Below are 144179 nucleotides of genomic sequence, written 5' to 3'. Positions count from 1 at the left end.
TCATCAGCATCCTTTGTAGAATATTGTTGTTGTGTTAAAATTCCTAACCACCCAAAAAGCCTATTTTTAGACACACGAAATCATGTTATATAATCTTATATGCCATTAATTTCCCAACCTTCAAAACGGTAGTTGTGGGACAACTTTTTAAATTTTCATGTGTGTTAGATTGATTGGTCCAACAGTGATGGCTAAATAGATCCTAAACCCACCCATCTGCAACCAGTAACTGCATGCTGGCAATCTGCTTGTGTGATGGTTGGGCTACCATAACTTTAGTAACTTTGATTTTTACCACCGTAATACAAAAAATGAAAACTTCCTTTTATTCATCAGCGTATTGTTTTTAAATTGACACGTTCATTTTATGTTGCATTAAATACAACGCAATATTTGATGAAAGATGTTAAGGTTCAAATTTATATTTGCTTGGTTGATAAGGAAAAGAAAATTTCTAGATAATACTTGCATTTCTTATTGAGGATGAGCTCATTCCCCATTTATTAATGTATCTATACAGTACAAAAATTATATCAAAACCTTTTAATTTCTTAATTTTCATTGGAAGATAATCATTACAAAAAATCATTTCAATCAAAGATTATTTAGTAATTTAAATGCATAGAACAAATTGACGGTGTAGGTATAAAGGAAGATATTCATAATGAGCCGTCCATTTATTTGAACGTTCGAATGATTAAACGATTTTCAATTCAAATGATTTTTTGTAGGATTGATCTTCAAATGAAGATTAATAAATCAAACGATTTCGATCGTTGATTTTATTTGGTCAAGATACATTATTCGTCAATGAAAGAAAGTATTATCCAAAATCTTTTATTTCACCACATATAAACCTCATAGATTTGATATACTTTTTTATTTTCTCTGAGTAAACTTTTAAAATTAGGGAAGTTATAGTGCAATGGAATAAGACCATATAGACGGGTCCAATTGTCATATTTCTTCTTCGTTACGTGAGGGACATGGGTCAAATATATGTGACCAAATGTCACAACCGATGGAGACTTACAATTCCAAGTTCGAATTTCCCATATAAAAGTCGATACTTGCAGTGTGGCAGGTGATTCAATAAATAAATATATGTATGTAACATATTTTAAACATATATTATTATTCTAATGCAAGTAGTAATTTAAACAAATTAAAATTAAATTACATTCGGTTGTCTGTCTGCATAACATACTTTAAATATTAACATTTTTTAGACATGCATCTACGTTAATAATTCTGAATTTACAAAGAAAGAGTCACTAAATGTTACAAGTAAATATACCAACTTTCATAGTGAATTAATTAGTTTTCTTTTGTACACTACAGAATAAGGACTTTCTTGCTCGAAGGTTTCTTCTGTCACACCCATAACGCAGCATGGCACACATTGCACAACATTATATGTGGCACCGCCGGTAAGATGGAGAAATACCTAGACGCTGTCCGAGACAATCTAAAATGCGACGTAAATTTGTTTCATGGCAAAGATGATGAGCTTATCCCGGTCGAGTGCAGCTATAACGTGCAATCCAAAATTCCTCGGGCACGTGTGAAGGTGATTGACAAGAAAGATCACATTACCATCGTGGTCGGAAGACAGAGAGCTTTTGCTAGAGAGCTTGAGAATATTTGGAGAAATTCATCAAGGGGTTAAGATAAATAACTAAGACCTTTAATCTGATGAGGGCATGTTGAGTCTATATGATTGCACGTCTTAATTTCCAAATAGCAGAGAGGACGTGGATATATAAAAGTAGCCTGAGTTAATATGAGATAATGGGAGGCTCAAATTTATTCCTCTTCAACTGCGGAAGTCTCAGGTAGGCATTCTAGCTAGCTAGCTAGACGATGTGAAAATCGCTACGCTATGTATTGTCGGGTTGTCATGGCCGAAACCCTAAGTCATAAAATTATCAGCAAGTTGATAAGATAAAAGTGAACGTGAAATTCTGTAAAATTAAGCCTTGTTTTTATTTTTCTCCAGTTGTTGGTTTCAAGTGTAAGATTACATGCATGGTAAATAATGGTTTCAAGTTTTATCATATGAATAGAATCTTGACAGGTATATAATAAGAACGGAAGAAGTTGAGCAATAAACCACCTCCATTTTCTCTCTCCCTCTCTCATGGGTTCTTAGCGCGCGCGCGCGCTCTCTCTCTCTCTCTCTCTCTTCCATTTGTATGACTGTTCAAAGTGGATGAATTGAACACTAGAATCGAAATTATGACAATGAGGAAAAGTTGGAAGTGGCAAATTACAATAACGAATAATCTTCTTTTTAATTTACTATGTTTAGGGTTTAAACTCTCATTTTTCCAATAGTTTAAATGAATTTAGTATAGTCATTTAGTACTACGGTTTAGTAGTATTCCTCTTCACTTGTAAGTGACAGGTCTTAGGTTCGATTCTCGCCAGAGAAGAATTTGAACCACATTATTGTTAGCCAATTGTGAGTCTAAACCATTCCCCTCCCCTTAGTGTAGATAATATCATTTGTTAAAAAAATGAATTTAGTGTAGAAACATAGAAATTCACAAATCCTTTTGAGATTATTGCAAGCAGCAAAACTCTCCCACGGCTTATATTTATTGTGATGGACGATATCATAAGGGGTTTGATGAAGCCATGAGCTTGCTTCTCTAGGGAATAAAAAATATAACGCTTGTATTGTTAAATTTTCGCATTTTCCTCTCCTAGTATAGCTCATAAAAGAAATATAAATAATAGGAAATAGGTTTCGTCTTTATAATTTTTTAATGGGGACCGTGACACCACATTTTTATACAATTTTTAACATAAGTTTTGGTGGGGTCTACTACGTAATGTATTTTAAAGATTCGAACTGTCTATCTTTTAGAACATAATTAATAGGTCATCCTTGCAAAAAAATTAGACAAAACGAAACCATAATACATTCATTTGTAGTGAAGAAAATGGACGAATATGGTTTTACACAGAAACTCAAAACCCTTAATCCAAAGGTTATATGGTTTTCGATTTGAGTGATTTTTGATAGACATAATCGATCTTTGAGAGAAGATAGACAATTTGGATCATTGAAATACTTTAAGGAGTGGGTGGGCCTCACAAAAACTTGTGTAAAAAATGTGTAAAAAAAGTGGCGCCCTGGATCTGCCCTCATTTTATTATTATAAAAACGTATATGGCGATTTACTACAGTGACAAAAAGCAATCATGTGTGTCTATACACTCTAGTGTGGGTTCAATCCTCAACAATCCTCTTTTCCCCTACTAACTGCCAATTTAACCTACTAACAATATAGTTTGTCAAAAAATTACTAAAAATATGACTTTATCTCCTGAAATTCAATTCCTCTAATTAAAACTCGACATATAAGTAAATTGATTTATAAAGTAAATTGATTTATATATTTTTAATTTTTTTAGAATGTATTATAATATTTATACTTGGAATTTCTACATGGGTTACTTGTTAAAGAAAAATTGTTCATCATAATTATAGTGAGAATTTATATTAATTGACATGACTAGCTAGAGTGTTGTGGCATAAATGGTAAATATTTTGTGATAAAAGGACACTATTTGTCTGCATGGTAACTTATTTGATATTTGAGTTTTATTCAGATGTTTAATATTAGGTGGATTTACCACTTAGTACTATGATTTAGTGGTATTTCTCTTCACTTGTAAGTGAGAAGTCTTATGTTCGATTCTCGCCAAAGGGGAATTTGAATCACATAATTGCTAATCCATTGTAAGGCTTAGTTTATCTTTCTTCTTAATATAAATAATATCGTTTGTTAAAAAATAAAAATATTAGGTGGATTTTGTTTAAGGAACATGAGTCGCAAGACTATTTCTAAAGAAGTCAAAAAATTATTATACAAAAGCAGTTCTTTAAAATAACTGTAAGCATAAAATGTCTCCAAAGTAATGACTCAAGTGGGGAAATATTGTTTCTAGAAGATAGTTGCTCAATCATGTGCTTCCAAGTGATGACAACTAATACATACATGTATTAACATTAAACTCTTAAAATATTAAAAAGATTAAAACGTAGCAATTTAATCATTAAAACTTTTGGCACCTGGTGTAACTTCAAAACATTTCAATGATTAGAAAAATAATGACCCCTTTCTTTTTGTTTTGTTGTGATAGTCATCAAATATAAATGTGGAGATGTCACACTACTAAATTACTAAGTGGGTGTGGAAGACTCAATGCACTTCTTTAGTGAATGAAATATGTCAGTGGTAGATTATCTTGATGGTTAGGGTCTTTCGTTTCAAACCATTATGTTCCAGGTTTAAACTCTCTTTCTTCTCTTAATGTAGATTAGTGTAAAATGCCGCTCATACTAAAAAAGGTTGTTTCCTTTAAAAAAAAACAAAGAAATTTGATTTTAGTGGTTACATGACGACCCATACAGGTACGAGGCACATGATGCTGTGGAGAGACAAAATTCCAGTGACCAAATTCAGAAATTTCTTGGCCAAAACGGAAAGGAAGTATGGTTGTAGTAGTAAATGCATGGTACTCTGTTAGGTATAATATACCAGGTCATATTAATTGTTGGCATACTAATTTCTAAATTCTGATTGCTACACGTCTTCTACAGCTCAAACAAACTACGAACATGTTCATAATAATTCAAGTACACGATTTTGACTTGTTGCACCTAAATCTTGTCATGAACGCGACTCCCGTGGCCCAGGATTTATATTTGAGAGAAAATCGGCTCCCAACTTTGACGGCGTGATGTGCGCATTTGAGTAATGTTTTACTTTTTCAGATGTCCGACTGTGAATTTTGTTCATGCATGTTAAAAAGTTGACGCGATCAAATCTTCATATTCACACCGTTCAATGAAAACATTCACATTAGGAAGACATAATTTACATATCTCACCCATTGCGAATAAGATATATTCACCATATAAATTATATACTTAAAACAAATTTCATTTCTTAATTTCATTTGAAGATTATGGATCATTTACATCTAAATGTATCTATTAAATAGATGTTTTAGATGACTAAAGATATCCAATTTGAACAATTTTTTAGAGAGAATCTTTAAATGAAGATTAAGATATTAAACGGTTCTGATTATGAAATTCATGTGATAAAGATACCTTATCTACCAAATGTCAAATGAAGATTATCCAAAGTATTATATATATATATATATATATAGTAGGGTTGAATTGTTTCTGATATGTAGTGAGTAACTGAAGTGTGGGTAGTTGGCGTAGGAATTTATATAAATAATAGTAAGGCAAATAGTTGATTTTTAATTTGTGCAGACGGCTAGTATTCTCGCAGGTTGTTGAAGGATATTACCTAAATTTCTTGCTGATGAAGGATATTACCATATCGCGAGTCAGATCTTACGGTTTCTTTTGATACAAAGTACCACCAGTAGTTGCTAAAATCAGCATATGGGCCAAGCCAACTACATTGGCGGCACTGTAGGTTTGTACGTAATAGGTATTGATGGAAGCACACAATATAGGTTGACAGGAATTAAGAAGGGTATTGTACATCAACTAAAAGGAAGGAGAAATTTTTAATTGTGACGGTAACACGGATGGTGTATCATTTGTTTTTATGCAAATGATGGAAAAGTTTTAATTTTTAAGTTATTAACCTTTTAACACACATAACCCACTATTTATATAGGAACACGTGATGTACCATTTCATGTGATGGCCACATTGAAATATCTCTAAGAAAGGAGGAAGGTGATGGTCGTACTACGAATTAATGTCATTATTCTAATTACATTGTACATGATAAATTTTGGCCCAAATGCCCGTATGTCACATCACAACAACGAGTTTGATGCGCTTTGCGTTTTCTTCGAAATGATGGGTTATGGTCCCAAATCAGACACTGGAGCACAAATATGCAAAGGTTTGTTCTTGCTATCCAATATGTACCTTTTGACTTGATTTACAATCCATTTCACCATCTGATTTACATCAGTTTTAAGATGCACAGTTTTACAACTTTTTCTTTTGTCAAATAATTCGGCAACATACAGAAGCATCCGTCTCTCAACATTAGCATGACAAGAAACAAATTACTACCCTGCGTTCATTAAGCATCATAATTAAAGATATCAGGATAACAATCAATCGATAATGAGATGCAAGTTTCATAGCATAAAAGGATATGATAGAAATAGTCCAACTATAAAACAAACATCCGTTGTTTTTTTTTTAAGAAAAGAATGTTGATTTGTCATCACTAATTGTAAATATCATTATCACTAACAAGTTTATTAACATGAGTAGCAAAAAAGTATTTTGGTGCCTATCTACAAGAGTAAGGGCACGCATACAAAATTACATAAATTATAGGGGTATTAAATTGATGAGTCATACAATGAATCCTTGGGAGAGAATAAATGAGCATAGACTGAGACAAGACACACGGGTGTAAGACAACCAATTTATGTTCATGCTAGGGCGCTCGACTATGGAAGCAATCTATCTCCTACGAAGATTGATGGAACGATATAGAGATATGCAAAAGGATTTGCACATAGTCTTTATAGAATTGGAAAAAGCGTATAATAGGGTCATAAGAGAAATTCTGTGGAGGATTCTAAAGAAGAAATGAGTACAAATAGCATATATCCAAGTAATAAATGATATATATGATGGGACTGTAGTGAAAACTCATGAAGGACAAACTGAAAGTTTTCTCATAACCATAGGGTTACACCAAGACTCAGCTTTAAGTCCTTACCTTTTTGCATTGGTAATGCACAAGTTAACGGGACATATTCAAGAAGATATCTCTTGGTGTATGCTTTTCATAGATGATATAATGTTGATAGATTAAACATAAGAGGAAGTAAATGTGAAGCTTAACCTTTACTGGGAAGTGTTGGAATTTAAAGATCTTCATCTAAGTAGGTCAAAAATAAAATATATGGAGTGCAAGTTTAATGGGGTGAGTGAGGATTGGAGATCATGAAGTACCGAAGAGATCTTGCAGAAAGTATTTCTTGAAATAGAGGATCAAGTCCATCGATTAACCAATAATGCAAAAATGTGAATTAAAAAGCTGGTACCACTTTCTGCAAAATTTACCCGTGCATAAATTTGAGGAATGGATGGATGGCACAAGAAGGTTTTATTGTCCGTACCTCACCATGGAGGGGGAGGAGAAATGGGCCCTGCTTAGAAGTTCCTGAGCGGCTACTTGAGCTAAGCCCACTATTAATAGTGGCTCATTCTTCAAGCCCATAGCACCTATATGTTCCCAAACTTTCGGCCTAACAAGGAAACAAATACAATGGATACATGATGCATTACAACTAATTAACCAACTAATCTATATAAACCCATCAATAAAGTGAACAGTGTTTTATGGGGTCACAAGTTTCACCAAAAATTTTTAGACAAAAATGCTCCAAAAACAAAAAATTTCAAAAGCAGCCCAAGATAATGTAGGGTTATTTTGTCATTTTAACATTTGCTTTTTAATAATTAATTATTTTTGTATAGTTTTAGTTTTAGTTTTGTTTTTTTTTTTTAATTAGTACCTCACAATAGGCTAGCAATAATGTGATTCTATTAGTTGTTCATTAAATATTATTTTCTCCATTTTTAAACACGTTCAAAACATCTTGATAGGCGTTTAATGTCAGTTATAAAAAAAGTCTTTTGCACGCGCATAATAAGGTGATTAAATTAGTAGTCAAATGATTTTTTTTTAACAAATGATATTATCTGCACTAAGGGGGAGGAGATGAGCTTAGCCTCACAATGAGCTAGCAATACTGTGATTCAATCAATTGTTTATTAAATATTATTTTCTCTATTCATAATGTAAATTCAACAGAATGTAGATGTAAATTGAAAGATTTATTTTATTATGTGAATTCAGCTGCATTGATTAGTTTATGAGGGGTTTCTTCTATCAATTCACGCATATTTGACTTTCCTTTTGTCAATTCACGCATATAAATACATTTAAAACGTGTAAGTCACACGTAACACGTTGTAATTCAAAAAATGTCTTCTGCACTCACGAAGGCTAGTCAAATGTATATGAGGCTAATGGAGGCAAGTTTACACAAACAACTAATTAGCTACTGGCTTGTTCTAGACTCGGCAATTTCTGACACGACACGGTGACATGACATGAAAATAACGGGTTTTGGGTCGACATAATAACTAATCGGGTCATTATCGGGTGACCCGTTAATAACGGGTTCTTAACAGGTATACACGCGGGTAACACGTGGATAACCTGTTTCGATCCATTAAGAAAAAAATTATTTTGATAATTTTAAAGTTTAATTACTAAAAGATTTATTATAAAATACAATAGCCATATTAATATATATACAAATAAAATATATTCTAAATATATAGTTTTGTATTATTATTCTATATAAGTTTAAAAAAAAAAAAAAAAGAAGTTTTAGTCATTATTTATTTTTATTATGAGAGTTCCTTATTATCATTACTAGGATAAATTTTACTTAACATGTTGTTGTCCGAAATTAAAATAAACTAGTATAGTATTTGTATAGGCAAGAACTAAGAAGACATACATACAAGTATAAAAAATGTAAAAGAATATATAAACACTCATGATTCATCATTATTCCTACACGAGTAGATAATGGTTACACTTACATTATCGTTTAGATTTTTAAAATCCTCCAAACCCTCATGAATATTGTTTTTTATTTGAGGGCAAAATTAATAAAATTAATAATAATTATTGTAGAAGTGTAAAAAATGTTAAAAAAAAAAAATACAATCACTCATAGTGACAAGCTTTACAACTTTCATGAAGGGGTTAGCTTCAAAATCCAACACTATAATCCATAAACCTTAAATTTATATTTAACCGTTGATTGTCATTTACGCTTTATTCTTCTTAGTGAATTTCATTTTTAAAATTTTCTTTTTTGAAAACATGATCATCTGGCGGATGTAAGAAGATGAATGGTTTAGATCTTTGATATCACGTTTCAATATTTATGGTTAACTGAAATATGAGTCGATGTCATATAGTTTGTAGAAACTTTATAAACATCAAGCAATATTTTCACTAACCGTAAAACTCTACATATAATATCAACAATCCAAACCGTTCATCTTCCTGCATCCTCTAATAGATCATGTTTTCAAAAAAGAAAATCTGAAGAAAAAAATAAAATAAAATTTGACGAGAACAATGAAGCGTAAATGTAAACAACAATCAACGGTTAAATTTTGATCTATGATTTATGTGATTATAGTGGTGAATTTCAAAGTTAAGCTCTTCATGAAAGTTGTAAAGCTTGTCATTACGAGCATTTATATATTTTTTTCTATATTTTTTACACTTCTACATTAATTAAAAAACTATTAAAGACTTTACTTAAATAACAATCGTAAGATAAATGAGAGTAAATATGTACCATTGGATTCTATTTCACTTATATTATTAGAACTTTTTTGGACGAAAAACCCCCTTCTCGATTCCAATATTTTCCAATTTTACCATTTGATCAATTTAGGTAAGCGAAAATATACTTAAAAGAAAATTGTGTTTTTTATGTTTTGGATGTGACAATATGGTATGTATATACTTATTTAGTATTATGTTTTTCATTTGATTATTTATTTGTTTAAAATATATTTTCCTTAACGAGTAACAGGTTGGGTCATATTACCTATTAATATTATTGGGTCAATTTCGGGTCGGGTCATTTTACCTGTTTATTTTACTAGGTGTTAAATGATACGACCTGTTAAGATATCAGGTATGACACGAAAACGACACGAACACGGAAAACACAACACTAATGCTAGGTCTAGCTTGTTCCAAGGTTGCCAGGTAAAATTACATGAAAAACCCACCCAATTTCAAAGGGGTCAAAACAGGTGGGCCGTTGGATGAAATTTGAAAGGTCCGGATCACTTGATCTGGTGGCCTTGGTGGAAGAGATCTGAAGAGGATGTCTTCTCCACTTTGGGCTTTGTCTTTTTAATATAGTACATAGCTTAATTGGTTGCTTAAAAACAAGCAGGAGTTCCTGCTCTCACCTAATAACAATTTGACAAGTGTCCAAGTTGTTAGTTCAAGTTTTAACTTGTCAAGTTGTAGTTGAAGGCCAAGATGTTCCCCAAAACGGCAGACAAATGTAAGCTAGCCTCGAAAGTACAAAGCCAGTCGGATTCATAAGCAATTCCTTCCTGCTTGTTTTTAAGCAGCGAAGCTTTGTTCTTTAATATAAGTGGCCAAATTAGGCGTGTTGGGCCACGTCTGATAACTGATTCTATATTGAGTTTTGTTCTTGTTATTAAACAAAGTTTTTTGTGTTATTTGTTAAGAAAAAGATTTGTGAAACTTTTTTTAAAATTAGTTTACTATTAAAATAGGGAAGGAAGACTAATCTAAATTTAGGGGATAAATGTAGGGGTGGGCACGGTGCGGTTCGGTGTGGTTCCACCCCTAAACTGAAACCGGAACCGAAATATATTAACGGCTCGATTCGGTGCGGTTCCACTTAAATTTATGACTAGAACATTACGGTTCGGTCTACACCGGTTCCGATTCGGTTCTTACCGGTTTACGGTTCCTAATAATAAATTATTTGAACACCAAATCATTATGCATTCAAATACATCTTCTAAAACTGATTACATAAAGTTGCATACAACACATCTTTTTTAATGCAAATGTCTTTGGTAGTGGCACCAAGTCAACAAAAAGAGACAACTAAAATACATATGCACTGGTCAATCAGTTAACAAACAAAAAAATGATGAAACAAATTGCAGGTTTTCAGACTTCAGAGAGCAAGCAAGAAGCAGCAGCTCCTGTACACAATTTTTCAACCTATTTTTCAACCTATTATACCATGACATGTGTGTGTATATATAATTTATTTATTTATTATTAATAAAACGGTTCGGTTCGGTTCGGCCAGTTCTTGGTCATTCGAAACCGGAACCGGAACCGGTTTGAACGGTTCAGTTCGGTTTTTCACTCAAAGTTGACTTTTCCGGTCAACACGGTTTTTTTAGGTTTTTTTTCTTACGGTTCGATGCGGTCTTGTGGTTTGGCGGTTTTTATGCCCACCCTGAGATAAATGGGGTTTAGGGAGGGTTCTTGCCTTCTAGGGTACTTTAAGGAGAGTTTTAATAACAACTCACTCTTCAAAATACAAAGTTACTACCTTTTCAATTTAACAAATTGGTGTCCACGATATACTAATAAAGAATATTATTTAATTATGCACAGCTTAATCATAGAATACAAGCTGGATGGATGAAGTGGAATAGTACATCGTGTGTTGTGCGACTGTCGTATGCCACTAAAACTCAAGGGAAAACTTTATAGGATGACGATAAGGCCATCAATGTTTTTATGGCATGGAACATTGGTGGTGAAGCATCAATGTGTACACAAAATGAGTGTAGTAGAGATGAGAATGCTTCGTTGGATGTGTGGGCACACAAGAAAGGACAAGATTAAGAAAAAGGATATCCAAGGTAAATTAGGAGGTGCCGAAATTGAAGAAAAGATGAGAGAAAATCAGTTAAGGTGGTTTGGATACGTGAAACGAAGACCTACAGGCGCTCCGCTTAGAAGATGTGATTACGAGACAGAGGCTCAAAGCTAAAGGGGTAGAGGAAGACCTAGGAAGACTTGGAAAGAGACTCTAAGAAAAGACTTGGAATACTTGGATCTAATGGAAAATATGATACAAAACTAAGCGCAGTGGCATTCTAGGATTCATATAATTGACTCCACCTAGTGGGATAAGATTTTTGTTGTTGTTGTTGTATTCACCCACTCACGTTTAGGGAATGCTACTTTTCTAAAAGTATAATATTTAAAAAGAAAAATAAAAATTGAGAGCATGTTAAATCGTTGAAGAGCCGATTAAGGTCATAAGCTTTAAAGGTAATAAAAAAGTGTAACGTAAGTTAACAAATGACACTTTTAAAGTGAATATTGGGAATCCCTTAGAGATGCTCTAACAACGACGCATCAAAATGAAGGACAGAATGTACTATTATATATGGGGCTATGGAGGTAATTAAATCCTCTAGAACAATTTATGTTTATGTCATTGGTAAATGATCAGTGGCAAAAAAAAAATTTAGGGTTTGCGATAACCACTGATGCATGCGCATGAGCAGCCCACGAGGGTGAATTTTCAGCACGTTTTCCATAGATGAACAACATTTCAAGATTCTGGTTTTATTTAGTAAACGCTGGGCTCAACAAATTAGGACATGTCAACAAAAATCACACATGTTTTTCATTTTGTATTTTCAGTATTTTTCTTAGCCCATCTAGAATCTTTGTTTCTCTTTCATCATGGGTTTAATGTGTGTTTTCAAAGTCTCTTCAAGATTCATGAATATTTGTATGAATGAATTTGGTCACCTGGTGTCTTATTCCAAACATCATACATAGACCTAGTGATCGTGTCGTGTCTGTCGTATTCGGATCGTTTTTATAACATCTCGATATCTTAATGGATCGTGTTGTGTTAAACTTGTTAAAATGAATGGATAATATGACTCGCTCGACCCGTTAAAATTAATGGGTAATATAGCACGACCCGTCACCCGTTACAAAAAATATATTTTACTTAAAAAATAATCACATGAAAAATGTCATACTAAATTAGTATCTACATACTACGCTATCACTAAATAATATGTACATACCCTAAACCTAAACTCTAAAAATCCAAATGACAATGTAACCATCGACAAAGTGTAAAAGATGTGATCACGAGCGTTGGCATAAAGTTTTCACATTTTTCGCACTTGTAAATTATTTATTATGAATTATTACACATTTTCAACTCCACCTAAAAACACAGTTCATGAGTGTTTGGAGGGTTTTAAAAATCCAAACGATGATGTATCCATCATCAAAGCGTTTTTCATATTTGTTTCACATTTTTCACACTTGTAAAAATTATTATGAATTTTAAATGTAATTTAATTTGTAGTTAAAAATTACCAAACTATTTTTTTTGTTTTACAAGAATTGAAATGGGTGACCCGATAATGATCCGATTAAATAAAATGTTGATTCGAAATCTGCTGTTTTCGTCTCATTTCTTGTCAAGTTTATAGGTCGTGTAAGAAGTTGGCAGATCTAATCATACAAGCATGGTACATAATCCGTCGGAGAATAGACATTTCAAAATTTTAGTAGAACTTATGAGCTGTTTGAGAAATATCATTTCATTTTCAATTTTCGTTTTTGCGCCAGAAAGAAAGTATATGAAATAAATGAGATTATAAGAAAATAAATACATAAAAATTATAACACTTCAAATCATTTTTACATTTTTTGTTTTAGTTTCGATTTGTTTCTCTATACACATTCCTTTTTAATTTCTTCCCGCATCCTTTCTTCTATTGAGATAGCTGAAATATGTTTTAAGAAGAGAGATAGAGGAGATGAGATAGAGTTGTATCAGTAGAGAATGTTTTTCTTCATTTGAAAACCATATGATTTACATAGTTCATTTATATAGAAGTTTTCCAAACTTGCAGGACAAGTACTTTTCTTTAACTACCTCCTTATACCAACTAATTCACTCTAACAAGATTCTAACTAACCAACTATATGTATAACCACCTATTTAATCTTTTGACAAGTGACTTTGTTTTGACCATCGATAACTTCCTCACATGGATCACTTTTATTCTTCTTACACCTTCATCATTATGCATTCTTCCTAACTTTAACATACTTTTTCGGAATCCATTACACAAAAGACTAAACAAACACTAATTAAAAACGAAATAGAAAGAGGCCTTCATAATTACGATTTTGTCTATTCAATAAAAGTTTTTATTCTTTAGAATGTAAAAGTACTTCGTTTTGACTTTCATAAATTATCCTTCATTTCTCGCTCATTCTTTCCACCACCCTCCCTCTGTCATGCTTCATCCCTCTTTAATTTGTCACATATACGATATGTTTATCTCTTTAGCACAAAAACTAAAAAAAAATAAAAACAAAATGTATACAGTCTTAATTTGGTATTGTATTGCAATGGCAGTAAATTTGCATTTATCTAACAAAAGTAAAAATAAAGTCTAAAATTATCGAATCCCCAGTCTCAAAAAATGGAACTTGGTGAGAAGCTACCATTTTATAATTAAATTACTGACTGGTACTTTTCTTCTTTCTTGTAATGGTTTTAGTGCTTATATTTTTAATTTTTGGGACTGATTTGCTAACTTTGGTCTTTTTGCTTTTTTACATTTGCGTGTTTTGTGCTTGAGATGTGAGACTATATGTAGGAACGAACGGATGGATAAGAGTGGTGGGAGAAAGGAAAATGTATAAAGAAATATGAATGATAACCAAAAAAAAAAAAAAAAAAAAACTTAAAATAATAATTTTTTTTTTGTCAGAAAATAGTTTTTTATTTTTTATTTGTTGTTTTCATTTTATATTCCTTTACCTATATATTTGTTCACACATATTTTTCCACCATTTTTTTTTTTATATATCTCCAGTTTCTTCTATGTATTTTCCTCCATCACTAAACAAAAATAAAACTAAAAACCAAAAAATAGCTATACGTAGACCAACATATTTCATGTAAATATTCGACGAGTGATGTTAAATAGAGAGACCATATATTTATACTAGATTGGTGTACTATCTATATATATATATATATATATATATATATATGATGTAACAAGGTGATACATACAATTAAAGTCATTAGTTAACGTGACATGTACAAGTTACCCATTAGTTTTTTTTCATATTCGATACACCAATATCGCACATGGTGTATATAAAGATATGCAATAGTTTCTCACATATTCTTCAGAGAGAGATATAGGAGATGAATAGGTTAGCTTATTAACTACTGATATCATCGTTGCAAGAAGAACCAACATTTAGGGACTTGGAAAACAATCCAATACATAATTAATTTACGCATATTTCCCTCCTAAAACTTGGCCAAAAGCCTAAAACATAAAACTTGGAGGACACAACTTCAATTTTGAGTTACAACTATAACAAGGAAAAAAAATGAGTTCGTCACCAATACCCAAAATCATTCCTCATTAGCAAGGGAAACTAATTATTGAATTGTAACTTCTAGTTGTACCATCTATTTATAATAGCAATTCTCAGGGCCTCCTCACTTGTGAAACCCTGAGGCACTCTTGCCACAACATCTTGAAGCATCAACCCTTTCACACTTGATATGCTTGCATGATAAACTTGTAACTCCAGGTCTTTGAGTGCATTCATTAATCTAGCATTAGGGTAATCGCAATCCGGACACTGAACTCGTATCATGGCTTCTGAGCCTACGATCTTCACATCTATTTCCATAACCCCAGCTGCTTTATTATCATAACTTGATGATAGCCGCGGCCTTGTTTGATGATGATCAATTATGGAGCTGGTGGTTTGGCCTCCAATGTCAACAACGGGCTTCAGGTGTTGTGCTTGGATTTTGGCCTCCAGTTGCTCAACCCTTGCTTTCAGCTCATTGATGTATACAACTGCATCAGCAAGTAAAGAAGCTTTGTCCATTCTGGACACATTGGGAACAACAGCGCGGAGGGCATAGAATCGACGGTTAAGCTTCTCTCGCCTCTGTCTCTCTGCCTCAACATGGTTTATTGGTGTTTCTGATCTACCAGTTTCACGGTTTGATGAGCGTCCTCTCTTTTTCAGTCGTATGTTCTCCATATTCTCAGAGGTGAAATTTCCAACAGAGTCGGAAGGTCCTGAGTCGGATGATGATCCACCTATAGTCACAGGAGGTACTTCTTTTGTACCACCTTCACGTCAAAATATTAAACATCAAAGCAGTGAAAAATTGGGAGGAGTGTACAAATACACAAATATCAACAAGATATCGTTATTTAGAGAAATTAGCTGAATATTTTAAGTAAAATGCCCTAAATAAAAGATCAGGAAAATATTTTTAAGTGAAGGGAGAAAAGACAGCTTGGTACTAATAGTAAGAATCTACAGTACCATTGTCAATAGACCCTGGATCTGTAAAGTGGTATTTGGTATTGTTACCATCCAAACACTCATGGTATTGAAAATTTTCGGACCAATTTCGTTACCTTGTGTTGTCCAGTCTCTTTGTTCAGCTTCCGAAAACATTCCACTTTCTAGTAGCGGAACAAGTACATGGTCCTCACGGCTGCTGCTCAGCTGCTTTGAGACCATGTTGTTGTTGTTCTTTGATCCGAAAAGTGATTTTGATATCTGCACAAGACCCCAATCTACTTTGATCGCATCCAAAGAAGCGAGTTCAAGTACTCCGCATGAAGTTGCAATACAAACCAAAGTTTGAATTCCATGCATTCTTGCTTTCTTCACTCTCTCACACTCATAGAATTGAAGCTCATGATCACCTGCCAGCCAAACAAAACCACCAGAACAAAACGTACGGCCCAGAATGTTACTATTACCATGGCCGGCAGTAAATGACTGGGTTAAAGAGACAGTGTAAAAGTAAAACCACTCAGCATCGGTAACGTCTCCACCATCCAAATCCATGCCTTCATAGAAAAGAGCGTCAACTTCTCTGCTAATCCCCTTTTTCCTCTCCACAACTTCGAAAACATTGGCTTTGTTGTAACTTTGTTTGGAGGCCAAGTCCCCAGTGCTTTGAAAATGGCCACCAGCCCACGACAAAGAAACTAGGTCATCGCTGTCTTTTGATGAGGCTTGCCAGAAAATTGAATAGACCCACCGTTCGGGCCTATTCTGAATTATGAACTGGAGACGTTGAAGTGTGGGTGAGTTTTCTTGAGCAAAATTGTATGAAGAACAGGAGGAATTAGTTCCCTCCATGGCTCTCCGGCGCTCTCTCTCTCTCTCTCCTCTTTCTCTCTCCTCTCTCCTCTCTCTCTCTTCTATACAACGAATATTAGGTAAGGCGACTAAGTCAGAAATGAACGGTAGAATCCAATACATATAATTTTTTAATGGCTTTTTAGCCAAAATGGTGTTTGAGATTTGTCTGACTCCTCACTTTGATATCTGAGATTTGAAATCAATAGAAATGGTCTCTGAGATTGTCTATCATCAATCATTTTGGTCATTCGGTGAAAAATTATGTTAAATAAGGATCAAAATGATAAAATTACCCTTAATTTAATAAACAATAGCTAAAATGATTTGACAAAATTTGAGGGTATTTTTGTCATTTTATTCTTATTTTGTGAAGGCTTTTCGTGGAAGGACCAAAATGATTAATTGTGGACAAATTCAGGGACCAATTATATCAATTTCAAATCTCAGAGACCAAAGTGAGGAGTTATGCAAATTTTATGGATCATTTTGACTAAAAACTTTTTTTTTTATGTAAGAAATTTCGGTGCGTATGGGTCTCCGATTGATATGGAACATAGAATTGAAGCAAGAGGATGAGAACAAATGGAATAAGAAACTGATCAGTGAGCGAGGTTCCAGGACTAATAAAGGAGCATCTAGTGTTGAATAAAACACAAAGTCTCACATCGATCATCTCACAGAACAAATTACAACCTATATCAAATAGTTTTACTTTTAAGTACATGATGTACTTTTTTTGCATAAAAACCCTACACATATTAATTTCTTGATTGATTAAGTGGAGATAATATCAAAAGAAAACTAAAGAAAAAAACTTCAAATTTTTTCATTTTAATAAAAAATTATCCTCTAACTTTATTTAATAATAAGAAACAAAAGAATAAAATAAAAAAAACATAAAAAAGCCAACTTGCTCTGGACGCGTCCCCACCCGCGCCCTCTTTTTTCTACACTGCACTTTTTTGTCCCATTGTTAGTTAGCTTAATAGAATTTTTTTTTTAATTTTATTTTTTTGGCTTAGAATAAGAAAAGACTTCAATTTTTGTGGTGTTGTTTTTCAATAGTAGTCAAGATGAAGAAAGATTTTTCAATGTGTCCGGAACAGGGAGTGGTACACCACGTGTCTCTATACAAGTTGTGATATTCTTATGTTAAAAAATTAATAACATAAAAAATAAAATTCTACATATATAATAACATGTGCTGTACCATTTGTGTTACGGGTACAAGGAAAAATTTCTCACTTAAGCTCAATAAATTGGATGAAGAGCTACATTTATTATTGTAGGTATGTAAAAAAATGTGAGGAAATTTTAATTTGGTAATTGAAAATAGCTTTTTAAATATAATTATTGAGAACATAATCTTTTCAAGGTTTTGATCTAAATGATCACCTTTAGCTTCATCGTTTTTGGCGTAATGGGTGCTTTTACAAAATCAAAAAGGGATTAAGTTTCAAACCTTATGAAACTGAACCAAGAATTAAACACTATTCATAAAACTTGATCAATAAGTAGATATTATTTATGAAACTAGACCAATAAATAGACACTATTTATGAAACTAGACCAATAAGTAGACACTATTTATGAAATGAAACAAAGAATTAGGCACTATTTCCACAACTAAACCAATAGGTGGAAACTATTTGTGAAACTAGACTATACATTATTTATGAAACTGGACTAAGAAATAGAGTTTTGTCGACAACCGGCCGGGGGCAGCATCTTGCTACCGACATCAGCATTGTTGAGTGTTCTGGCATCGTCTTCGTTGCGTCTACCAGAGCCTTTGCATCTTGGTTGGGTTCTCTTTGAAAGGCCTCGTTGATTCCCACTTTGGTGATTATTTTGGCTTCCCTTTTCGATTTCCATTGTGGTGGTTTTGAATTTGAGTTTTCTCTCGTATTTTCGTGCTTTCTGTGGCACTCTAGTTGCTCTCCGAAGCTTTTACATGGTCCAATGGTTGGGGGTTTCGTGGTCGCTCAGAAAGGAGGCTAGATGGTTCTTTGTATGATATAAGTTGGTTTGATTCATGGACTCACTCTAATTGCATAGTCTTGCCAAAGGTAGTTTCTGATCATAATCCTCTTATTTTTTCTGCTTCAAGAATTTTGAGCAGTGGTCCTCGTCCTTTTCGTTTTCAATCAAAGTGGGTTTAACATCCATCTTTTCGGGAAACTGTTACTCAATGTTGGTTGAATACAGTTGTCTACAGTTGCCCTATGTTTATCATGCTGCAAAAATTGAAAGCTCTAAAAGTTTGTTTGCGCCAATGGAATTCTTCTGTTTTTGGTGATGTTCATAATAGAGTGATTGATGCTTGTCATAATCTCTCTATGATTCAATAGAGAATTTCAAATGAGGGTATCAATGACGTTCTTTTTGAAGAGGAGATTGTTGCCAAGGATACAGTAATGGAGTCTCTCAAAATGCAGGAGGCCTTTTGGAAAGATAGAGCTCGTGTTAAATGGTTGACTGAAGGGGATCGAAATTCTTTTTTTTTTTTTTCATGCCTATGCACGCATCAAATCCTCTAGCTCTCGTATTAGTTATGTCCAAGATGAAAATAATATTCTTACTGATCCGCTGGTTATTGAGAACGTACCATTTTGTTAATTTTTATAAGACTTTGTTTTGGTTCTTCTGTTACTTCTTCAGGTATTGATGAGGTTTGTGAGGTTATTCAGCCTATGGTCACTAATTCGGAAAATGATCTTTTATTTGCATTGCCTACTGATGAGGAAATCAAAGAGGTAGTTTTCTCCTTAAGTGCTTCTAGTGTGCTTGGGCCAGATGGTTTTCCAAGTTTTTTCTATCATCATTGTTGGGATATTGTTGGCTATGATGTTGTTCAATTTGTGAAACAATTCTTTGAGTCAAATTGGTTATACCCTAATGCCAATAATAATTTCTTGGTGCTAACACCGAAGGTAGAATGAGCTATATTGATTACCCAATTTAGACCTATTGCCTTGGCAAATTTTCTTTTCAAGATTATACCTACAATTTTGGCAATTCGTCTTTCTCATGTTGTTGCATTATTTCTCACAACAAGCTGCTTTTATACCTGGGTGACGTATCACAGATTGTATTAGCCTAGCTTCAGAATGCTTCAATGTGCTTGACAAAAAATCTCGTGGTGGTAACATTGGAGTTAAAGTTGATTTAAATTGGTCTTTCCTATTGTGGGTGCTTACTAATTTTGGTTTCTCCAATTGTTTTTTGGACTGGGTTTCTACCATCTTGAGATCTGCTAAATTGTCCATCTTAATTAATGGTTCCCCGCGTGGCTTTTTCTCTTGTTCTCAGGGAGTGCGGCAAGAGGATCCTCTCTTTCCGTTGCTTTTCTACGTAGCTGAGGAAGCTTTATCCAGAGGTTTGAGTCGGCTCCAACTTGATGGGCTTACAAAGCCATTTTTTGCTCCAAGAGGTTGTATTTCTCTTTTTCATGTTCTTTATGCAGATGTTCTCTTCATTTTCTGTAGAAGTAATGTTGTCACTCTGTGTAATCTGCAAGGTTTCTTAGACAGATATAGTAGGGCCTCTAGTCAATATATCAATAAGGATAAAAGTACTTTATACTTGAGCTCAACTTAAAGGCATCGCAAAGTTATGGTCGAGCGATACTTGGGATTCAAAGAAGGTAAAGTACCATTTGTCTATTTAGGAGTTTCAATTTTTCGTGGCAAGCCTAGGAGGTGTCGTCTTCAGGCTTTGGCAGATAAAGCTAAAGCTAAGCTAACAGGTTGGAAAGGGAAACTTTTAACAATGGTACGAAGAGTTCAACTTATTCAATCAGTTTTCCAAAGTAAGCTTTTGCATAGTTTCTTTGTTTATCCATGGCCTTTTTCGTTGTTGAGGTCTCTTTCATGATGTGCTCGCAATTTTATATGGTCCGGTGACGAGACTTCAAAGAAAATTGTCACAGTTTCTTGGTCTCAGATTTGTGCACCAAAAAATGAGGGTGGTTTAGGATTACGTGATCTTTGCTCTCTAAATACTGCGGCTCTTTTAAAGCTTGGATGAGTTGTTATTACTTCTGATTCTTTATGGAGCGTTTATTTTCGAGGGCGATTTCAGGTACATGGTCGTTTATACTCTACTTGTTACAAACGATCATCTATATGGCCTGATATTGAATCTATTATCCCTATCTTGTTTCAAAACTGTCAATGGGTGATTGGGAATGGTTCTAGTACTTCTCTTTGGGTTGATAAGTGGTTGGATACACCTATTGTAGAGGTCGTTGGTGCTATTGAGCTTGCTTCTTATTTGTCTTGCACTATGGTCTCAGACATTATATGTGGAGGAAAATGGGTTAATCCTTCCTTTTTTTCTAATACTTTTCCAGATTTGCCTAATATATTTTAAAGGTGCCACTTCCAATCGATGAGGAAAACGATATATTAGTTTGGGAAGCTTCTACATCTGGAGTATTTTCGTTTTCTGATGGCTATGAAATTGTTCATTGTCGATTTCCTATTAAAAGTTGGGCTTCCATTATTTGGCGTTCTTTCATTCCACTGCGTTACTCCATTTAAGTTTGGAGGATACTTTTCAATAAACTCCTAACGGAGGATCAACTTCAGAGACGGCGCATTCCATTGGTTCCAATATGCCAACTATGTTACAATAATTTTGAATCTATTAAACACTTATTTTTTAGTTGTGAATTTGCACAACATACTTTGTTATGGCTTGCTACTCAATTTGGAACTATTCTTCCACTTTCAGGCTCATTCTCATATTTATGGCTTGATTTTGTGTCAAAATGATTTTCTTCGCAGCTTCGCAATGTCTTGATAGCATAATTATTTTTCTTATTAATGCCTATTTGGAAGATGTGTAATAAGGTGAAGTTTGAAAGTGTGCCTCCTTCACTTCCACACATTTGTTGCTCTACTTTGTCTTGGATTAGGCAGATTGGAGTTTTCACTCTTGGTCATGTACGTGGTATTTTGGATAAGCAGCTTTTAGTATCCTTTGGAATCTCAGCTGAGTCTTGTAAAGCTCCTTCTATAGTTCCTGTTCTTGGCATCTCCCTCCATTTCCTTAGGTCAAAGTGAATATGGATGGCCTAGCTAAAGCTAACCCAGGTCCTGCGGCTTGTGGTGGGGTTTTTCGAGATTCTACGAGTTATTTTCTCTGTGGTTTCTCCTTGAGTTTAGGGCATCATACTTCTTTCTATGCAAAACTTCATGTTGTCATCCTTGTTGTGGAGTTGGCTCTTGCGCGAGGTTGGCAAAATTTATGGCTTGAAGGTGACTCTTCTAGTGTGATATCTTGCTTTGCTTTTGGATATTTTTCTCCTCCTTGATCACTCTGAACTCGTTGAAAAAATTGTATTTCACGATTATAGCACGTGGATTTCCGTTGCTCTCATACATTTTGAGAAGGGAATGTCATTGCTAAGAAATTGTCCAATTTAGGCTTCTTTCGTCTTCTTTTGTTTGACATGCAACTCCTTCTATAGAGATTCTTCCTTTTCTACATTCAAACTTCTTAGGCATGCCAACTTACATGTTTATCTCCCTTTCTTGATGTGTGATTTTCTTTTTTACTAATCCTTTTATGTTTTCCTTTCTGTTTTGTAGCTTATCTTGCAGGTAACTTTTTAGGCTTTATTTTAGATGGGATTGATTTTATGACCCCTATATCACTTGTATTTTCTTTTCCCAAAGGGGTAAGGTTTATTTCCTTCCTCCTTTCTTGTATTTTCTTTTTCATGAAGGGTAAGGTTTATGTCCCCCCTCTTTTCTTGTATTTTGGTTTTCTTGTTTAAATGAGGGGTAAGGTTTTTGTTCCCCCTTGACTAGTTGTCACTTCGTTTTTCATATCAATAAAATTCCCTTGTACCACTGAGGTTTTCTTAAAACAAAAAAAAAAAAAAAAAAAAAAAAAAAGCAATTTTTATGAAACATGACTAAGAACTAGGTACTACTTATGAAAGTGGATCAATAACTATAGGCACTATTTATGAAACTGGAGTAAGAAAGAGACACTATTTATGAAACTGTACCAATTAATATACATTATTTATAAAAACTAGACCCAATAACTAGGCACTATGTATGAAACATGAACAAGAACTAGACACTATTTATGAAAGTGGACCAAGAACTAGACACTATTTATGAAATTGGACTAATAAATATTGTACTACCGTTCAGTTTCATAAATAGTGTCTGTGATGGATGCATAGGGTCCACACATCAGGTTTTTTTTTTTTTTTTTTTTAATGTTAAAATTGTGTCATTTTCATTAAAATTTTCACTAATATTTAATTTTTTTCATTAAATAAAGTTATAGCATTATTGTTGATTAAAATAAATTTAGTCCAAACCCTTTTCATAAAAATTCCCTAATATCAATACTATTAGTAGTGAACTGGGACCTCATCTCTCTAAAACTTTAATACAAAACCCTATCCTATTGGAATTGTTACTGTGACTTGTAGGACACGTACCACATGCTGCTGCGTGATAAAAAAACACACACACACGGAGGAGAGAGTACGAATGTAGTTCAATTTTTGCGGGTTTGCTTGGTGCACTCGTCTCATCAGTCCTATTCCGGAAATTTATTGGACTTGAATTGTTTGTCATCATGTTATGTGTTCATATGAAAGATTGATAGAAAGTTTACTCTTTTCTCCGTTTCACTATGTGAAAGAAATTTTAGAACAAGAACCGAAGGACGTGAAACAGTTTCCTTTTGGATATCTGCTAGGTTGATACAATGGCAAGGCTTATTTTTTTGCATTTCCTCTTCGTTAGTTGAAATCAGCATGAATTCTTTCCCCTTTTTATATCAGTCACCTACGAAAGGCTAGAAAGTTTATGTGGAATATTGACTAGGGATTAAGGAGGTTATTCATTGTCACTGGATGAATATATAAATTTTGAAATTTGTGTAGCATATAGAGTATCATATTCATCTAATTACAAATATATAATAGTAATCCAATGCAATGATATTGATGCGCCTATCTAATAGGGGTGTTAGTTGGTTCAAACTGTCACATTTAACGAAATTTTCATTTGATCAATCAAAAATAGATTTCTGATGTAAGATTTTGCTGTAGAATACAGTCTACATATTGTTAGAATCCAATCCAATTTGATATATACATGTGTTCTAGGATCCAATCCAATTAATCCAATCCAATCCAATTTTGATCATTTCTTTGATAGATTGAGAATGATGCAGGTTGGCTTGAGTATGAAGCTCCCACCCCATCCTCTATAGATCTCTTGCCGAGGCTTGTTCTTTGCCTCTTCCTTGATTGTTGATGTGGCGATGACGCTTTATGCGGTGGAGGAGTAGCTAGGGTTCGTATGGTTTATTTAGTTTTGAATCCTATGGCTAGTCCATCCCTTTTATTGATGCTTTTTGTGGTGGAGGAGTAGCTAGGGTTCCTATGGGTAGTTCATTTCTTTTATTGGTGCTTAACTATGTATTTAAAGCTCGTTTATCTGTTTTATTGGTACTTAACTTTGTATTTGGACCATTTTATGTAACCTTGTTTATGATAACTTAATATCTTGTTTTAGCTACTCTGTACTATGGTCTGATGGTATTCATCTTCACTTGAAGTAAGAGGTCCTCTTCACTTGAAGTGAGAGGTCTTAGGTTTGAATCTCGTAGATGGTGAATTTAATACCAAATTAGGTTGCCCATTGTGTGGCTTAGCCGAACTTCCCTTCCCCTTAGTGTAAAAATATATTGATGTACTCAAAAAAAAAATTCTTGTTTTATGTTAGTCAATTGTGGCTTTAGTAGCATCATAAGGACATAAATTACTAGGGCTGGAAAATTTTCCCGAAAACCCCAAACCAAAAAATCCTGATCCCATACAGAAAAACCCAAACCTATAATACCTAAATTTTCGAGATCCATACTAAACTGATCCTAAACTTTTCAGTACAAGAATCGGGAGTACATGTTCATGGTTCCAGAATCTCGAACTAAACCAAAAATGTATATATGTATATGTGTGTGTATATATATATATATATATATATTTGGTTTGGTTGCATGGATGTTGAATGTTGAATTTAAGTAGTATGATAGTAGACTAATATTAGAAATAGAAGTATGAAATTAAATAGTTCGGAACTTTGGAAGGTCAATTTGACTTGGTATGAATGAATTGATATTTCAATTGGTATAAAATTTCAAATTGGTAAGAGATAAAAAAAAACCTAAATTTCAATTGATATGAAATTGGGCAACAAAATTTCAGGCCAAAAACCCAAATTTTAGCCCACAAACAAAAAATCTCAAATTTCAACCCAAAAGCCCAAAACTCAAAATCCATTCCCAATACATCCCAAAATACCGAAAACATTTTGGGAATCCCGAAAATTGGGAGTGCCAAAATTTTGATTCGGAATTAGTCTTCAAATTCATGTCCCAAAAATTTTCAGTTTGAGATCCCATACTGAACCAATCCTATAAATTACTCCATTTTGTGGATGTACGTATAACCTTTCAGACTTTTTTCATTTAATTTTTTTACATGTATTATTCTACACTACTTTTTACTAAATAGGGGTTTTGGAATCTGAGACATAGTCTGCTCGGGAAGATGACCATAAATAACTACCAGAGTAATTCACCATTTACATAACTTTTCGACTTTGGAACTAATAAATTAATAACAATAATAATAGCTGTTTGATAATTATTTCAGTTTCAATTTTCAGTTTTTATTTTCACCTTTTTGAAAATTGAAAGCTAAAACCTCATTTGATAACTATCAATTTTTTAAGTTAAAACAAATGAAAGAAGCAAATGATGCTTTACCGTAGCAATGTAAGACCATCTTCAAATGAGATGTCAAATCCTAAGTAGAATATCATGTAATCAAATTTGAAAGTAAGAGCAAGCTCCAGCAAATATATCAATTCAATGTGGATTGACATAAGAGGAAAATGTGATGTCAAATAATTTTTAATTATTTTATTGTGTGGATTCTATTAATGCATAAATTATATATCTTGAAAATTTATTTTAAAATTGGTCTCACAAATACCATTTATAACAAAAAAAAAAAAAAAAAAAACATATCGGTTGGAAAAAGAGAAAATCTGACATTGCCACGTCTATTGACATCAACATTGGAGATGCTCTAAAACAATCTTGTCGATACACCATGGTGTAGGTTCGAGCCCCACCGACTTACCTTATCCTTTAGCAACTAACAATTTAACTCATTAACACTATTCTTTGCAAATGTTTTTCTTGAGTTTTCAAAATGGGACTTTCAATTTTCAATTTTCAATTTTTAGAAAACTAATAGTATCAAAAGAGTTTTCAATTTTCATAAATTAAAAAATAAAAACAAATTGATATTCAAACAACCCCTTAAAAGCGAATGATCCCTTCATATTCTTCATGATCTTTGGACATTTGATGTTATTTTGGATGTTAATTTGATTTTCGAACTACAAAATTTGGATGTTATTTGGATAAAATTTGTGCTTTTGTATTCTGTAATGTGTGCTACTGTGCACGAAGCCACAATATATGCTACTTTTATTGTGAAAAGGTTGTGTTATCCACACGCTCATTTTTATTTCTCACACACGTTATTTTTTGTCCTTTGATTTTCTTCAATACATCTGATCCAATGGCTGAAAATTAAACGGGTGTGTGAGAAGTAAAAAAGAGTGTGGATATCATATCCCATTGTGAACTATGTTATGTGCTAATGTGATGTTGCAGCATGTGTTATGCATTGCAGTTTAAAAAGAAGAAAAATAATTGGACTAGTGGACCAGGTCCGTTTAAAAATGGCCAGGTTAGGTCCAGTTTTAAAACTCAAAATTTCAGAATCCGAACCATTTCCTCCAAATTTGGCCTTGGTCTAGCTCGTGCCCACCCCTTATGTCAGGTTGGACTGGTTTGGCATTACTGTGCTTTGAAAAAAAAAACTGTTTCTTCTGTGCTGTGAGAATAAGCTCATTTTTGTTGCTTCACATTTTCAGCTTTTTTTCACCCAAATTTGTGAAAATAAGCTGTTTTTAAGTGTTTACCAAATACCTTTTTGAGCTCAGCTTTTTTTTATACCCACTTTTTATAAAAGTATCTCAGTACCAAACCAGTACTGAGACTGTCACGGAGAAGTTAGAGAGAGAAAGGAGTAATTGAGTTTTGTTACAAGTGTAAAGAGTATAAGCTACTCTCTATAAATACTGTAATAAACTTGTAATTACCAAACATCTTTTTGAGCTCAGCTTTTTTTGATACCCACTTTTTATAAAAGTACCTCAGTACCAAACCAGTACCGAGACTGTCACGAAGAAGTTAGAGAGATAAAGGAGTGACTGAGTTTTGTTACAAGTGTAAAGAATATAAGCTACTCTCTATGAATACTGTAATACACCTGTAATACATTCATCAAGTCAGTAATACAAGACCCAAATATTCAGTCTTTCTTTCTCTTTCTCTCTCATTCTCTCGATTACTTTTGCCTTCATTTTTTGTTCTGCAAAGCTTTGGTTTTTCTGCATTTCTTTACTTTGTTCATACTCTTCATCTCTTTAGCACAAAATTAAAAATAAAAATAAGCCAAAAACAAAATGAATACGGTCTTAGTTTGGCTTGTATTACAATGGAAGTCTTCATTTATCTAACAAAAGTAAAAATAAATTCTAATATTGTTGAATCCTTAATCTCAAAAATGGAACTTGGTGAGAAGCTACCATTTTATAATTAAATTGTTGAATGGTACTTTTCTTATTTCTTGTAATGGTTTACTTACCGTCCATTTGATAACAATTTTGGATTTTGGTTCTTTTAAAATTAAATTTTTAATGTTTAATTTTTGGGATTGATTTGCTAACTTTAGCTTTTGCTTTTTACATTTGCGTGTTTGTGCTTGAGATGTAAGGCTATATGTAGGAAGGAATTGGATAGATAAGAGGGGTGGTTCCGGACGGGATCCCAATCTGAAACACATAATCCAAATTCTGAACCAATCTATTTTAGGATTGGATTTTGAAAATCAAACCCGAACCGAAATTTTGGTTCAGGAATTTCGAAATTGTTTTGGAATTTTGGAAGGGTTTGGGATTGATCATTTCCGTGCAAAGATTTCCCTCGACGCCATGGACTGATAGGGGTGGAGAATAAGGGAGGGGGAGAGATCAAGAGACAAAGAAACAGCAATCGAGTCGTGGTGGCTGCGTGACGTGGTGGTGGAGATGTGGTGGCTGCACGACGAAGTCATTTGGTGGTGGTGTGTGGTGGCTGCACTAGCTGGGCGAGTCAGAGGAGAGAGAGAGAAAAGGGGGGGGGGGTGGAGAGTGAGAGAGAGGAAGTAGGATTCTCTTCCCTCCTCTCACATATTACTTTTTGTCTTATTGTTTCTATAAAAAAATCAATATAAAATGTTGACGTGATTTAACCGTAACCATTCAAATAAGAGAGGAGAGAAGGGGAAAGAGATTAAGAGGGGAGAGAATCCTCCTTCGAGTAAGAATATGAACTGAGTTGAGAATATGCTAGAGTATCTGGGTATGAACCAAGAGAGAGGTCATCTGTACTATGAAGGCCTCTTTGCTTTATGTTTGAAAGTCAATATGCCTAGAGTCTAGGTGCTAACAAAGAGGTGGAAGTATTATGGTTCTACACATAATAATGATGGCTAAAGATGTAGGAAGTTTTATGGAAGTGAGGTGACAGATTGGAGAGTTTGAAGTCACAGAGGAAGTGAGGTGACAGAGAGTAACGAACGGTTGAGATTCAATCTCAACTAAATCTAACGGCCATTATTAATTCAATTATATATATATATAATTGATTTAAAAAATTTATCGATTTGGTTTGGGATTTCCGAACAAAGTCACATGAGATTCCAAATTCCGCATCGAGCTTTTTGGGATCGGTTCAGGATCGGGTATTAAATGGTTCAAAATTTCTGATTCGGGATGTTTTCAGTTTGATTTTGAGATTTTTTGAATACGGTTTGGGATTTTTTTCCAGCCCTAAATAAGAATGGGTGGGAGAGAGAGGAATATATAAAAAAAAATGAATGATAACCAAAAAAAAAAAAAAAAAAAATCAAAATAGTTTTTTATTTTTTGTTTTCATTTTGTATTCCTTTACTCTATATATTTCTTCAAACATATTCTTCGCCTATCAACAAAAATTAAAACATAATCTTCGATCATTTTTTATATCTCTAGCTTCTTCTATGTATTTTCCTTCATCAAAAACTAAAATAAAAAAATAGCTAGACGTGGATGTGCAGTTGCGAAGTCATTATGGGGTCATTGGTTGTCTTTGACCCTAACAACTTTAATGTATACTTGTTTGTGTATTGTATTTGACCTCTATAAATAGTAAAGGCAAACTAAATTACAATTGCCTTCTACTTCTTGTATTTTTTGTATCTTATTTGAATTCATTTTTTCTCTTCTTGTGTGTGAATCTATTGTATGCATCATCTACTCTATGAAAGGCCTTAGTTGACAAGTCTCGACAGTCTTCAACATTACATCATAGATCTCGCATTCACCCTCAACAAGCCTCTATAAATAATAGTAGTTGTCAACTTATGTTGGCATAAACTTTCAGCATATGTTAGCAGGAATTGGTAGTTGTTTACTAGGTGCTCAACGAAATGTCCAATAACGCTTTTTTGGTTGATTTATAACACCATTATATGAAAATTCTAGCTCCGCCATTGTAGATGTTCTATATAATATTTGCAAATTTCGAGGGTGATGTTAATTAGAGGGACTAGATAGTTATACTAGATTGGTGCACTATATACGATGTAACAAATGATACGTACAACCATTATCCAATGAGCTAAACTCATTAGTTACCGTGACATGTACAAGATACACATGTTTTATTTTTTTTATATTTGATATGCATATTTCCCTCCTAAAACTTGGCCAAAAGCTTAAAAAATAAAACTTGCCCAACACATCTTAAATTTTGAATAACAACTATAACAAGGAAAGAAGAATGAGATCGTCATCCTTTTATAATAGCAAGGGAAACTAATTATTTAATTGTAACTTCTAGTTGTACCATCCTTTTATAATAGCAATTCTCAGGGCCTCCTCACTTGTGAAGCCCTGAGGCACTCTTGCCACAACATCTTGAAGCATCCACTCTTTTACACTTGATAGGCTTGCATGATAAACTTGTAACTCCAGGTCTTTGAGTGCATTCATCAATCTAGCATTAGGGTAGTCGCAGTCCGGACACTGAACTCGTATCATGGCTTCTGAGCCTACGATCTTCACATCTATTTCCATAACCCCAGCTGCTTTATTATCATAACTTGATGATAGCCGCGGCCTTGTTTGATGATGATCAATTATGGAGCTGGTGGTTTGGCCTCCAATGTCAACAACGGGCTTCAGGTGTTGTGCTTGGATTTTGGCCTCCAGTTGCTCAACCCTTGCTTTCAGCTCATTGATGTATACAACTGCATCAGAAAGTAAAGAAGCTTTGTCCATTCTGGACACATTGGGAACGACGGCACGGAGGGCATAGAATCGACGGTTAAGCTTGTCTCGCCTTTGTCTTTCTGCCTCAACATGGTTTATTGGTGTTTCTGATCTACCAGTTTCACTGTTTGATGATCGTCCCCTTTTTTTTAGTCGTATGTTCTCCATATTCTCAGAGGTGAAATTTCCAACAGAGTCGGATGATGATCCACCTATAGTCACAGGATCTACTTCTTTTGTACCACCTTCACGTCAAAATATAAAACATCAAAGCAATGAAATATTTGGAGGAGTGTACAAATACACAAATATCAACAAGATATCGGTATTTAATTAGAGAAATTAACTGAATATTTTAAGTAAAATGCCCTAAAATCAAATATCGGGAAAATGTTTTTAAGTGAAGAAAGAAAAGACCCGAGATCTGTATATTGGTCTTTGGTATTGGTACCAACCAAACACTCGTGGTATTGAAAATTTTCGGACCAATTTTGTTACCTTGTGTTGTCCCCTCTATTTGTTCAGCTCCTGAAAACATTCCACTTTCTAGCAGCGGAACAAGTACATGGTCCTCACGGCTGCTGCTCAGCTGCTTTGAGACCATGTTGTTGTTCTTTGATCCGAAAAGCGATTTTGATATCTGCACAAGACCCCAATCTACTTTGATCGCATCCAAAGAAGCGAGTTCAAGTACTCCGCATGAAGTTGCAATACAGACCAAAGTGTGAATTCCATGCATTCTTGCTTCCTTCACTCTCTCGCACTCATAGAACTGAAGCTCATGATCACCTGCCAGCCAAACAAAATCACCAGAACAAAACGTACGGCCCAGAATGTTACCGTGGCCGGCAGTAAATGACTGGGTTAAAGAGGCAGTGTAAAAGTAAAACCACTCGGCGTCGGTAACGTCTCCACCATCCAAATCCATGCCTTCATAGAAAAGAGCTTCAACTTCTCTACTAATCCCATTCTTCCTCTCCACAACATCGAAAACATTGGCTTTGTTGTAACTTTGTTTGGAGGCCAAGTCCCCAGTGCTTCGAAAATGGCCACCAGCCCACGACAAAGAAACTAGGTCATTGCTGTCTTTTGATGAGGCTTGCCAGAAAATTGAATAGACCCACTGTTCGGGCCTGTTCTGAATTATGAACTCGAGACGTTGAAGTGTGGGTGAGTTTTCTTGACCAAAATTGTATGAAGAACAGGAGGAATTAGTTTCCTCCATGGGTCTCCGGCTCTCTCTCTCTCTCTCTCTCTTTCTCTCTATATAAAACGAATATTAGGAAAGGCGACAAAGCCAGTGAGAAATGAATGGTAAAATCCAATATAATTTCTTTATATAAGAAATTTCTGGCGGTACGAGCAACTCTTATTGATATTGAAAATATAATTGAAACAAGAGAATAAGAACAAAGGATAATTTTTTAAATTATATTACAAACTTATTGCACTTCTGTCTGTTAGCGTGAGTCACACGGTATTAGGTTTCCTTTAGGAATGTAAAGTTTGTTTCCTTATGTAATTAGGATTGTGTAACTAGGGTTGTATATATATCCCTGTTTTTAATGAGAATAATAACAAGAATTATTCCTGCCGTATATTTTCTACTTGGTATCAAGAGCCTGGTACCGTAACCCTAGTAGGAAAACATCTCATCGTGCTGTTGCTGCTGTGATTCATAGGGACTGTGCACTTTCTGTCCTTGTTGTATTAGTGCTGCTGCGCGTTGAAATAAAGAAAGATGGTGAACATAGAAGATGGGGGCTCGGGGCAGAAACCGGGACTCAGTGGAGGTGGTCGGGGCAGAAACCAGGACTCGGTGGAGGTCCTACCAATAATTCCGCTCCTCTGAACTCGGTGATAATCCAGAATGATGCCACAGCAGTGCCGAGTGCAGTGAAGCTTAATGGATCGAACTACCCGCTTTGGTCCAAAGTATTGGAGATGCATATTGCAGGACGTGGTAAGAAGGGGTTTGTGTCGGGGAGCATCAAGGAACCAGGTGAAGACAGTATCGAGTTTGAGACATGGGAGACTGGGAATGCTATTGTCAAAGGATAGCTGATTAACTCCATGGAGCCGGCTATCATGAGTTTTTTTATTCACCTTCGTACTGCCAAAGAAGTATGGGAGAAGGTTGCTCGAACATACTACGATGGTTCTGATATCTCTCAAATCTATGAGTTGAAGGTTAAGTCGTTTCGACTTCGTCAGGAAGGACGTCCAGTTGGGGTGTACTACGTTGATCTAAAATCTGTGTGGCAGGAGTTGGATCAACGAAGGCCGATTAAGATGGAGTGTGCTCAAGATTTGAAGACGCTGCGAGATGAGGTTCAGTTGGATCGTGTGTATGCCTTCCTGGCAGGTTTGGATGATGTTTTTGATAAGGTTCGTAGTGACATCTTACGAACTCAGCCTCTTCCGTCTGTTGAAGAGGTGTTCTCTATGGTAAGGCGTGAAGCTCAACGTCACGCAACTATGATGGGTGGAAGTAATGTTGGCAGCCACGGAGGAGGATCTGCAGCTGCTATGGTGTCACGGTTTCTTGCCAATTCCCCTTCCGGGAGTGTGTCGAACTCATCTTTGAAGTCCCGTCCATTTAACCGGGAAAACAAAGATAATTTAAAATGTACCTTCTGCGGTCAAACCCGCCATACCGAAGATACATGCTTTGCAAAGCATGGAGTACCCGAGTGGTTTCCGGAGTTGAAGAAACGGTTGCGGGAAAAAGAGCGTGGGAATAATAGTTCTCCTAGTGGACGGGCAGCCTTTGCTGCTACCACACCGAGCAATATCACAGGAGCCGAGGTGCAATCTGGTGAGCCAAGTCAGTCATTATTGACTCGTACGACTGTTGGTGAACCATCTTCAAATACAGGTACTGTAGGACGTGTTCTCTTAGCCTCCGACACTGCTCATCATACAGGTTGGATTCTAGACTCTGGTGTAACGGATCATATGACCTATGATAAAAATTTGTTTCAGTATATGACCAAGCCCCGTAGAACATGTGTGGAGACGGCTAATGGTACTACTGCTTCGGTTAATGGAGCAGGCACCGTGTGTCTTACACCATCTCTCTCTTTGCATCACTGTTTATTTGTTCCATCTTTATCTCATCACCTACTCTCTATTCCACAAGTCACGGAACAGTTGGACTGTGTTGTATTAATATATCCATTTTTTTGTCTGCTTCAGGATATTCAAACCAAGGAGATCATTGGGCGTGGCACTAAGAGAGAGGGGTTGTATTATGTGGATGATGTCGTTCTGGGAAGAGCTGCTGCGGTTCGAACATCTACTGCTCGTGCATTAAAGGACGTCTGGATGATGCATCGCCGTTTAGGCCATGCTTCTTTTGGTTATTTACGGCGCTTGTTGCCTAGTTTATTTCATGGAATAAATGAATCAGACTTACATTGTGAAGTATGTATTCTTGCTAAGAGCCATCATGTTTCGTTTCCTTCAAGTATGAATAAAAGTGCATTTCCGTTTGATCTTGTGCATTCTAATGTTTGGGGTCCCTCCCCTGTAAGTGTGGCTTCTGGCATTAAATGGTTTGTCACATTTGTTGATGATTGCACCCGTATGACCTGGTTATATGTGATTAAACATAAGAGTGATGTTGCTCTGGTGTTTCAGTCTTTCTATCAGATGATCAAGACACAATATTCCTCTCGTATTAAAGTTCTCCGCTCTGATAATGGAGGTGAATATATTAATTATGAGTTGTCTCAATTTCTTTGTACTCATGGGATTCTCCATGAAACGACGTGTCCTCACACTCCTCAACAAAATGGGGTTGCCGAGAGGAAAAACCGTCATATCTTGGAAACTGCTCGGGCATTGATCCTTGGTGCATCTGTACCTCAGCGTTTTTGGCCGGAAGCGGTCACTTATGCTATCTATCTCATCAACCGTATGCCATCCCGTGTTGTGGGATTTCAAACCCCACTTCAGATGCTCAGTAAACATGTCCCCGTGGTGTCCACCAACACTCTCACGCCTCGTGTGTTTGGTTGCGTGGTGTATGTTCATATCCATAAAATACATCGTAGTAAGCTTGATCCATGTGCTCTTCGGTGTGTCTTTGTGGGTTTTTCTCCTCACCAAAAGGGCTATCAATGTTATCATCCTGGAACCCGCCATATGTATGTGACTATGGATGTTACCTTTTCTGAGTCCGAGTATTTTTATTCCTCTTCACCGTCCCCTTCAGATCACCAGGGGGAGAGTGAGACTGTGGGTGATCTGGGTTGGTTGGAGTGTGATTTAGGGGGAGTTATGAGTGGTCACCCCGACTCTCATGATGTAGGAGAGGGGGACATGCCACAAGCCGTGATTGCCGAAAGAAATGAAATCAGTACTGCTGCACTACAGCAGGTTGTTGCCGAAGTGAACACCCAGGCAGTTATTGCCGAAGGAGACAATCAGGAACGGCTAGATTGTGCCGAGACCAGGATTGAACACGAACAGCTCAGGGTTACCGATCCCAATGGTGAAGTTAGTAGCAGTGTACCCTCTCTCTCTAGCTCCACAATGCCGTCCAATGTATCTTCTCTGAATATGCCTGAGGTAAGTACACTAGATGATTATACAACTAATTCAAATAATATTGTAAGTACATATGAGTTGCCACCAAGACAAAATCGAGGTGTGCCACCTAACAGGTTTTCTCCGGAAGGAAAAGTGAGGTATCCAATAGCCAACTACGTATCCTGTAAGAATCTTGCACCTGAACGCAAGGCTCTGGTGAATAACATATAGTCCATTAAAGTTCCAACTCAAGTGGAGGAAGCTCTGAAAGATCCAAGGTGGGTGAGAGCAATGGATGAAGAAATGATGGCTCTACAGAAAAATAAAACCTGGGAAGTAGTGAAGCTTCCTAATGGGAAGAAGCCGGTTGGATGCCGCTGGGTGTTTACAATCAAATACAAGGCTGACGGGTCCATAGACAGATACAAAGCAAGGTTGGTAGCAAAAAGGTATACTCAGACATATGGTGTAGACTATCAGGAGACATTCTCTCCGGTAGCCAAGATGAATACGGTACGTGTACTTATCTCTTTAACTGCAAACCTTGAATGGCCCTTAAAACAGTTCGATGTGAAGAATGCCTTCCTTCATAGGAATTTGGAGGAAGAAGTCTATATGGTTTTTCCGCCTGGATATGATGCAGGTGGGAACACAGGGGTTTGTCGATTGCATAGGTCACTTTATGAACTTAAGCAGTCTCCTCGTGCGTGGTTTGACAGGTTCACGCAAGCCATGAAGAAGAATGGATATCGTCAGTGTCATTCCGATCATACGCTGTTTGTGAAGCGTAGATTGAATAAAGTAACTGCTTTGATTATCTATGTAGATGACATAATTATTACAGGGGATGACTCTGATGAAATATCAAGGTTGCAAATAAACCTTGCGGCAGAATTCAAAATGAAGAACTTGGGAGACTTAAAATATTTTCTGGGAGTTGAAGTTGCCCGCTCATCCAGAGGTATCTTCTTGTCTCAGCGTAAATATGTATTGGATTTGTTGAAGGAAACTGGTATGCTAGGGTGTAAACCGGTAGACACCCCTATTGTTGAGAAGCATCATCTGGGCATATATCCAGATCAGGTACCGGTGGATAAGGGCAGATATCAGAGACTTGTAGGAAGACTAATTTATTTGGCTCATACTCGTCCAGATATTGCTTATGCTGTAAGTGTTGTGAGTCAGTTCATGCACTCACCAAGTACGGATCACATGGCCGCAGTCATGCATATCGTAGCATATTTGAAGTCTGCACCGGGAAAAGGAGTATTATATGGGAGACACGGACATCTGAGAATTGAAGGATTTACTGATGCAGATTGGGCTGGTGATATAACTGATAGGCGATCAACATCAGGATATTTTACTTTTGTTGGAGGGAATTTAGTTACATGGCGTAGTAAAAAGCAGAAAGTAGTCTCACGATCATCAGCTGAAGCCGAGTACAGAGGTATGGCACACGGGATGTGTGAGATCCTGTGGTTGCGGAAGCTTCTTTGGGAGCTTGGACTCAAGACAAAGGAGGTTATGAGATTATATTGTGATAACAAGTCCGCAAGAGATATAGCAGACAACCCAGTGCAACATGATAGGACTAAGCACGTGGAAGTTGACAGACATTTTATCAAGGAGAAACTCGAAAGGAAAATGGTTTCTCTCCCATGTGTAACGTCCGAGGAGCAACTTGCAGATGTTCTTACTCATGCAGTATGTAGTCGAAAGTTTAATGACTCACTCATCAAGTTGGGCATGTGTGATATCTATGCACCAACTTGAGGGGGAGTGTTAGCGTGAGTCACACGGTATTAGGTTTCCTTTAGGAATGTAAAGTTTGTTTCCTTATGTAATTAGGATTGTGTAACTAGGGTTGTATATATATCCCTGTTTTTAATGAGAATAATAACAAGAATTATTCCTGCCGTATATTTTCTACTCTGTCATCATCATCCGATTCTGAAAACTTATTGCACTTGAATTGTTTGTCACCATGTTATTTGTGGTTCCTTCGTGAACTCGTGTCATCATCCGATTCTGGAAACTTAGGTATCGTTTGGTATGCAGACGGGACGGGACGGAACAGAATAGGACGGGACGGAACGGGACAGGACGGAACGGAATGGAGCGGGAGCAAAGATGCCCTCGGATGGAAACAAGGAGGAAGAAGAAGGAAACGGAGAGGTTATAATTTTGTGTTCCACGGATGTGGAACGAGTCGTTCTAGGGGGTGAAGTGGAACGAAAATTCACCCAAAATTTGTTCCGTGGAACAGCTTGTTCCACCCGTTTTAGGCGCACCAAACGTGGGACGGAACGCCTTGTCCCACTCTGTTCCGTTCCGTCCCACGTACCAAACGGTACCTTATTGCACTTGAAACTCGTGTCATCTCCAATATAATTTGTGGTTCCTTCGTGAACTCGTGTCATCATCCGATCTTGGAAACTTATTGCACTTGAATTGTTTGTCACCATGTTATTTGTTCTACAGACAGTATTTAAAAGATTGATAGAAAGTTTACTCGTTTTCTCCATTTCACTATGTGAAAGAAATTTTGGAACAAGGACGTGAAACAGTTTCCTTTTGGATATCTGCTAGGGTGATAAGATGGCACTGCTTATTTTTTGCATTTAAATCAGCATGAATTCTTTCCTCTGTTTTACATGTCACCTACGACAGACTAGAAAGGTTATCATGTGGACTATTGACTAGGGTTTAAGGTTGGTCAAATTAATATTGGGAAGGACTAAGGAGGTTATTCATTCTCGCTGAATAAATATAAATTTTGAAACTTGCGCGGCATATAGAGTAAATCACATTCATCCAATCACAAATATGTAGGTGTTAGAGCCAGTTTGGAATCGCTGTGTGTTTAAAAAACAAAAAAATCCTACTTTTGGTATATTTTAAGAATAATCAGCTGTAAAATAAAGCAATTGAGTGTTTGATAAACTGTATTTTTAAAAACAATGTGAGTATGAAAAGCAATGTAAAAATGTTTGGTAAATTTTAATGTAAAAGTGACATAATTTTATATAACGACAAAAATAGATATAGCAGCAGGGGTGTGGCACCAACAACGGCGGCGGGGTTAGTGGTGATGATTGTAGTGGCAAAGGTGGGGGTCTATTGGTTGGGGTGAAAACGTAGCAGTGGTGGCAACGACATTGGCGACGATTGAAGTGTTGTTGGCGGTCGTAACAATGGTGGTGGTGACGGCAACATTATTGTAAGGCTGGTGGTTGCAGTTGTAAGTGATGGTGATGATGTGGTGGGCGGTGGCATTAGCAGTGGCAGTGATCCTGATAATGGTGATGGTGATGGAAACAACAATTGGAAAGGTATGGTGGCGGTGCCAATAGTGCAGTGTGGTGGTTGTGGTGCACAAGTTCAAATGTTGGTAGAGGCATTGACAACAACCGTGGTAGTTGTGGTGATGACGGTTGTGGTATTATTGGTTGTAGTGGTGGCGGTGGTGATAATTATAGAGGGGCCAACAACAACGATGGTGGTGATAATGGAAGTTGTGGTGCTAGTGATGGTGGCGGCGACAATGGTGGTGGCGATTGTGGTGGTGGTAGTGGTGGTGATAATGTCAGGTTAGTGGCTTGGTAAGTGACAACAGTCACTTTGTTCTCGAAGGGATAAAATATATGTAGAAGGATAACTAATGTCATTTTTAAAACTTAGTAAGGGTATTACAAGAATGAAATATTCATTAAAGGCTTACCTCCACTTTTTATAAAATGAGCTTTTAAAAACAACCTTTAGATGCCACTTAGTACTACAGTCCAATTGTATTCCTCTTCACTTGTAAGTGAGAGGTCTTAGGTTCGATGTCAAAGGCAAATTTGAACCACGTTATTGTTGCTAGCCTATTGTGAGGCTTAACCCACTCCTCCACCCTTTTAGTGTAGATAATATTATTTGTTTCAAAACAAAAAGCAACCTACAGACTGCTTTTAAAAGTTGCAGCATGGAAGCCATTGCTCTAAAAATATGCAAGATAGTTATTTTAGCAAACACTTTTTTATTGCTTAACTTAAAGATATAGCAGTTTTTAGTTTTAAAAAATAGCAATACTATACGGGGCCTTAGTCGGCTTGAAACTATCAGTTTTAATGAAATTTTCATTTGATCAAAATAGATTTTTGATGTAAGATTTTACCATAGAATCTAGTCTACATATAGTTAGAATCTGACTCGGTTTAATATATACATGTGTCCTAGGATCCAATCCGATCCAATTTTGACCTTTTCTCTGATCGACTGAGAATGATGCAGGTTGGCTCGAGTACGAAGCTCCAACCCCATCTTCTATAGATCACTTGTCGAGACTTGTTCTTTGCCTTTTCCTTAGTTGTTGATGGCGGCGATGACGATTTTTGTGGCAGAGGAGTAATTAAGGTTCCTATAGTTTCTTTAGTTTTGATTATTTTGTTGTTTGGCTAGTCCATCTCTTTTATTAGTGCTTAATTTTGTATTTAGACCATTTTATGTATCCTCGTTTAAAATAATGAATTATTATATCCATAAAAAAGAATTGATAGACAAAATTATCATCAAATTGGATACAAGACTAAAGTTAAATTTTAGAAAGTTAGATGTAAAACCATTTGTTTATAAGACCCCAAACATAATAAAACGAAGGGTTAATCTCAGATTACCACTCTGAAGTTTATTGGTTTTCAACATTTGGTACATGAAGTTTTTTTCATCTTAGTCTGGTATCTAAAGTTATAATTCTGGGGCACTTTCATACATCTGTTAAGTTTTCCTTTAGAACCTCCGTTAACTGATGACATGTCGCCCACGCAGACAATGACTAGATAACACATGTTAGTATAAGCCAACATAAATATTAAAAAATTAAAAATTAAAAAATTAAAAAAAAAAAATGGACCCGCCCATTTCCTACCTCACCCCCACGCCATCCCTCATTTCTTTCCTATGCAACCCGCAGTAATCCAACCATGGCAGCCAAGCAGCACCAACAGCATCAAGCAGCACCAACAACAAAGGAGAAATTTCTCCTTTCACCGTTCTTAACCCATAGCCATTTGCGCCCGCAGCCCAACACCATCTTCAAGGCCAGCAAAACACTGCAGTGATCCCGTGCCCACCACCGCTGCCCAACCACTTGTACTGTTTGATTTGAGGTTAGACAATTAGAGTTTAGGGGTTGCTGGGTTTGCCGTGGAATGAGGCGTTAAGATAGAGATGATGGTTGTTGGTGGATGGAGCTGACGATGAAGTGTTGGGCGAATGAGCAAATGGGTTTGCCGTGGAATGAGGTGTAAAAATAGACATGAACTTTAATTTTTTTTTTCTTCTAATTTTTTAATATCCACGTGGGACTATATTGACACGTGGCACCTAGCCATTGTCTATATGGGCGCCATGTCATCGATTAATAGAAGTTTTGACAGAAAACTTAACTGATGTATGAAAGTGTCTCAGAATTATGACTATGTACTAGACTGGGACGAAAATAACTTCATGTACCAATTGTTGACAACTAATAAATTTTAGGGTAATAAACTAAGATTAACCCTAAAACTAAATACGGGATTTTATTTAGGTCATTAAAAATGAGAGTTTTAACAAAACACTCCCGGTACTGTTCAATTTTAACGAAAAACCACATTTCCCTTTTTCTTGTACTATTCACAACAACTTTTTTTGCCATTTTTCATTAAAGCTAAAGTTTTTTTGGAATTCTGAACTCGGAGCTCATAGGGTAAAAGTCTAATACCCACTAAGATATTAGACCACATGCAAAAGAAGAAGTTGAAAAACATGAATTGTTGAATGACCAAATCCTAATATTCGAAATATTTTATTAAATGTACTCTCTTTATGTATAGGTGCACAGGTTAGAAGTGATCTAGTCCTCCCTAGTTCGAGTGGTTCTTTGATAAAGCAATATTTGTGAGTGGACCCTTTCTTAACTTGCATGATTTAATAAAATATTAGGTTGCATGCGTTGCATATTTCATAAAATGAGCATGTTTTCCATTATATTTTATGGATTTATATACTTATGATTCATTTAAATTGTTTTATGGAATACTTGTGAATTATTGAATTTACGTTTTTCTAAAGGTTACAAATTATGGGGTTTGCGTATATGAAATACTTGGGTTTTATGAATATGCATTATTGTGATTTATGATATGAGATTTTGAGAAATGTTTTTGGTGCTTATCTAGTGGGTTATCATACAGCACATACACACACCACGGGTATGACGTCTATGGCCATAAGACACGGTGGAGGAGTAGTAAGATATATATATACACCCCCAGCTTCACCACCAAAAGCGGTGTCGGACAGCTCACTAGCCACGGCTAGTGTCGGTGTGTATGTATGCTATTATATTTAGCTTCACCTTCGGATCATGGGCAACTTATTCAGCTTCACCTTCGGGTGATGGACAGGTACTGCCTTTAGGCGACTATGATACCCCTAGTAAGGCGGCGATAACATCATTACTGAGCATGGTTTTTACGCATACATGTTTTACAAACGATTTCATGGCATGTTAGAGTTTTCAAAAAACTTATTATACATAGTACTATATATGTTTTCAAAACGTTGGGGGGGGGGGTTAATATGTCTAGAAAAATATCGGTTTTTCGTACTATTAGTATTATTATAAATTATGGTCTACTCACCTTTTCTGTTTTGCACCCCCTCAGGGCATAGTAACAACATGTAAGACCTGAGTATTGAGGTATTTCCCTACCAATGACCTTGCATCTCTCCACTTGAGTATAGATTCCTTTTATGATCATTGTTACTTGTTGTTTTACTTTGCTCTAGCACTTGCGTTTAGTTATATGCTTTGGACATATTCATGATCATTGAATACCTTGTTTCCTTCATGCTTAAATCGAATATATTTTTATTATTACTTCTTAAAGTTGTGTATTCATTGTGAATGTTGTTTCTTTCATAATTTTTGTGTTGCTTATTCCTTCATGTTCTCACTGATTCACACACTCATGGCTTTCGTCACCCCTGGTTGTCGGCCAACACGTTCCATCTATGTGTCATTTGGATATCTGGGCTGGGGTGTGTCATTTGTGACGATCTTCACCAACTTATTGCGTCATTTTGGTGGAATGAGATGGGGGATGTTAAAAAGATTAATTGGATGGCTTGGGACAAGCTTTGTTGTCCAAAACGAAAGTGGTCTTGGGAAACCTCTACTCTTTTCATCTTGGTCTTCTAGCTAAGCAAGGTTGGAAAATAATACATAAGCCTTCTTCTCTTGTGGCATGACTGCTTAAGGCCAAGTATTTCTCTAATTCCTCGTTCATGGAGATAGAGCTTAAACTAAATGCATCATATGTATGGCGAAGCATTTACGCAGGGAGAGAGGTAGTTATGCAAGGATCAAAATGGCAAGTTGGTGATGGACGTTCCATTAAAAATTGGGAAGACCAATGGTTACCACTACCATCAAATTTCTAAATTTTCTCACCTAAGCCGAAAAGGGTGGACATCTCATTTGTAAATGATCTTATCAGTGAGACGGGGAGCTGGAATTTGCCTTTCATCAACTCTTTGTTATTTGCAGTGGAGGTAGATTTGGTTCGTTCTCTACCACTGGGCAAACTTCTTGCCAATGATCGCTTGGTTTGGCATTTTCACAAGAAAGGCAGGTTTTCTGTTAAAAGTGCTTATCACGTGACCTGGGAATACATTACTCATCCATCTGCTTTGTCTTCAACATCTGCACCTCGGTTCACTAACGCTGATTTTTTGGATATGCTTTGGAAATCATGTATCCATCCCAAGGTTAAAATGGTTGTGTGGCGAGTGTTGTCTGACATCATTCCTTCTGGATATAACTTGTGCAAACGACACCTACAGGTGGATCCCTTATGTGTTCTCTGTGGTGCTCAAAATGAAACCACCTACCACCTGCTAATCGAATGCCTTTTTTCTAAGTGTGTGTGGATTTCATCACTCTTGGGCCTCCGACCACCTTATTGTCGACCGAGTTTACTACTGGAATGGGCATCTCAACTCTCACTCAATTTGCAACCTGCTCAATTTGATTGTATGTTGATGTTGATTTGGGCAATATGGACATTAAGGAATTCTAAATTATGGGGGCGTGATTTGTGCCCTAAACCTCAAGTGGTTATGAGGCATGTGATGGATTGGTGTCAAGAGTTTCTAAGAATTAACCACACTCCTACTTCGGTTGACCATCGGGTAGTAGTGCCACGGTGGGCTAGGCCTTCTCCGGGTAGACTCAAGGCTAATGTGGATAGGGAGTGGGTTCCAAACTCGATTGTTGGTGGTGTGGGTGTGGTAATCCTCGACTCTAATAGAGGCTTTATTGGGGCTGCCTCATTTAATTTTTAGGAGGTGTGATCTCCTGCTCAAATCAAAGCATTAGCGGTTAGAGTTGCCTTCGAATTAGTGATTGAAAGGGGTTTACAAAATATAATTTTTGAAAGCGATTCGGACTTATGATAAAAGATGCCAAGCTCTTTATGGAAATGATCGCTAAAGTTTCTATTGCCCATATTTGCCGTGATGCCAACTTTGCAGCCCATAGAGTTGCTAGGCTTGCTCTTCATTCAGAGAGTAATTGTACTTAGTTTGGCAACCCTTCTCTGTTTATCTATGATCTTCTGGAGGAGGACCTCCTCTTTCCTTGTACTATTTAGCCTAGTTTATGGCCTTGGAATGAAATATATCGTCTTTTTATCAAAAAAAAAGAACACTTATTTTTATTTAACTAGAAGAAGCCTCAGATTTGATAGTAGTTTATGCATGGCTCATAGCCCCTTGTTGTGAGTATTTTTTTTTTCTTTCCAATTATTATTACTAAGTGGAGAGCGGGATGAGTTTAAAACTATTACATTAATTTAATGAAAGGGTAGTTTCGAACTTGAAACGCATGGGGAGAAATTCAGCAATGTATCTACTAGGATAGTAGACCACATGGCCCGAGTATATTTACAGAAATCTCATATTTGTTAAAAACAAATAAAAAAACATTGACCAAGGTAATCACCATTTATTATTAGAGCACTCCAAATCTCCAATGGATTGATTTATGAACCCCCCTCACTCCTAACTTTCAATGTAGATCAGTAACATAATATACACAGGAAAAGGATTCTCCCCAGATCCATTTTGTGGGGATCTTAGGCCATCTCCAACCGAACTGGCCAAAAGGCTAAAAATAGCTTGTTTTGACATGAAAACCGTCTCCAACCGAAGGCTAGGCCAAAGGGCTTGTGAAACCCACCTAACCAAAAATCTCAAAACAGGCTAGCAGGCTGACCAAGATCAGTTAGCCAGCCAGCCCTCCTCTTGTTTCTCAGTAACCAAACAGACTAAAATCAGCTCCATTACTCCAGAACAACATTAGGTATTTTCTTTTTCTTTCTTTAAAATTAACCTCCTTTATAATTCTTTTTCTTTTTCTTTCCAAGTCTCAAGTTCCTCCATGCTACTGTGCATTATCCCGTTGGTGATTCAATGGAGAAGCTATTTTCTTGTTGCAGCAGAACAAAGCAAGCGATTTCCCTTTTTTGTGATTTGAGATCAAGAAGGCAAATAGGGAGAAGGGAGAAATAGAGGGAGAGGGACGGAAGCTAGTTCAAGAAGAAAAAGAGGGAGATAGATGAAGAAAAAGAGGAAGGAAAGGTTTTTCCTTTTTCGTGATTTGAAATCGAGAAGGCAAAGAGGGAGAGGGTTGGAAGCTAGTCCAGTAAGAAAATAAGGGAGGTGGACAAGAAAACTAGGAAGAAGTGGTGTTCTAGAGTGAATAGAAAAACATAAGTATTAATCAAATATTAATAAATATGACTTTAATAATATAATATTTGAATTTGTTACTATTCTTTTTTTTTAATTCGATACTACACCAAATGCTTCACTAAATCATATTAGCTTAGTTCCGAGGCCAGTCCAGTCCGAAGTAATCTGATACAACAAACGTATCTTAAAAGTGTTTCTAATAATATTTGGAAGAAAAAGTTAAAAGTCGTCTTGTAAGTGCTTTTAGAAAAAAATAAAAATAAAAACATTGCATTTTGATTAAAATATTGATGTGATTCTAAAAATGCCGCTTTTGAAAAACTAAATACCTCAAAACGATGGTTATAAAGATGCTATATCATAACTACAGTTGGTTATTAGTTTGTTATAAGTTTGTTACTCATGTACTTAGTTTGTTTTATGTGATTAGTTTAGATAGCTAAATGTAAATAGTCAAAAGGCTATATATATGTAATTGTTTCATTTTTTCGGTAATTAATGAAAAGTCACACATTTCTTAACTCTTAAGAAATCTCTCTTTCTCTCTCTCTTCTCTCTCTTCCTTATAAGAATACAGAGTTTCTACATGGTATCCTTCGCCTTCTGCCTTACAGCTAATTCGATCCCTTCTTCCGCTTCGTCTCTCTGATTCTCGATGATCTTCTCTTGTAATTCTTGTTTCTGATTGCAATGGCATCTCCATCAGATTCTTCATCTCATGAATCCCTTCAAAATTCTGCCCCAAACTCTTTGACAAACCCTAATTTGTCAAATTTGTATGCTTCTCTCACAATTCAGAACATTGGAAGGATGGTGCTGATTAAGCTCAAGAGATCTAACTATCTTCCATGGCGTACTCTGTTTGCACCGATTCTCAGGCGCTACAAACTTCTTGGCATTGTTGAAGGTACTGAGCCATATCCACCGTCATTCCTTCCAGATCGATCGATTAATTCAGCCTTCGAGATCTAGTATGAAAAGGATCAGAATCTGTTGATTTGGTTGAATTCTACACTTTCGAAAGATGTCATTCCTTTTACTGTTGGTGTCTCTTCAGCTCGAGATCTTTGGATCAAGCTTAAACAACGTTTTGGTGGAGTTTCAGATGCTCATATTCATCAACTCCGGTCTCGTCTTCAAGCAATTCAAAAAGGTGCTCAATCTATGACGGATTATCTTCAATAACTCAAAGAAATCTCTTACTCTCTTTCTGCTGCTGGTACACCTATTTCTGATCGAGATCTAATTGTGGCTACTCTTGCTGGATTACCTGATGAATTCGAATCGTTTTTTGATTCTGTCATGTTACGTCTCTCTTCCACGTCTTTGGATGAGTTACATGGCATTATTCTGACCAATGAGCTTTCAATGTCTCGTCGCAAGAAGCTCTCTTCTTCCACTACTGAGTCTTTTCAGGCGTTTTCTGCTCAGTCTCAACTGCCTCTTCTTCCAACTCCACCTCATCAAGCATATGTTGCACAATCTCACCAATCTTTTTTATTCAACTTTCACCATCGAAGGAACATCAATAAGGGTCATCACTACCATAAATCCTGGTTGGTACAATAACATCGTGGACATAGAGGCAATTATCGAGGTCAATCCTCCAATCGTGGTCATCAACAAGGTGTTCGTCACTCTTCATTCAATAGTAATCATGTTCCTTGTCAAATTTGTGGCTCCACCAGTCATGAAGCTATTGACTGCTTCGACCGCATGAATCCTGACATCTCTGGGAAGATTCCTCCTGCAAAACTTGCAGCAATGTATGCACACTATACCTCCAAGACTTCTCCATCTTGGCTACTGGATTTTGGTGCCACATCTCACATCACTAATGATATTGCCAACATCTCTTCACCAACACCGTACACTAGCGAGGACAAAGTGTATGTCGGTGATGGTAAAGGTCTCTCTATACATCATATTGGCTCTTCTTCTTTGCATTCTTCTACTGCTAAATTTCATTTGAGTAATGTGCTTCATGTTCCTCAAATGAAACACAATATATTATCTACATACCAATTTCTCAAAGATAACTACTATGCCTTAACACTTGACTCTGATGGATCTATAGTAAACGATCGTATTACAAGGATGACGCTTTTGCAGGGTCTAGTTAAAGATGGCTTTTACACTTTGCAAAACTGTTCTTCCACTGATCAATCTCCTGGATGCTCTTATGCTCTTGTCAGTGCTCAAGGTTTAGTCAAACTCTGGCACAGCCGACTAGAACACCCTTCCTCATCTATATTTCGCAAAATAATCTCTAGTAATAAGCTTGATATTAAAGGTACCACCTATGTTGACTTCTTTTGCTCTAAGTGTGCTATTGCTAAAAATCATAAACTACCATTTGGTTCATCAACTACATTTACCTCTAAGTCTCTTGAGCTATTACATTGTGATCTGTGGGGACCAATTCCTGTCACTTCAGTAAGTGGTTTTCGATATTACTTTCTCATAGTGGATGAATTTAGCAAATACAGTTGATGTTTTCCTTTAAAGAACAAATCAGAGGTGTATACTACTTTTTTAACCTTCAAAGCTTATGTTGAGAATATTGTTGGTAATAAAATCAAAATCCTTCGTTCAGATTCTGGGGGTGAATTTACCAGTTTACAATTTAAATCACTTCTACATACTTATGGTATTGTACACCAACTTAGTTGTCCACACACACTAGAACAAAATGGTTGTGTGGAGAGGAAACATAGGCATCTTGTTGAGACAGCTCGAACCTTATTAGTTGAATCTAGTGTTCTTCATTCCTATTGGGTTGAAGCTTTTACTACTGCCATTTATCTTATAAATAGGCTACCTCTATCAGGAAATACTAAATCACCCTGGGAGTTGTTGTTTAACAAGTATCCCGATTATTCCAAACTTAAGGTTTTTGGGTCCTGTTGTTATCCATGGTTAAAGCCCTACATTTCATCTAAGCTTGATGGGAAAAGTAAAAGATGTGTCTTCTTAGGCTACAGTTTACAACACAAAGGTTATAGGTGTTTGGATTTGGACACCAATCAGATTTATCTCTTGGCATGTTACTTTTGATGAGACTACTTTTCCATTTAAAGTTGTTACTCATGTTTTATCCTTTGTTGATCCGTCTACTTCTACATCTTTATCTATTGATCTTCAGTTTTCAATGCCTACATCTATATCCACTACACCTATGCCTCTATCACCAACAATCTCACCTTCCTCACAACCCCCTATATCTCCTCCATCTATGCATTCTTCTCCTACCATGCCTACACAACAACCTATGCATCATTCTGTTCCTAATGTTCATCCATTGGTTACTAGATCCAAAAATGGAATTCATAAACCCAAAGTCTTCACAGCTACCAAACATCCACTTCCTTCCTCCACTGATTACATTCCCAATACTTATCTTTAAGCCTCTAAGTCTGAAAATTGGAGATTGGCAATGCAAAATGAATTCAATGCTTTTTTATCTACTGGCACTTGGACATTTGTTCCCTCCTCACCCTCTCAAAATGTAGTTGGCTGCAAGTGGGTCTTTAGAATTAAAAAGAATCCTAATGGATCAATTGAGAGATATAAAGCAAGGCTATTGCTAAGGGATTTCACCAAAAGGAAGGTCTTGACTATACAGAAACCTTCAGTCCAGTTGCAAAGCCAGTTACTATCAGACTTTTGTTATCCTTTGTTGTCCAATTTAACTGGTTCCTCAACCAACTGGACATAAGTAATGCATTTCTGCATGGTGACTTAAAAGAGGATGTGTTCATGGTTCAACCTCCTGGTTTTCAAGATCTCAACAAACCTCATCATGTGTGTAAGCTCAGAAAATCTCTCTATGGACTTAAACAAGCTCCTAGAGCTTGATTCAAGCTCTCCAATCTCTGGGATTTAGTTAATCATCCTCTGATGCTTCTTTATTTGTTCTACATGCTCCCACTATGGTTATTGTCCTTGTTTATGTTGATGATATTCTGGTCAGTGGTCCTGATGCTACCATTTGCAATCAGTTTATAGCAAAGTTGAGCATTTTATTTCTTGTCAAAGATCTAGGCCCATTGCATTACTTTCTAAGTCTAAAAGTTCACCGAACCAAAGATACTATGCTTCTTCATCAAAGCAAGTATTTGCTTGATCTGTTACAGAAAACAAATATGACTGGTGCAAAACCTTGTTGCACTCCCCTTAGTTCTACTAAGTTAGATCACAGTGGGGATTTACTTGTCAATCCCACTGAATACAGATCAATTGTAGGTGCTCTCCAATACTTAACTTGGACGAGACCTGATATTTCCTTTGCTTTGAATCAAATCTGTTAGTTTATGCATGCACCCACTGTTCTTCATATGCAAGCAGCCAAACGTATATTGAGATTTCTCAAAGGGACTCCAACTCATGGTCTCTTGTTTAAGAAAAGCTCACTGCATCTGTCAACCTATTCTGATGCAGATTGGGCTGGTTGTTCTTATGACAGAAGATCCACAAGTGGTTCATGTGTTTTTCTGGGCACCAACTTAGTTAGCTGGAGTGCCAAGAAACAATCCACCATAGCACGTTCATCTATTGAAGTTGAGTACAAATCCTTAGCTCAAACTACTGCAGAGGTTACTTGGATTTGCAAGGTGCTCAAAGATTTTGGTTTTCCTCTTTTTCACAAACCTACACTCTAGTGTGATAATATCTCTGCTATATCTCTTGCATCTAATCTTGTATTTCATGCTCGAACTAAGCATGTAGAGATTGATTATCATTATATTCGTGAGCCTGTACTTGCAAATTTGGTTAAAGTTAAATATGTGTGTAGTCAGGATCAAATTGCAGATATCTATACCAAAGCCTTGTCTAAAAATAGGTTCCAGTTTCCGCAGTCCAAGCTTTCACTTGGAATCCTTGATTCTTCCATGTTTAGCTTGAGGGGGGTGTAAAGATGAAGATGCTATATCATAACTAGAGTTGGTTATTAGTTTGTCATAAATTTGTTACTCATGTAATTAGTTTGTTTTATGTGATTAGTTTAGATAGCTAAATGTAAATAGTCAAAAGGCTATATATATGTAATTGTTTCATTCTTTCGGTAATTAATGAAAAGTCACACATTTCTTAACTCTTAAGAATCTCTCTCTCTCTCTCTCTCTCTCTCTCTCTCTCTCTCTCTTCCTTACAAGAACACAGAGTTTCTACAGGTTATACAAACGATATTTGATTATACCAACTCCAATGCATGGACCCAAACTCAAATATTTAGGTTGCTATAAAAGATAGAAATTTAGCTTTATGAACAATGAATATCATCCAATGCTTGTAGGTTTTAAATTTAAGTTGTTGTAGTTTTTAAATTAAAATAATAAATTATGTTTGGCCTTATGACCCTTTGGCCCCCTTGGTTTGAGATGATTTTTTGTTACATGGCTATGTCTGGTCTATGATCCTCTGGTTCCTTAGTTGGAGATGATAAAAAATATAGTCTGACACTGTTCATTAAAATATTAATTTTTTGGAAGACTATAAAACTAAAACGAACCCTCTGACCCTCCTTTGATTGGAGATACCCTTAAGGATCTCCAGATCCGGATGAGATCTAATTCTGTATACACATACATCGATTAGAAGGTCAATAATTCAAACCTTTCACACATAAACGAAATATTCATGCAAGATCTCAAAGTCCTATTCTCGCGTCAGCGAAAACGACTGTGCACTATATATCATCGTAGTCAGTGTTAACAATAATTCGAGTCCCCCAGAAACTGTTACAGTGCATACTAAATTGTGATAAGCTAATATCTTGTTCCATTGTGGTCAATTGTGAATTTAGTAGCATCACACGGACAGAAATTACTCCATTTTGTGGATGTACGTAAGCTACGGTAGTGAGCAAATGTGATGCACGCATGCACAAAATCAAAGCTACAAATGGTCAATTCAATTCCATATTTACCTTGATTGACATAAAAAAAAGACTACATTGTTCAATTCCAAAGCACGATTGATCATTTTTAATGAATTGCATATTTAATCTTCAATACAATTCCCAGCTGATGATGTGATTAATATCTCCTTCTTAATGAAATTATCTCCTTTTATATGATAAATTTTATCAAATTGTCACACATAAATTTTATCAAATTATCACACATGCATTTTTGAATTTGATAGAAATTATTTTAACGAAAACCTTAAAATAGACGATTTGAATAATAAAATACATCTTGTTGTCCCTCAATTAATTATATATAAAAAAACAGTATGTCTTCGATTTCTCTAAAACGGTCTCCAACTATTCTTATGGGCCAATGATTTTACAAGATATCTAATATTGTCAAAATTGGAACGGACTAAAATTGTGCAAAGCGGTATTTTGATTAGCTATTTTGTGGATATGCATGTTTCACTTCCACATGTTTGCACTTCAACGTAGGCTAATTGTCTCCTCGTACAATCGAGATTCTTCTGTCCCAAGTATCTGCGGTAGCTGACAGAAAAGTCTCACACATTATTGTCCTCGGTGCCGCTCCGACAAAGCAAACAAACAACGTTGGGCGTCATACATGAAAAGTTGATAGTTGCAGGACTTCTATTTTCAAATTCACGTTCCCAAGCCCAAGACTTTTGCTATCGTGGTGGCTGGAGATTCTTTTTTTTCGAAATAAAACAATTGTTGTTGCATTGATCGATCTAGGAATGATACATCCACCAGGGTTGATTGGTCAAAGCTCCAGTAGGTGGCCACTTCTTTTTCAAGGAACCGTACGCACCAATCTACACCATGCAAAGCGCCAAACTCCGTGTTGGCATATGTGAGGAGCTTGACAGCACCAATCTACCCACTAGTTAAAAAAACTACTTGCACAACTATACTTTAGGCGACGAAGCATATTTCGTTGCCCAAGTGACCTTTACACGACAAATTAAGGATATCGTCGCAAGACGACTTTGCACAACGAACTAGATAATTCGTCACAAACGCCGTAAAATGAAGATTTGGCGCCAAATTATTGCGCAACATATTCAAACTTGCACAAGAAAAATATCTTTGGCGCTGTTGATATTGTGTGACAAAGACTATCGTTTGTCATGCAATTCATTTGAAATGGTCAGTGAAACATTTTAGGGATATGATTTTTTATCGACAGTATATGTATACAATAATGTCTCTCCCTCACTCATCTTTCTTCAAATTCCTCCTCCACTCTCTCCATCTCTCTCAAATTCATCCTTCACTCCCTCCATCTCTCTCCATCTCCATCTCCACCTCTATCTCTTCTCCTTCCTCGATCCATCCCTCTCTATCCGATTAACGATTTGATTTTGTATTTAAAATTTTCAGTTGTGAATTCAAACTAACAAAATTAAATTTGTTTTTTTACGATTATTGACGAAGAACGAATTTGAAGGTATTTTATTAGCTAATTTATTTCTTATTAATTTAAGTTATTTAATTTATTTTTTGTAATTTTTGTGATTTAATTTATTTGTATGTTAATACTTTTGTACATCACCTACAAACTGTTTTGTGTTGCACGAAGTTAATAGTACTTCCCTTGTACGCTTTTGTTTAAGAAAAACTTAGTTTTCCGTTTGAGAATTAGTTGAATTTCACATATGGATGTCAAGGCATGATTGCGGTCCAAGTGCTTTATTTTTATTATTTTTATTTTTATTTTTATTTTTATTTTTTTGTAGTGTAATGGAATTATCTCCTTTCATACCATAAATTTTATCAAATTGTCACCCATGCACTTTCAGATTTAAGTGACTTTTTATAGAAATGATTTTTAATGAAATACCTAAAATTAAATGAATTGAATAGTAAAATATATCTTGTTGTCCCTAAATTAATTATTTAAAAAAAAAAAGATTTTTATCACCAATGGTCCCTGAGATTGACCAAACTCATCATTTTGGTCTCTCATTTTGGTCTCTCACTTTCAAAATCAATCAATGTTGTCCTTGACATTCACCACTGAACATCAATTTGGTCCTTCCGTTTAGATTCCGTCAACTATTTCTGTTAGTTTGCATGTGGGACCCACAAATCCAATAAAATAGTGACACATGGATTACACAAAAGAAGGATGGTCCCTGACATTGATCAAACTCCTCATTTTGGTCCTTGAGTTTCAAAAATCAATAAATTTGGTCCTTGACTTTCACTATTGCACATCAATTTAGTCATTTTGTTAAAATTGGTCCTACCGGTCCAATCATATGGCGTCACATGGATTAACTAAAAGAATTTTTTTTTTTTTTAAGATTTAAAACTAAAGTTCACGAGGGTAATTCTTACAATTAAGGTTTAATGTGCAAATTGGATAATTATAAAATTTCATAAAGATAATCTGTTAAATTAAAGCTCAGGAGAGAAATTGAAAATTCTATACAAGTTTGGTGCAAATTGACAAATATGCCTTTTCTTATTGAGTTAGGCAAATACCAATTACTTTTGCCAAAATCCCATATTGTAGTTTACTTCCCGACAGTTTCACCATTGCAACATGCAGGTACTACACTCAAAACGTTTTGCAGTTATGCAGCCAACAAATCTTTTCTAGTCTTGCTTTTGGACGAACAAGAAGAACTAAGAGTGGGCGGTGACTTAAGGGTTCACGTTTAGGTGTACTGACATATGATCTGACTTTGCATCTGCTCAACAAATTCATCAGAGTCAAGAGGTACAAAATTTCTTTTAATTCGAACCGATGCGCCGAAATAATGTAATACGTTCCGGTGAATAATTCATCGCTGTGATGCATGCTAATTCATGTTGTCCCATTCAAATTCTATGAGACAGAATAATCTCTGTTGTACGAGGGACCAATTAGCCAACATTGAAGTGCAAACATGTGGGAGTGAAACATGCATATCCACAAAATAGCTAATCACAGTACCACTTAGCACAATATTAGGATCTTTCCAATTGGGACAATATATAGATATCTTGTAAAATCATTGGCCCATAAGAATAGTTGGGGTACTGTTTTTTTTTTTTTTTTTTTTTGGGTTTTTATCACCAATGGTCTTGAGATTGACCAAAATCATCATTTTGGTCCCTTATTTTCAAATCAATCAATGTCGTCTCTGACATTCACTACCACACATCAATTTGGTCCTTCCGTTTAGATTCCGTCAACTATTTTTGTTAGTTTGCATGTGGGAACCACAAATCCAATAAAATGGTGACACGTGGATTACACAAAAAAAAATGATTTTTATCGCAAATGGTCCCTGACATTGATCAAACTTCTCATTTTGGTCCCTAAGTTTCAAAAATCAATAAAGTTGGTCACTGACTTTAACTACTGCACATCAATTTAGTCATTCCGTTAAAATTTCATCAATATTTTTTGTTAGTGTGATAATATGATTCTACTGGTCCAATCATATGGCGCCACATGAATTAATTATAAGAAAAAATTATTTTTTTAAGATTTAAAACTAAAAGTACGATAAGAAATTAAAAGCAAAAACTAAAAGGAAAGAAAAAAAAAAGAATACATCATCGTCTTCATCTAGGTATGCTCAAAAGGAAAAGGAACACACCATGACACCACTAAAGCTCTTGTCCTCCGTGAACTTACTTCTCATCCTCTCTAGTTGGTTATAATCCTATCAAATTTGAATCTAATTTGGATTCGATTTTATCGAATTTAGATTGAATCTTATTTTCCAATTGGGATTGTGGGATGCAAGAGAAATTCAGAGCGGAATACTCGCCAATTGGTTCACCCTAAAAAAAATTAGTTTCTTATAGTTAATCCATGTGGCGCCATATGATTGGACCAGCAGGACCATATTATTACACTAACAAAAAATATTGACGAAATTTTAACGGAATGACTAAATTGAAGTGCAGTAGTGAAAGTTAGGGACCAACTTTATTGATTTTTGAAACTCAAGGACCAAAATAAGGAATTTGATCAATGTCAAGGACCATTTGTGATAAAAATTATTTTTTTGTGTAATCCACGTGTCACCATTTTATTAGATTTGTCGTTCCCACATGCAAACTAACAGAAATAGTTGACAGAATCTAAACGGAATGACCAAATTGATGTGCAGTAGTGAATGTCAGAGACGACATTGATTGATTTGAAAGTGAAGGACCGAAATGATGAGTTTGGTCAATATCAAGGACCATTGGTGATAAAAACCCAAAAAAAAAAAAACCAATATTTCTTCGATTTCCTAAAACAGTACCCCAACTATTCTTCTGGGCCAATGATTTTACAAGATATCTAATATGGTCCCAATTGGAAAGATCCTAATATTGTGCTACGTGGTACAGTGATTAGTTTTTTTTTGGATATGCATGTTTCACTCCCACATGTTTGCACTTCAATGTTGGCTAATTGGTCCCTCGTACAACAGAGATTATTCTATCTCATAGAATTTGAATGGGACAGCATGAATTAGCATGCATCACGAGGATGAATTATTCAGTGGAATGTACTACATTATTTCGGCGCATCAGTTTGAATTATAAGAAATTTTGTACCTCTTGACTCTGATGAATTTGTTGAGCGGATGCAAAGTCAGACCATATGTCAGTGCACCTAAACGTGAACCCTCAAGTTACCGCCCACTCTTAATTCTTGTTCGTCCAAAAGCGAGACTAGAAAAGATTTGTTGTCTGCATAACTGCAAAATGTTTTGAGTGCAGTACCTGCATGTTGCAATGGTGAAACTGTCAGGAAGTAAATTAGAAATATGGGATTTTGGCAAAAGTAATCGGCATTTGCCTAACTCAATAAAAAAAGGCATATTTGTCAATTTGCACCAAACTTGTATAGAATTTTCAATTTCTCTCCTAAACTTTAATTTTAACTGATTATCTTTCTGAAATTTTATAATTAGCCAATTTTCACATTGAACCTTAATTGTAAGAATTACCCTCATGAACTTTTATAAATGGCTAATTTCTCCAAACGCTAGATTTTAGAAATTTTCATCCAGTTTTCCACCTATTTAGATCACACAGATAACACATAACAATTTGTATGGGATAACAAGAATAGAAATTTGAATGGATGGAAATTGGATGAAAAAATTTGAAAAAAATCTAATGTTAAGGGAATTGGCAAGTTATTCTAAAGTTAAATTTCATGGGGAAATTAACTAATTAAAAGTTCAGAGACGTAGTCAGCTAAAATCAAAGTCAAGAAAAGAAATTGACACCCTAAAAGTTTGAAGGGCAAATCGACAACCTCTAAAAATTTGAGTACTCAGATTTTAAGGTTCAATCAACCGAAAGGACATCCTCTCCGGATCTCTTCCACAGGCCACCGGATCAAGTGATCTGGGCCCTTGACATTTGATCGAACGGCGAAAAACAGAGGTCTCCTTTAAAAGTTATAATAACTTTAGCCACTGGATCAAATTTCAAGGGTTCGGATCACTTGATCTGATGTCCTTGATGGAAGAGATCCGTAGATGATCTCTTTCTCAATCAACCATACTTACTTTTTTGGGATTTTACTATATTGCCCTTTTTAGAGATAGTACTTTATTCATGCATTTCCTTGCACATCAAAGTCAGAGATCACATATGTCTTGGTAATGATGTGGATGTGACAAGGTAACATGTAATGTCTTAGCTTTCAGGCATTGAGGTATAGAGCTAAACACAACCTCTCTACTGGTGTGTATCTTATCTCTACCTCAGTAAAGATTCTACTGAGGTAGTATATTGCTTGTTCATTCCCTTCTTCATTGTTTTGGGCTAGCAAGCTTCCCATTGACTTTTCAGAGGCAGAAATACAAAGTTTTAAAGGCTTCCCCCTCTGAGATGGCATGAGCACTGGTGGAGAGGTCAAGTAAGCCTTTATGCTGTCGAAAGCCTCTTGATGTGGTGGGCCCCACTCAAACTCTTCTTTGTCTTTCAATCTTAGCAAATGAGTTAACGGTTAAATCTTGCTCACTAAGTTAGCAATGAATCTCCTTAAGAAGCTAATTTTTCCTAGTAGTCTTTGTAGTTGTACTTTATTGGTGGGATGAGGTGATTCCATTATCGCCCGAACTTTGTTCTCGTCAACCTCCACCCCTCTTTGATGAAAAAGGAATCCCAAAAGTTGCTCGACCTTACACCAAAAGTACATTTCTTTGGATTCATTTTCAGCTTATGGATCCTCATTCTTGTTAAGGCTTGTCTGAGGTCTACCAAGTGTTGTTCTTCAGTTTTAGACTTCACCACGATGTCATCAATGTATACTTCCATGCTATGGCCGATCAAGTCATAAAAAATGGCCTTCATCGCTCTTTGATAGGTTGCCCCAACAATTTTTTAGCCTGAATGACATTACCAAGTATTCATATGCTCCAACATGTCCTGGGCACCTAAAAGTTATTTTGTGTATATCTTCTTTAGCCATTTTTATCTGATTATAACTGGCATTCCCATCCACGAAAGATAGGACTTTGTGTTTGGCAACTGCATCTATGGATAAGTCAACCATGGGCATGGGATATTCATCCTTAGGTGTGGCTCCGTTAATGTTTCTATAGTCAACACAACATCAAACTGCATTAGTTATAGCCTTTAATACAGGTACAATGTTGGCCAACCACTCGACATATTTGGTAGGCTAATAAATCCAGCCTTTACCAGTCTCTTAATCTCTTTTATGACTTTTCCTTCGATCTCTTTTGACATCCTCCGTGGTGCTTGCTTCATAGGTTTATATGCCTCTTTAATAAGCATTATGTGTTCTATTAAGGTTGAATCTAAACCTGGCATCTCAGTGTAATGCTAAGCAAAACAGTCTTTAAACTCATGCAGAAGGCTGACTATCTTTGCTCGAACTTCAACTTTCAACAGGCCACTGATTTGTATAAGTCTTGGATCTCTTTTAGTCCCCAAATCAATGGTTTCCAAGGGATCTTATACCTCTAGTGATGGCTTATCGGGTTCTGTACACAAAAATTCAACCAACTCTGGACTCTCGGGCAAGTCTTCTGGTCCATCCAGGTCATATATACATTCAACCATTTGTATGGTTGCTTCCAACTCCTTTCCAAAAAACTATTTTTCACTTTTGTTATGGTTACTTGATATTTCTTCCTCTTGTTCCTCGGCGAAGCTTTCTCTTTCTAGTTTTCTTTTTCTTTTATACACCAACAGCTTTTTTATTAAGGACCTGACTGCAACTACTTGGTCCTTTCTACTTTGTTTTGACGTTACTTTTGTTGGGGAGTTGGGACAATATGGGGTCTATCTCATTCTTCCCTGGTGAGGAACAATCTTTACTCCAAAAGCTTTTGGGCCGTCACCTTAGTCGGGCAGCCGTTCTCATCAGCTCCTAAGCACTAGAGAATCCCAATACTAGGATTATAAAAGCTAGCTTCTGCCACATTGGCAATGGGGAGGAATGGTCATGACTCGGTCTACACCATCTCCCAAAATCCTGGTCTCATGGCTCATTCCTCATGGTAAATTGCTACATGTTGGTGTAGGGTGGAAGGTACAGAGAGACTCTGATAAATCCAATCTCGGCCAAGTAAAGCTCCATAAGTGGAAGTACAATCCACTACGAAGAAGGCTAGCATGATTTGCTTGAAGCCCAAGTCAACATCTAGAGACAATATCTCATGAGTTCTAGTGATGGCTCCAGAGAAACTGGAAACTGTTATATATGTGGGGATGAAATCCTCCTCACTTCTACACACCCTTTTCATCATCTTATATGGTAACACATTGACCGCAGCTCTTCCATCAATCAAAACTTTCTTGAAAGGCACTCCTTCCAGATGAACAGTTACATAAATAGGCTTGAGATGGTTGGCTAGGGTCAAACTCGGGTAACTGAAAACCATTATGTCTGAGTACTCTCTCAAGCTTTTTTTGTGAGCTCCGGCAAACCATGTATGCTTGACTCCTCTTTTCCCGCTTCTTCAACACTAACATATGCCATCATAGGTTTTATTGCCAAGTAATCACCCTTCATTGTGGCAGGTTGATCATGCATGGGACAAAACATGGCAGATAAAACAAATTTCATGTTTACATGGAAGTTGCTAGGTTCAGGTAAGTCCTCCTTCTTGCCCCAAATGTGGTCCATGAATTCATCTAACCAGCTTTGTGCTTCTTTTGGCAAAATCAGCTCAGGCAACCTTTCTTCCCGAGTTATGCCAAAGTTTTCTGCCTGCACTAGGTTCTCACAGAAAGTATCAACCAGCAATGGTGGAGGCATTCCTCTCTCAGGCGAGGAAGTTCCAAAACATATTGGCTCCAGGCTCTATGTTGGTGTTGGTATCATTACCATGTCCTCTTGAGCTCTCCTTAGGATTCTGTACTTCCCAGGGTGAGGGCTTTATGGCATATGATCTCCTTCCTCCCTAGTCTTACTATTTGCCTTTTTTTACCTCATTTTTGTTTCTTTAATAAAGTTGATTTCTTCCCCCATGAGGTACTTTCTCAAACTTCACATTTTTAGAGGTTTCTGAGGCAGTGGGGACCTTTAATGAGTTCATGTGAGCTTTGTGCTGCCTTTGAACTTTCCTGAACATAGAGGCTCCCATTTCTTTGACAAGCCTCCCATATTTTCCTATTACATACCATTTGCGCCCGAGTCAGGCATAATCTTTCTTGGTGAATGAGGATATAATGCTCTTTATTCTTCCTTTTATTCTGACATCATTGTAACTTGGTTGGGGAAGCCTTACATCCACCCATTTTGGTATTTTGACTTCTCTGTCCTCCACCTCTTCAGAGGCTTCATAATTTCTGAATACCTCTGATAAGCCCTTTGGTTGAGAATCTCCTCCTAATCTTTGGAAACATTTATGGAGGTCTCTAACTCAACTGCCTACATGATACTTATGCAAAGTTCTTGTTCCTCTTTCTCCTTTCTTCTGATCAATTCTTGATCAATAATGGCTCCTGATGCTAGTACTTCTAACTCACGTTCGCCCTGGCACTTGCTACACAACATTAACCCTTTAACTATGGTTGCTTTGGGTTTCTCAGGCAGCTTGATAGTTCCTTATGTTGGCCTGTCAACTTATCTTTTTTCTGCTTTCACTTCACATGTGGCTTTTCCTTTCCCTTTTTCAGTCCAAGTTAGGTTGATCATGTTTATTGAGGCTTCCGGGAAAGGATTCATGTCATTCATCATATTGGCCTATGGTTTTTCCAACAGCAACTTTCCCATCACTATGAGGTCTTGTATCCAATCCCTGAACTGGACACAGTTGGTTATGGAATGATTGAAGGTATAATGCAACTTGCAATACTTCTTTCCTCTTAGCTCTTCTGGCTTAGGCATTTTTTGGTGCTGTCTGGCACGATCACTCTTGCCCGCACCAACTCTTCATATATCTCTGAGGCCTTGGTTAGATCAGAAGAATAACTCTGGTATTTAGGCGGCTTCATAAGGACAAATCCACCATCATTCATCACCACTTTCTAATCCTTGACTGGTTGGACTAACCCCTTCATTATTAAAGGTTTGAAGAGGGTAGTCATCTCTGCCGCACGTATATCTATCCCTTCTCTTCCATGGGCATTATTTTATTCTTGGTTAGCTCCTTCATACTCCACTTGGTGAATTACAGCTTTATTTTTGAAAAAATGAGGAGCCTTAGATGAGTGCTTCATTTGTTGTTCCTCAAGCAACAGTTTTTCATACTTTATGGCAACAATTACCAACTTTTGTAACTCATTGAACTATACATCATAAAACGTTTTCCTTAAAGCCTTTTGAGCAATGGATATGAGTTGGGCATAATTGATAGGGAATTGGCACCTCATTCTTGCCCTTCTAAACCTCATCACAAAGTCTTCTATAGACTCATGTTCATATTGCTTTACCTCCACTAAGTCATTGATAGATATTTCGGGCTCCATCCTATAGAACTGCTCATGGAAAGCCATTTCCATTTGCCCCCAATTAGCAATAGAATTGGGAGGCAACAAAGAATACCATTAAGATGCTAGGCTAACCAACGAGTTCCCAAACAATCTTAACTTATAATTAGAATTGTCTTCAAATTCCATGCAATGATTGGAGAACTTGAAGATGTGATCTCTAGAAGATACACTGTCATCTTCCCCACTAAAAGTGGGAAACGCGGGCATTTTGAAGTTGAGTGGAAAAGGATTCTACTCATCAATATACTTCGGTTATGGCTTCTGGTAAGTGATCCTAAACAGCAGGCAAGCCTGAGGTTGAGCATTCTGGGCCACAATCGTTCTTAACTCAGCTAACTCATCTCTAAGTTGTTGTTTAGCTGTATTGTTATATGGGGTATGTGGGGCTCCCCATTTCGAGCTGCAATCATTGCCGAAGAAGGTTTCCTTCTTTGGGTCGGGCTGTACTTGGCATCCCCTCCCTAACTGGCCAATGGTGAGGGCCTATAAGGAGGAGGTTTGTCTGCCTTGGTAGGCTCTCATTTTCCACTGGATTCTCCGATCAACTGGGGCATCCCATACTCATTTCTTTCTTGCCCGCTCTGCCCCATATTACCTAGTGAAAATAATAGGGGGTCGGGCAATTTTGTTTCTAAAATCTTCTCCAATACTGGTTGACTAACTTCAGATCCTTCCTTGTTTTTTCTTTTATCCCCATTTTCCTCAAGCATAGAAAATAGGGGGATAATTGGTTTTTATCTCATGGCTCTCTTCCCTCATCATTTCCCTGACATAACCATTCTTTGGAGTAGAGTACTCCATATCTAATCTACTTTGCAGACTCCCTATTAAGGAACATAGTCTGTTTACTTCTCCTCTAGTTTCTAGAGTGATCTTCTCCATATTTTTCAACACTTGTACCATGGTGGCTTGCAAATCTTCATTGGTCACCTTTCCTCCTGACTTCTCAAATGAAGTTGGGTTCTCTAGAATAGCTGGTCTTTGTAGGGAAGGAAAATCCTGTGAATGATTTGTCATGCTCAATCTTGGTAGACACTCAAACCTCAGCATAGCTTCCCAAGGGATTGGCACTTTGATGTGTAGTCGGGCTCTTACTTGTTGATGTGCTACAAGAAGAGGACAAATTTAGTTCTGAAAGAGGCTTTTGTGAGGCCTTAGGTATAGGCCATGAGGCTCGCAATCAAAACTAACTAAGTGCTAGACGTGCCACTGCTATCTCAGTATAACAGATGTAGAACAAGAATGTTTTTAGTCGATTACTTGCGCCCCAAGTTACTTAGACTTCTTGTTATCAAGGGATTGTCGTGGATGGGTTAAGTCCACATTAAGTTCTTTTTCTTGCCTTGTAAACAAGGACTTTTAGTTCATAGTCTTGTATGTTCAAGTGAAAGGAGTCCAGGCCCTTTTAAGCTGTTTGCTTGGTTCTTGATTGATTTTAATGATAACATATCCAATAAACTAACCAAATCCAGATGCAAATGAAACTCTTAAAATAAGAAATGGAAATAACTTGAATACATACTGAAGAATGCATTAAGTAATAGATATGCAAATTTAGAAAACAAACAAAGAGCGTCGAGCAAGATTTCACCTTGTCTGTCAAGGTTGAACCTCTTGCAATCACTTCTTTTTAAATTAACAAGGGTTTATATGCTAAAAGAGGATGGATGGTAAACAAGTTCACATAAAGGAATCGATACTACGCCACTAAGGGAGATAGCAGAGCTTTAAACTGAGCAAGAGATAGATTGTCGCTAAAAATGACTGAATCTAGGTTGATTTCAGTTTTTGAATGCAAATCTGGCTTGAGATCACAGTTTGTATGTTCGTTTGTTTGATTGGTTGAGTGTTTTTGTCTCTGTGGCATTTTCCTCCTTTTATAGGCTAATTAGCCTAACTGCTGTGATTTTGCACTTACCCGAAAGCATTTGAAGGGTACTGGGTCATCAGCCTTTTTACTTGTAATGCCACTAGAAGGTGTTCTTTGGATGGTAGTGATGCAAGATTTATACGCACACAAATTAAACCCTCTTTTTGACAATTGTAGTAAGTATGTAAGTAGGGATCGTTCTGGACCGGGGATTAGGAGGGATTGTTAATCACTTGGAAACTGACTCAAAAACGTAAAAACACAATATAAAACACTATACTAGACTCAAAGAATGCAAAACTAAACTTTAAAACATTAAGACAAACCAAAAGACTCAAACACTTTAAAAACACAAACTAAATTGATTTCTAATTAAATTGAACAATAAAGTAAAGGGGGGGAGAGTTTTGATTTGACGAAAATTGAAATAACAAAACAAGTTAATAAACTAAGCAGAATGTAAATATGAATTTGTGATAGAATGAATGGAATGAAGGCTAGCTAAGGGGTTCTTCTCCACACATGTTACACTTGCATACAAAATTGATTCTCAGTTGGTCTTTCGATAAATTATGAAACTCAACACCCCGGGTTAATTAGGTCCGCTTAAATTAACCGTCAAGTTTTCCTTAAGTTAATGAATTGGATGGGTTTGCGCAACGCAATTCACTACATTCTCCAAAAGTCCTTTACGTGAATAGCACAATAAAGATACAATCAAAGATCATTAAGCATTATGAAAACTATAAGTGTTGACGAGGCATTCGTTACTATGATGAGCATGAAACTCGTGCCAAGAATTCATTTAACGCGATTGTTTATAAGCAACCTCCACTACTTGTGAATATAAGTTCATAACGATTAGGTGAAACTCACTTATATTCTAGCGTCATATTCATGCATGAAAATTAAGCGCATTCTCAATAAACATACATAAATAAGTTATCAATCAAACGGTTAAACAAATTGAATCCACAACTTATGAAATTCCAACGAAAGTTAATCAATTCATATTGCAAACATAAACATAGTTTCGAATCACCCCCTAGCTAAAGGGGGTTTAGTTCCTCATAACTTTGAAATCAAAGAAACACCTAAACATTTCAACAACTCAAACTTGAATTGTATGAACATTTAGGCACTCTTCTCTTCCATTCCTCATACGTACAAAACAAAGAGAATTGAATTTAAACATTGAAATCAAAGAAACACCCAAACATTCCAACAACTCAAACTTGAATTGTATGAACGTTTAGGCACTCTTCTCTTCCTCTTCGTTGTGGCACAAGGTCTAAGGAGATGTTTAGGGCTTTAGGTGTATGTGGAATGGAGTGGGGAATGGTTGGAGTGGCTGCAATGGAGGAGAAGAAATGGTGCAGAAATTGGAAGGGGATGCACGGCAAAGAATGGGGAATTTTGTGTTGGTGTGTTGTGTGTTGTGTTGTGGTGAATGGAATTAATTGAATTGTGGCTGCAATGTATGCTTATTTATAGGTAAATGAGAGGGAACATGACAGCTAGGAATAGGTGGAAATGTGGCTGCAAGTTTGGTGAATGATTATGAGTGAATGCATGTGAATGTGGCTAGGTTGGAAAGCTGGAATTGCATGTGGAGTTGCAAGGAGGAAAGCTGAAAATGCAAGGGAAGCTCACGGCATGGACTTGTTTTGGGTGATGGGTGCATGTGTTGGCTGAATTCTTTGTTGGAAAAGCATGTGAGGGACAACTAGGGTGAATGATGATGAATGCATGTGAAAGTGTGGCTGAATTGAAGGATACATGTGGCTGAAATGAAAGGGAAATGCAAAGGGAAAAGCTGGAATTGTAGTGAAGTGCACGGCAAGGTTGATTTCTTGATGGTTTTGGGGTTGTGATGCATGTGAATGCATGTGAATGGCAGCTAGGGTGTGTGATTGATTTAGGGTGAATGTGCATGTGTTTTAGGTTGTGAAAGCATGTGGATTAGGTGGAAAGAGGTGGGTGCATGTGAGTTGAAATGCATGTGTTTAAATGGTTGAAATGTGTAGATGATTATGAGTATGATAAGTAAGTGTATGGTTATGATAAGTGATAAGTGAATGATATGTTAAGTGATAAGTGAATGATTATGATAAGTGATAAATGAATGATATGATAAGTGATAAATGAATGATATGTTAAGTGATAAATGAATGATATGTTAAGTGATAAATGAATGATATGTTAAGTGATAAATGAATGATATGTGGTGATAGGTGGTTATGATAGTTTGGTCTTTAATTTCGTCCATTCCTTTTGCTCCAAACATAAGCTATCCAATCCAAGTCCGATTTTGCTCCAAAATGCTCCAAAATGCTCCAAAATGCATCTTTTTGCTTCCTTAGCCATATGAACCTAAAAACACACGAAAGAAGCATAAAGGACTAAAATAACTAAAGAAACATAACGTAAATGTACGAGAACAAGCCATTTAAGTCGCATGAATATGCTCCTATCAGGTAGTAGGTTAGTCTTCGTCACTTGTCTCTTCAGTGGTAAGAACGTGGCTTGTATGTTGGCTGAGAAAGCTTCAATTTGCCTTTGGGCTTGGTGCTGGGCTTCGGGCAAGTCCCCTTTTAGTTGGCATCCTTGGGCTTTCCTTCATCTAGGTCCAATGTTCAAATATTAACCCAAACACTATTGGATTGCATTTTTAAGCTTCTTTCTGGGTTTATTTATTTTATTTTTTTTCATATTGTAATGGAGGAAAATGAGGAAACAGAAAATAGCAAAGGTGCTTTGGATGTGAATTTGATGTTGTATATGCACTGGGAAGGGGTGAATAAAGCCCTCTCTACAAAGGGCAATATAGTAAAAGTAAAGGACAGTTGAGTATGTTAGAATGAATTTTCAAAACTTGAGTATGTTTTATTGAGCTAGACAAATACCGAGTATTTTTGCCAAAAACTCATTGCAAATCCATACTTGTTTAATCTCATTTCTTCAACTGTTATTGTGATCGAAAACATATTTATAAACCCATGGTGAAACATGGTTGAGTTGAAACTCTTTTCGAAAGCCAGTTGGAACTAATGCTAAGATTTTCGAATTGGAAGCTCTATAGAACTGATGTCTTTTTTTGAAAGCCCCAACCAGCAAAACTCTTATTATCTTCATTTTTTTTTTCTTCTAGTGCAACAGTAATGTTGACCCTACAAACTACCAAACCTACAAGGAGCGTAGACCAAATAGCTAACGAGCTAACTACGTCATTCAGTTGAATGGAAGACGCATCAACTCAACGATCGAGCTCAGTGGGTGTGTAAATGAAATGTGGTGTGGTGATGTCGAACGCTTTGCTAACCTTTTATTCGAGTGATTACAGTCGAGGAAGAAACTTGCCTCAACCTTTGGATTATAGAGTCTGAAGACAAGACTGCTAGTTACTTCAAAGTACAAATAAGGTTCGACTTTTTCAATGTCAATGTGCGGACGATGTAACCTGGACCTCTAGTAACACCTCACTTGCGAAGAAGTTAATGAGATGACCTCTTTCCACAAGGACTCAAAGATTTCTCATCGAGAGAGAATTGGATAGATAGTCAATTGAACTAGAAGTAGTGTTGTTTCTACAAACTATCTATCAATCGAACTAGAATTAGTGTTTCTACAAACTGTAAGGTGCTATCCAATCACTGACTCTACGACTTCAGTATTATTTCTACAAAACTCTATGATTTCGGTGTTATTTCTACAAATTATCAAGGTTCTAAAAGAGGATAGGCGTTAGTCAGGCGGAGGGATGAGGCCTAGCACCTAGGCAGCTTGGCGGAATCTAGGCGGATGCCTAGGCAGACTAGACAGATTTAAGTAAATCTATTGTATTTCGTGTAAATAAGTGTCTGTTTATACTTAAAATATATATAATTTCTTCATAAACTAGAAAATAAAATGACATATATATTATGAAGTATTGGAACATAATGAAAACATGAGGAGCAAACATATAATGTGTGTTTATTTAAGTGTTCAATAAGTCTCTTACAATTTATTGGAAACAATAAAATGCAAAAGGAAAGTTATCTATTTTCTATCTAAGTGAGTTGCAACCTAGGCAGGTGTTTAGGCGGGTGCTAAGGCAGTCTAGACAGGTGCCTCAGCAGGTCTAGGCACCCTTTCTTAATTTTCAAATGCCTAGGTATTAATCGGGACGGTGGCCGGCTGCCTATCGTGTAGGCGGCGTTAGACGAAGATTTTTGGAACAATGCAAATTATATGATGTGGTCAGTTGTCAACCACAGAATTGTTTATACAAATTAAAGGGTGATGTAGAGAGAAAAATTGTGCACGGCAATTTATGTGTGTGTTTGAAGGTCCCTTAAATACTGCACGATGTCCTCCATTTATAAAGACGAGTACACGTTGGTTGATAAGCTCTAAAGCTAATTGAAGTTCTACCATGCTACTAAAACTCTTCTACCATTCAAGCTTCGGTTAAATCCTACCAAATTACCAATCCCAAGATTATGAACTTAGTAAAAATGCAACCAAATTCAATCCTTATGCATAACCTTATCACATCGAATCCCAAGATGATGTACGTGCCTTATCTCTTATCACATCAAATCCCATGATAACCTGCATGCATGGATTTGAACAAATAAGGTTCATCCAAACAGCCACCACCCATGTGCACCACGATGGTTACTTTATGGAGATGATTATCACTAAACTTGCGTAGTCAACTCCCATCTAATCCTTTAAATATATCCCCAAGTTAGACTCTAGGATTTCCACCGTACATGACTACATCTACTGATCTACATGGGAAGGAGCCTGCCAATCCTCCACGCGTACGCAAGTGCTGATTACCAAACAATCAAATGGTTATTTTTATAACCATCCATATTTACTCTTATCTCATTCATGCACTACATAAAGACGTAGCTGGTCCCGTTCTTCAAACAACAAGTTAGGATGGTGACTTTTTGAGAAGTCCTCGTATAGCATCCTTCTACCTTACCAGTTGTTCTCCTTTTGTTGGAAAAAAAAAATAGCTAGGATAGAGATCTTATTAAGTTTGGATAATTTAATATATTATTAAAAGATAATATCATGATTAAAACCATAATATTATTCTTCAATAATAATTGAATATTATCACAACCATTTTGTCATCCAGCGGTCTATGACTCTGCTCACTCAACAACCTCAATTGTACACACCGATGATATAATTTTGGGTAACAAATAGGTAGACATCCATACTAGACCAACCATAAGCAGCCAATGTTTGTCCAATTCAAGTCTCATCATCAAATTTGTCGACAATTACGAAACTCAACGTGTGGTGATTAATAACTACCTAGACCAATCTCAGAACGTCACTACGCTTAGTGTTGTGTCAAGTCTTCTGTTAGCTCCAAGTACTCCATGTCTTTCTTAAAGTCCATTTTCATTCAAGTATTCCTAGTTCTTCTTCCACTCCCTTTGCCATGAGTCTTTGTCTCATAATTGAATTTTCTAACCATAGCACATGTAGGTCTTCGTTTCACTTGTTCAAATCATCTTAACCGATTTTCTTTCATCTTATCTTCAACTGTGGCCACCCCTACTTTACCTTGTATATTCTCATTCTTAATCTTGTCCTTTCTTGTGTGCTCACACCTCTAACAAAGCATTCTCATCTCCACTATACTCACTTTTTGCACATGTTGATGCTTGACTGCTCAACATTCCTTGTTGTAAAGCATTATTGGCCTTTTATCGTCCAATACAATTTTCTCTTGAACTTTAGTGGCATACAACAGTCGCACAAACACAGTCAATGCACTATTCCACTTCACTATCGTGTTTGTATTCTATGGTTGAGATCAATCCAATTTTGCAGATAGATCCAAGATAACGAAAGTATTGGTACTTTCTAATCTCCAATCCAGTAACCTATCCATTTGGAACACCAAGGTTAAGCTTTAACCTAGCTTATTTGCGAATAGATCCACTGAATTTGCACTTCATATACTCTGTCTTTGACCTACTTAGGCAAAGACCTTTAGATCCCAACACTTCCAAAGGTCAAGCTTCACATTTACTCCCTCTTATGTTTCATCTATCAACATTATATCATCTAAGAAAAGTATACACCAAGGGATATCATACTAATGCATGTCTCATTAACTCATCCATTACTAATACAAAAAGGTAAGGATTTAAAGCTAAGCCTTGATGTAAGTTGTAACCCTATGGTTATAGGAAAGCTTTGATCAATTTACCCTTCATAAGTCCTTACTGCAATCAGTGGCGAAGCTAGGAATTGATGATGGGAGGGGTGAAGTTAAAAGAGTGCAAAGTTCAAAAGAATAGCAACAACCAAATCCTTTTATATAGTAATGTCTTCCATAATTTATCAATACAAACAAATTACAATTGTTACCGACGAGGTTTCATATCATGAAAACGTCGCATAATAGACTCATTATCAATAAAAGTAAATACATCTCTCTCAATGTAAACAAACATGCTATCACTCAACGATTGATCTCCTATTTTGTTACGCAATGGTGTTTTCACAATCTTCATAGCAAAAAAAAAGCTATTTCCACCGAAGCAGTTGCAACCAGTAACACCAAAGCTAATGTAAGAAGCTTATACACTAAAATATAGCTTGCATACCTCCCAGTCTCCACAAAGTCTTTTGCAAGATCACCAATTCCTCTTAATGATGAAAACTCACTGTGCATCTCCACATTTAATTACTTAATCAATGTGTGATATATGTTTTTGGCAGGCGTCGTCCTGTTTCCTATAAACTCCTACCTCATTTCAACCATCTAAAAACCTTTACCCACATGATCAGAATCAAACATTAACCACACCACCATCCACCGCCAATCCACCACGAATCCACATCACCACCACCGCCGTCACCACTGCCCACCAATTCAGTTCTCTCCCTCCAACCCTTCAAATTCTTTGGACCACCAAATTCAACCCCAAAACCCCCCAATTCCCCCAATTTAACACCCCAATCTTCGATCAAAATCCTAATTCTAAATCCAATCCAACAGGCCAATTCAATCCAACCCTCTTCACAATTCCTACCCCGAGAAGCCCCAGAACATCAAAATTGGTCCTTTCCACGCCACTAGCCAGCTAGTGCACCAGAACAGGGAGTGGCCGAACCAATCCAATTTCTGGCTAGGGGAGGGGCTGAACCTTTGCTCCAGGCATGTTTTCCGACGAGGGGAGTGGCGGTCGCCACTCCTCGCCCTCACGTGGCTTCACACTGACTGCAATCTTTGCTCCATCCTAAATATCCTTTGTTGCTTAAATATATGCTACTCGTATTACCTAGACCATAAAACCCTTTTTCCTATCTACTTTTTCAATACCAAAACCGTTTTTCTTTTCCCCTTCTCTTTTCTCCCTGGCAGAGGCAATAATTGCATCTTCCTTTTTTTCTTTTTTTTTTTTTTACTCATTTTTCTTTATGGCAATGGAAACACTTTATCTCTTTTATTCAATCTTCCTCCATCTTCTTTTTCTAACGATCGTAACAATCTTTACTCTTAAGTCCATGGCTTGTGCATGCACGATGAAAGGGAAACGCTCATAACACAACCAAGAATCGAACTCTACTCTTTAATACTAAATTGAAAATAAGTGTTTAGGATAAACTTAGAATTCTTTACAATCTTATAATTCTCAAATACAACTTCAGTTTTTTATTCTTCTCCATATGGAGGTATAATAAAAACAATCTTAAGCCCACAAGGACAAGAAAACCTAAATTTTGAAGTAATAAATATAAAATCCCTAATTGAATCTACACCAAAATAATTTCTTTAATTAAACCAAATCTCGAAAATAATTTCTTTTTATATTTTCCAACAAGTTGAGATTTCATGACAAATCACGAAATGGACTAAGAACTAGAGGAAATAATATAATATCTTTCATGGAATTTGTTTTGATACATAATATATTTATGAAATAAGCAAATGAGAAAATAAATTGGTTATGAACTCGTCACTTTCGAGATTCGAATCTAAGATCACTCATATATAAATAAACACAACTATCACTAAATTGTAGTATTAAGTGACTTTCATGGTTTAATTTACTTTAGTGGCAAAACGACTAAGCAACAAGTGACAATTATCTAAGAGGCCGTTTGTTAAGGTTTTGATTTTTCATTTTTTTCAAAATTAAAAATTTATTTGATAACTGTTTTCAGTTTTAAAATTGAAAGCTACTTATTTTTAGTTTTCCAAAGTTGGTTTGGTGTTGTTTTTTCAGTTTTACTTTTTTTAAGACAGTGACCAAACAAGTTTTTAAATAATTTAAAATTGGAAACTAAATATTGAAGTGTTATTATATTTGAACTCTATTGCGAAAATTAGATAATCTTATCAAGTCTCAAATTTTAGTACTCGTAAGTATACGAATTGGATGATAGTATAGCATTGAAGCATGGATATCGTCTCACAGGGGTCGAATTAATTCTAAAAGTCTTACTAACTAAACTAAAACAAATTATAACTGAGAAGCTTTAACGAAAAATAGATATGATTTGAATTAAATTGAAATAAAGTAAAGCTTGAATCTAAAATGCATGTAAATAATAAAATGAAAACATAACGTAATAAGACTTAGGGCATCCAAAAAACCAATTCTACTTAATTCTCTTAATATGTTATGCTCATGTAGTTCCCCAATATTGATGATCAATTTTCCCTACATTATTCAATTCCATGGCATCTGGTTGCATCAAAAGTATCCTTACATGTTAACCCTCTATGGCATCTAGATGAATTTAAACAAGTAAGAACCCATTAAATAAGCTCTATGGAAATAGTTGGAAAATCACATAAACTCTAATTGCATGGCATCTACAAATAGGTGTTTATGGTATCAATTGCAAGAAGCTAAACGTTAAGTATGGCATCTAATCTAATTTGCATCAAATCAACTTAACTAAAACTTAGATGGTGATCAAGCATCTAAATAAAAATCAAACGCATTACGAATAGCAAAAGATACTTAATAAAGATAAAAACATGATAATAACAATACCGCAACAAAATTAAGTATTCATAAAAATAAAATAAAAATAAAAAATAAAAAATAAAACCAAAGGAAGAACTCTTACCTCTTGCCTCTTGCCGCAGCCCCCAATGTAGAATAGGTGATCTTTTGTACTTTGTGGTTTACTTACTCACAATGGAGAATCAATCTCCATATATAAAACACATGGCAAACAAGGGAATTAAAGACATTTTTTTTTTTAACAAACAATATTATCCACATTAAGGGGATGGACTTAGTCTCACAATGAGCTAGCAATAATGTGGTTCAAATTCGTCTTTGGTGAGAATCATACCTAAGACCTCTCACTTATTAGTAAAGAAGATTACTACTAGACCATATAATACTAAGTGTCTAGAATTAAAGGCTAATTAAAATACCTTTTAAAACCCACTAAACTCCTAACTACAATGGACATTAAGTCCTTATTAAAGAAAAGGAAAAATAAACGGAAATAATAAAAACTAGAAATTAAGTCTCTTCTAAATTTCATCAAATAGTATCCCCATGTCCATTTGATTCCAAAATTGTTGCAATCTCAGCTTCTTACTGTTATGCATGTCTTTGTGCGGTTAATTAGCCTTTTGCTCTACTAGAATTACTCTAGACACTCAAAAAGCTCGTTTGTCACTTCTTTTTCGCATAACTCCAATAATAAATGCCTATAAATAAAACAATAGAATTTAGTGCATTTAAAAATATAAAATCCAAAAGAAATATATAATAAAAATATATGAAAAATGAACACATCAAACTCCAGTGCACATCTAAGTTCACCCCATATATGTTTTTATCATCTTAAAATTCTTTTATCACTGATAGGGATTTTTACCACATGTCAAAGTAGGAATAAAAACACTTAAAATACTTACAAGAGTATAAGGTAATTGTAGTATATCAACTCAAGCAAAGTCGTTTTGCACAAGGATTGAATGAATAATTTGTGTAAAATCAAATCTTAATTAATTATTTAAAACAAAATTTGGAAAATATTGATTTTAGAATTTAAAATAAAGACAATTAAATAAATCAACTAGAAACCAATTAAAAGAAAATCAATTTAAAGAAACACTAGGGTTCTGCCGTCACCTTAACAATCCTACGTAGTTCTTCTAATTACTTATAAATTACCGATGCATATTTGAAGGTTAGGTTTTCCTAAAGTATGCCCTACTTGGAACCTCCAACATAGAACGTATATCTAACATGCAACCCGACCGTGGTATCCAAATCGAATGTAAACATGCAAGACTTATTAAGTTTTGTGAAATCCGTTTGAAAAACCATATAACTCTTAAGACGTGTCGTCCATCCTAAGAAGTTACACATATTAACGACAAAAAGCCTTAGTCAATTTTAGGGACAACCTTCCGCCAAAATTGCATCAAATTACTTTTCTAAATATCCTAATGGTGACCAATTATCAAGACAAATAGATAGTTTAAACCGGTGATTAATAATTCAAAACCTGCATACATAATATCATAAGTAAATTGAAAAGAAACTACATATTCTTGCTAAGGCTCGTGGCCTCGTCCTAGCAAACAAAAATTAGTTACGAACAATCATAAAACAAAATATTATTAAGAACATAGATAGAAAACACCTTGAAAATAAACTTGAATCTTCCAAAGTAGTGCGTGCGTAAATTTTATGCATTCTCCCTCCTATTCCTATTGGCTTAATAGCCTTATTTATACTAATAGAAAATAAACCCTACCTAGAAAATATCTTCTAAAAACTAGGAAACATAATAGAATAAGATAATTAGGAAATACATTCATATTCTAACTTTGGGAAATCTGCCCGGCCACAAATCAGCCATGTTTTTGGACTTTCAGGGCTCCAAAATGGGCCCAAAATGGCTAAAATTAAATCTTGAGATGTTCAGAACATAATTGCAAAAGGCCTTGAACCCAAAAGACATCATCTTGGATGCCAAAAAGGCCCAAAACGTCACTTTGACAGCACTGCACGCTGCTCCTTTATTTCTTCACCATAAATAAACTGCTTGGTAGAAAAATCTGAAACTTTGACACGATCAAGTTGAGAGACACATGAACGTCCTCCAATTTGAATCACTAAAAAAATTGTCCGTTTTATCATGTTTTGCTCCAGAGGAAAACGAATGTCCTACATTAAGAATATAAATCAAAGTATCAAAATTCTCACAAAATAACCAATAAATTATAACTAAGAATAGGGTAAAATATATGGTATAATATCAATTCATCAAATGCCTCTAAACTTAGCTTTTTGCTTGTACTCAAGCAAAACAAAACTCAAAAATAAATATAAGAACTAACAAACTAGAAACTTATACAAAACTAACTAAGACACACAAATTTCACCTTCAAGTTGCCAGCCATAGAAAACGTTAAAAATTAGAACATCTTTCCAAAAGTTCCAACTAATCCCACCATAAAGTCTAAGCCATTTAGAATCAATTAGAAAAGAATTCATGAACTTTCTTTGGTGTAATGTGAACCAACACGGTTAAGGAGACTCGACTAAAATCTTTACATTTCATCCTCTTTATTTAACACTTCACACATAATAACTAGATTTCTTGTTTTCTTTTTTTTTCTTTTTTTTAGTAATAGTAGTGGTCGTGCAATGCCAATTCCCTTAAGCTTTCGATCCAACCTATGTAGCGAGCTTTAGGTCAATGACTCCCAAACCACAAGGGCTTTAGAGCACTAGGTGTAGAACACCCCTAAGGACTTATTAACTCAAGCTGAAAAGGCTACAAAAGCAACTAACCACCCTGCCCCATGCCAAAACTCTATCGTTTGACGCCAAAATCACTGCTGATCAGGCAGGACTAACCCGGTTACTAAGCAAAGTCTCGGGTGGAACAATTATTACTTTATTTATAACAAGAACTAAACTTTACTTTACTAAGAACAAAAATTAAAATACACTTAGACTAAAAGTAAGTGTTTCAATCTCACTTCCCACAAACCATGTTGATGTGAATGTGCAAATTTTCAAAGTTTAACTCATGAATTAGTGCCTAATCAACAACAAATAGAAAACACTCTACTATGAGATTAATGTTCACCATGTCCATTTGTTTTAACGTTTAAAATAAACTATGGATATTAACTTAAAATTTGAAAATTTTTATTGATACAAAAAAGAATAAAATATTAAAAATTCTTATTTCCCACCCCTAAACTTAAATCACACATTGCCCTCAAGGTGGAAAATAAAATAAACTCAAGGTGGAAAATAAAATAAACTCAAGGTGGAAAATAAAATAAACATGAGAAAAATAAAATAAAATTATAAAAAGAACTCAAATGACTTAAGACTACCAAGAAAACGAATAAAAACTAAAATAAATAAACAAACAAAAATAAAACAAGCAAATAAAATAAATTATACAACAGAAAAAAAAAATAAAGAAAAGAAAACAGAGGCACCTGGAGACAAAAATGCATCACGCTGGCTGGGATCGAACTCATGAGTTGCAGGAAACCGCAAGATCGATGCGCAGAGCCAACGTGCCAGCCACACGTGCGAAGCCTTCTGATGGGAATCCTAACAGATCGCTATAGCTATATAAACGAGTTTCAGCTCTCATTTCTCATTTCCGACAAGCTGCCGTTGGAGAGCCTCTCTCTCATCTTCTCTCTACCCTCCTTGCATTTATCTCGGTTCTCTCATCCACAACACAAACAAACACCCTCTAGCTCCTCCGCGACTCCCATCTTCTTCATCTGTTCATTGCTCTGAAGGCAAAGCCGCAAAGGTTCTTTGTTTCAATTTCGATTTGTGCATTTCAGGAAAATAAACCAAAACTAACACATGCATGTGGTCTTTCTCTGTGCAAGGAACTTTGAGCTGACGTCAGTATCATGGAAGAGACAACGGAATTGCTACATCATCTCAGATCCGGCGATGCACTGGAAAACAAAACAAGAAGTGCTCGGATCCAAAGCCAAAGGTATAATTTCCGACTCCCTCTTCTTTGATCTGTTCTCGCATGTGTTGGATCAGTGAATTTCTATATGCTTATGTATTGCTCTCCCATGTGCTTGCATGAACCGTGATGAATGATGATGCACAAAACTGGATCCGTAGCTTGACTGGATGAGCCGTGCTCTCTGTGCAACATGGATCCCTCCCCCAAACTTCCGATCATGGTGTCGGCCCACTCAGAGGTAAAAATGCCTGATCCTCTAAATTCAATTTCAAGTCTAAGCTTAGATTAGGGAAAATTAGAAGATGAATGTCTGATGTATATATGTGTGCTCCCTGTGTAGGAGCTGCATAATGCCGACCCAACATAGCAAACAACGGTAAATGTCTGGAGCCTATCTGATGTAGAAAAGAAGGGTATAGATATGTATCCCTTCAACTCTTATTTGTGTGTCGTAGGAATATGATTTTCGTCTGCTCATAATTGTTCCCTGTGCTTTTGCATTTCTCCATTGATGTATGTTTGAGCAAAAATATATATGCATATGGATGGCCCTGATGACTGTTCTTCTCTGTACTGCTTAGACTAGGGTTGGGCAAACGGATCCTGGACCCGCGGGTAGGGGCGGGTACCCGTTGTTTGGGGCGGGTAAGGGCCGGGTCCAAAATTTCTAAACACAAAACGGGGCGGGGCGGTTCGGGTATACCATATTAACGGGGCGGGGCGGATCTTGAAATAGAAGTGGACGGGCCCCCGGCCCGGCCCGTTTCTAGAATGAATAATAGAAGAAAATCAAGAAATTGTTTCCTCCTGGTCCTCCCGATTCCTCTCATTTCACAGTTCACTCAGACCTCTCTCCTCCTAACTCTCTCCGTTCGTCCTAGCTCCATACATCGCGGAGTAAGGCGGAGTAAGCTTTTCTACCAGACCCTCAAACAACAAAGACATGGCTGATCTGCTAAGTTGACTGCTCGGTGACAATGATGAAGGGGGAATCGTCACAGTCGGAGCCGATTCCGCTGCTAACAATGAGGCCAGGGGAAGAAGGCGAAGAACCCAGAAGCAGTGGCAGCAAAAGGCAATTGCAAGTGGTCACGCCCTCACGGTCATTCAAACTTCCCAATGGTTGGCTGGTCGAGGAAAAGCCCCGTCCTCCAAGCTCTTCCCGCCCGGGCCATACCCAAATCGACAAGGTTCGATCTTTCTCTCTCTTCACTCTATTTCTCTCTCTAAACTTGGTCGAATTGCAAATGAATTTACAATGTATATCCTTTGCATCCATGGATCATGGCTGGATGGATGTATGAATGTAGGAATTTTTGTGGTTTTTTGTAATTTGGGGTTTTTGCAGGGTTTTGACTGGCCTTAAAATTCATATGCTTTCCAGCATCTATGAGATTCTTGGATGTTTTTAGTTATGGGTTTTTAGGCAATTTGCATTGCAGAGTGAAAATTTGGAAAAATTAGTGAATTGATCTTGTCAAACTTTTATATTTTTGTACAAGTAATTGTTTTCCCCCCTTTTTCTGTTGTACATGTTTACTATTTCACCGCTGCCTGCTGGCAGTTGACATTTCAATTGGTACATTTTGATAATCTTATAGGATAACGCCGACAATTTGTTATGAATCGAATTTTGAATTTTGAAAGTCTAACCAGTGTGTTCTTGTAAAGAAGCTGCCAATCTCGTCCAGAAAGCATAATGCTTGAGCGATAATAATGGTTTATGCTACACCTCCGACATTGGGTTTTTAGGCCACCCAGAACAATGTCGTAGTCGCCATTTTGCACTTCTATGATGGATTGTATAAGTTTTTTTTAAAATTAAATTTTATGTTACGGTTATTATGATAATGGAGAATGTCCGTGCAGTTTTAGAATTTCAGTTCTCCAATAAATGAATCGTATAAATCTGCTCCTACCACGCTACTTAACTGTACTAAGTCGTTTTGTGAAAATTCACTAGTTTTTTCCTTTCAGAAGTTCTTCTAAATCTTGTGCGCCAGGTCTCAGACCTTTTATTTAGTTTTGCAGTATTACTATGAGCCTGGCACTGGACTGAAGTTTCGTTCACTGGCAGCTGTTCAGAGATACCTAACAGAAGGGCAAATCGAACAACATACCAGAAGATCAAAACCAGGCAATGAGTGTACTGTGAGTTCCAGTATTTACAGTTATTGATAATATTTGAACTTTCTCATCCCACTCTAAGAGTTAGAGTGGGACGAGAAATTTAGAAACAAAGGAAACATATGTTATGCTTAGTTCTTTACCCACTTAAGTCCTCTGCACTAATTATACAAAATCTCTCACCTGAAATGTAATTTGAGTTAGAATCCAAATTCTAGACTACCAAGAGATGTACTCAATTAACGATGAAACAATAACAAGATGAGAAAAGCATTAGAATTTGGATGTCTTGGATTTTCGGATATTTTGTATGTTGATTTGATTTTTAGATGTTGGAAGATGTAATATTATTATTTTGGATGTATTGTTAATCTATGAACTTGGATGTTGGACTTTGTATTTAGATTGGATGTGAATCTGTGCAGTTTGCAATCTGTGCAGTTTTGTGCAGATTGCAATCTGTGCAATCTGTGCAGTTTGCAATCTGTGCAGTTTTCTGTACAGTTTTGTGCAGATTGCAATCTGTGCAGTTTGCAATCTATGCAGTTTTGTGCAGATTGCAATCTGTGCATTTTTTGTGCAGATTGCAATCTGCAATCTGTACAAATTTTTTTTTTTTTTTTTCAAACAACCAAAAAAAAAAAAAAAAAAAGGACCCGTGGACCCGGCTCGAACCGGCCCGTTTCAACCGGGCCGGGTAATGTCCGGTTCTTATATTAGAAAATGTAATCCCCGGCCCGGCCCGCCCCATTCTCTTTGAACCTAGGTCCGGTCCGGTCCCTTCAAAATTGGGCCCGGCCCGGCCCGTGCCCAGCCCTAGCTTAGACCCCCAGAATTGTATGTAATGAAATTTATGCAAGTGAGAGAGAGTGAGCGAAAGGTTCCAAACAGTGCTGAGAGTAGCACAGTAAACCCCCACTGTGAGTATTTCACAACTGATTTCCATCCGTTGAGGTCTGATGAATGTGGATGAATGATGAATGTATGAATGCTGCTGAATGCATGATTCAGTTGAATTTTGCGCGCTTAGTGGATATTTAGGGCCCTTCGAATCCAAATGCAACCTGCAAAAACACAGATTGAAAATCTAATTAGAATAAGTCCCAAAATAAAATACTGATTTACTAGAAACAGTTGCTGTTTTTGTGTTTTTCAATTTTCTGATTTTTTTTATATATTTTTTTATTGTTGTGATAATGAATAAAAGGAAGAAAATAAAATCAACGCTTTTTAATTAGCGCTTTAGTTGACTTCTATAGCTAGACGTACAGAAAATGATATTCACGCTACTTGTCCTATGAGAATCAACCACTATTTTGCAACATCATAGGGTAATGGTAGGTAAGGATTGACTTGAAATGTGCATTTAAATTCACTGGTTGAATCTTTCTTGTCCATCCTTTTTGGTGAATTAGTCTTTGAAGGCAAATAAGGTCCCTTCCGGCAAGGCTTGTGTCCTCCTTGAACTGACTTAAATCTTGTATTTAATGCCCCCAATTTTTGCACTAAACGAATTTCGTGATGAAGAATTGGGCTGCCATTAAACTTTTTCTTCCTTCCCTTGTAGATCTTTGCTTGCTCATAGGACTCGCCTAGATTTTCTTTAAATTTGAATGCTTGTACTGCTAGACTATCCAATTCAGCAACATAAATTGTATCAGTAGTCATCTGCCTTGTATCCAAATCGATCAGTGTGTTAGAGAGCTGATCATGCGATATATTAGATGTTAAATTTGTGTGAACATATTAACACTCATGTCTTCCTGCTAGCTTTGTGGGAAAGGTTTTGGTGGCAATGAACTTGGGTAGTAAAAGGATCTTGGAGGATTTTAGGATCAGCATGTGTTGTTTCCTCCCTTGGGGTTGAATAAATGGTAGATTGCTCCTTAGTTGTTGTGCCAATCTCTTCTTGATCATCATAGCTTTTCCCACGGTTTGATGCTTGAATCTAGAATCCTTGATTGGTTATTTCAATGTACAACTCAGTTGATTCCAACAATTGAGAGAGTTTGTCCTCCATCGAAAGCTCTTGTGGCACATTAGACTGCTCAAAATAGTGCTCAAGATGCTTTTTCAAACTTGGAGTGTAGAACTCTAAATAGGGATTGTTTCAACTCCCTTTTTATTTGTTTCTCATATTGATATGCTCCTGGACATAATTTGGAAAATATTCTCTCTCGGGACATTGCAAAATATCATGGGACTTTAAACAGCAAAGTGCACAAATTGTAGGTTTAAATCCATAAAAACCCCATTCTGCAAAGTTGACCCAAAAGGGTGGTCCTCCTGGTTGTATATTGAATCCAGGAGGAGGAACAAAGTCCATTGTTGCACAAATTGTAACCTAAAAAAATAAAATTAAATCAAGTAAATAAAAAGATATATACAAAAATAATTAACTAAGAGTTGATAAACACAAATCATTTAAACACAATCACCGACAACGGCGTTAATTTCTTGATAGGGATTTTTATCACCTGTCAAAGTAGGGATAAAAACACTTAAAATACTTGCAAGAGTACAAGGTAATTGTAGTATAGCAACTCAAGTAAGGTCGTTTTCCATAGAGATTGAATGAATAATTTGTGTAAAATCAAATCTTAATTAATTATTTAAAACAAAGTTTGTAAAATATTGATTTTAGAATTTTAAAAATAAAATGAATTTAAAATAAAGACAACTAAATCAATCAACTAGAAACCAAGTCAAAGAAAATCAACTTAAAGAAACATTAGGGTTCCGCCGTCACCTTAACAATCCTACGTAGTTCTTCTAATTACTTATAAATTACCGATGCATATTTGAAGGTTAGGTTTTCCTAAAGTATGCCCTACTTGGAACCTCCAACATAGAACGTATATCTAACATGCAACCTGACCGTGGTATCCAGATCGAATGTGAACATGCAAGACTTATTAAGTTTTGTGAAATCCTTTTGAAAAACCATATAACTCTTAAGACGTGTCGTCCATCCTAAGAAGTTACACATATTAACCACAAGAAGCCTTAGTCAATTTTAGGGACAACCCTTTTGTCAAAACTGCATCAAATTACTTTTCTAAATATCCTAATGGTTGTCAATCATCAAGACAAATAGATAGTTTAAACCAGTGATTAACAATTCAAAACTTGCATGCATATTTGGTGTTGCAGGATTGATGACCAGGAAAGGGTTGATAATGTGGTTCATGGTCTCACCCTAGCAAACGAAAATTAGTTACGAACAATTATAAAACAAAATATTATTAAGAATATGGATAGAAAACACCTTGAAAATAAACTTGAATCTTCCAAAGTAGTGTGTGCGTAAATTTTATGCGTTCTCCCTTCTATTCCTAATGGCTTAATAGCCTTATTTATACTAATAAAAAATAAAACCCTACCTAGAAAAATTTCTTCTAAAAACTAGGTAATTCCTATTCTAGCTTTGGAAAATCTGCCCAGCCACAAATCAGCCAGTTTTTGGACTTCCGGGGCTCCAAAACAGGCTCAAAATGGCTAGAATTAAAGTTTGAAATGTCCCGAACATAATTGCAGAAGACCTCGAACCCAAAAGACATCATCTTGGATGCCAAAAAGCCCAAATAAGCCCAAAACGTTACTTTGACAGCACTGCGCGCTGCTTCTTTATTTCTTCACCATAAATAAAATGTTTGGTAGACAAATCTGAAACTTTGACACGATCAAATTGAGAGACACATGAGTGTCCTCCAATTTGAATCACTCCAAAATTCGTCCGTTTCATCATGTTTTGCTCTAGAGGAAGGCGAATGTTCTACATTAAGAATATAAATCAAAGTAACAAAATTCTTACAAAATAACCAATAAATAATAACTAAAATTAAGATAAAATATATGGTGTAATATTGACTCATCAATCACCGTTAGACAAATCCAACACACCCACTGAAAACTAAAGATTTATTATTATTATTATTATACAACCCAAGCACTCCTCACCGCCACCTCAATTGTTGGGCTTCCTTGCAACAACCACCCTTTCGTAAACAACATTAAATTTTGTTTGTGGGTTTATAGAACTGGCTTACTTAATTTAATGTATTTTCTCTAGTGCACACCTCATTCAGCTGTGTACATAAAATATGCATTTTTTGTCACTTAATACTACTGTATAATGATATTACTCTTCACTTGTAAATGCAAAGTCTTAGGTTCGACTCTCGCCAATGGTAAATTTGAATCATATTATTGCATATGCTAACTCAGTGTGAGGCTAAGCCCACCCTCTCTCCCTTAGTGTAGAAAATATCATTTGTTCAAAAAAAAATATATGCACTTTTAATGTGCAGTAGAAAAAGTCGTCATGAGTTAAAACCTCACATGCAGTAATTTTCCTTTGGCCCAATTTATTTTTTTATTTTTTTTATTTTTGTCAAAAGATAGAATTATATTGATCAATCAAATACGAATGGAAACATTTGTACTTCTACTAAGATATTAAACAGAAATTTTTGTCTTAACTCATCTCAACCCAGACTCCCGCCATGCTTATGAACGTACACCGCCAACTACACGATTACATTGATAAGGAGTGAAGATAAACTTCACCGAGTGGAAAGAAGGCTTCATAGCCCAAATATCAACCAAATAAATCTCCATTGACACGCCCGCTTGAATCTCCTTATTGAGCATTTGAATCACCCCCTTCGAATCGATTTCCACTTCTAGCGCCACCCCTGACTCCGGAATACCACTTTGAACGCACATCTCAAGCCCCTGACGAATCGCCACCACTTCAGCCATAATAGGCGATAAATACCTATCCCCACCCTTCCCACCCGCCATCTTTGGAATCCTAGCAAAGTGTCGTAGCACCCATCCCACACCACCTATCCTTGATTCTTTCCTCCAAGCCGCATCACAATTCAATTTTAAGCTTCCAAAGTCCGGCTTTCGCCATCCATTCACAACCCCCTCAATCTAAAAAATTTTCCCTGCTTCCTCCTTCCTTCTCCTTCGGTCTCCTGCTCCATCATCTTCAACCATAGCCGCATTAACTTGACGCTGCCACAAATCGACAGCGATGTAAGGCAAAATTCGATTATCGTAAACACAACTTCATTCCTACATTTCCAGATACGTCATAGACCAGACGCAATCTGTTGAAGTACCGAATCCTCATTCATCCCTTGTCCCACACGGTCTGAGAGCTTCTTCCATCCCACCATAAACTCTTGCGAGCCAAGTGATCCCATATCAATCTGCAATGAGGTACCAAACCAGAAGGCTCGGCTGAACTAACAATTAAAGAACAAATGCGCCTCCGTTTCGTCTGCAGCACCACATAATTCACAAACATTTAAGACCCGAATACGACGCCGTTCCAAGTTATGTCTCACCGCAAGAGAATGACGACACGCTCTCCAAAGAAACAACTTAATTTTATTAGGAACCATCACACGCCAAGTCTTCTTCCATAACCCATCCATGGGTTTTGTGGGTTTAACTTATTTGCAATTCAAAATTTTCATTTTTCACTTTTAACAAGTGTATTTTTTTTTTCGTTTGGAGTGCAAAATGAGAGTTTTGGAGTGCCAATAACAATTCTCTTGTGTTATTTTTTTTTTTTTTTTTTTAGTATATTGATATTTTTACACTAAGAGGAGGGGAAGTTTGGCTAAGCCACACAATGAGCAATCTAATTTTGTATCAAATTCGTCGTCCACGAGATTCGAACCTAAGATCTCTCGCTTTAAAGTCCAAACTTTAATGGTTTTGGCCCATAATGGAGACTTTGCCATGAGTTATGCTTTCCTTCGCATTGGGTTTTTTTTATCGGAAACTTAATTGTCATTTCTGTAAAAATAACAGAGTACAAGAGATTTAGGAATGAAGGGGAAGCCTCGTTAAAAACCTCTAGAGAAGGGGAAAAAGGAATACTTCGCCAAATTACTCCCATTTACTTTCAATTATCATTCTCCAAAATCGACTTCCAAGAAAGGAGCAAGCCAAATTGGCTCCTCCTCTGTCCATGTATGAAATCCTTCATTATAAAGTTCAAATTTTGCTAAGGGAAATTTTATTTGAACCCATATAACCTCTTTCTACACTCAACTTACTCTCCACACCCATATTATTTTTAATTAAAGAATTAATATCTCTTTAAACCCAAACTTAATACCTAAACTACCCTCACAAACTCAATTCAAAATGTAAATTTATCTTTACACCCATTTAGAAAATAAAATTTCAAATTGAATAGTTTGGTGAAGTTTCTACTTGTTTTAAGCTAATGAAAGCTTTCTAGAGTTCAATTTGTGTGGACAAGTCAAATACTTTGGTGAATTTTCTACTTGTTTATGAATCTTGTGAGACCACTACAAATTACGATAACAAAAAGTGGGCTAAACATTCTAATCTAACAACAGTCCTCACCACAATCCTCACCACTTTTGGCTTCCTAATGAACCAATTTTCAGTAGTTGTGTCATTACTTTTTCTTTTTTTTCTTCTTTTTTAAAGCAACGGCATGAGTTTGTATTAATAGAGATCCAAAAAAACAGTAGCAAACTACAAAGTCTAGGATAAATCTTGCAACACTAATAGCTACAATCAACCAACAATATGCTCATTTACTTTCGTGAGTGTTACTGTTATGATCGCAGAGAGCTAGTCGATCGTCATCTTTTCTCTTTTTACTACTTTTTCCTCAATTTTTACTCTATCAAATCATAAGCAATTAGACTCTTAAAGGTAATGACCACACACAAAGTATAACAAACCCAAAAACCCATCTTCTCAACTTTCAACATTGATGGTCTTGAATTGAAACCTAAAAACTCATCTTTTCAACTCTTAAAAAATTTGAAATCAAATGAAATTTTTTTTTTTGGATAGATCGATTAATACCTTAGTTGGAGAATTTAAAACTTAAAAATCACTATCCATCAATAAAAAGCTTGTTTTTAGCTCTTAGATATTGAGTGTGGGTTTGTTGATAACTTTTATTTTTATTGTTAATTTCATCTTGCATTTGATGGGTCATTATGCAATAGGATTAAAAAGACAACTCATATTTAAATTTTAAGTTGATTGTAGAAAGAGATTACATGGGTTTAAATAAATTTTCCCTTCCGCTAACTCATGAGCCACCTTATTTCGCAGAGCTGGAATTTCATTTGGGGAAGGAATGTTAGTTTTACAAGGATAAAGATGTTTTCAATACCCTTCTTTTTGAGAAACACAATTGTATTAAGATTGTATGGAGACATGCTTCTGCGATCAAATTCATTAAAGATATAAGAACGTCGAAAGCCTAATCGGAAATGTACTTGGACTTGGCCGAGCTGAAGTTTCGTTTGAAAAGGAGTTTGACTCCTGAACGGAGTGTGATTATCTGGAGGTGAGACTTGCAATCACTATAAATACAAGGCATTTGGCAACGAGAAAAGGGTCTCAAACCAATCAATCAAATCTCTCACACTCTACGCGTTTCACCAAACCTTAGCTCTGTTCGTGGCATTTACTAACTACCTAATTAACCAGGCGATTTGCGACATCTCCGACTAAGGTGAACCTGAAGTGTTGTACTCACTGGAGTCTACAACGGACAACAACCAAAGTCCCTACGAAGAAGTTAACTGCGGTGCTTGACTATAGGGGTCACTCGCTTGCTTCCAAAGGTAATAATTGGGTGTTCTCCGCTTGTTCATGTGTGAATTACATCATGTAACAGCTCAAGTTTGGCACCAGCACGGCCATATATACCCCATTTTTTATCACGACCATCGTGATGTTTGAGTAACCCTGTCCGATTATTTTTATTTTCGTTCGCACATCCTTTAAGTTTGAGAAAATCATGATCGAGTCCGAGCCCCATTCAGAGGATATAGACTATAAAAGTAATTAGAACGACCTTGTCTAATTTTGTGAAATATCTCTCTCTCTAGTTCGACTTATGTAGATACTCAGTTTGATACCAAATTATAATGCCTAGCTCATTGTATGGCTTAGCCTCACTCCCTTATCACTTGGTGTACATATATCATTGTATTTTCTTTTGAAACATTTTAAATCAATTCCACATTTAAATATATTACACATATACATTACCTCCAAAAATTTGGCTAATACATCTTCAGGTTTAGTTACGTGCAACAATTATAACAGCGAAGAATAATGAGATCATCATTAATAACCAAAATCACACCTTATTAGCAAGGTAAACTAATTACTGACCTATAACTCTAGTTGTACCATCTTTTTAGAATAGCAATTTTCATGGCCTCATCACTTGTGAAACCCTGAGGCACTCTTGCCACAACATCTTGAAGCATCAACTCTTTCACACTTGATATGCTTGCATGATAAACTTTTAACTCCAGGTCTTTGAGTGCATTCATCAATCTAGCATTAGGGTAATCGCAATCCGGACACTGAACTCGTATCATGGCTTCTGAGCCTACGATCTTCACATCTATTTCCACAGCCCCAGCTGCTTTATTATTATAACTTGATGATAGCCTAGGCCTTGTTTGATGATGATCAACTATGGAGCTTGTTTGGCCTCCGATATCAACACCAGGCTTTTGAGGTTGTGCTTGAATTTTGGCCTCCAATTGCCCAACCCTTGCTTTCAGATCATTGATGTATACAACTGCATCAGAAAGTAAAGAAGCTTTGTCCATTCTGGACACATTGGGAACGACAGAGCGGAGGGCATAGAATCGATGGTTAAGCTTCTCTCGCCTCTGTCTTTCAGCCTCAACATGGTTTATTGGTGATTCTGTTCTACCTGTTTCACGGTTTGATGATCTTCCTCTCTTTTTTAATCGAATGTTCTCAGCATTCTCAGAGGTTAAATTTCCAACAGAGTCAGAAGGTCCTGAGTCTGATGATGATCCACTTACATTTGCAGGAGCTGCTTCTTTTGTACCACCTTCAAGTCAAAATATTTAACTTTCATGTCAATGAAATATTGTGTCAAAATACACAATATCAATAAAATATCGTATCTGGAGATCATGTTACGTGAGTACTTTAAATTAAAAAAAAAAAAAAAAAAAAAAAAAAAAAAAAAAACTCTTAAATATCATCTAAATGGAAAAGATTGTTTGGTATTGGACATCAGTCTACATACATCATTGTCTAGACAACACTAGTTCGATGCGTTTGGTATTTGCTACCAGTATAGCTTACTGTATCAAAAATTTTGAACCGGTTTGCTTACCTTGTGTTGCCCACTCTTTATCAGCTCCTGAAAAGATTCCACTTTCTAAGAGAGAAACATGTACCTGGTCCTCACGGCTGCTGCTCAGCTGCTTTGGGACCACGTTCTTGTTGTCTGATTCGAAAAGTGATTTTGATAGCTGCAGAAGACCCCAATCTTCTTTGATCACATCCAAAGATGCGAGTTCAAGTACTCCACATGAAGTTGCAATACAAACCAAAGTTTGAATTCCGTGCATTCTTGCTTCTTTCACTCTCTCACACTCATAGATTTGAAGCTCATGATCACCTGCCAGCCAAACAAAACCACCAGAACAAAACGTACGGCCCAGAATGTTACTATTACCGTGACCGGCAGTAAATGACTGGGTTAAAGAGGCTGTGTAAAAGTAAAACCATTGAGCGTCAGTAACATCTCCACCGTCCAAATCCAAGTCTTCATGGAAAAGAGCTTCAACTTCTCTGCTAATCGCCCTCTTCCTCTCCACAACATTGAACCCGAATCCGGGTTGGTGTTTGTGGTAACTTCTTTTGGAGGCCAAGTCCCTAGTGCTTCGAAAATGGCCGCCGGCCCACGACAAAGAAACTAGGTCACTGTTGTGTTTTGAGGGTTGCCAGAAAATTGAATAGACCCACCATTCAGGGCGGTTCTGAACTATGAATTGGAGGCGTTGAAGTGTGGGTGAGTTTTCTTGACAAAACTTTTGAGAAGTACAAGAGGATATAATTTCCTCCATCGTTTTCCTTTCTTTTTTTTTTTTCTTTTTCAGAAGCCTCGATGGTATCGGAGGAGTTTATGGAATCAAAAGGCACACATTTTTGCTTGCTAATGACTATTATGTAAAGAAAAATTTAGCTACAAATTAAGAAGTCAGAAATGAATAGTAGAATTTGAGACAATGGAAGAAGAAATTGAGTGAGTGAGTGAGAAGCAATGGAAGAGGAAATTGAGTGAGTGAGGTTCTCAATGCTCGGACTGGAAATTAATAAAGGAAACAAACCCACGTACAACTCGTAAGGACTAATAGTGCAACGTGATAAACACACCACACGGTAAATTCTTTGAATCTGGCTCATTTTCGTAGGCTGTTTGGAAACTTCTCTCATCCGTCTATTCTGAAAATTAATAATTGGTCTTCGATTTTATTTCACCACTTTCTCGTGCTTAATTCAATTCTTTCTTCATTTCTTTTGAAAGGGATCCTCTACGAATTCCTTTCACCAAATCCACCCAATTATCTAATCTGAACCCTTGAAATTTGATTCAACGGTTAAAGTTATTATAACTTTTAAAAATGCCCCTGTTTGTAGCCATTTGATCGAATTTCAAGAGTTTGAATTGATTGATTGGATGTATTTGATGGAAGGGATCCGGAGATGATCCCTTTCCCATTTCTATTACTGATAGAATGTTTTGTGGTTTTCTTCATTTCATCATGTGAAAGAGATTTGAAAGCGTGTTTGAAAAAGAGTAGGGTTGCGAGTTTTCTTTTAAATAACGGGTAGGTTCAAGTCTATATCATACAACTAATAATTCTTTCCGTATTAACTTAAGCATTCCAAATAGGTTATATAACAAAATAATATACAATTAATATATGAAACTTTCTATCCATAATATCACCAAAATCTTTTGTAATAAAACGCAAACCTATCAATAAGTGGTTAAGTTCTTCCTTTAACTAACCTAATTAACCTTTTAGTTAACTAACCGTTAGCTCATGTTCATACTGTCTTGGTTGACACGGCTCTTATGGGTCCAATAGAGAAGAGAGATTTTGGCTTTTTACTCTTTAGGTTAAATCAATCAATATCGATCATTTGTCCTTTTCTTTTTGGGATAACTTGATATAGATCCAATTTTGTGAGCCATTAGTGGGATTAGTCCACTTCATTGAAATAGGTCCAATAATTGAGATTCCACGTATGCTTGTCTGTGGTTTATACCATATTTACCCCTTAAGCTTACAAATTGTAGTAAATACACAAAATTTCTTAATTATGGGATTATTTGTGGTTTAACTAATCCCTTAACGGTAGGATTAGTTATAGCCATATAATCACCTCAACCCCCAGTCCGTTTCATCCCTCCTTCTTTCCTTCTTCCACACAATTCCCTCCGTTAGATCATGGAATCAATCCTCCTCTTTTTTGTCTCTTCTTTTCATGGATGATATTTTTGTGTTCTTCCCTCCAAATTTGTTCTTTTAATGGAGGTATATTATATCAATTTATATTTCTATGTTCCGCCATGTAGGTTCCTAGAATTTTTCTTCCGATACAATAGGTACTTTATTTTTATTTTGCAAGTAGATTATATCTTCTTTGTAGGTATAAAGTATTTTTCTTCCTATGCAATAGGTAGTTACTAGATTATATCGATTTTGTTTTCTTCATAAATAATAGGTAGTTACTAGATAATATTTTTGGTTTGAGTATTTAAATATTCAAATTTTAAAAACTGAATAAATGATAAAAAAATTTAAAGAAATTAAATATTTTTATCTAAAGAGGTAAAATTGATATCAAAATATATAATTAGATAACTGAACTGTGTTTCAAAAACTATCCATATTTTTTGACGTATATCCAAAAGCCCCTTTCCTTTTGCAAGTCATGACCCACGAGAGACGAGATTTCCAATTGCCCTTGCAATTGGGTTGAATTGCCCCACAGCCCTGAAAAAAATTGCTCCAGCGGAGGTAAGACTGGAGGGCGATTAGGCGAAAGGCAGATGCCCTATTCCTTGCCCTTGCAAGTTTTGCCTGGGCTTGCACCCTTCTACTACACCACAACTGTGGCCCACCCACGTATTGTTGGGCAAAAGCGAAAGAATCTCTCCTCTCCTCATTCTCTGCTAGAACCCGCCTCCATTCAGGTCATCTTTAATCGAATAGGATATGTTTAGTTTCCGTTCAAATTATAGTTTTGAAATAAATTATTTTTCAATTAACAGTGTAAAGCCATATTTATATATCATTTCCAATCCAATGGACTATTTTTTAGCCTCCTCAATAATTTATTATTTTAAGTTTGTTCTTTAATTTTACTGGTTAATTGAATTAAATTACCATATCAAAATAAGGTTTCCGGACATATTTTGAGTGTCACTTGTCGCTAAATGAATAAGCATCCCAATTTCTTATCTTTATATAATCTCAAAAAATTTCGGATATGATTTTGAGTGACACATTAGGTTTCATATTGTTTAAGTTTCATGTTATTAAATATTTTAATTTTTCTTGCATGTTAACAGCTTAGACATTAATTCAAAGATCACAATTTAATTGAAAGACAACTTAACTAAAATACATCTCAAATATTAAAACTACAACAACTTAGATTTTTTATTTTTTTTAGATGAAAATAGAGGATTTGATTAATTAGCAGTAATAGATTCCTAAACTAAAAACAAAGATAGGGATAAAGCATATTACAATTACAAAACCCTATTCTAATCATGCTCTCAGCTCCTGCTTTTTTTTACCCACGGTAACAGCAAATAGCTCTTTGTACAACCATGTGGAAGGTTGGCTTTCTTTTGGAAGCAGTTTAATTAACCCATAAAAATATCAGCTTCCTAGATACAAAGGCAGTAAAAGGCAAGCAAGTTGCCACCAAAGAGAGCTGGGATTTTGCTCGGAAAATGGAGGTACTGAAGAGCCTGCAGATCCGGGCCAACAGGATCCTCTCCGGATCTTTTGGTGAGGATCCTAAAGATTCGTGAATCATATCCGTTCATTATATATCATGCGATCAGTTTTTGTCAAATACTGTTTGTGTTTAATTTTAAATAAAAATATTTAAAATAATTTTTGACCACACGATGTATGATGAACGGACAAGATTGACAAATCTCAAGGATCCTCGCCGAACAAAAAGCATTCGGGGAGGATCCGGATTCATATCCAAGCGCAGCATAGACGAATTTTCCATGACTTGGATATTAAAGATTACAACAAATTAGGAGTTTAAAGAATGTGAAGAATTGAAATAAATTGAGGTAATATAATGTGGACAAGTGAAAATGATGTGAGAAATTGTGTAGAAATAGCTTAGGTATTTATGAAAAAAATTATAATTTTTTAATTTTGTAGTAAAACAAAAAATTTAAAATCCAACTGCTAGCTGACATCAGCTAGCAAGTGGGCTGCTGAGAGCATGGGCCCCTCAAATAGGCTGGCTGGCTAGCTCAAAATGCCTAGCTTGATGGCCAAATGGCTTGAATTTGGCCTGGTGGATCCCTTTTTCTTTTGACCCAGACCTCTATCGGAGATGAGTTTTGTTCCATTTTGGGCTAAAACATAGCCTATAGCCCTGTGGCCTAATCCATTGGAGATGGTTTGAAACACCATTTACTACAACCAAAAGCCAACAAATTAATTTAAATTAAATTAAACACACATAGGATTAATCACACTTAAAGAAATTAATTATTATTTTTAATTAATTATGCTTGTGTGTAATGCTATATTTGCTTTAGATTTAAAATTAAATTATCAGAGTTAATAAAGAGCTTTATTTTCAAAGAACAAACTTACTAAGTACACACTTACAAGGCATACAAAATAAAAAATGTGTTTGTGAATAGTAATCACTCTTACCCTTTCACTTGCCCATCCTCTTCTTAGACGAGTGGACTTGCACAAAGGTAGGTACTATTTAGAGTGAATAGTAAGTGCCATTTCACTGTCATTGCCCTTGCCTTGCCATTGCCCTCCTAAAATGGGTGGAGATGCTCTAATGACTAGGGTTTAAGGTACGGTTAAAATAAGTCACATAGTATTACGGCCTAATGATATTTCACTCACTTATAAGTGAGAAGTCTTAGGTTTAAATCTTGTGAATGTCGGATACAAAACCAATTTATTTTACCTCACTCCTTAATGTAAATATATCACTATAAAAAAAATATTATGGGCAATAAAAGTAAATATCTTAATCTGAGATTCAAGTTTCTATGCGAACAAACTACACGAGCACAAAAATTACTACCTTAATTATGAGCAACAATCGTTGTGGATGCAAATTTCTTCCTTCTTGTTCTTGGACAAAATTGCACCTACAAAACAAATAGCACCTTAGGTCAAGGCCAAGAGCCTCACGCGCCCACAATGAATGAGGGGGGCTTTGGCCGAAGAACCTCCGATGCCAAAGTTAGAATTTAGAGAGAAAAGTGTTTGGAGAGTTTTTGGGAGTTTTGCAAGAGTGTGGAACTAGCTTTTTAGAGAAAATAGGGTCATATATATAGGGAATGGAAGGGCCGGCCCTTAGAGGTTTTTTTGTGTGAAAATGGGTGATTTAATTGGTGATTAATGGATTAATTAGGAATTAATGCATTAATTAGCCAATTAATCTCCATTTATATGGAATAATTTGTAGGTTATGAATTAATTACCTAAGATGAGGATGGATGAGATAATTTGGAATTTGTTACCTATTTTGGACACTCTTGGTTGATTGTCCACTGCTTGCGCGACAACCAATGTGTCTCAGGGGTGACTTTGTCCTTTTACCATAAATCCATGTGTCACCTTGTGATTATTTTTGGCTCTACAAATGCCCCCACACCTGCTGGGCTGCTCGTAAGAAAGGGCAGCAGGTGTAGAAATCTTCTTGCTCTAGGAAACTTAGGATTGCTTCCTGTTTTGATGTAGATTCCCTCTTTAATATGAAATTAGATCCTTCTAGGAAAGGGAAATAAATTTCTCTCCAAGCCTATTTAAGTCCACCATAAATGGGTTGTTAAATCAACTTTGGAGAGTGATTTATTCTACCCTATAAGAGAGAGAGAGAGAGAGAGAGAGAGAGAGAGCTTAGAAGATATTTGTTCCCCCTCCTCTAGCAATCTTCTACATCTTCCCCGTGCAAAGGACCATCTTTCGTTGCTTTCTTTGTCTTCTCTGTGCCGTACCAATGCAATAAAAACTTAATTTCTTCTTGGATAATGTTGTTGTGGGGCAGCCGTCGGGGTGGTGCGGCATGTTGGCTGGCGTGGGCTAGGAGTCGGCTTGGCATAGGCCGAGAAGGTGTTGTGGTAGGAACCACTGCTTTAGGTTGCTCAGCTTGGCTAGAGCAAAGGCCAGCTTGTGCGGCTGTGGTCGCAGATTGTGGCGCTGGGATGCAGTGCTAGGCGAGTCGTATGGCTCATGTCCTTTAGGCTCTTGGACCTAACACGGGCCAGGCCGGTAATTGAGAGAGATGAGGAGGTTGATGGCCTCATGAGCTACTGAAATGTTGGGCATGCAAGCCTCCTGCCTCCTGGTCTGAGAGAAAAAATGAGGAAAAAGCCAGTATGGGTTGAGTTCCCCTGCTGAGTACCGTGAATATCGTTGGTTGTTTAGTTCTCTTCGTCGGGAAAAATGTGGGTTGCTCTCGAGTGAGAGAAGGTAAAGAGGATCAAGGTAGATACTTTGGCTCGTCTGATCGCTATCGTAGAGCCTACTATGAATAAAGGTGGAAAAAAAAATCTTCCCCGTCTACTCAAGAGATGCTGGTTAAGAAAAAATTGGAGACTTCCTCCGCTGCTCGTGAAGGTCCACCTGCTGTCGAGAGGCCTATGATTGACATGACTTCTTCCAATAGGAAGAAAAATGAGGTTACTAGATCTGAGAATGTGGCGTCTGCTATGTCGAGAATGGCTAATTCGATTGTTGATAGTATTGCTCAATGTAGAGCTCTTGTCATGCCCCTAGTGCCAAGGTATCTGCCAAGATGTCCGTTGGGAGCTAAGTCCGATTTTCATTCGGAAAGACTTGCTATTATGAAGAGCGATAAGGTGGACTCTGCTGCTAAAATGGCGCTAAGACCCACTCCCTCTGCTGCAGAGACTTATTCGCCTGCTGGGAAGGAGGAGACTACTCACGTGGGCAGCTATGAGAAATCCACTAAGCCTGCTTCTAGGGAGGCTGCTGAGATATGTGTGCTCTTGAAACCAGATCTGCTTGAAGACATGGACAATTGTGCCAAGTTTGTTAATGGCGTTAGAAAAGTTTGTTTGCCCAAGTTCCTTTGTGAAGCATACGACCCAATATAGAATGACTGCTCTGCTTGCTATAATGCATATATAGCAAGGCTGCCAAGGAGGTGGTGAAAACTATGGCAGCTGTAGCTTATTCCTTGTCCGATGAGATCAAGAGGTTGGACTCTAAGCTCGTTGCTTTGAAGGGGTTTAATATTGTTGCCCCCACTTCTCTGCAGCTTAAGACCGCTCGCCAAGAGATCGTTACCTTGAAGACTAGGCTTGACGCGATCCAAGTTAAGTATGAAAATGCAAAGAATGAGATTGGATGTTACATACCTCATAATCAAGATCCTGAGTTTGCAGTTTCTGAGCTTCATTTAGCTGTTTATGCAAAGGATGAAGAGTTGATTGCTGTTTATAATCAAGTGATCCACTTCAAGATAATCGTCGATAAGCTTGAACCTCAAGTGTTGGAACTTCAAGGTGTACTGAAGATCAATGAAAGTTTGAAGAAAGAAGTGGATGAGCTGCAACGCGTCCGTGTTGGTCTGCTCGAGGAGAATGAGCAGCTGAAGGGTGAGAAGGATGGGCTCGAGGTTTCGAGACCTTCTCTATTTCTTCGGAAGACTTGCTTGCTTTTACTTTTGAGACTTCTATTGGTAAAGTAATTGAAGAAGTTGGTGCCCAGGCTAGGGCGGCCGGGGGTGAAGCACTAGATGATGCCGCTATTAAGAGCGTCGCTGCTGCTGAAGGTGTGGTGACCGAGTAGTCGTGGGATGTCCAAGCTACTTGAGTGTAGTCTTTAAGGTAGCCTTTAGGATTTTCTTTGTTTTTCCTTGTAGCTTTTGTTTTTCTTGAACTCATTTGGCCTTTTCAAGTTGTTTATAAACATCATTCCTTCACTTTCTTCATCTTCGATTCTTTTGTTTATACCCTAACCTTTAGACTTTATAGACCAGTGGTAAACGTGCTACTTTTCTATAAGTAGACAGGCCCGCATAGTCTATGCAGCCGTAAATGTTGGTATAGAACTTTGCAAAGTTGTTAGCCATAGGGTTAGCAGTCAGATGCCTTACTTACAGAAGTAGACAAATTCGCATAACCACTAGGCTGTTAACCTTGGCTTCCTCCAATCTGTAGGTTGCATAGCAAGTATCACAACACTTTAAGACTTAGTGTAAATTGTTCCGCGCTTGGCAAAGATGAAGCTTATCGATTACGTAGCATGTCGACAGTGGATAAAGCTTCGTATATGCATGCTAGCTTGTTTAACCTTTCATAAGAATATGCGGTTGTATAAGTCTAGCATGGCTTTACTGCTCAAAGGGCAAGCGGTAGGCAGTCTTCTGGAAACCGTAGGCTACCGTAGTGCACACGGTAGCAGCTTTAGGGTTCCAGGGTAGCCGTCCATCGAATATATGGCGTAATGTGCCCGATCCGTCTCTAGGGCCCGGTTCCCCATGGATTAGGCCAAAAGACCTAAAATCCTTTAGTTAGCTAAGCCTTGAAAAAGACCATCGTGGCTACTTCTAGGAATCCCGGCGCAAGCCATCGTGCATCTAGTTATACTAAGGTAGCCAGGCTCATCCATGTCTGGATATTCGGAGTGTAGAGTTTATCATCCCGTCTTGGAGAGTTGACCCATGTGGGTGTTGGGGAATTGGTTTATCCTCTCGCACTGGAGAGCATGGTTGGTCCCTTGGGAAGCGCAATTCCAGTGACAAGTCCCTAAAAAAGGCGCGGTCTTCTTTTGAAGTGCAGGAGTGACCAGTTGTTACAAGTATGCAGCCGAGCCAAGTTATGATTACTTCTGAATTCCTCATTGAAAAATGAGTTAAATGAACGAGAACTTAGTTGGAAGGTAGGAACTGCATAACAACTGGATAGTCATTGGCTTATGAGGTAGTCCTCGTCGAGCTACTTGAGTCTTCGGGCTTTGATGTAATGGAAAGTCACACATTGTACTTCCTCAGATTGTAGGCGCTTCATTGCTTTTCGATCTTTTTATCGTTTCATGGTGGCGAAGGTGTAATTACCCTTGCCGCCTACTCTGCTAATCTTGTACGGACCTTTCTAGATGGGATCCATCTTTTTGGAGCCTTCTCTGTGGGCAATGATAAAGGTTTTTCTTAGGACTAGATCTTCGGGCTGGAACTGTTGGATCTTGGCCCTTTTGTTGTAGCAGAAGATGAACTGCTGCTGTTAGGCTGCGATGCGGATGATGGTCTGCTCACGCTTCTTCTCTGCCAGATCTAAGCTTGTGGTCATCTCTTTACTATTCTGCTCAATACTTGGTAGTAGAGCGGTGATACTTGACTTGATGACATTGAGATGAATGATTGCTTCTAAGTCAAATGCCAAAGAGAAAAGAGTCTTACCGGTTGTTTGTCTTTTGGTGGTGCGTTATGCCGATTGACATCCGGGAAGTTCGTCTGGACATTTTCCCTTCTTGTTTGTGAGGGATTTCTTGAGGCAGTCTATGATCATCTTGTTGGATGCTTCAGCCCGCCTATTGCCTTGAGGATATCTCGGTGTCGACATATGCTGCTTGATGCCATACTTTTGGAAGAACTTCGCCATACCTTTGCCCATGAATTGCGGGTCGTTGTCAGTGACGATGGATTGTGGGATGCCAAATTGGCAAATGATGTTCCTCCATATGAAGTGCTCTATGTCCATTTGAGTCGTGGTCATCTTGGGCTCTGCTTCTACCCATTTGGTTAAGTAGTCGGTTACCACGATCATCATACCTCTGTCCCTAGAAGCATGCAGCATAAGTCCTACCAGGTCGATTGCCTACTACATGAGCGGCCAATGACTTGTATATGGGTGTAGCTCTCTAGTAGGCAGTGTTGGTATTGACATGTAGCATTGGCAATGGTCGCACCTTTGTACTAACTTATTAGCATCTTGGTGTATGGTAGGGAGTCATGGAGCTGGGGCTATGCTACACGTAGCAAGAGATGCTCAATTGCCAGTATTGGACCATTTTAAAGTTAAATTATGGAGCAAGGGTCGGCTAGGGCAGTGTGATGCGCAAGAAAAGGTAGTGCTCAACTGCCGGTACATGTTGCTCCTATTTAGAATCTTTTAGGGTAACGATGACAAAACTTGCTTCCGAGTGTGTCCTTCCAGTGTTCGTTTGCCCTTGGCATGTCTTTTGGGCTGAGTTGTTGCGTTCATCAAAAAACTTTGCATCCGCCAAGGTCTACACCTTTTATCGTCACATGTTTGGATTGGGCAGAATAATGCGTCATGAGGATGACTGCGTGCGTTTGAAGGTAAAACTTAAGCTTTTAGGTTGCAATAACTATCGCCAAAGTTAGCTTTTGAATTTCTGATAGCATCAAGGAGAGATTTTGAACTATGGAATATAGGTAGTCGGGCTCCTAGCTCTTCTCGTATGATGGTAGAGCTTATTGTTGCGTCAGATACCGTTAAACATGTGAAACAGTCATCCTCTGCATCCGGTTTGGATAGTAGGGAAGTGATGTCAGATATTTCTTCAAGTCCTTAAATGTGCATCGGCATGCCTCGTCCTAAAGTGCATGCTTCTCTGCCAGAGCGAAAGAGTCTGCTAGAGTTAGATCTTCTTTCATGATCAATTTTCTGAATAACGGGTGGTCTACTGGAAATCCTTTTTGGAAGGCTACTCTAGTTATCGAGTCATTTCATCCGACTATCATTGCCTTCTCTGCTTTGAACCTCTTCACATAGTCACGAAACGACTCTTTTGGGTTCTTCTTGACGTTGAACAAATAGCCAAACTTCTTTTTGATCAAGCGATAAGATGAATATTCTTTGGTAAAAACCAAAGAAAGTTTGTCGAAACTTCAGATAGATTGTGGCAGCAGGGTGTAGAACCAATCTTGCACCTCGCCTTGTAGAGTGGTGGCGAATATCTTACACATGAGATCTTCGTTGTTTCGATAGAGGATCATTACGCTTCGGTATTGCTTTAAGTGTCTCTTCGGGTTTTCATCCCTTTGAAAGATGCGAAATGTGGCATGCTGAACTCGCCTGGAGGCTCTGCCTGCTCGATCTCGTCCGTGAAGAGTGACCTGCTTATGTTGGTCATGTCCCGTCGTAGAGCCTCGTCGGTCACTTCGTTGAGTTGGAAATCACGCGATCGCTTATTTATGAGCCTCTCTACTTCTTCCTGTATTTGCCTTTCTTGGTGTAGCAGAGCTCTCGGCTGCCCAGTCTTGACCTGCTGGTCTAGGCTGCTCTTCTACGTGCTCGGCTTGTCTATACCGCAGCAGCAGTGCATGTGGTGGATTCCTAGCAGGCGAGGGATTTCACAGGCTGCTGGTTGAACTTGAGCCGGATTGAGTAACTGCTTCTTTCCGTCCGTCGTGCTGCCTACTTTGATGTGATAAGGAAGATGCTCCTTTTAGGCCTATCCATGAATGAACACTTCGCTTGGAAGGCTGCTCATGTTGATTATCAGAGTGTGGCCCCAACTGTGAGTGTATGCTTGTCCGTAGGCCTAGTCGAGAGTGCATGCTCCTCCACACGCTGAGACGGGAGTATACGTTATCTCGAAGGCCCAATCAGGAGTGTACTCTGCCCAAACGCTCAGTTTGTGGCTGGTCGAATGGCTGCTTGTTGGGACGCTGCTGGAGAGGTTCTTCATCTGCCCTTGTCCTTCTTCGGGACACCTTGTTTGGAACACGTTGCTTTTTGTTGCGCTGCAAAAGCTAGTTCACCAAGGTCGTCTGCTGTGCTAGGGTGCTCGTCAACTCTATGACTTGTCGAGACAAGTGTTGTTCGCCATTTGGATTGGAAGAGCTTGGAAGAAATGTTTCTCCTTGAGCAGTGGAAGTGTAGTAGACTCTGGGCGCGAGATTTGAGTTGGGAAATGTCAAATTCGCAGAAAAATATGGTGAAAATGCTCCCGGTTTGATCATCAGTCCGGAAATTTGGAGCCGGGACGATTGAACTAGTCTTGGACCGATTTGGACTGCTTGGAAGGCCACGAAAGCATACTGGGCTACGAAAGCAGGCTGGGCCACGGGAGCAGGCTGGGCCACGATAGTAGACTGCTCAACGGTAGCAGCTTGGGCCACGAAAACAGGCTGCTCAGTGGAAGCAGGTTGGGCCACGAGAGTGGGTTGCTCGGCATGTGGCACACGTGGGTGCGAGGCTAGGGCTCGGCTTGGCAACACGTTGGGCTGGCGTTGGGCTTAGAGTGACATGGCTTAGGTCATGGCCTTGGTGCTATGAGCCTTGGATGGCACGGCTCGGGCTGTGGTAGTGGTGCCAGGGACCTCACCGCAAGTGGCCACTGCGGTGGTTCCCATGGTGGAACCTTATGGTGGTGGTGCCGTTCCCCCTAAGATCACATTTAGTCTCGTGGATCGCCGCGGTCCCATTTCTTGAATATTAATATTTTCACTCATGGAGTTTTCTAAATTTCTAGCCATTTTATTTCTCTTTTTCGTTTTATCAAATAATCTTTGTAAATAAAAAATTCTAATAATAAGAACGTAAGAAAAATACAAGTGGACTAGAAAATAGAGAAAAAAAAAACCTTTTTATGCAAGAGTCTTCTACGAGTGTGAATTTCAACTCTTAATGAAAGCACCAATTTGTGGATGCAAATTTCTTCCTCTTTGTTATTGGACAAAATTGCACCTACAAAACAAATAACACCTTAGGTCAAGGCCAAGAGCCTCACACACCCACGATGAATGGGGGGGTCCCTTTGGCCGAAGAACCTCCAATGCCAAAGTTAGAATTTAGAGAGAAAAGTGTTTGGAGAGTTTTTGGGAGTTTTGCAAGAGTGTGGAACTAGCTTTCTAGAGAAAATAGGGTCATATATATAGGGAATGGAGGTGGCCGGCCCTTAGAGGTTTTTTTTTGTGTGAAAATGGGTGATTTAATCGGTGATTAATGGATTAATTAAGAATTAATCCATTAATTAGCCAATTAATCTCCATTTATATGGAATAATTAGTAGGTTATGAATTAATTACCTAAGATGAGGATGGATGAGATAATTTGGAATTTGTTACCTATTTTGGACACTCTTGGTTAATTTTCCACTGCTTGCATAGGACAACCGGTGTGTCTCAAGGGTGACTTTGTCCTTTTTACCAAAAATCCACATGTTGCCTTGTGATTATTTTTGAATCCACAACCGCCACTTTAAAAATACAAATTTGATTAGTAAGACGTTATAATGGTTCTCCTTGACAAAACCGGAGATGGAAATGGATAAAAGGTAAGAGAAACGTATAAAGGAAGAGAGAAGAGAGACCAAGAGTTACTGTCACCGACCCAAAGGCCAAAAAATTTAAGGTGTCCAGCAACAAAGAAATTTCCCTCTATTTCTCCCTTACGGGTATTTCCGTGGAGTTCAAATACAATTATTTGTGAAAATCACCAGTTTAATAAATTTTCAAGACTAGGGCCATCTTAGTTTAATAAGGTCATCTCTAATCGAAGGGTCCAAAGGGCCAAAAATAGCCCGAAAATCGTCTCCAACCGAAGGCTAGGCCAAAGGGCTTGTGGGCCCTATGGAATCTGAAAAGGCCAAAGGGCTAAAGGGCTGGCCCCTTCCAACCAGCCAGCCAGCCAGCCCCGGGCTGGCCAGAATTTTTTTAAATGTGTCGGATTTCTTGTCGATTATAACTGACATGAATAATTTAGATTATTTCAATAGTGTTTGTGACATCCCACATCGTCTAGGGGAGTGATCCTTAAATGTATATTCCAATCCCTACCTAGCACGAGGTCTTTTGGGAGCTCACTGGTTTCGGGTTCCGTAGGAACTCCGAAGTTAAGCGAGAAGGGGGCTAGAGCAATCCCATGATGGGTGACCCACTGGGAAGTTGCTCGTGAGTTCCCAAAAACAAAACCGTGAGGGAATGGTAAGCCCAAAGCGGACAATATCGTGCTACGGTGGTGGAGCGGGCCCGGGAAGTGATCCACCCGGGCCGGGATGCGACAGTGTTGGTTATAACCGACACGAATAGTGATTTAAATATTATGGCTAGATAGGAATATTTTTTATTAATCACTATTCATGTCGGTTATAACCGACACGAATGTTAATTTGAATAATAGTGTCGGTTATAACCGACACGAATGTTAATTTGAATAATAGTGTCGGTTATAACCAAGACGAATAGTATGAAAAAATTCGAATACAATGGCTAGCTGACTGCAGCTAGCCGTTTTATTCTTTTTCTTTTTTTTTTTGAATTTAAACCTTTTGTTTTTTCTTCTATATATATGGTGAAGCTCTTTCAATTCTTCACTTCATCAACAATATTTCCTTCATCTGCAATATTTCTTTCATTTTTTCAATATTTCCTTCATCTGCAATTTTTCTTTCAATTTTTCAATAATTTCCTTCAATATTTTTTCAATAATAAATGATGTTTGTCCTTATGGTCCTTGGTAATAGGCGGTTTTTTGCGACAAGGCTAAAACGAGCTCTACAGCCCTTTGACTCTCAGTTGGAGATGGAGGCAAATATGGTCATGTACTGTTCATTAAAATATTAATATCTTGGAGGGCCAGATGGCTAAAACGAGCCATTTGGCCAGCCCTCGGTTAGAGATTGCCTAAGTTTTCAAGACTAGGGTTGCCCCTGAAAATTTGGGGGTCATGTGTGAAAATTTTAAATGGGGTCCTTCTTAAATATAATCTTTTAAGAAAATAATAATATTTTATGAAAAAAAATACTAATTTTTGTTTTAGACATTGTACAATGGAAATAATAAGCACATATCATTTTAAGCCTCTCAGACACCTATGTTTAATTTTGTTTTTTTATTTCATTTGATTAATTCACTTCGATGGCTAAAAACAAAAAGTTTGAAAAGTTAAAAAAGGTATGTGAAAACCGCTTGCCAATAAATAAATCTATTATTAAAACTAACACAAACTTTGAAACTAAAACTCATGATCATTAAGAAAAGTCAAATTCATAATAGCAATAAAAACATAAACGTAAATTTTATTATGCCAATTCAATCAACAATCGTATTATAATATATGTTAAATGCTTTACATGAATCGAATTGTTAGCACTTCAATCCAAGTAGTTGAATGATATTATTTATTTGAGGATTTACTTAGGAGAAGTATTATGAGTTATGGACATATGACAGAGAAACAGTCCAATATTCTTTCTCATATTTGGCTATTGGCCTAATTAGATTATTAGTCTCCTTGGTGATAGGGTAGTCAGAAGATAGTTCATGTTAAAAAAATTAGGATTTAAGCCCTTATAGTGAAGTCTGTTACGATTTAGGCCTAAAATTGAAAATTTCGTTAGCTCTCAGTTAGTTATTAGCATGTGAGCCACATATATTAGGCTAAAACGGAGTTCTCCATTAATTGTTACCACGTGAACCTCATGTGTTAACAATTAAGGGAGAGTTGATAAAATTTTTAATTTTGAGCCTAAATTCTAACAGATTTTACCTTTGGGGCTTAAATCCTCTTTTTTTACCACATGAGCTATCTTCCGACTACCCTATCACCATGGGGTCTGTTAATCCAATTATGCTTAGGCTATTTTCTATTTATTTATTTATTATTATTAATCAGCACACACGCTCTACGTGTACAAACTAAGTTTGTTTTTTTATTTTATTACGCTTTATTATTAATGAGCAATTATGACAATTGAAAAAAAAAACAAAAGAGAACTGATAAAAAGGAAAAAGAAAAGGAGAGGGTGGGAGAGCATGGGGAATGCTAGAGAGGAAGAGAAGAGAAGTGGTGTTTTTTATTTATTTTTTAATTTTTAAATGGGATATGCTATATTTACATGGCTATGAGGTTAGTGTAAAAAAATAATAAAAATTTATGTTAAATGCAATAACTGAATTGTCCACATTTTTTTTTTTTTTTGTTTAGTTATTGTGAAATGGTTAGAATAGTGATTTGCTGGAGCTTTAATTGACAAATAAAGTTCTATTAATAGGTAGTTTAAATTAAAAAAATTATATAATATATTTATAGGGTACAAAAACATCAGGGGCCCCTATTCAATTCGGAGCTCTATTCAATTAATGAAAGATTAGCCCTTGTTTTCTGACCTCTCTTTCTATTTTTCTTCTTCTTCATCTTCTCATTTCTCTCTCTAAAAACCAGAATACCATAGCTATTATTAGCTTGTAATTACAAAAATTCTTTTTAAACCTCATTCTCTGTATTACTAGTCAAATTTAACTAACAAAACACATCGTAAATTAGTTTAGCACCATTCTGTTTCCATTTAATTAGAAAAAAGTTTGATATTCGATATATAGTCAGTTGTGATTCATTGCACTTTGCTGTGAATGTGTTACTAGCTAGGTTGACCACTCCAAATCTCTCCAGTGGTCCAGTTATATGGTATTGTTGAAGGTTAGTTACTTCCAATGACCCACCCGCAACCCCACCAACAAATAGGCCAAATATTCATGCCAGGCTTGTCCTCGCATGCGTCAGCTGCGACGTCTGCCGTACACCTCATCATAGTCGGTGGTGACAATAGTTCTAATAGTCTTCTAGAACATTTGAATAAAAAAAAAAATTGAAAATCAATGAATTAGTCTTTGATTCTTAATAGTAGTTTTACGGTTTTATTATTTTGAGTGATATCTGTGAAATAGCATATGATAAGTTCTGAAAGAAATTCTTTGAAACGATATAGGAACAGATAAAAGGATTTGTACATGATATTATTTATTTGAGGATTTACTTAAGAGAAGTATTATGAGTTATGGACTTATGAGAGAGAAATAGTCCAATATTCTTTTTCATTTTTGGCTATTGCCCTAATTGGATTATTAGTTTCCTTGGTGATAAGGTAGTCGGAAGATAGTTCATGTAAAAAAATTAGGATTTAAACCCCTATGGTGAAGTCTGTTACGATTTAGGCCTAAACTTGAAAATTTCGTTAGCTCTCAGTTAGTTAGTAGCACGTGAGCCACATATATTAGGCTAAAACGGAGCTCTCTGCTAATTGTTACCACTTGAACCTCATGTGTTAACAATTAACTGAGAGTTGACAAAATTTTTAATTTTGAGCCTAAATTCTAACAGACTTTACCTTAGGGGCTTAAATCCTCTTTTTTTACCACATGAGCTATCTTCCGACTACCCTATCACCATAGGGACTGTTAATCCAATTATGCCTAGGCCATTTTCTATTTATTTATTATTATTAATCAGCACACACGCTCTACGTGTACAAACTAAGTTTGTTTTGTATTTTACTACGATTTATTATTAATGAGCAATTATAACAATTTAAAAAAAACAAAAGAGAAATGATAAAAAGGAAAAAGAAAAGGAGAGGGTGGGAGAACATGGGGAATGCATAGAGAGGAAGAGAAGAGAAGTGGTGTTTTTTTATTTATTTTTTAATTTTTAAATGGGATATGCTATATTTACATGGCTGTGAGGTTAGTGTAAAAAAATAATAAAATTTATGTTAGATGCAATAACTGAATTGTCCACATTTTTTATTTTTATTCAGTTATGGTGAAATGGTTAGAATAATGATTTGCTGGAGCTTTGATTGACAAACAAGGTTCTATTAATAGGTAGTTTAGATTAAAAAATTATATAATATATTTATGGGATACAAAAACATTAGGGGCCCCAATTCAATTCGGAGCTCTATTCAATTAATGAAAGATTAGCCCTTGTTTTCTAACCTCTCTTTCTATTTTTCTTCTTCTTCATCTTCTCATTTCTCTCTCTACAAACCAGAATACTATAGCTGTTAATAGCTTGTAATTAAAAAAAAAATATCCTTTTTAAACCCCATTCTCTGCATTACTAGTCAAATTTAGCTAACAAAACACATCATCAATAGTTTAGCACCACTCTGTTTCCATTTTGTTAGAAAAAAGTTTGATATTCGATATATAGTCAGTTGTGATTCATGTGCTATGAATGTGTTACCAGCTAGGTTGATCACTCCAAGTCTCTCCAGTGGTCCAGTTATACGCGTCAGCTGCCACGTCTGCCCTACACCTCATCATAGTCGGTGGTGACAATAGTTCTAATAGTCTTCTAGAACATTTGAATCAATCGTCCAAAAAGAGTTGAAAATCAACGAATTAGTCTTTGATTCTTAATGGTAGTTTTACAGTTTTATTATTCTGAGTGATATCTGTGAAATAGCATATGATAAGTTGTGAAAGAAATTCTTTGAAACGATATAGGAACAGATAAAAGGATTTGTACATGATTTTTACAGACTATAGAAAAAATGTTTGATAGGCTCCTAAGAAAAAAACTTTGGACGATTTTAGAAGAAAAAAAAAAGTACAAGTATCATATATCCAAGCAATAAATGATGTATATGATAAAGCAAAGACGGCAATAAGAACTCATGAAGGACAAGTTGTTGGAAATTAGTTATTTATTTTATTATTATTTAAGGTTTTCTTGTGGGCCAAAGATATTACAGTTTCTTGCCCGATAAGGATTAGGGTTTTACTTTAGCTTTCACTAAATATAGTAGTACTTGTATTTTGTTAAACAAGTCATTCGCATTGTAGCCTTTTTGGCTATGTAATCATCATGACAATCTTTCGTTCACTTAATATAATTATATTAGTTTATACACCACATTTGAGTTGGAATTTCATTCGAACACTTATCAATACCCCACATTTGGATGTAAATGAAAATTAAAAAGCAAATGGAGATCGAATCTTGAGAGAAAAGTAGAAATGATACACATCAGGTGAAGTGTCTTTGGACTTGAATTTACCTTAGTGAAAAACATATCAAATTTACATGGTGATGCAATATATATAGAAGACATTGAATTGTTTACCTTATAGAGTAAACCAAGACAATATGTCTCACACATATCATTTCTAACACATGCTTGTTCATACATTTGTGTTCATTTTGGTCCTAGACAAATCTTGAGTTCATAGGATCTTAAGAGAATTTAGTCATCTCAATTTTCATCCCACATTTACTCCTACATAGGTGACCATCTTGTTTAAGAGTATTCTACCATATTTCTCATGATAACAAGATATCAATATCATTAAATGTAAGACATAACCTTAAACTTAGGCAGAACACACACAAGTATCATAGTAATGGATTGATGTGTGTTTAACTCTTGAATTAAACCCAACTAGTTTGCCTATTGAACTTAGCACATGGGATCTCCAATCAACTTAGTTGGGTTTCCGCCTAGTTTAATTCATTGTGTTGGCTTAAGACCCATTCCCCTTGATGTATATGGAATTTGCTCTCTTGGTAGGCCTTTTGTCAAAGGATCCGCCATATTTTCCTTAGATTGCACATAATCAATGGTAATTGTTCCATTCGAGAGCAATTTTTTTATAGTATTATGTCTACGCCTGATATGTCTTGATTTTTCATTGTGTACACTATTTTTTATTCTTTCTTGTGTTGCTATACTATCACAATGTATACAAATTACTGATACAGGCTTAGGCCACAATGGAATATCTAGCAGAAAATCTTGAAGCCATTATGCATCGGCAACTGATAAATCTAGGGCTATAACTCGGATTTCATTGTTGAACATATTATGCACGTTTTCTTTGCCGATTTCCAAGCAACTGCTCCTCCTCTCAAAGTAAAAACGTATCTACTAGTTGATTTGGTTTCTGAACTGTCATAAATTCAATTTGCATCACTATAACCCTCTAGTACATGTGGATATCTCGTATAATGGAATCCATAGTTCATGGTGTATTTCAAATATCTTAACACCTTAACTAACATGACCCAATACTCTTGTCCAGGATAACTTGTGTAACTGCTAAGCCTACTTTTCGAATAAGCTATATCAGGGCTTGTAGCATTGATGACATACATCAAACTTCCAATTACTTGGGAATATTCTAATCGAGATCTTAGTTCTCCAACATGCTTTCTCAATTTAGAACTTGGGTCAAAAGGCAGTGCCACAAGTTTGCAATCAAAATGACCAAACTTTCTTAACACTTCTTCAACATAATGGGATTGTGTAAGTATGTATCCATCATCGTTTCTCTTTACTTGAATTCCAAGAATGACATCTACTTGACCAAGATCCTTCATGTCAAAGCTTGAATTCGACATTTTCTTTGTAGAGTTAATAACATCCTTGCTAGTTCCCATTATGAGCATATCATAACATATAAACACACAATGACACAAGAGTTCCCCTTGCTCTTTATACAAACACAGTTGTTACATTCATTGATCTTTAATGATTGCGTCTTCATAGTATGATTAAATTTTTCATGTCACTGTTTTGGTGCTTGTTTAAGTCCATATGATAAATCTCACAAGTCTACACACCTTATTTCTTGTCCCTTTACCATAAAACCCTCGGGTTGTTCCATGTGTATTTATTCATCTAATTCTCCATTTAGAAAAGTAGTTTTTACATCCATTTGGTGTATGTCCAAATTGTAAATTGCTGCTATAGCAAATAATATGCAAATGTATGTTATTCTAGATACTGGAGAATAAGTGTGACATAATCTACTCCTTCTTTTTTATGATATCCCACGGCAACTAAACGTGCCTTGTATTTATCATTAGTGCCATTTGCTTTTAATTTCTTCTTAAAAATCCATTTATACTCAATAGGTTTATTACCAGGTGGTAAGTCAACCAATTCCAGAGTATGAAAATTATGTATAATGAATTCCATTTTACTATTTATTGCTTCCTTCCAAAAAGGAGCATCAGGTGAAGTCATGGCTTCTTGATAAGTCTGTGGTTCATTCTCAAACAAGAAAGTAAGATAATCAGGTCAAAAATTCTTTGGATTTTCCGTCCTTTTTCCTCTCCTAAGTTCCAATTCTTCTTCTTGGACACCTAAAGATGATGGAAAATCATGATTTCTCTTACTACTTGAACTGTTATTTTCTTTGAATGGAAAATTTTCTTCAAAGAATTTAGCATCAACTGACTCAATTATAGTATTAACATGTATATTTGAAATTGCAGATTTTACTACAAGGAGTCTATACGCTGCACTATTGTTTGTATATCCAATGAAAGCACAATTAATAGATAGCCCCACACTTTTAAGGTTTTGAATGTGGGAACTCTTCCTTTCCAAATTTGTTAAGGAGACTTGTTAGTCTCCGTGTGCAAAATCTTATTCATCAATATTTTGTTTGCAATAAGTAACGCTTCACCCCCCACATATTGTGTGGAAGCTCTGAACTATTTAACATGAAATTTATTATATCTTTGAAAGTTCTATTCTTCTATTCTGCTACACCATTTTGTTGTGGTCTATATGGAGTGGTTTTTTGATGCACAAATCCATGTTATGCGCAAAAATCCAGGAAGGCAGTAGATTCGTACTCTTATTCTTGATCGAATCTAAGTGTCCTTATTTTTCTCTCAAGTTAATTTTCAACTTTAGCCTTGTATGTCTTAAACATATATAAGGTTTCATCTTTGCTATGAATCAAGCAAACATAACAAAATTTACTGCAATCATCAATGAAAGTAATATAGTAATTCTTTCCTCCACGACTTAGTGTTGATTTAAAGTCAATGAGATCACTATGAATTAAAACAAGTAATTCGTTTGATCTTCCCAAAACTGACTTAAATGTTTGTCTAGCAAATTTTGATTTCATTCACGTTTCATACTTATTTTTATAATCATCATCAAACTTAGAAATAATCCTAAATTACACATTCAATTCAAAGAACGAAAATTAACATATCCTAATCTAGCATGCCATATATTAGAAGATTCAACAATATAAGTAGAAGATTTATTTATATTATTAATAGCGTCAATAGCCAAACATTGAGTTTGAAAGGGCTTTCAGGCAAGTAACCTTTTCCTACATAAGATGCCCCTTGGTCAGTACAAATTTGTCAAACTTATTGATCAGCATAGGGCCTGACACAACGTTTTTCCTAATCTTTGAAAAATGGAGCACATCTTGTAAATTAAGTTCTTTCCAGAAGTCAATTTCAACACCACTTTACCTTTTTTTTCTTCAATGATAGATGCAACAACATTTTCCATGTGCAACTTCTCACCACTAAAAATAACATGGTAATCAGAAGACAAGTTTATGTCGCCATATATATGCTCTTTCGCACCAGTATCGACTCATCAATCACTGATATAAAAAACCAGATTGATCTCTGAAACAACGGCAACAAAATCCTCAGTGATATTTGCTTGGTTGTTGTTTGGATTAACATTATTCCAGTTGCGGCAATCTTCCTCTTTGTGGCCTAGTTTTTCACATACATAGCACGAAATATTGGATTTTTTGAACTGTTTGCCCTTTGGTGCATGAGCAACAATTTTTCCCTTGCCTTTGTTTTTCTGGATAGCTTTCTTTGTCTCAACGACATTCCTTCAATGAAATTGGCTTTGGCTTCGAAGGTAGACACATCATTCTTGTCACCCTTCTTGTGATCCTCTTCAACACGGAATCTGAGAATAAGATCCTTCATCTTCATCTCTCAGCCTTATACTTGAGATATGTCTTGAAGTCTTTCCAAGATGGTGGCAATTTCTCTATAATTGCCTTGACTTAGAAGTGAACATTAATCTCGCAGCGCAACATGAAGTTCATAAATTAACTTCTGCAATTCTTCGACTTGGGTGATAACAAGCTTGGAATCCACCATGAAAAAATTCAGAAAGTTGCCAATAACAAATTTCTTCAAATAGATATTACAATTTTGTACTTCTTTTCCAACAATTCCCATAACTCCTTGGCTATCTTACAAGTTGAATAAATATCATATAGATTATCATCCAACCTATTCAGAATATAGTTCCAGCAACATAACTTTGAGTGGTTCCATGCCTTGATAACACTTGGAGTTTCCTTAGTTATTGGATTCTCATAAGCATTTGGAACTTCTTCCTTGACAACATCTGCCAATTTCATCGTACTAAAATAAAAAACAGTATCTCATGCTACCATCTCTTGAAGTCAACGCCCTTGAACTTCTTTGGCTTCTCAATTTGAGGATCTTAGTCCCACTGACGCCCATAGCATTCACTAATTGTTGATCCATGCTTATGTTTCAAGGTTATTGGCGGAACAACAATCAGTAAGACTAATTTTATTGAAATATACATTCTTATGCAATAGTATTATGCAATCAAGTATAATATGTATGCAATCACAGAAAAACAAAATTATAATAAAGCAATGAACTAACGAAATTTGTAGATAGAGTCTTGTGGATTTGTAATGTCATTGAAACAGAATTTTGCCCCTAATCAGTTCTTGTAGTTCTACAAGCGTCTGCTCCACCAGAATCTAACTATCGATGGTCAAAGTTTCAGCACTGAAACTTTGATTATGGCAGACTTCTTTATGTTTCTCTCTCAGGAAGTTTGTACGAATGAAGGTTGAAAATTAATGGAACAAATGCAAAAAACGTCGTTTGAGATATATAGACATTCAGATGCCCTTTCAGAACTGGTGTAATTGTTTGATACAAATTCAAACAAGTACAATTGCTTGAAATAATCTGAAAGATTTAAGAATAATTTAATTAATCTCCTAATTAAACGTTTAACTAATTAACCTCATAATACAAAAAAGGACACATCGGGACATCATAAAATTTTCGTCCGAATTCCAGTTTTGGGCTCAAAATAATAGCACGATGTCCCAATTCTGTAATGAAAATTGAACTTTCTGTTTCATACCCAGTTATTATCGTTGTTTGTCCCAGATACTCTTGTCTCTTTTCAAGATTGAAATTTTAACTCAAACATTGTTCTTCAACACCAACACTAACCATATCCCACCCCGCTCCGTAGCCTTACCTCACGCTCCATCCCAATTCATTTTAATGAAATCTTTGCTTACTTTGGTATTGTTTATATTAACTTTTAATCCATCTTTTTTTTTTTTTTTATGTGGTCAGATTCTAATTCTAGTGAAGGTGAAACTGTATCGCAAGTTGATACTGAAACTGTCATGGTTTGTAAATTAAGCCATGTGTTGTTGAGACAAGAATATATTGTCTTTAGTAAAATAATGTTCGCTTAAAGTTAACATGATCAATTGTGCAAATTCACATTTTGGCAAGAATAACTGGCATGCGCATGCATTCATTCAACTAAGAGTAGCTCCAGCGTTGCAAAGACCCCCTAGGGTAACTCACTATTGAATAGCCTCCAATGAACAATAACCGTCTTTAATGAATAGTAATTGTCTTTTGCATCTTCACTCCTAAACTGAATAGCCATGGCAATATGTAATAAAATATTAGTATTTTTTATTTTATAAAATAATAAAAAATAATTTTACTTCAAATTTCAGATATGATTTTTAATCAATCTCGTTGTACCACGTTTCATTAAATAAGAAATTACAACCCAGAGTATTTGAGAAAATTTAAAATTGTGGTGTAAGGTGGAAGATAATGATAAAATATTTAAAGAAAAATTATTATTATTTTAAAAAAAATTTCGGATTTTTTTATTTTTTATTGCTTTTTTACATTTTTATTTATTTTTTAAATTTTTTTATTAATTTTATAATGTGGTTGACGTCATTCTAATGTTAACCTTGCATCATGTGACCTCAAGCTCTCGAGCTACCTATTCGAGCCGGGCCTCTCACTTGGGCCTCCACCGAACCCAATCGCTTGCATGAGCTGGAGCTGCTAGCTGGGGCAATTAGGTTGGAGCAATAGCCGGTTCACCGGGCTATTGAATACGATAGAGTTGCTCTAAAATCAACGAGGTAGAGCAATAGGGTCTATGTTCTTCAACTAAAATCAACGAGGTAGAACAATGCGCATGCAAATTCACATTTTGGCAGGAATAACCGGCATGCATTTATTCAATCTGACCTTCTCTAGACTCTACCAGGCAAAAAGGTTGCGCATATATGAAAACGATTAATAATTAGCTAGAGCACCATGAGCTATTTGATTTCAGTCTATCTTCTTAAACTTTGCCATATTTACTTATAAGAAATGGATTTGTAAGCATTGAGTATCATTTTCGTTCATATATTTATTGACAACTAATTAGGTAATTAGTTGAATATGATTCGCATTCGTGTGTTTACTAACAACTAAAGGATAAAAAGGTAATTAGATCTACATGTTAAACATTAAAAAAATTAATATAAAGAAATTTTTATCGACAGTTCACCACTAGCTAGTTCATGATACTCTTTCTGAAGTTCTAATAAATGTTGCCTAATTGATAAATATTTATGCATGTAATCAAACTGTTATTGTGCATACAAAATTGTGGTTGGTAATATCACCCCAGACAAAATTTCCCCATCTTGTACATGTTTTAAATCTTTTGAACGTTGATTAAATAAAAAGCGAATTATTATACCCGATGATTTATGGAACTTCTTACATATCAAAATAAAAAACTATATAGTACCAAGTATCATGAGTCATGACTACGTAACAGCCAATATTGAATTTTTGAAACCTCCTTGGACTATTCTCCGTTTCTCTATTGAGCATTGAATTCAAAAGCAGTCGTTTTTCTTGTTAGAAAACCAGATTATGTTGCGTCATACCAGGATACGAAGATGTGTGATTTTGTTTGGATCGATCGGCTCCCATCTTCGTTTGTAAGAACTCTAAATAAGGATGGATTACCTTGTCTCTCGATTTAGCTTGTTTTGTGTGTGGGTTGGGTGACACTTTTGCCATGAGTGGCGGTGTCGTTTGTCCCCTGCCCCCGCGTCTTTGCATCTCTGTTTGCCGTACGTCGGCTCTCTTTGTATCCTTTGGCTTTTTGCCCGGGTAATATGATTTCCAGTTTCTCAAAAAAAAAAAAAAAAAAAAAAAAAACCAGATTCTACGTGCCTCAGTCATGTGCCGTAGCTCTATGCAATAATCCTGCCCACTGTTCTTAAAATCACCGCCTACAACTACCTAGGTAGAGTTGCCTAGAGCTGTTCTAAAAATCACTCAAGTATTAAATTATCTAAGGTTAATACTTTGGTAGCTATAGATCAATATAACATTATTAATTTTGTTGTTCAAGCGCTCGATGTATAGTAGTGGATCACCTTCGACCCACTCGTACTGTATGTTTAATTTAATATTTCAGGCGTTAATAGTAACTAGAGAACTCTCACTATACCCGGTCTCTGATTTGACCTAATTAAAAAGTATCATGTGTTTTTTTATTTTTAAGGTCCAAAAAATTAACAACATGTCCATTATTTTATTTTATTTTTGAGAAAATAAACAAAATTAATTTAAAGAGAAGCCTGTGGAGAGGTCTCTAGAGTCAAATAGAAGAGTGTTTTGGATTGGGAAGGGTTAACCCCATCCCAAATACACATACTACTATATGATGGTGACCCACAAAAGTGATAGCATCCGTCGTAAAATTTGTTTCTTTACATGCATGGTTCCATTCAACTGACTCAAATGATGATGAACGCCATGATCAAATTTTACGAGGCACTACATACTTTCCGAAAATTGCGTCAATGAAGATTTTTGAGTCCCCTCCAACTATAATCTTCTTGATGTTTCGATGTCTGGCAAGTCCATTACTTTTATATAATAAAATATATGTCAAAACATTTTAGACAAAAATAAAAAAAAAATTAAGTACACACTATTAAGTACCCAAGTATTATCCCTCACAAAAACCCACTAAAATTTCAAAGCACCAATTACTGTAAAAAAACTTATAGCTTCTTTGTTGGGCCCTTTCCCCAACTCAACCAATGAAGAAATATACAAAACTTTTTTTTTTGTTGGGCTTCAAACCCCCATGAAAAGGATTTGTTGGGCCTTTCGGACCACATCAAACCCAATTAAAAAACGAAAAAGAGTATTTCTGAGGACCATGGACCAGGAGTAAGGGGGCGTTTGTTGCGCCGGACTATCTCGGACTGGATTAGCTTCAAGGACTAAGCTGGACTGGCTTAGACTAGACTAAACTGGACTAACTTAGTGAAGCGTTTGGTGCATTATTGGACTAAGAAGCTGGATAATAACAAATTCTAATATTATTTTATTTAATATATAAATTATTAATATTTTATTATGATCTTATCTTTTTCTCCATCTTTTCCTACCATTTCCGCCCCACTCTTTTCCTCTTCTCTCATCGTCCCACCCTCTCCCTCTTTTTTTCCTCTCAGACCTCTCAATTCATGTCTCTTTCTCATTCCTGGTCAAACTTCTTATTGATTCCAGTCTCTATTTCTCTGTCCTCCCTCCCTCTCTAGCTATGCGTTGTTCGAACGGAACCTCACGGCTCCAATTTTCCCGACGAGTTGCAGGTTTCCCGATGTGTTTTTTGGCCAACCCTCATTAAATTGGATGAAGTTAGCACCGCCAAAAAATTCATCACCATCCCTGGACCGAGATCTTAGCTTTGCATGCTCGAATTTGTCATGGATTTGAAGAAGCCCAAACAGGCCGAGACTTCCAGGCCATTTTCCGGCCACATTCGACCACATTTTGGCCTCGATTCAAGTAAAATCGTAATCTTGTCACTCCCAACTTCAATTTGGTATATTTTATATGAAAGTTGGTTGTGAAATGGATCTGAAAGAGAGTCGGGAAGTTAATGATTGATCTAGGTGACCGGCGATGACGAGGAGTCTGTCGGGAGTGGTCGTTGAGCATGACAAGGACGAGAAATAGAGGATAGTCTTAGCTAGTCCCATGGTTATTGGGGGGTCTCACTAAGACCTCTTAGTGAAGGGTTTTGTCCATGCTAGTCCCCTTTAGTCTCATTAATGCTAGTCCCAGCATGGAACAAACACAGTATTGGACTAATAGCTAGTCCAGTCCAGTCCAGTCCGAATTAGTGAGGGCAAACAAACGCCCCCTAAAAGTACTTTTCAGGACAGATAGCAAGATATGTGTAGAAGTATGATTCCCTGTTTTCCTAACGAGCCCTATAAGGTTAGAAAAAATTTGTATGTGGTAAGATTCTTGGCTTAATTATATTTGGTATTTCTTAACATACAATACAGGTAAACTTAATCTAAAAATAAAAATCCAGAGACGAGAAGATTCGTCTCACTAACAATGGAATGCTGGGCAAAGTGACTCTGGAGACACCCCCAAATCTCCGTGGCAGTTTCATAGCCGATAGTCTCAGAAATCGCACTGCTATTATAGCTAACAAGAAGATGATCTTGTTGAATCCATAAAGGGTGATCGGGTTGTGCTTGGGATCGGGTATGTGAGAAGGAGGTAGCGGATGAGTTTCGTCAACAAACTTTTACAGATCATGGCCAGCGAGAAAGGGCTTGATCTGACAAAGCCAAACTGAGTAATTGGATTTGGTGAGTTTCACAAAACGGGTAGTGTTGGGACCGAGGAGAGAGGTAGCAGAAGAGGAAGCCATGGGAGGACTTGAAGGAAGAAACGGCTAAGCGTGTTTTTGAATGAGATGTCAAAAAATTCATATAAGCAATAACAATAAAATAAAAACAATAGCAATGTTTTTTTAACCGAATTGTCAATTCTTATATGGCATGACGTCGATTAGCAACAAAAATAGTAGTTGCCAAAATTGAAAGCAACTCCAAATTCATTTTTAATTTATTAAAAAAAAAAATTTTACCATTATTATCATTATTATTATGTTTTGTTCTAAAAACATTTATTACAATTATTATAAAATAAAATAAAAATCAATTTGACATATCAAATGAAGAGAAAAAATAAAAAATAAAAAAAAAAAAAATTGTCAACTGATCCTTTTGATCGGACCTCCTGTGTCCATCTTCCTAGTGGACAACTTACACCTGACTTTGAGGTACAACAAGCACTACTCAACGAAAAACCATTGTCCTCAATAGCAAAGGAAACTAAATAAAATAAATTTATAGTTTCTAACGGTACCATCTTTTTATAATACCATTTCTCAATGCCTCCTCACCATTGAACCCATAAGGCAGTCTTGCCACAACATCCTGAATCATCAACTCTTTCACGCTCGAGATGCTTGCATGGTAAACTTGTAGCCCAAGGCCTTTGAGTGCCTTCATCAACTTAGCATATGGGTAGCCTTGATCCGGACACTGAACATGTATTATGGCTTCTGACCCCATAATCTTTACATCCACTTCCACATCCGCAGCAGCTCCCCTATCACTATTAATATTATTATTATTATTATTATTGTTATTACTACTAATAATATTACTATCATTATTATTAGAACAATGACGCTGTTCGACTTTGGAGCTGGTGCTTTGGCCAGAGTGGTGATCAAGACTGTTACTTGCATTATTGCACGCTTTAGGTTTTTGTGGTTGTTCTTGGACTTTGGCCTCCAATTCCTCAACTTTTGATTTGAGTTGATTGATGTACGCCACGGCATCGGCAAGCAAAGAGGACCTGTCCATTTTGGACACATTGGGAACAACTGACCGGAGGACATAGAATCGGTGGTTGAGCTTCTCCCTCCTCTGTCTCTCTGCCTCAACGTGGTTCAACAATTGTGATTCTCTACTTGCAGATCCATGGTTTGATGATCTCCCTCGCTTTTTTGTCCGAGTCATGCTCTCCGTATTCTCGGAGGTGAAATTGTCAACGGAGTCAGAAGGTGATTCCGGTGACGACCGTCCTAGATTGATAGGTGCAGCTTCGTTTATACCACCTCGATCTGGAAAAAAATAAAAGTATTGCACCTCGATGTTAAATTAGGTACATTATTAAGATTATACACGTAGGCAAACGCAGTATAATGCACTAACCGACCTACGCAACTAATATGTACCTAGTGAATGACCAAAAGGGAAAAAATTGTTTGGTAAGTTGTATTTGAAACCATTGACCATGCCATTTTTAGAGCTTGATCAATATTTGGTAATATGGACAAATAACCAATCAAGTTCGAACACTGTACAAATTAAGTACTGTAATTTGGTATTTGGTAAGTACCAAAAAACGAATTACTCTCGAATTTAACATAGTTTTTGGTGCATACCTTGTCGGGTGAGTTCCTTTTGAGCTGCTGAAAACAGCCCATTTTCTAGGATAGGAGCAATTACATTGCCGTCATGGCTGGTCTGCTTTGAGAGCGTCTTGTTGATGTTGCCGTCTGATCCGAACAGCGACTTTGATAACTGCACTAGACCCCAATCTTCTTTGATCACGTCCAAAGAGGCCAGTTCAAGTACCCCACAAGGAGTTGCAATGCAAACCAAAGTTTGGATCCCATGCATTCTTGCTTCTTTCACTCTCTCACACTCATAAAATTGAAATTCATGGTCAGCTGCAAGCCAAACAAACCCACCAGAACCAAATGCCCTGCCGAGAATATTGTCACTATTATTACCGTGGCTTGCAGAGAATGACTGGGTTAAAGAAACGGTGTAAAAGTAAAACCACTCGGTGTCAGCCACATCTCCCTGATCCACCAACCTCATGTCCAAATCCACCATGTCATCATGCAAAAGAGCTTCAACTTCCCGGTTAATCGTCTTCTTTCTCCCCACATTATTGAACCCAAATTTGGGTTGGTAACTGTTGGTCACTCGGTTGCTTCTTTTCGATTCCAAGTGATCGCGAGTGTCCTGGAAATGGCCGGCAGCCCACGACAGGGAAACTTGGTCACTAATACTGTCTTTGGAGGCTTGCCAGAAAATGGAATACACCCACCACTCAGGCCTGTTCTGAATTATGAACTGTAGGCTCTGTTGAAATTTGGAGGAGGTTTCTCGGCAGAAATTGGGTGGAGTACATGAGGACATGATTTCTTCCATAGTATTTGCCCTAATTTGGTTTTGCTACAGAAGGGGACTTTATGTAACAAAATAGAGGAGGAGAATGAGAAGCAGAGCAGTGGAAGAAGAGAGTCAAGAAACTAAAAGAGCGAGGTTTTCAGTGAGTGGTGTGGCTTTTAGGATTTGGTTAGGGGAACCAAAGCCTGGCTTTATGCTTGCAGAGTTTGGACTTCGGGCTACTGGCATGGTGGCTACAGTGAGAGAATGAGCTAAGTTTCATGTTGGCAGCAATAATAATGTAGTTCGAATTCGCATTTGGCGATAATCGAATCTAAAATCTTTTATAAGTGAAAAAAATATCACTAGACCGTAGTACTAAGTGGCACTAGACTTTTTTGTATTAGCTTACAACATGGTGGAAATGCGTTGAGCCCTTACATGATGATGATTAATTTAACATATAATTTAACAAAATATATTGTTTAACAAAAAAAATTTAAAAAAAATGCTTTTTATTTGGCTAATTTAATTTTTGTGTTTTTATTTACCTAATTTGATCTTCATGTGTGTTTTACTCTGTTAGCTAATGTAGACCATTCCATTAAACTACCGTTAATTAATCAATTTTCTAATTATTTAATAAATATAAAAACTCATATAAATGAAATGATAAAGTTCAATTTTAATAAATAAATATAAAAAATCCCCAATCATGAGGGCGTGAAGGGGAACGGATCAACGGAGAAAGCCAGCAGTGCTGATGTAAGCGATGAATGTGGTAGGTCTGTAGATGACATGGCTGGAGGCAAGGCGATTGATAAAAGTGTGAAGGTAGGGTTCATATTGAGGGGAAGGCAGAGATGGGTGAGGGCGGAGGTCGGAGACTCTGGGAGAACTATTTATTCGGGTTTGATCAAAAAACATGAACCAGAAAACGGACTGTGATAGCCCGTCTCGGACTTTTCGTACCGTAGGGGTGAAATGACGATTTTGCCCCTAGCATGGTTGTTTCGTTGTGTGGTCATTTTTGGGCTTTGGTTGGAGGAGTTTGGACCACACACACACCCTCACACTCTCCCCTATTCCCTTTGCCCTATCCCGAGCCCTCTCTCTCTTCCATTCCTATTCTTTTTGTACGGACAACAACCAAAACCCTTGAAACCTTCACAGATCGAGGAAACAAATTACTTATTCGTGCTCGTGAGGTCCTTAGGAGTTCAACCATACCCATTTCAGGTAAGGATACCTTCGTTTTCACGTCGAACTCGGGATACCCCGATTTGGTCATTGTTCATGCACACGTTAATTCTTGTGTTTTTGGGAATTTCAAGCTTGTAGGAAGCTTGGTGAGGTCCTTATGAGGCTCGGGGTGGTTCGTTTGAAGGTTTTGGACATCGGGATCGTGAGTTACGAGTTTGGCCGGAGTTGGTGGTGTTTTCCCAGCGAGATTCCGTGGGTTTTAGTGCTTGAAAGTGGTATGGATTTGTTCCTCTTGTTGTAAGCTTCATTTTGGTACCAATTTTGTGAAATTTGGTTGAACAACAAAGAAGATACAAGGTTTTGAAATTTTCTCGGTTTTCCGGCGCCGGCGACGGCGCCGGAGTTTGGGCGGAGAAGATGACGGAATATTCCATCAGTTTGGACGGAATATTCCTAACGGCATTAACGGCATCAGTTAGATTTAATGGAATATTCCTGACGGCGTTAACTGATGTCGTCAGTGTGCCAGGCACGTGCCTGCGCGTGGGCAGCGCGTGTGGCCGTGCCTTGGCTGGCGCGTGGGGGCGCGTACGGCGTCAGAAAAATTTTCTAAAAATATGGGGATGTTCATGAGGTTGAGTAGATCACGTTGGTGTATTCATACACCCCATTTGAGCATTGTATGAGAAGTTATTTCGTGAGGTTGGTTATGTGCTTTAAAATTAACGTTTTTATAGTTGTTTCGCATATAGGTGAGACCTATCCCGAGGACGAGCGCAGTCACTCGAGGCAAGGGGGTTACGACCCTTCTACATACCAGTGAGTGGGCTTTTGGTTTTCCGTATATACCTATATACTTATGTTTTTCCCAGAAAATGAATTGAAACGTTTATACGTTTATATGCCATGCATTATGTTTGCCGTTTGTTTATGCATTATTAGTAGCATATATATATTTGTATGTTGGTGCTGTGGACGCACAGGTAAGTGCCAGGTAATGCATAAAGAGCTCATAACCTGCACCCCCGGTGTTAGTGCTCCCGTCCAGTGTTGGGCACAGTCCTTCACATGATGTTCACCTCTCGCACCACACGCTCATCTTGGATCCAAGTTAGGTGCACAGTCCTGTCGTACAGACCATTTTAGGTGGTTCCGACTCGTAGGTGACCCGCGATTATTCGCCCAGCCTTCACGTGATCGTAGCACTTGAGTGTACTTATTATACACCTAGTCATGTCGTACAGACCACTTTAGGTGGTTCCGACTCGTATGCTGGTATAGTTAGTGAGATGGAGATTTGAGCTCTATATTCAGCCGTACAGGTCACGTTAGGTGACTTCGGCTTACAGATTACATGACATTGTTTTGGCGTTACCTGAGTACTTGCATTTTATCTCGAGACATTTGGCATGGCATATTTCTGAGCATGACTTATATATTTATATTTATTATACTTTCTATGAAGTATACAGGTTTTACGGCGAAGGGTTAGAACTTTGTTTATAAAATGGTTTTTGAAAAGCTTTGTTTTTGCCCACTCACGCTTTCTGTTTTGCGCCCCTCCAGGTTCTAGTTGGCTAGCACTTTTGGTGGCTCCCCAGAGGATTTTTCCGGCATATCTGACAAATTTTCACCAGTGTAGGACCACCTTTGGGTGTGTTTATGTAGTATTGTTTCTCCCGGACTGCATTAGGTCTTCGTGCTCTGAACTTTGTTTTTCACACTTACGCTTGCACATGTATGTTCTTGCTTTGTGTAAAGCTGATTTTTATTTATTCGTACTTTTATTATTATTTATTAGCTTCCACATTGTGCACATGGTTACGTCACTTTCACGTGACGGCCAACATGCCCTGATCTCGGTCGGGGTGTGTCACGGACACTGCAACACAGTATCTGAATCAAAATGAAAAAAAAAAAAAAAAAAAAGAACCAGGAAATAGACACTGCAATGCATTGTTTGAATTAAAATTTTATGAAACAGACACTGCATTCTGAATCCAAAAGTACAAATAATGTAAAAAACAGAACTAGGAAACAAACATTACATTGCAACACAGTATCTGAATCCAAATGCAAAAATTAGGAGTTGCGTGAGGTGTGTAAGTGATGGAAACAAAAAATGGACACTTACACAACATCTGAATCCAATAAAACCATATGCAGCGTCTAAATCCAATAAAACCAGATGCAGTGTCTACATTGCAATGTTTGCCTCCAAATGTAAAACTAATGTAGAAACAATTACACAAATCAAGAGTCACACGATGAGTGATTGAAAAAAAAAAAAAAAAGAAAAAAAAAAGGAACTTGGAAACGGACACTGCAACGTAGCGTCTGAATCCAAATGTAAAAAACAGAATCAGGAAACACGCATTGTGTTGCAGTGTCTAAATCCGTATTGACCTATTCCCAAATATAAAAATATGAGAAGGGGTGTGTTAATTGAAGTGGGTGACAACTGTAATGGCAGATTTTGTAATTTTTATTTATTTCATATGCATTTAAGTATCATAATACATGATTGATCTATTTATAATTAATTTAAATATTGTTGATATATTGTAACTTTATATTGATCTTATACAAAATCACCTTAAAAAAAACTTGATAGGTATTGAATAAAAATGATCATATTGACTAATGGACTAAAACACAATGATGAAATCGACCAAATTAAAAGTACAAGGACTAAATTGCCAAAGGAGTAAACACAGGGACCAATTTAACATTTAGGCCTTGTTTACTTAATTAGATATAGGTTTTAGGGTAAATTACACTTTACCACCTCAGGTTTGGGGTCGATTTCAATTCCTTACAACATCTTTAAAACATTTCACTTTCATACCTCAAGTACTATTTTATTTCAATATAATACATCCGTTACATTTTTCATCCATTGATCCGTTAAAAGCTGACGTGGTTACCACATTTGTGCCATGTGGTTGCCAAATTTATGCCATGTGGGGAAAAAAAAAATTTATTACCCTATTGGAAAAAAAAAAAAAAAAAAAAAAAAAACTTGAAAACCCAGAACCCCACCCCTTTTCTCCCTCCCGAGCCTCCCCCTTTCCCTGCAATCCAATCCCACAAATTCCACCTACCGTCAAATCCTCCATCCCAAAAATCATGCGGTCAAGACCGTTCTGGAGAACTTCCGACATGCGATCGAGCTGGAACTACCGTTCGGCCAGTAGCTCTTCGTCGGAGTACTTGATTTCTTGGATTATGGGGAGGAGCTGATCGACTGAGGTTTTGAGTTCCTTAACGGTTCCTCTGCTATGGCATGACTTGTGGGAGATGGTGAATAAACTTTTCAGGAGCTCCGTCGTGATCTCGCCGACGAAGAAGTCCGTCACTGCCATTGTTGGTGATGGTGGGAGCTGTGAGACTATGGCGGGTGAAATGGTTTTTGGATCTGGGGCATTTAGGGTTCGAGAGAGAGAGTGAGGAGAGTGGAGGAGGGTTGGATTTGGATTTGATGGGTTTTGTTTCAAGCCATGGCACGTGGAATTGTAGGGATTTGCAATGTTTGGTCCATGGCGAGGAAGGGATGAAGGGTGCAGGGAGGGAGGAAGGGGTGTGGCGAGGGAGGGATGAAAGGTGCAGGGAGGGAGGGAGGCAAGGTATGAAGATTATGGGTTTCTGGGTTTTCAAATTTTTTTTTTTCTCCAATAGGGTAATAAAAAAATATTTTTTTGTCATGTGGCATAAATTTGGCAGCCAAGTGGCACAAAATGTGGTAGTCACGTCAGCTTTTAACGGATTAATGAATGAAAAATGTAACGGATGTATTATATTGAAATAAAATAGTACTTGAGGTATGAAAGTGAAATGTTTTAAAGATGTTGTAAGGAATTGAAATCGACCTCAAACCTGAGGTGGTAAAGTGTAATTTACCCTAGGTTTTATTTTATTTTTCAAGGGATCGGATCTTGACATTTTTTTAAAATTAAAAAGAGTAATATCACTAGACTAAGGATGGTTAACGCATGGTCGTATATTTGAGATTGACAATCACATATTTTAAAGTACGAATTAGATGATCGAATGCTTATTTTAGGCTAAATTGTAGCAAATGTTCTTAAACTATACCATAAGTTTAATTTTGGTCCCTAAACTCTACTAATAGTTGCTTTGTCCTTGAATTAAGGCCTGTGTTGTACTTGTGGACATTTCGTTAACTTCGTCAACTTTTCCATTAAATTAAAGGGTGTTTTATTCAAAGATGAACTGTGACAACCCATTCTTAATTCTACAATTTTATAAATTTTAATAGTGTGATTTGACGAAAACGCTCTAGTGGCAAGACTGTTGACTTTTGTTGACCATCATTTCGTGACATGTACGAGCTACTATTTAGTGTATTCTTAAAGTACTCGACGATACATACGCGTAGACGCAAACAGAATCGAAATCGAAATTACGATGAAGATTTTATAAAACTACGAAGTAGAGGAGTATTTTAGTAAATTCATTATTTCAGATTCACATTTATTATTTTATTTTATTTTTTTCCTGGGATGTCTGTGTTCGTGGGACCCAGTCGCGTGGGTCTCCTCTCCTCAATGTCCCCGTGTCCTCTCCCTCCTACTATTTCAGACGTCTATCTCATATTTCTTATTTTATTTTATTTCAAACACTCTTTCTCTCTCTTCTAACACTCTCATCCCCCACCTTTCATTTTTCAAACTCTCCACGAGCCTCTCTGTATAACCCATGCCGTGGACCACCCAACATGATCATCACCTCTATTGGCTCTCCCTCTCTGCAAGCACAACCATCGCACCACATGTGTGGACCACCATCTCCTCCCTCCTGCTGTTTTGCTCAGGGCATCGTAACTTGAGGTCTACTTCCCATTCAGTGAGAACCATCACTGTTCACCCAATTATCCTACCATGGTGAGCCTCGAACTCTCAAATCCCTTGTATTTTAAAGATCTTATGTTGTTTTAACCTTAAAAAAAATGAGTTGGGGACGCTTTGATGCAGAAGAGGCACTGGGAGGTTTTTCCCTAATTTTTCGTTAACTGACCGGCGCATTCTTATATTTAGGCATTTTTAAATTTAAATTTATTCATATTTTTCATATCATTACACTTTATTACTTTGTCACTTTTCAGATGTCAGCCAGCACAGTTTGATTTGAAGTCCTAATGAACATTCCGATCAGAGTGTGTCATAAACAAAAAATATAACATGATAGAAAATGAAACAATAAGAATAAAAAATTTAATCTCTGCTACTATATATTCTTTACGGTTAACTGAATTGTATTTTGTTCATACCGAAAAATTTTTAATTTAGTTAAAAGAGAGAAGAGCTTGCCTTTTGACGGTTAAGCAAGTGTTCCTCCTCAAAACACTTGATGATTTATTTATAGAATTTCGAGTTTATAATCAAGATTGTTCATATTATAAATTAATATGTGAAGATCAATTTTGTAAAAAAATTAAATTAAATCTAAGATAATTTAATCAATCCTTAAGAATAATATCACTAGACTAAGAGATACTAGACACAATATGACATACTAGAGATTGACAATAGCATATTCCAAACATGGCTCCATTTTCCTGCGAAATACACTGGAATTGGATCTGTCCCCACGTTCACGTCTTTATTTTATTCTATTTTCATTATCTGGCAACCTAATTCTCCATTTGTAGTCTCCTCATTCACCAAAAATTAAATCTCAGTCTCCTCAACCTCAGACCACGAGGACCACGAGGGACCAAAAAATATCAAAAAAATTGGAAGAGATGCCATTATTTAATCGAATTATTGTGGTTACGGCACGAATTCGTGTTCTATTTGATACTTTTTTCTTTTCTTTTGCTGTTGAGCTAATTTTAATGAGTAATGCTAGAGAAATTTAATTTGGAAATTAAATTTTAAAAATTAAAGGATATGAAAATTGATGATTGGCTTATTACTTAAGCGTTGATAAAAATACTTATTTTTATTGGTAACACATCATTTAGTTTGTAATTTTAATCTCTAAATTTAATCTTATTAGTATTACTCAATTTTAATACTTTTGGCTTTGAGCACCGTCAAGTACGCATTATATCCCATCTCTAATAAATAATTTAGGTGAAAATTTTATTGTTGAATCGATTGCATGGTGCCATTATTATCTCTTTTCTTTTGTTTTGGTCCATCTGGCACCCAATTAATGGGCTTGCATGGCCCAATGCTTATCTGAAATCTGGTAACTATATTATATTATACATATACTAAAACCCAACCAAAAAAAAAAAACCACTGTTCATTAACAGTGTCGTTCCGAATTTATACATATACTAAAACCCAACAGAAAAAAAAAATGCTGTTCATTAACAGTGTCGTTCCGAATTTATACATATACTAAAACCCAACCGAAAAAACACTGTTCATTAACAGTGTCGTTCCGAATGGCTTTACCCTTCTTTACAGGTGTTGGTCATGGTTTCCATTTGCTTCCATTTGTCAGGATTTCTATTGGCTTCTAGCGTCTTCCATTTTGTTCCATCGCTTTTCTGCTTCTCTTCCTCCCTCTCTCTGCCTCAAATTCAATCCGATCAACTAAAAACGTAGTTCCTCTATTTTTCGCCGCACCACCAGCCCATGCGCACCTCTAGCGACCAGCGTTCCTCCGCTAGACTGAAGGTAAGCAATTCTAGATTTCAAAAATTTCTTTACAAAAGAAAGTCATCTTCTCAAACAGAAAGGAGATTGGCAAGTTATATGTCAAACAAATTTATGATAAAACCCATGCCCTCAATTTCATGGTACTTCACGAGAGATTCTAGGTATTAGGGTTTTTTTTTTTTTTTTTTTTTGCCTATTTCTGATTTTGGTGGTTTTGTGAGAGAGTCGGAATTATGTGAGCGATTGGTTTTTTTTGGTGAAGTGTGGAGATGATCAGTCAGAGCTGCTAAGAGTGAAAGGGGGAAGAAGGCTCTGGAACTCCAGAAGTTGGAAAATTTGATGGTGAGAGAATGGAGTTGTTGTCGAAGGAAGCCCTCCCCGACAAATGGATATTTGGAGATTTGTTTTTCATTGGTTGAATTTGTACCATTTTGTGGATTGTATGGGCTGAAGGAAATGGACAAAACCATTTCTTTTGGTATTTATTTTTCTGGTAAATAAGTACACACATATATATAACGAACCGCCTGTAGGTGGATTTTTGCTTTGGTTATGCTCTATTTTGGGGTAATTAATCACACACACGTATATAACGAATTAAACCCTGTTTGTCAATAGTTTTACTTAGTTAAGTAGCTACGTATGTTGTTTCAGAAATGTGGCGATCAGGACTTGACTTTGATTTTATTCAGTATCGAAGAGCTCGATAGCAATTTTGGGTGAGTCTCAATTGCCCAATACATATATTTTTGTTTCGATTTGTTCATCTTCTTCCGGGTATCTGTGTAGTTTTTTTTTGTTTATATTGTTTTGGGATATGTGAATGTAATTTTTTGGATATTTTTTTGCTTCAACACTAAGTTTTCTTCTTCATCATCTGCAGTTTTTAACATTCATTGTAAATGAATTTCATGCCAAAATCTGATGTGGAGGATGAGAAATTGTTTGCTGTTGTTCTCATTTCAGTTTTGTAGGCGATGATCTTTTACCAATTGTCAAGGAGCTTCCATGGGACATGCTCTATGCTCTCGCTTCCCAGTTGCCTCTGTTGGTGCTGGAAAAGCTACAGATCACAATGTAAGTCAAAAACAAATAGAAAGGTTTTAGAAATTTTGAATTTTTTTGATGATTTGGTTTTGAAAATTTTAATTATTTTGAATTTTTATCTGGTTTCGTGTTCGAGCAAGGCTTATGATGACTGGATGACTGTGAGTTTGCAGATAAAGGTCCCTGGCCAATTTTCTATGACCTAGAAAGCATTAACCAAATTGGGTTTTGTTTGTTTGGTAACAGGGGTTGTTCAGGTTAGTACATATACTAAAACCCAACAGAAATGCACTGTTCATTAACAGTGTTTTGACGTAATTACCCTTCATTTGCTAACAATTCTCAACTTTTTTTGTGTGCATTGTTTAGTAAAATCACGGAATTACCCTTTTGTACGTGTGTCCGCCATCGTAGAAAGGAAAAGGAAGGGGACGGGTGGCACTCTTTTTCTGCTTCTCTTGGGTGGATCTCTGGAATTCTCCTTTGGTTTAAAGAACTTTGTGGATCTTTTGACTGAGGAGTTGAAGCTTTGGAAAATCAGCAAAGAGCTCATATGGCTCTGCTGGAGGCTAAGAAGATTGCATCCCAGTATCAAAAGGAAGCGGACAAATGCAGTTCAGGGATGGAAACATGTGAAAAAGCAAGGGAGAAGGTTGAAGCAACATTAGAGGCACAGCGGAAATAGACTGCACGTGCTGCCTCTTCCATTCTGATTTGAAGAAGATTTCTCAAGCGGCCATAATTTCATGGCAGGTTGGTTTAAAGTAGTTCCAAAATTTGGCATCGTTTGGGATATTTTTAGGTTTTTCTGATTCTTGAAAAAACCATATAATCTTAATATTCTTGAGGTATTACATACAAATTTTTATTAACAAAGTAGTGTTAGTTTTTACGTTGTTTCGAAAATTATGATCAATTTTTCGCTACGCTTGCCTTAGATCAAGTTTTGTATGGTACTTTGGTCACTGAACAAAAATTGCCACAGGTGCATGATCCTGCTGAGAATGAGAAGCTCTGCGTGTTTTTAATTGAGAAGGCGTTGGTGCCTGTCCAGAAGGGAGGGGAGAAATACTAGGAATCTTCAATCTACGTTGGGTCCAGCAAAGGTAATAGGCATACAAAAGATTTTTTTTTACTTACTTTGAAAATTATTTTAAAGTAATGGATGTGGACATTCTTTTAGACATTGAAACTGCGGGTTTGTACAAAACATGTTTGATTTTACTCCAATCAGAGTCTCCAAGGAGGAGAAAGAGAAGGATCCGAATGGAAAGCAAGGCACAACATCGAACAAGCAATCTTCCTTTTTGACATTTATTTAAACTTACCACGACTTCAATAGAAAAGTAAACTTTAATTAGAGAAAGAGGAAGAGGAAGCATAGGAGTTTGTCACTACTCCAATGATTTATCGGTAAAATCCTCAAACCCAATTCTCAATTTTCAGTTTTTTTTTTTTTTTCCACATCAATTAATTCCAGTAATGTTAGGGGCTGAATTTTTTAGGTTAGTGGACTTTTTCGCACATAAATCTTCTTTCTAATCATTTTGCGTGAAATAAATAGATATGGGTCTTTAATAAGTTATTTTTATAATATTATAGTTTTATTTCACAATTAAATGACATCTTGCTGTTTTTGGTAGGTTTTTCTGTGAGTTTATTTGCATTGCATATTTTGTTTACAAATGTTCGGTTTAATGTCGTGGTAATATATGCTATGATTACCACCATAGTCCAACTGAGGGCCTTATTAATTTGGTAAATTATTTCAGATTTAGTCTCTGCAAACCTCAGGAAGTCTAATATTAAATTGTGAAAGTTGGACTGTGGCTTAGTTAGTTCTACTTCTGCATTTCCTCTTCATTAAAATGTTTATTTACCTCCTTTAAGCGTCTTTATTTATGTATCTATTTTTTAAAATTCAATTTATGTATCTATTCTTTAAAATGAATTTTAAAGATGTTATAGAAAGTGGAAAGAGCAGCAGTTTGAGAACATGGTATGGGAACTTTGGGAAGGAATACTCGAAAGGAAGACCGACAATATGTTAGCGGTAACTCTTTTTAGATCATGTTCTATTCCTTAATATTACACTATAGCGTTTGGAATAGCAACATTTATTTGGTGTCATCTAGAAAGTTTGTTGATGTATCATGTCATATGTTTTGTTTTAAGTTGGATATTTTGTAGGTAGCCAGTTCGAGGAAATGGCCCTCAGTCTCTAATTACTGAGCTAAAGTTCATGCTCAATCACCAAAGTAGAAATGATTGCTTCATTGTTCAAGCCTGTGTTGAATAAAAATGATGTTATAATTAAGATAGCTTCTCTCACCACTTACATTTACTTTGCCACATTGATATTTTTGTATTCCATTATCTAATTATAAAAAAAATTTACTTCTGTTGTATTTGTTTTATGGAGAGAATAAAGTTGCATAATTTTTCATATAGTTTTCCATCCCGCAGCAACGCGCGGGTACAATTTCTAGTGCTCTCTATTTTTGTCTGACTAGTGTTAGTTTTGGAATAGGATCCATCCGGATCCTATTTATGAAAAGTTAAAAGGATCAATTTATTGTTGTTTATAGTATATTGTGTAATTAAAAATTATTTTAAAATTAAATATAAACAGTACATAATGAAATTGATTGTACGATAAACGGTTGCGATTGATTGATTATCTAAATCTCCACAAAGAGGATCCTTGTCTGTTAGTTTTAGTGCTAAACACTATTGTCATATATTGTTTAGAGAGGATCCTATAATTACATCTGTTCATCGTATATTATATAACCAATTTTTATCAGGTACTGTTTATATTCAATTTTAAATAAAAAAATTTACAATAATTTCTGGCGTATCTATTGGGCAGGAGAAATAGTAAAACGTACGCTTGTTGTGCAAACCGTTTGGCCCCATTCAATTGAAAGCACAAAATATACAGGTACATTTCTCCCTCTCCAATTATTGTTGGCGCCTTTCGGGACCTCAACCCAACACAAAGCTAAAACCAAATGATTCTCACTTTGCCGCGTTCCTTCTATCATGATCTCTCAAAAATCGAAAGAATAACTTTCTCAACCCCACACCCCCCCAAACCAAAAAAAAAAAAAAAAAAACAAAACAAAGAATAAATACATTGATTTTTTTTTTTTTTTGAAATGTCATATGAAACAATACACTTTTTTCTATTTGTCATATGAATTAAAATTTTAGGCGATTTTTCATACTAACTTTTCAAAATCATTTATTTGTCATCTCATTCTAACTTCGTTAAGTTTTCATCTAAAATAAGTATTTTGCCTTGCACATAACTTGTGTTCAGTGTTATTTCAATATTTCCACATAAAGAATATCATCCAAATTTACCATAGATTGGAGGGTTCCTAGTAACTCTATATTTTGACTCATCTTTACTTCGAAACACAGAGAGGTGAGTGCATGTTATTCCTTTTTTTTTTTTTGAACGGAAAATCGTCAGTTCATCATATATAAGTCATGTGCAACTTAGCTTGGATGTAAAATTTAATAGAATTAGCATGAAATGATAAAATTTATTTGGTAACAAAAGAATAAATAAATAGAGTAAATATCAACATAATTGCGTTTGAATATTTTAAGAATAAACCACACATCCTTTAACTATTTTAAAAATAAGTCTTAGGCCATCTCCAACTGAATGGTCCAGAGAGTCGAAAATAGCCCGAAAACCGTCTCTAACCAGGGATAGGCCAGAGGGCTCGTGAGCCCCACGAAATCTAAAAGGGCCAAAGGGTTGGCTGCAAAATTTGAAAGGGCCAAAGGGCTGGTTGCATGTAGCCAGCTAGCCAACCCAGGGCTGGCCAGAAAATAGAGCAATGTTGTCTGTTATAACCGACAGGAATGCTTAAATAAAAATTTAAATCCAACGACTAGCTAACTAGCCGTTGTATTCAATTTATTTATTTATTTTTAGATTCTTAAAAATTCTAATTTTTTTCTATAAATACCTAAACCATTCATTAAATTTAAGTTCTATTTTTTTTGGTTTTTTGGGTTAGTTACTATTGTAGTTTTAAAATTTAAGTTATTGTTGAATTTGAATTTAAGTTGTTGTAACTTTTAAATTTAAATAATAAATTATGTTTGGCGTTATGGCCCTTTGGTCTTCTATTGAAGACAGTTTTTTGTGACAAGGCTAAAACAAGCCCCATGGCCCTTTGACCCTCGGTTGGAGACGGAGACAAATATGGTTCTGTATTATTTATTAAAATATTAATATCTTAGAGGGTCAAAAGATTAAAACGAGCATTCTGATCAAACCTCGGTTGGAGATGGCTTTAGTAAATATCCTCCATCTCGTCTTTTCGTGCATTTATTTTTCTGGTAATATTGTATGGACTCAGTCAAGAGGTGTAAGGGCCATGTGTTGTTATTATTTATTTATTTATTTTTCTAGGCAACCAGAACCACGTTACTAATTTAGGGATCGATAAAATTGGAAAAGGATCCTCGCCAAATCTTTTTTTTTTTATCCTAAGAATTTCGTGATCGTAACTGTTCATCATATATCGTGCAATTAGTTTTCGTTAAGTACTATTTATATTTAGCCATTGGATGAAAATTCAACGATTATAATTATTATAACTTTAAAGTAACCCCATATTTGTAGCTGTTGAATTTCCAACGGTCCACATGTATTGGTCAAGAGGATCCTTTCCTTAGGCTCCAGAGAGAATCCAAATCCATAAGTCTGTCCACATATGTTGGTAAGGAGGCTCTGGAGAGGATCCAAATCCATAAGTCTTGGTATATATCCTCCGTCCTGTCTTTTCGTGCAATTATTTTTCGGACAAGGATTGTATGCTCTCCCACTTCCGGTGCCCTCCCGTACCCCTCTGTTTTGTGTGGTCACGGTTAAGCCACGTCAACATTTTATATTATTTTTTTATAAAGATAATAAGACTAAAATGAATAGTAATATAAAATGTTGACGTGGCTTAATCGTGATCACACAAACAGGAGGGCATGAGAGGGCACCAGAAGTGGAAGGGTAGACAATCCGTGTCCTTATTTTTCTGGTAATATTGTAAGGATTCAGTCAGGAGGTGTAAGGACCATGTGTTATTATTATTTTTTGTTTTTTTTTTCTAGGCAACCAGACCCACGTTACTAATTTAGGGTGACAAAATTGAAAACGTTGCATAATATTGTGAAGTAGTACAACAAATCACATGCACGGATAGCAAGTGACCATTAGGAATTAGCGAGTAACCGACTAACCTTGGGAAATGGCTTGCACCGACCTCAATATAAAAGAATGATCCGGTTGTAAGAGTTTTCCATAAGGTGAGTGAGTAAGAACAGTCTATCACTTAAAGATGTATATGTGGACATACAAATGAATGGACTGACATTGGTATTGGACTTAGTAATGTTTAAACCGGTATTGAACATTATGGAGGGAAAACCAAAGAACTCAATTTCGAAATAAGAGGCAGTTACAACCTCTTGGAAGTGGATAGAAACTGCTACCATGATAGGAGGAGCAGTTACAATCCTATAATTAAAAGACATGTCTTGGCCTCTCTTCTCAGTTTAACCTGTTCAAAAAGCTTGTCCTATTGAGAGCAAAACTGTCGAAACTAATATCATTCTGCGTAATTTCTGATTATATGTTCTGGCTAGTAGAACGTGGTTTAATGGCTTTATTGTTTTCGATAGTGCTCAATTATGGTTATGCTTATTATGCTTTCACCGGTCTGTCTATTTGTATACATTGGTTGAACTCACTCCTAAGCTCCCTAGACGAGCTTGCTTTTATGTGTTATTTGGAATTGGCTTTTGATAAACGCGCATTTTGGTGACTTCAATCTTATGAATTTTTTAAAGATATTTTAAGATATAGGATATACGGGTGCTAAAACCTTTTCTTAAGATATCTTCCAAATTGTTGGGATCTTTGCTCTGGATGTTGCTCCTTTGGTGTGAAACAGTTAGTTCTATAGGTTTAGAATTTTGTTAAAAATAATAAATATCTCTTCGTTGATAATTAAAAGTGCTCATTTTATCCCAAAAAAAAAAAATAGAAGCTCCTACTTATTTCTCTATCGTTACCAAACATAGGAAGAAATTTTTCATTTTCCTTCCTCTAGTAAAATACATGGAAAATTAGTTTCCTTGAAATTCTTTATGCCTCGGGATTTAGTAAGTGGTGAGGAAGAATAGTGGAACAAGTTATAGTTATGACTAAACTGGTTTAGTCTTGGATTCCTTATAAAAAAAAAATATTTAAAAAAAAAACCTAAATTTCTTGTAGTAATAAGGAACCGGATTCCCTCCTGAGCTTTGTAAACTGAGCCTTTTAAGCAAATGATCCGGATCGTTGAAATTTGATTTAATGACTACAAATAAAGAACTACTCTAAAAGTTACAATAATTGTAACCATTGAATCAAATTTTAACGATCCGAATTCTTTGCTTAGGAGACTCAATTTACAATACTCAGGAGAGGATCCGGTTCCTAGTAATAAAGTTTATATATTAAATGAAGGGAGACCAGCCGACTGCACAAACATGCTATGTTAATGCACTCAATAAAGCTTCCGTTGACTGATGAATTCAAATACATCCATAGGGATTTGGATCCTCTCCGGAGGAGCCCAAGTAAAAGATCATTCGGACCACCATGTGTGGACTGTTGAATTTTTATCAAACGGTAACAAACAGGAGTGTCCTTTTAAAATTATAATAATTATAATCGTTGGATGAAAATCTAACGGCCCACTTGTGTTGGTCAGGAGGATCCTCTTCTTAGGCTCCGGAGAGGATCCAAATCCATCCACAAGGATGTGCACCAGTTATGGGTGGTACTATTTCTACATATTATTTTTAGTTGTCAATCGTTAGTTCAAATGAATTGAAGATATTCAAAAAACTCAAATTAACAAGAATTTATCAGAAATAAAAATAGGGTGGGTAGATAATATCATTCACCAGCTATAATTATGACGGATTGAGAAGAGCTAGTATACAGTGCTGTGTACGAGTAAATCAAGCAAGCTAGTGGCTACATAAAGTGCACTAGAAAATCGTTTGGTGTAAAACAGATCATTGAGGGTGGATGCTTTACCCATTTGGTGTTATCTCCAACCCTTCGATTAAAGTTTAAAATTTTTAATTCAAAAAATTTAGATTTTAACTTATAAACAGTTTTTCTTCACTGATCTTTATAAATTAAATTTTTAGTTCGAAATTATTAAAGAACGAATTTATGATGATTTTTTTTTCCTAAAGTAACATTTAAAAATAAATAAAAAATTATATAGACTATCCTAATTTAATTTTATGAACACTTTAACCTAAAAATATTTAGATTCCAATCAATATTGAAAAATCACAAAACCATCATCATGAAACTCGTGAAACATTACAAAAAAAATACGAAACACATAAAAATTTTGGGTGACTAATAGCGGAACACTGATGCCCTTATAACTAATTTGATGGGGCGGTTCGACAGCATATTGGAAGAGGACCTCTAGGGTTTGAACAGGGACCACATGGGAGGATGCTTGGGTAGGATTTGGTAACATAGGCATGTCAGCTGTTATTTTATATTTTGTATAGACTTGTATTACACAGCCGAAGGTCATAGTTTGTCTTGCTTTGTGGTAAGTTGTTTCTTGTGTTATCCCCTTTGATTGTCTCCCACTGGATAGTGCTGTGCATGGCTGATATGAACTTCCCATATATATATATATTATATAGAGCGAAACGCTGAGGAAGATTCGTATTAAATGTAGGGGTGTATAGAATTATTTCTCACTCAACTCTTGTTAATTTATATCCATTGATCTTTTTCAATTCATCCGATTTGATAGCTGAAAACTAAAAAAGTGTGAAAGAAGTAAGAAAAAATATGTGGATGTCACATCCCTAAATGTAACCCATTTCCAATGAGTAACGACGCTAACTTATGTACAGAGTATGGAGCTTTTACAACGAAAAATTAAAGACTTATAGTTGGTTGTTAGATCGAGGGTCTACGTTTGACGTCTTGTTGGATTGGTTGAAAATAACAATGGCCGGCAGGTTAGTAGCATGAAGATTTCAAATAATGACCTTAAGAGTTCGGTCACCCATGATTTGATTCAATATTAAAAGGTGAGATTAAAATGTGTGTAAAGGAAGAAATTACATATGATGAAATACGTCATGACAAGTACGTGGTGAAATCATAATACTCATTTTTATCATTCTAGTAAAAGGGCAACTTGCTTGAATAAGCTAATTTAACCTTCATCGTTTGGAGCCAATGGTGACTAATATGTCACTTATAATTTGATGAGATTTTAAAGGAGGAGTATATGTACGCATATGCATGTTCTACATGTGTATTTAATCATACCGTTGGACTTGTGTGAATGTGGCATATATATGTCAAATTGAAGATATTACTCACAAAAGCTAAAATGCTGGAATTCATGTGGACATATACGTCCTCAAACTTTTATTCCTATTGTACGGTGACCATTGTGAGCACAATTTCGCGAGGTAGCATGGCCGTGTGTGTTTATTTTGTGTTGTATATTGTCACGTGCCCTAAATTCACTCTTTTTTTTTTTTTTTTTTTTTTACAAGAAAGAGAAATTGGTAAATGGGGAAATTGAATATCTCGGGTGAAAGGATAATATATTCTTAAGCAATTATTTTCTCACCTAATGAAGACTTGACTTGAAAATCCAATTCAAAGTATTGAGCCAATTGAAAGAAATTTCATTTTGACACTAAATCTTAAATATCCACAAATCAAGCTATCTTAAATATCCTTACTATAGTTTCTTTGGATTAAACTTAATACCGATAGTTTGTCTAAAGGAAATCATGGTCATGCCGCTAGTTGAGGAGTTTTCAGGGATTGTCATGGTCAGTTTTAATTAATGTGGGTGAAGATCATTACATCAGTCTATAACCATTGACAACAGTAACTAACTATGCTGATGTGGCAATCCAACTCATCTCTATCTAACTCGCTCATTACACCATAAACATAACTAACCAAACCAATCAACAAATGACACATGTACTTTTAGTTATATTGGTTGTTAATTAGAGCTGATACTTGATGTTATTAATTAACTAATTTTACAGTACGTTCCTTATTTAGAATATTGTGTCGATTTACCCACCTGAACTTGTACCACTTTACCCATTTCCACCTTGAACTGTTAGTTTAGCCAATTCCCTAGACTTTTATAAAGAGAGGTGATTTTCACACATCTTTTTTAGCTTCACACACATCCCTCCTTAATTTTTCCATCGGATTGAATAAATCAAACGGAAATAACGGATATGATAAACAAGAGTGTGTAAAAGGCTAAAGTAGATGTGTATTTATCATTCCCCTTTGTAAACATTGGTTAATTACCTTTCCACTGTTAGGTTACTCAGTATTATATCTAGAATTCTTTCGAATTAGTCAAGTTCTTGTTATGTGATCCCAATTATCCCTTAGTCTAAGGTAAATACGACTTTCGAAAGTCTAAAACCCACTACCCGAACCCAATTCTCTCTCGAGTAAGTAAAATTTATCGACCTTTGTGTAGCAATAACTTATCTAAATGCTGTACAATTATATTTTTACCAATGTCTCTAACACTACTATATTACTCTACCTTAAGATAAAACCATTGTTATGTTACTTTACCTTTTGGATACATGCACCTTCCAACTTATAACTTGTAGGTAGCAAATCGCCATCTTATCAATTCCTTTAATTTGGACCAGAAGTTAGAGTTTCGCCTCCCTTGTAGCTAGGCTTCAAGGAGGTTTTGACTGAAGGATCCTCTGTGGCTTTGGCCTGTAGAAACTACAAAGATGTTTACAGGATAAAGCTCGTTGAGAAACTGTTCAGAACACATGGTAAGCAGTTTTCAGTTATATATTAGTCTGCAACCGTGCGCGTATTGTATGATCTATTTTTTTATGCACTATAATATTAGGATTAAAAAGTAGCAGGATACTTTTATTGGTTTAATGATAGTCCAGTATGGCATGAAATGTAGTCCAGTTGGGTGTGTGGTTCAAAATACGAAACATTCCTATTGCATTGTTTAAGTTGATCCAATTCCACTCAATAAGGCCCAACTCTTTTTATCCCAAACATGGGATTGGACCGCTACCAATCATGCCCAACAATTCAGGCCTACTAGGCATCTCAACCTTATCTTTATGCACACCAACACAATATTTGTTAACGAATGGAATCCGAACCGGCAACTAATTATACTTAGGTCTTTTGGGATGAAAAAAATTAATACATGTTCAATTATATAAGTACTTAAGTTGGGACAAAATTAATATGATTAGTAGTGAATCGTTAGTCCGACTCTTAAATATTGACATGATATCAAAGCGGATTCTCAAACTTGATCCCATTCTTAACAAGACCCCAATTCAACCATACATGAAAATTATTCTAACTGTGAACAGGACCCTGTCTCAATAACAAACCTTTAGCCACTTGAGAAAAAAAAAATGAGGTTACCTGCACTAGTATAAAAACATACTTGTGCAACGGCAATTTGCGCGATGGTGCAAATTTCATTTCGCAAAGTATGTTTGCGCAACAGTGACAACAAAACATCACACAAAGACATTTTGCACAACGGAATTTTGCACAACGAAGATTGCCGTCACACAATGTTGGAAAAAAGCGGTAAAAATCTTGGTTTGGTGCCAAAAGCTTGTGCGACACACATGCCTCATTGCGCAAACATCCTTTGCGCAACGTCTTGTTTCACTATCGCGCAAAGACTATTTGCACAACGCGGTATATGCGTTGCATAAGTTTTTGGTGCCAAACAAAGGCTTCAACTGCTTTTTTTTCCTAACATTGTGCGATGAAGGTGTGCATTTGTGGCGCAAAACAATTTTGCGCGACGAGGTGCATCTCCATCGCGGAAAACAATTTTGCGCAATGAATGCACACCTTCATCGCGCAAAACAACTTTGCGCGACAAGGTGCATCTCTTTCGTGCAAAACAATTTTGCGCAACGAATGCACACATTCATCGTGCAAAACAATTTTGCGCGACGTCAGTTTTCGTTGTGCAAAGTCAACAACTTTTTCCACATCACTTAATTAGTTTGGGAGGCAGAAACTGCAAACCCAGTTGCAGCAGCTACCCCCTCCCCAATCTCTCTTCAAATCCTTCTCCAATCCCTCCCTTGCTCTTAAATTCATCATACAAATATTTTATCTCTCTTCTCCTCCATTTCCTCTCCCTTCATTGATCTATTCCTATCAAGTAAGTGATTTGATTTTGTATATGTAACTTTGAATTGAGAATTCAAACTAAAACTACTAAATTTGTTTTGTACAAGATTTTTGTATACGAATTTGAAGGTATTTTCTTCAAATTGCATGTGGGATTTTTGTATATGTACCTTTGCCTACTTGCTATGCCCTTTTTGGTAATGGTGGAGTTTTGTGGGATTAAATTTTTAATTAATCTTTATTAATTTTACCTATTCAAAGGAGTGAGACTGTAGATATATTGGTGAAGACTTGTCCGATCATTTTTCGTTGTATTTTGGACTTCGAATAGGTATGAATGTGTTCTACTCTTTGAGACCTTCAAATTCATATAAATTTCATGGATTTTGGTTGAGAAATGAAGTAGATATAAAGCTTTGAAATTCCAAAAACCGGCGAGTGCAAACGGTGGTCGGCGGAGACCAACGGGTGACCGGAGAAGAAGAAGGTATATTCCATTAATTTTAACGGAATATTCTAACAACGTTAGGTAACGCCGTTACCATTTAATAGAATGTTCCGCCTATTTTGACGGGATATTCCTAACGTCATTAGGGTTTCCATCAGTGGCTAGCTCGTGAGGGCGCGTCTGGTGTCCACAAATTTTTCTAAAAAATTGTGTGGGTTTGTATCATCAAGTAGATGACGTTGGTATATTCAAACCTTACATTTGAGCAAACTATGAGGAGTTATTTATGGATTTCGTATATGTGCTAATTAATTAACGTAAAAATAGTTGTATCGCATATAAGTGAGACGTACCTCGAGGACGAGCGTAGACAAGCGAAGCTAGGGGGCTACGATCCTGCTACTTACTAGTGAGTGGGCATTTGTTATATATATATATATATATATATATATATATATGCATATACGGTTTCCAGAAATATTTTTATATGGCATTATGCTTTGCTTGCCATATCGTAAATAAGTTACATTTTAAATATTGCATTGTTACATTTGTGAATTGTATTGTGTGATGCTGAGAAGACTTAGGTAAGCTTTTGGTGAGTATTATGTGATTGAATGGATTGTATTGCATTGGTATGCATACATTTATTTAGAGCTCATCATGGTTGCACCTCGGTATTAGTGCTCCCATCGAGGCCAGGGCCAGCCTTCACAGGCACCGCACGCTCACCTTGGATCTAAGTCTAGTGCTAGCCTGTCGTACGAACCATAATAGGTGGTTCTGACTCATATGTGACCTGCGATTTATCGCACAGCCTTCACGTGATCGTAGCACTTGAGCATACATATTTATACCAGCCTGTCGTACAGGTCACACTAGGCGACTCTGACTGGTGTGCTAGACTAGATTGATAAGCTATAGATCCAGTCTTAGAGGTCACGCAAGGTGACTCCAACTGGCACACTATTTTATATTAGTTGCACATCTGGTTTACATCCTTTAGTGCTGAAATATTATAACATGGCATATCTCAGTTTTCGCTAGTCTTATGCATTGGTTTTCATACCTACGTAGTAGTATTTTCTGAAAACTATACGGGTTTTACGGAAAAGGGTTATTATGTTCATAAAGATAAATACGTTTTCAAACGCCTTGTTTTTGCCCACTGACCCTTCTGTTTTGCACCCCTCCAGGTTCTAGGTAGCTGCTTATCTTTGGTGGCTCACGATGACTACTCGATGGTTCTGACATTCCATTAAATATTGTAGGGATCCTCTCCCAGTTTGTATAATTAGTGTTTAGTTAGTTCGACTGCACTTTCGTGTTACCTATGCTCTGATATGTGTGTATCATATACTTGATCACTTTCGCACACATATATATTATCTCTAGATAAATAAGTTTAGTTTTGGTTTTTATTTATTCACATTTTCTTATGATTATCACTTCTGTTGCGAACTTGGCTACGTCACCCTCACGTAACGGCCAACATGCCTCGACTCCAGTCGTGGTGTGTCAGAGAAAGTTGGTGTCTTCAATTAGGGCAGTGGTTTAGAATTAGGGTTCTTCAATTAGGGGTTAGAATAAGGGTTCTTAAAATTGGGGTTAGAATTAGGGTTCTTGATTTTAAGTTAGGGCTTAGAATTAGGGCAGTGGGGATTAGGTTTAGGATGCTTAATTTTATCAAAAAATCCAATAGAATTAGGGTTCTTAAATTTGGGGGTTTTTTAATTCTAAATTGGGGTTGTCATTTTTGGATTTTTTGAAACTTATGTATATGTTTGGATTTTGGTTGATTTTATTGTGCACTGTGAAAATAGGATTGTTTGTGAGGTTGTCAAACATATACATATACATATACATATATATATTTATATTTATATATCACCAAGCAGAATGTGATTTTATCTTTGCAAGTGAACAAATCTACTGTGATTTTATATATATCATACCCACATCACATGATATGAATGTGTTCTTTGCTGCTTTCCTATCTGACATTTATTAGTTTGTGTATAGTAGATCAGTTTTAAGTTTTGTTTCTGCCAAACTTGAATTGGATTTAGAATTAGGCTTTTTAAATTTCATTTTAAATTTAAGTAGAAATTATTATGCATGTGTACGGTAATTTAAATCTTTGTAATCTAACAAATTTATTTCCAATTTTGTAGATGTCATAGCTTATTAAAACCTAGAAGGCGATGACTTCTACACCTCGTCCGATGACTATAGCTACTACTGCCACCACTGCTCTGGCAAAGATGGACCATACGCCAGTGAATCTGGTTGACCCAGTGCCATATGCCCCGGCATCTTCGACTTCTTCAGTGGCGCTACCTGTTAGTGCCCAACATGCTTACCGACGCCCCTGCACTCTTGACCAGATGACGCCATCGGGATCCACAACTGATGTCTCAGCTACACAGCTAGGTATACTCTCCTAATTTACTCCTTCATTCCCATGTTAACTTAGTTTTGTTATTTTAGGTTCAGTTTGTTAAGTTATGGCATTTAAGGATTAAAAAGTTATTATATCTATATTGTTTATTGTTTTCATTATTTCGAACTTATTATTAAACTGTTGTGATCATTGTGTTGGATACGTATATTGTTTATGTTATGTTCAGGGTTTTGGGAAATGTTTTAATTATAGGAAGGTTATGCCGAAATTTTAATAGGATTTGTTATTAGTTTTGGGTTACCATTAATTTTTCATTTCTTTGTAGCCAAGAAAAACACTATGGAACCTTGTCAGCAATTGAAGACGGGGAAGGTCACCTGGGTGACCAATGGTCGTATCACAATCGAATACGATGGGCAACATCGGGCAGCACTAACGACATTGGGCACGTTGTTCGGACCTTTTGCCTTATGTGGTGGAAGTCTTAGAAGGTGGTGCCGAATGAGGTGAAGAACACGGTGTGCAATCAGTTGGCAGTAGGTGATGTAACCTTTTGAATGCTTTTCAAGTAAAATTTATATATTTATATTTTTTTAATGTCATTTATTACTAATACTTTCGTAATATTTGTTACCTTACAGACAACTACAATTTCGATGACATCAACGAGGACATGGTGGCGTACCTTAATCGGCTTTTCTCCGAACGCTACAAGCAGTGGAAAAGTGACCTGCACCAGTATTTCGAGATGTTTGATGATTTGCAGGTCGCTCTCGAGGAGGATTGCCCGAATGTGCTCCAAGTCCGACAAGATAGTTGGGTTTGGCTCTGCGGTCATTTCTAGGAGTCGGGCTATGTGGTGCATTTTACTTTTTAAATTTTTACTAATGTTTATTATGAAATATTTTTAATGTTCTTTAAATATTACAAGTAATACGTATATTTTGTGTATAACAGAAGAAGGCGAAGGGGAACAAGTTTAATCGGGGGAAGAAGACTCTTCTCCACCATTCGGGTTCGAGACCTTTCTCATATAGGATGGAGGCTTGACGGAAGGTATATATTACAGCTTTCATTTCCAATTTTAAAATGTCTTTAATAATTTTTTTTTTTTCGTACTAACGTTTTCCTTATCTTTTTCTATTTAAGGCGGGTTCAAAATTCCCGGAGATCGACGACTTTGCTGACGTTTATATTCGGCCTGGGGATGAATTGACCAACCCCTTCATGTAAGTAATTTCTTATGCATTAAAGATTTATACTAATTATTTCAAATTGTTTTCTATTAATAATCCATGTTTTTTTTTCACAGGCAACTATGGTGGAGAAAGGTCAGTCGGTGCTTCATGAGTCCGCCTCCTAACTTCATTCGGACACGCTGATCGAGTCTGTGGATCCCACTGAAGATGTGGGGTTTCACATCCTCACAGAGATGTTGGTGTAGACATCGAAATTTCGGTAAAATAAATGTTGACCAATGCATTAAAATTACAACCTCGACTTATTTCACCTATATCATTCCCTCACTTCACCAACAACCTCCACTCATTTCACCTACATCATTCACTTACTTCACCTACAACCTCCACTCATTTCACCTACATCATCCACTTACTTCACCTACAACATCCACTTACTTCACTTACAACCTACACTCATTTCACCTACAACATCCACTTACTTCACCTACAACCTCCACTCACTTCACCTACAACCTCCATTCACTTCACCTACATTATCCACTTACTTCACCAAGAAAATTTGTGGTGGTGATTCATTCTCAAAGCCTATAAATAGGCTTCTCCATCAAGGTATCAAAGATCCAAAATCAACCAATTCATATTACACCAAAACCTCGAAGCTTTAAAACTCTAAAACTCTCAAGCAAATCCCAAAGGATCAAGAAAGCCCTCTTCGTTCTTCCTTAAATCCTCTTTCAAGATCAAGCCCCGACGGCCCTTGAAGAACTTCCACCAACTCAAGATCAAGCCCTGATGGCCCTTGAAGAAAGTGTTCATCGTTCATTATCCGTTCATCCTCAGATCAAGCCCCGACGACCCTTTGGATCAACAACACCAACAAATTCGTACACCTGTTCTTCAAGATCAAGCCCAAAAGCCCTTGAAGATCCGTTCATCAACCATTCATCCCAAGATCAAGCCCCGACGGCCCTTTGGATCAACAAACACCCGTTCTTCAAGATCAAGCCCAAAACCCCTTGAAGATCCGTTCATCAACCGTTCATCCTAAGATCAGGCCCCAACGACCTTTTGGATCAACAACATCAATAAATCCGCATAACTGTTCATCCCTAGACCAAGCCCCAACGACCATTTGGATCAATAGTTTATTCATATATCTACATGTTACGAAGATAGAATCAGAGGCTAAATTCGTAGAAGAGATTGTAACCCCAAAATCACTACAAAATATATTTTGTACACGTGTTCTTGTTTGATGAATTTTCATGTTTACAAATTTGGCACGCCCGGTGGGACCATCTCTACCTTTCATCTCTATCCTCAAATCCACAAAAAGTGCAAATGGCATCAAGAAAGGATCAAGCTGTTCCCGCAATCAAAGTGAAGAACAAAAACATCCTCGCCACAAGTGGTGATATTTCGGGTATCACAACCCGAAGCAAGGCAAGAGCTCTTTCTGCCACCTCTTCCACCTCTACATCATAACCCGAGACACGAGCCTATGATCACCCTGGCCTTGCTAAGGGCGCTAAGGGAGGAAAGCCCAAGGAAGTACTCCAAGTCCATGCCTTCTGATGTCGACTTAAGCGACAACTCAGCCATGCAAGTCATAAGCACCGGAGCAATTTCAATCGATGAGCAGTTGGCTCGAATGAATGAAAAGATAGCAAGGCTAACACGGATGTTGGAAGAAAAAGACTTGCAAATCGCTGCACTCGTCAACCGATTGGAGACGCAGGATGACAAGAAACTTGACCTAAAGGTTAATCCACTAAAGAAAGGAGCCAATGAAGAAGAGGAGCCTCCGGTGGATAAAGTCGAAGAAGAGCATGAGCCAGACCAAGTGGCAACACTTATGGGATCTCTTTCTATCCATCAGCTGCAGGAGATGATCATCGACACCATCAAGGCACAATATGAAGGGAGCTCACACACCTTCATGTTGTACTCGAAGCCTTACTCCAAGAAGATTGATGCCTTGAAGATGCCGAAAGGTTATCAACCGCCAAAATTCATGCAGTTTGATGGGAAAAGAACCCAAAGCAACATGTCTCCCATTTCATTGAAACTTGCAACAATGCTGGGATGGAGGGAGACTACCTCGTCAAACTGTTCGTGCCCATGACATGAAGCTGAGTATCGCCAATCACGGGAAAAATGAGCTGATCATTGAGTTTAAGAAAGATAAGGTGTTCGCCCCAAATGTGGACAAAACTGGTAAGAAGCTTGCCAATGAAGCTTTCACCATCAACACTGCGTCCATCAAGATCTCCTCTAAGAACAAAGCAAAGGAGATAAAGAAAGGTGAGCCTTCTTGCACCTAAGACAGGTACAAAAGCACCTTGAGGGAACTGGAGCAAAAGACGTACCCTTTTCCTGACTCTGACATGGCTGCAATGTTGGACGACCTACTGGAAAAGAAGGTGATCGAGCTACCCAAATGCAAGCGTCCTAAAGAGATAAATCGCATAAACGATCCTAGGTACTGCAAGTACCATCCTATTGTGAGTTATCCTATTGGCAAATGCTTCATCCTTAAAGAGCTCATCATAAAGCTAGCACAACAAGGGTAAATTGAGCTCGACCTTGAAGACACGGCCGCAACGCATACCACTACGATTACATTTGGATCGTTTGATCCTATGCCTCTCTAAGTGACATTTGACCATTCCCGTCAATGCTTAAGCTGCACGGCACCTTCTGCACGATC

General features: G+C 36.6%; 6 protein-coding genes and 2 long non-coding RNA genes across 11 annotated transcripts in view; 4 read left to right on the top strand and 4 right to left on the bottom strand.

The window, feature by feature from the left end:
* LOC137711115 (probable lysophospholipase BODYGUARD 3) overlaps positions 1 to 2054 on the top strand; it is a 4142-nt gene extending 2088 nt beyond the window's left edge. Inside the window, exon 4 of the mRNA XM_068450322.1 lies at positions 1342 to 2054. Coding sequence (XP_068306423.1) covers positions 1342 to 1669 — 328 coding nt within the window. The 3' untranslated portion in view covers positions 1670 to 2054. The remainder of the gene's footprint in view (positions 1 to 1341) is intronic.
* A 13065-nt stretch (positions 2055 to 15119) lies between these two features.
* Positions 15120 to 16856, bottom strand: LOC137711719 (transcription factor MYC3-like). The gene is made up of 2 exons (XM_068450979.1): positions 16109 to 16856; positions 15120 to 15814 (listed from the first exon to the last, which is right to left on the bottom strand). Exons 1-2 carry the CDS (start codon positions 16842 to 16844, stop codon positions 15120 to 15122), a joined length of 1431 nt encoding a protein of 476 aa, XP_068307080.1. The 5' UTR covers positions 16845 to 16856.
* A 12879-nt stretch (positions 16857 to 29735) lies between these two features.
* Positions 29736 to 31584, bottom strand: LOC137711733 (transcription factor bHLH14-like). Its single transcript, XM_068450989.1, has 2 exons — positions 30824 to 31584; positions 29736 to 30570 (listed from the first exon to the last, which is right to left on the bottom strand). Exons 1-2 carry the CDS (start codon positions 31548 to 31550, stop codon positions 29891 to 29893), a joined length of 1407 nt encoding a protein of 468 aa, XP_068307090.1. The 5' UTR covers positions 31551 to 31584; the 3' UTR covers positions 29736 to 29890.
* A 43261-nt stretch (positions 31585 to 74845) lies between these two features.
* LOC137711705 (uncharacterized) lies at positions 74846 to 75921 on the top strand. The gene is made up of 4 exons (XR_011065089.1): positions 74846 to 75174; positions 75257 to 75369; positions 75507 to 75586; positions 75689 to 75921. It is a non-coding gene; the product is annotated as an uncharacterized lncRNA (long non-coding RNA).
* A 116-nt stretch (positions 75922 to 76037) lies between these two features.
* On the top strand, positions 76038 to 77885 carry LOC137709747 (uncharacterized). Its single transcript, XR_011064926.1, has 2 exons — positions 76038 to 76538; positions 77380 to 77885. It is a non-coding gene; the product is annotated as an uncharacterized lncRNA (long non-coding RNA).
* A 7722-nt stretch (positions 77886 to 85607) lies between these two features.
* Positions 85608 to 87656, bottom strand: LOC137710756 (transcription factor MYC4-like). The gene is made up of 2 exons (XM_068449876.1): positions 86666 to 87656; positions 85608 to 86374 (listed from the first exon to the last, which is right to left on the bottom strand). The coding sequence occupies exons 1-2, from the start codon at positions 87399 to 87401 to the stop codon at positions 85683 to 85685; spliced, it is 1428 nt and encodes a 475-aa protein (XP_068305977.1). The 5' UTR covers positions 87402 to 87656; the 3' UTR covers positions 85608 to 85682.
* A 27662-nt stretch (positions 87657 to 115318) lies between these two features.
* LOC137711706 (transcription factor bHLH14-like) lies at positions 115319 to 117312 on the bottom strand. The gene is made up of 2 exons (XM_068450967.1): positions 116535 to 117312; positions 115319 to 116210 (listed from the first exon to the last, which is right to left on the bottom strand). Exons 1-2 carry the CDS (start codon positions 117310 to 117312, stop codon positions 115435 to 115437), a joined length of 1554 nt encoding a protein of 517 aa, XP_068307068.1. The 3' UTR covers positions 115319 to 115434.
* Positions 117313 to 124964: 7652 nt separating this feature from the next.
* LOC137711454 (uncharacterized) lies at positions 124965 to 128567 on the top strand. Of its 4 annotated transcripts, XM_068450698.1 has the most exons (6): positions 124965 to 125126; positions 126083 to 126185; positions 126329 to 126412; positions 126525 to 126908; positions 127141 to 127568; positions 128115 to 128567. In XM_068450698.1, exons 1-4 carry the CDS (start codon positions 125085 to 125087, stop codon positions 126821 to 126823), a joined length of 528 nt encoding a protein of 175 aa, XP_068306799.1. In that variant the 5' UTR covers positions 124965 to 125084; the 3' UTR covers positions 126824 to 126908; positions 127141 to 127568; positions 128115 to 128567. The 4 variants fall into 4 exon arrangements, 2 of the variants coding, with proteins under 2 accessions (XP_068306799.1, XP_068306798.1); XM_068450697.1 differs by having other exon boundaries at positions 127141 to 128567; XR_011065059.1 differs by lacking the exon at positions 124965 to 125126 and adding an exon at positions 125748 to 125827 and having other exon boundaries at positions 126075 to 126185; positions 127141 to 128567.
* The last annotated feature ends 15612 nt before the right edge of the window (positions 128568 to 144179 follow it).

Source organism: Pyrus communis, chromosome 12 (genome assembly GCF_963583255.1).
Source record: "Pyrus communis chromosome 12, drPyrComm1.1, whole genome shotgun sequence".
NCBI classification, from domain to species: Eukaryota; Viridiplantae; Streptophyta; class Magnoliopsida; order Rosales; family Rosaceae; genus Pyrus; species Pyrus communis.
Note: the sequence above shows the minus strand (reverse complement) of the source record. Positions and strands in the feature narration are given on the sequence as shown.

Coding starts and splice junctions, on each gene's coding strand:
- LOC137710756 (XM_068449876.1), bottom strand. CDS start 87,401: ATGGAGGAAATTATATCCTCTTGTACTTCTCAAAAGTTTTGTCAAGAA. Junction 86,375..86,665: donor TAAAGAGTGGGCAACACAAG/GTAAGCAAACCG, acceptor TTTGACTTGAAG/GTGGTACAAAAGAAGCAGCT.
- LOC137711454 (XM_068450698.1), top strand. CDS start 125,085: ATGCGCACCTCTAGCGACCAGCGTTCCTCCGCTAGACTGAAG. Junction 126,186..126,328: donor GAAAAGCTACAGATCACAAT/GTAAGTCAAAAA, acceptor GTGAGTTTGCAG/ATAAAGGTCCCTGGCCAATT. Junction 126,413..126,524: donor TGGTAACAGGGGTTGTTCAG/GTTAGTACATAT, acceptor TGCATTGTTTAG/TAAAATCACGGAATTACCCT.
- LOC137711706 (XM_068450967.1), bottom strand. CDS start 117,312: ATGGAAGAAATCATGTCCTCATGTACTCCACCCAATTTCTGCCGAGAA. Junction 116,211..116,534: donor AAAGGAACTCACCCGACAAG/GTATGCACCAAA, acceptor ATTTTTTTCCAG/ATCGAGGTGGTATAAACGAA.
- LOC137711733 (XM_068450989.1), bottom strand. CDS start 31,550: ATGGAGGAAACTAATTCCTCCTGTTCTTCATACAATTTTGGTCAAGAA. Junction 30,571..30,823: donor AATAGAGGGGACAACACAAG/GTAACAAAATTG, acceptor TTTGACGTGAAG/GTGGTACAAAAGAAGTAGAT.
- LOC137711719 (XM_068450979.1), bottom strand. CDS start 16,844: ATGGAGGGAACTAATTCCTCCTGTTCTTCATACAATTTTGCTCAAGAA. Junction 15,815..16,108: donor AAGAGACTGGACAACACAAG/GTAACGAAATTG, acceptor TTTGACGTGAAG/GTGGTACAAAAGAAGTACCT.